This window comes from Lagopus muta, chromosome 5, assembly GCF_023343835.1.
Source record: "Lagopus muta isolate bLagMut1 chromosome 5, bLagMut1 primary, whole genome shotgun sequence".
Taxonomy (NCBI): domain Eukaryota; kingdom Metazoa; phylum Chordata; class Aves; order Galliformes; family Phasianidae; genus Lagopus; species Lagopus muta.
In genome coordinates this window covers 19,485,354-19,607,972 of record NC_064437.1, presented here as the reverse complement: position 1 = coordinate 19,607,972, position 122,619 = coordinate 19,485,354, and the positions used below count along the sequence as shown (strand labels likewise).

The following is a 122,619-nucleotide window of genomic DNA, read 5'->3' as shown; positions in this document are numbered from 1 at the left end:
GACTGTCCAATTAAATCATGAAAAGATCCCCTTTTCCTTTTAAGGGATTGAAATAATATTTTATGGCATGTGTATTGGACACTGGGAACAAATTAAAATTGTGACATTTGCTGCCCTAATATTTTTATGTTGGAGAGCCAGACCAATAGATCAAATTATAGAAGAGATGAATGAATGAACAGATGAATTAAATGATTAAAGTTTTAAGCTGACACTAGAGTTTATGTGTTTACTCTGATAAGTAAAATATCAATTGAGCTGAAGTTTCATCAGCAATATTTACAAATTTATTCTCATATATGCTGTTATTATGGTATTCTCCTGCATGAAAAGTCATCTGAGCTATTCAGGTGAGTCACTGGCATTTCAACCTAATCACTGATTCCCTGAAATGCTATAGTTCCTTAGATACCTTGAGGAGCTCTGCTTTCTATGTACTTGTTATGGTTTCCATTAAGGGAAGAAAAAAAAAAAAAGAGCATGAAGGGAAAAAAAAAATCCAAGTAGTTGCATCATGTAATTCATGTCATGTTGAGCTGGGAAACTGTCCCTTGTGTTGGGAGGATATTGGTCTCACACAGGCAGTGATGGAGTGGGAGCAAAAGAAGTTTGGTGTGCTCAGTGGGTACTTGTGCCTTTGGGACAGAGTTTTTCTCCTGAGAGAGAGCAGCTGAACAGAGAAAGCCAAGAAATAAAGACTGCATGTGGCTTCTGTTTGCAAGGAGGAGTTGGCATGAACTAGATCCTGCAGGTTATGGGAGGCACGAGGAGGACTCACCCATTTGACACATGGACCCACATAGCACCTGTGAGCTGGGACAGCTGAGATTGAGATTATTTTGCTTGTTTTTAAGACATCTCTCATTCTCCAGGGAATTTAAGAGTAAGGTTTCTGTGGTACAGTGGTTTTTTTTCCTAACCATTTATTCCCTGCTTTCCTGACCTTTTATTGCAAAAGATGTTTTGACTCATATTTGGCATCACATATTCTTGTAGCCTTGATACTGATGGGAAGAGGCACATGTGAGCCCACTACTCCTCTGTGTTCAAATATTGTCAGGGGTTCAAGGAATGATTTCAGGATCTGAGATACTGTGTAATGACTTTATGCTTATTTATTGAGGGCAAAAATGAGAACCTGGAGGTTACATTTATAAAATAGAGCTTGACATGGACTGCTTGAGACAGACAGGTAATTACATATCTGTAAAAAAGTAAAACTGGACCAAGCTGTACAGGGTTTGTTAAGAGCAGAAGGATGGGCAATGAATGCTGTCTGTCTTTTGGGAAAGAGAGTGAAGGATCTTCAAAAGGCAAATAGTTTAATAAAATCAATTTTTTTTTTAACTTATACACAAGCACAGAGAAAAATTTACCAAGGAAATTTTCTGAAACCACAAGTTAAATGCCAAGAAGATGCATCTAGCATCCATTTGTAGATGATGCTAAACCTGTAACTGATTTCAATGTATGCATAGGCCAGATCTGGAACTTGTGAACATTGTGAACATTGCCTGGAATTTGGTGACCACTTGAACCTTATTCCACTATTGTTCCACTCTGATTTCTGCAGCTTTGTTTTCAGATATGGGGCTAGGATAACAAAGACTGAAACATGGAAAAACCTGCTTTGACATGTTGTCATGCCAGGTATTATGGCCACTGTTTCTAGTCTTGGCCAGCATTTAACTTGGACCAGAATTGACATCAGCTATAACTTTAAGCTTTGACCATGTGTATTCTCCTGACTGCCCGAACTGCAATGCCCCTCTAAATAAACAGAAAAATGGTGGTTAAAATTATAATGAGGAACATACTGTTGGTTATTGAAGCAGTAGGGCACAAATAGCTTGGCCAATGTAAGTAAGAACATGAACTGAAGTAGTTGTACTCTTTTTTCATAGTCTTATCTGATCTACACCCAGGATGAGAAACATTCTGGGCTTAACTAATATATATTGCAATGATTTTTTTTAATGTGCTCTTTATAGCATCAGAAATAAATTATTTTATATTTGCAGATATGTAGTGGGACAGATCAAAATGATATTTTTACAGGAGCTAAAAACATGCTGCTCTGGTTGGAAACTAAGGTGACCCTTCTGGAACAACACACCAACAGGAGGCAAAAAGATTGAGAGGAGATCAGGAGCCAGAAGGAAGAATGTGCTAAACACTCTTAAGAGTGTTGAGGCCGTACAGCTTATAACTGCAGATGCTGAAACTTGTAGGTAACAATACTTGGGGGAATAATCTCATGTTAGTTCTTAAGGCTTCTTTTGTCTTTGTAATTATACTCTGTTGTAAATAAATATGCAAGATATCTTACCAAACAGAAAATACAAAGTCTTCTACAATGAAGAATTGCATTATTCAGAGTTGTGTGAAGTCGCAAGTCATTGCCTGAGCACCCATTTACTCCTGAGAAACTTGGTCCAGCTGTCCTGAAATACATGCTTACTTCATCCATATTCTTAATTTTTTATTAAAATGGGGATTTGAGTTTTTTTTGTTTTTTTTTTTAAGCCTGTTTTGCTCAGCCCAGCAATCTTAGAGTTCAAAAGGTAACCATTTCTCAAATGGATAACCTGAAATGTATTTTAAAATGAAGCCATTCGAAGCATTGTTTTCTAATACACTTCATAGTTTATTGATGCTGAGCAGTGCAAAAACTGTGAAGAAATCTGAAGTCGTTTTGTCAGTGGTCTGCACAGACAGTGTGGTTAGTTTTGTAATGAATAATAAGCAATGTGTGGCTGGAACTGCAAAGAAGAAGCATGTGCATGACTGAAATAATGCTTTTGAGGGATAAATGTAGCTGTTAAAGTTGTATCTCCCTTTCCAAATGCAGGAATTAGCATCTATTAATATGAACAATCCTTGCTTTTCACTTTCATACACTAACTTTCATGCTTTCATAACGAGTATGAGAAATGAATCAAGGTGCGTAAAGCAAGATTAATGTAGAAGGTCTGTTCCTTTCCTGTGGTGCTGTACAGGATAGCCTGCACGGGACTGTCTCGCTGCAGCTGTAGTCTTAATATCATCATCAGGTGCATGCATTTGCTTATTTTTGCACTCTTTTATTCACAGTAAATGAAAACCAGAAGGTCCATTTCGGTTGCATTAATGTTCTTAAGTCACTGTGGAAACTTCCTCTGGTTTCTCCTGCAGATAGGTTTCTTCTCTTCCATCTGCAAAGTAGATCTCTAAAATGTTATGGGAATTGCTTAAGCCATGTCAGTGTATCAGATAAGAGAGAGAGGCATTTGCTGTGGAACAGATAAGGAGCGTTTCTTTCCATTTAACAATTTTGAATCAATTAGTTAATAGATGTTTAATGGCTCTTGCAACTTGATGGCCCCTGGGCTGCTTCCTGAGAAGGCAGAAGTCCTAGCATGGTGTTATTGCACCATGGTGACATCATATACTTATGTCATCTTCCACCATGGCGGTTGTCAACAGGAGAAGGGTATTTATCCACCAGCCTGTGGATTTCTGGGAAAGTTATTTTAATTTTGTCCTAGCAGAAACTGAAAGGAATAAGGGACAGGTTGGGTGAAGGTTGAATGAAGTTCTTGTTAATGCCATGTTTGCTCCACTCTGTAAGTTTTATTAACCATCCCTTAGTCATTCATCTATATCTGCACCTCAGTACTATTACTGATTACTGGAACCAGCCACTCCCTGTATGTATTTTGGAAATTAGTTTCTGATTATTAAATCATGACTGCATGTTAACACCCATTATTTTTATAAACCTACTGCAGACTCCCATGCATTATAAATAAATTGTATTAACTCCAGTTCATATGAAATATTTATAAATATTATGGAAAGGGCTCAGTTTCTGTGCATAGCTATTAGATATTTTAGATTATAGAAGGTTGCAAATGGTCAATTATGTAAAATTATGAGAATACAGACTTAAAGCTACACTTATAATCCTACAAGATAGACACAAAACCAAGATTCCAACTGGGTTCAAGAAAAGTGACATGTTTTATATTTCTTAATTATCTTTATTTCCCCAAAGTATTTCTACTGCCAAGGTTCAGTTTACTATGTGCCAAAGAAAGAAGAATAAGAAGTAGATGATATATATCATCTTTATCAGATCTATATCGTCTGTATATCATCTATATCAGATGAGAGACTTTTACTCTCCTGCATTGTCCATAAACCCATAGAAGACAGATGATTTTAGTTTTAAAGTGTTTGACTTGAATCAGTTCAGGAGCTTGGGCAAAATTCATCTGCACGATAAATGGTTTATAGCAAAAACCCCGCTGGATGTGGGCAATGAGGCTCTCTATGTCACTGATGTTAAGTAGTGAACAGGAATTACAGACCTAAATATTTTTGTAAATCTAGGTCGTAACTCCTTACTGAGTCTGAAAATATCCCCCAGTATGGCAATAAAATACAGAAGACAGACCAGTAATATTGAGGCTACTGGTTCACAGGTTTATGAAGTAGGGAAGGACAGGAATGACAGGTAGAAATTTTCTAAAATAGTTACCCATGTCTGACTGAATTCAGTGGAAAGAACCTTTGCTTCTTTAGGAGAACCAAGTTCCAACTATCTCTGAAAATCTGCCTGGTGGTCCAAACTGACCAGTACAGCTGCACATTTGTTTGTCCACCAGGGGTTAGAAGCTTTCCACGCCTCAAAGGCTGAGCTGTATGTCTGTCGAAACTAGTGGGAGTCTTATTTTGGTCACCAAGGAGGAGAACTGGGTAAGACCGTGGATTCTCATAGGGACTAACCAGCCACTTCCCAGCATTTGGGAAAAATGAAAGAAAAGACGGTAGTAGTTGAACATCCTTTAATAAAATTTGCTTTTTTTTTTTTTTTTTTTAATGGAGAAGGCTTCCTATGAAAACTTGGTATGGTCTTTTATGTACACATGATAAACCTATTTACCCAGCCTTCTTACGCGCATAGCTTTCTTCTAACTAAATCTAGGTTATGTCCCTAGTTAGAAAATTTAATTAATAAATCAGCTGAGTGTTTGTATAGCACCTTGAAGCTGTAAAAATGCTGTCTGAATTCTGAGTACTAACAACTCTCTCAATTACAGTACAGCATATTTATACAAATATGTTTGATGTCCTCAGAATATTTGGAATAAGTGGAACGTAATTTCTGTTGAGAATAGATTTTGCTGGTTAGAAGTCATATGGTATGATATTCAGACTGCTGTCACAGCATCCAACGCAGGGAAATAGCAACATAAAGGAATGTAATTTGCAACATTAAAACTGCATTTTTTAAATATTTAGAAATAGAAGCAGAAGATTTCAAAGACTCTCTTCTTCCTCGTTTAATCATATGGCTTTGCTGATTATGGGAGCATTTGCAAGTTTTGTTATAATCATACTGCATTTGAGAGTAGTTAACAGTGTGACTGTTTTCACTGTGTATTTTTGTGAGTTTACCATTTGGAGATTTTAAAATAGAATCTTGCTGAAAGTAATAAACTTAGGAATTCTTTTCTCTAGAAGAACAGCTTTCTCCATAGTCTTCTCCAGATACTATTGCTTCCAATACCATTTTTCTAATGGTAATTAAGCAGAAAATTTTTAGGAACAGGAGGACTGTTTGTGAACTTCAGACATGAGGTCAGAGACAAGACTTACTATAAGTATATAATACTTATACTACTATAAGTATTTAGTAGAATACTAAAGGTCTCGTTGCCACCATACTTGCAGGGAAAGTATAGTAATCAAACTTAGAGAAAATAGTAGTGTAAGTCAGAATCCTTTTTCTACTTCTGTTTTTGTACTTAAGATAATGAGTTCTCTCTGTATATACTAGACTGCACTTTATTACTGTAGGCTTTATTTGACTTAAAATATCTTTAGCCTTCTAGTTCTTGAGTGTTGAACTGTCTCACTAAGCAGAATCTGTTTGCTTTTTGTTTTTTGGTTTTTTTTTTTTCACCCCAGGGAAATATGTCACATAATTACAGTACTTTTCAACCCCAACCAAGGGTAGTTTATGAACTACACTGTCACTCCTAATGCCAATAAAGAGGTCACATTTTCCTCTGATGAAGGAAAAAATTGTTCATAAGAACACCAGGGAATGCTCATACATTTTCAGTAAAGACTTGTTAGGCTTTTAACAGCCATGTCAGAATTCATATACTTGTAATTGAAAACTGATAGTGGATAATTAAGCTATGCCAACAGATAGCCTCAAAGATATGCTACCAAGGATACAGCATGCTATTCGTGGCATTAAAAAGGCTCTAAGTTAGAAAAGTCTGAATTGCTCACCATTAGGCTGGCTGCTGTCACTGAAATCAGAAGTAGAACTTCTCTCAGCTTGCATAGGAGTAAAATTGCACTACTAACACATGCTTCAGATAATTTCATCATTAATTGCATGACCAAATATCTTAATTGTAAATCTGACTCAGCCTTGCTCATCAGTGACACATTAAAAGTATAGATAGACAAGGAACAACTGTTCATGAAATGAATATAAAAATTTTAAACTATAGTTGTGGGTTGGTTTTTTTTTTTTTTTTTTTTTTTTTTTTTCCAGATGAAATTAAAGTTGAGAGGAGATGGAGAAAACTGTTCAGTAGTCTGATAAGAAAGAGCTGTTCAGGTGGTGATTAGAAAGTCACCTCAGTGATAGTAAACGAATAACTCCACAGCAACATGAGCAATAGCCTGCTTAAATTTTGCTTTCCCTGGGAGCACCATGCTCTAATAGAGATGACAAATCAGGGAAGGGGTGGCTGCAGAGGGCTATCCAGGACTGCCACCTTGTGCGTCCCAGGGCCATCCTCACCACGCTGACCTCCTGCTTGGTGAGGGCTACACTTACTTCAGTCCCTGGGAGCTGAGCTCCCTAAACAACTGCTGTCTCAGGCAAAAATTGTGCAGCCAAAAATCCTCCTCTTGCAGGTTCACAACCTTTTGTCATACTACTTTCTGCAGCCGTGATTATTCCCCATCTTTTGTGTCAGCGGTTCTCCTGTGAAGCATGTCTAAATTGTTCTCTGGTCCCTAGAAGCTTCTCCAGTCTGGACTTTGGCCATCCACTTTCTGCAGTTGCTCATCATATCTAATAAGCCAAAAGCAATTTCTCCACAATTCTTTCTTTTGGTTCTGTTTTTTTTTCTGATATTTTCTAACCTATGGAATTCAGATGACAGGCAGAGCTACAGATGGAATTTAACTGAGTAATCCTCAAATTAATCTATTCCAGACTTTTACCTATGTTTTTTATATCTGAAAGCTGGTAATGATTTTTCTTTTTTTTTCCTGTGGTTAAATTATCATTGGTGCAACCTTTTCCCCTATCTTGTCATCTGGGATCAAGCCAGTGGAATAGAACCACCCCCCACTCCTGTGCCTGATGCTGTGCCTGTTTCACTGCCTGAGCCCATATCTGAAGCAGCACTCTGCGTTGTGCTTTCCTTAAATATCTCATGTTCTTTTGTGTGTGAAATGTGAGATAATATTGCAAACAATTTGAGCTGTCTCCAGTATATGCTGTAGCCGAGCTCTTCACTCATCTAAGAGTGGCCATGAATGCGGACTGCTCTGCTTTAGCCTTTTCCTGCTAATTGGAATACCCAGTACTCTGCCATAGATTCACTTGTGCACAGATCTTCTATTTAGTCAAATGTGTTCATCCGAAAAGTTCTGCCTAAATTTCTGAATTCTTGATTACTTTAGATCTTGTTTTGCAGATTAATCTTTTGGTGTGCTAGTGGGGCGCACATTCTTCTTGTTTTCTTGCAGTTAATGTAGTCTGTCAGTGTAAGTCTCCAGTCCTGTGTGACCTCAAAGGATTTCTTGTTCCACAAGCACTTTAAATTACTATTTAAGCTGATTAATAAAGGGCATTTACTACAGATCTTAAAATCCTGAACACTTTAGGGTGGTTCATGCTGCGTATATAATTGTCAGCATCTACGCGGTTTATTTTCTCTGAGATATTAAATTTCATAGTAAGTCTCACAATTTGACTTCTCACTATGAACAAGTTCCAATGCTATTCAAATATTTTCGATGTTTCCTGAAGCTTCTTGGCTGTCACTTAATATAGCTACTCAAACTGTATTTTTGATGTATGCATTTCTTTATTGAGATTTACCAGTGTTCAAATACAGAGCTGTTTTCTTGCAGGTCTGCTGAGCAAAACTGTAGATAATATATGAAGTAAATTTTGGTTGATGGGAGAGTGGTGGATAATCACATTGTGGATCTTTAATTTGTTTCTTCAGTAAATATTTAGACTTTCTTGTGCTTTACTTTGTGAAGTCTTACCCTCACTTACGTGAACATAGTAGTACTATGTCTATTAGATTATTTTATAAAAACTGAAGATAATTTAGTTTATTGTACCTTGTGTAGTTAAATGCAATTCCTAATGAAATAGTAGCAGTTTCTATGATGATCTATTTATTCATTATAGCATTGTAGCATTAGAGTTAGGGTAGTATGGTAGTATGGTTGTGGTTGGACTTTATGATCTTGAAGATCTTTTCCAATTCCTTTCTGAGCAATTCTATGATTCTATGTGTGCATTTTAAAGAAACCTATAGTATATAGTGAGAGCATGCTAACTAGCCTTTGAGTCTTCAGAGCAATTGCCATAACTGAAATCTACAGTAAACAGAAAACTGTACATTAAAATACCTCAGTGATTTTGCTATTAACAAAATTAATTGACAAAATTAACAGTATGTCTTTTCTCAGAGAAGTGGAAGAAAGTAATCAAGCATAGGCTAGTGAAGTTGTTTTATTTTAATAGGAAGTATGCACTTTCCTAAACTGGAATACTTTCCAGTATTCCACCCCCTTCTGAAATTCAAGTGAAGGGCCAAAAAGTGTTGGCCATGCAAATCTGCTGTTTGTCCGAGACAATTCAATTTCTCTCAACCTATTATCAGGTACAGTAACTCACCAAATTTGTAGTTAACAGTATGTTCTTAATTTTTAGCTTGATTTAATGTGCTTTCAGCTCTTGCTTCTTATTATACCTTTCCTTGCTAGATTAAAGATCCTTTTGGTATCTGGTATTTTCTCTCCAAAAGGTGCTTATCTGTGGTAATCTACTCACTGCTCAATCTTCTTCTTGTTAAGATAAACAGACTGAGCTCTTTAGTTCTCTCGTTGTAAAGTATTTCCTCCAACCTAAAATAGTTTTCTGCACATTCTTCTTTTTTAACGTCCTCTACATTACATGGCTTCTCAAATCTAAAAGGAGCAATGTACCACAAAAACTGCTTTTTCTCATACCTTCCATAAGGAACAGTAGTAACACAATCATAAAATCACAGAATCATAGAATGGCCTGGATTGAAAAGGATCTCGAAGATCATTTAGTTTCAACCCTCCTGCCATGTGCAGGGTCGCCAGCCAGTAGAGCCGGCTGCCCAGAGCTACATCCAGCCTGGCCTTGAATGCCTTCAGGGTATGGGGCATCCATAACCTCCCTGAGCATCCTGTTCCAGTGCGTCACCACCCTCTGAATGAAAAACTTCCTCTTAATATCTAACCTAAACCTCCCCTGTCTTAGTTTAAAACCATTTCCTCTTGTCCTATCACTATCCACTCTTGTAAACAGTTGTTAATGACCCTATGGAAACCTCAAAATAACTAGAAATAGATTTCTTTCAACAGCATTCATGAATTAGGCAGCCAGGCCAGGTGAAAGCATCTGAATCTTACTGCTCCGCTTTCTCTTGAAAGAGAGGGGAAGTGGAGCAGCAGTGTGTGTGCGCAGGAATGGCCACAAAGTGGAACTTAAATTTGGAAACCTGGAAATTTTCTGGGCTGGGTAGGAATTGCGTGTAGCACCAAGACAAAGCTAGGATCATACCATGACCAGCCCAGCTCTGCTAAAACTGGATGTGTACCAATACCATAGTAATTTGGGGGTTTTAAGCACATCCAAAACCAAGCAGTAGAAAATACTTTGGATGCTAAGATTATGTATGCATAGCAAACTCTCCTTTCACTGTAGATCTTTTTTGGGTTGTCCCCTGGTTGTTGTGACCAGTGCCCCTTCTCCAGAAAGCCCTCTCTTCCATGGCCAGAACTTCTTGCCCCAGTAAAATAGAGAGAAGCAGAAGTGCTGCATGTCAATCCATGTGTTCTTGCTGCAGTTTATGGCTAGATGGCTTGTAGCAGGGTGCTCTGGACAGAAAGGCAAGGAGCTGGACTCATGTGGTTCTGCAGCCTTCCTGAGGAAGGGAAGGTTTATCCTGGTTATGCAGAGGAAGGCTAAAAATCAGGAAGAAACTGCTTCCTCGCTTGCAAAAATCACTCAGACCCCTTGTTTCAAACCAGCACGATACTAAGTGGTGTTGCTAGATTGTCCAAGAGTCAAATATTATTAGCCACTAGAAGTTAAAGAAAAAATTGCAATTTGCCCAACTTTGATAACTGTCTCACAGTAAAATAAAATTGTATATAATAATTGTAAATTGTATATAAGTGTGAAAAAGTTATAGGGTTAGTAAAAAGAGTAGAAAGATAAAATAGATACTAATTAATTTTATCTTTAACCTATATACCTGATGGAACCATACTGCCTTTTTTAAGTTGAAGTGAATTAAAAGCAAATTCCTCTTGCTGCAGCCTTACAGAAGGAATCTGGCTTTTTTACGCTCTGTACCTGCTGGTCCCCATGTGGGCAGCTTTCTTGTGCCCACAGAGTTCACTACGTGCCAAGGACCTGTATAACCAATAATTCCTGCATTCTCGTAAGGGAATATTATATATGGTGAAACAGGTGGCATTTATATGTTCAGCTACTGAAGGACCAAGTAAATGATGTGTTGGAATTTCAATATTTGTCTCTGACCAAACAGTCATGGTTCAATAGTTTTTCCAAGCTGTTTAAAAAAAGCTATTTAAGAATTTGTTAATACCTCATTTAAAGCTTTCATCCTTCTGATGTGTTGACAAGGGGTCAAGCTTGGAGGCAATGTCATAAACAAAAAGATATGAATATTCAGCATACAGAAGTATTCATTAATGACTCAGAAGCTAGCAACTCTTGCTACTAATTGGATATTTTTGTGCAGAAGGACTGTAGTTAAGGGCTCCATATAATGTAACTTATTTTCATTCTGCTGCTTGCTAGACTATTTTTTGGCAGGAAGAACTCATTAATCAAAATTTTTCCTTTTGGAAATGACAGCATATTTGGAGGGTGGGGAGAGAGGAGGGCAGGTAGAACATGCATCTGAAATGCCAGAGATGCTATGCTGATACTTCTTATACCATAGAATAGTAAAATAAATGTAAGTAAAGAGGAAATCCTCAGTTCTATTGCTCCTTATTTCAGTGCATAGTTGATTGAACCCATCTCTACCTCTGTGTGGGAAATATGAAGTTACATTCTCTATCATCTTTTCTATATCTGCTGCTATTTTGGGGGAGGGGGGGCGATTTTTTTTTTTTTTTTTTCTTTCTTTCTTTCTTTATTTTTTAAACAATGAAGCTAAATCCAGTTTGTTTACTATCACAGTATTTTAGTTAGCATTTTATTTTCTTGGCTGATGCAGAGTTTGAATTGTCTGGGAGTTTTTGTTGGAGCCAGGATTTGTTGGAAGCTCTGGGTTTGGCAGGTGGCTGGGAGCTCATTCCTGTTGGGCAGAACAGGTCCCCTCTGCACAGTGTGCTGGAACTCTCCAGCTAGCAGAGGCAGTACAGCCCGGAGAGCAGACTGCAGAACAGCAGTAGGGCACATGGAGTACCTAGAAATAGACAATCACTCTGTATGTGCTTAATAATATATAAAGGAAGACTGCAAACATTTCCTTGTTTTTCTTTCCCCCCGGGCCAAGGACTCTATTAACTTTTTATTGTTCTTGAGTATGAAATAGATGTAATTGAAACAGATAAAGAAGATGTCTCCACCCTTTTATATGATTAAATTATATATTCTGTGAACCAGTTTTCTTGGCACAGAAAGCTTGGTATTTAAACTCTTTCTGTTTACTCTATATCATAGGCTAACAGAGATTTCATGTATTACTACTGGAAGAATCACGTTTTACTCTGCTCTGACAAGGCCAGATTGATCTGTTTTCTGAGCTAATAAAAACATCATTGGCCCTGTCTGCTAGCATACTTTACAAATACTTTCCCGTATTGTAATATTTACTATCCTATATAGCTATGCAGAAGAGAACTCCAGCCACTCCACTGTAAATCAGTTTAATACACAAACTCAAAGCAGTTGCTGTTTATGAGACAGCTCACCTACCATTCAAACTTCACAGACATTATTAAAAGCAATATGATGTGCAAAACTCTGGTGAAGAATGAATTTGCATCTGTAATAAATACAGGAATAATGGAATGGATGACTCTCCATACACCTTAGAAGACTGACTGCAATGGCAGCACTTTCTGAAGAACATTAGAGAAATTAATTCAAATGTCCTTTTGATTAACTAGCTTCTGAAAGTCTAGCGTAAACTCTTTGGAAGGAAATGCATTCAAGGAGGATGGAGAATTGTTTCTAATGGAGGTAATCTTCCAATAAATTACTTCTGACCAAGGAAAGACTTGGAGGGGCAGAGTAATCCCAGAGTAAAATTGATTTAACTTCACCATTATTCTCAGGAAGGGCTCTGGGATTGAAGCTTCAAAGAGTTGTATGTGATGTTTTTAAAAGGTTTCAGCAGGCTCTTAAACTCCTGTATTCTTAAATAGGTGTTCTGCAACTGTGAGATTCCTGTATTGGATACAAGATATATGCAACATTTTCATGTGTGCATAAAAGCAGGTGATATTTGCATTTTAACAAGGATATAAGATGCAAAAATACTTTTTTTTTTTTTTTTGTAGTAGAGTTCTATCACTTTTCAATTAGCAACAAGCAGATTTTTTTGAATTTTTTTTTTGTCAATTTGCTCAGCAACATGGGTGTAAAAGTTTGTTGCTTTCAGCTTGCTCCTAGCAGACACAGCTGAATGTTGGAGCTGCTATAGGCACCTTGTCTGATGTGGAAAGGGACAGTCTCTTGCCACATGCTCTAGGTCTGGTGTGCAGTGTGCTAGGTGAATGAGCAAGACTCACGATGTAGCTAGCTGCCCTCACTGTCCTGTGCATAAAGAGAATATGACTCTGCAAATCACGAGAACCAGCACCTTTTCATTTGGATATAAAAAGGAAACTTGAAATTGTCATTTTTCTACAGAACATACTGATCTGCATTACAAGGCTGGGAAGAAAACATGCATTTCATCTGCTGTGACAGTTGGCTTTCTGCGTTACACGTATCAGCCATATTAGCCCAGCGACCTTTGCCAGAAGAGGACCAAAGATTGGGAGTATTATTCTTGCAGATCGGGGACAATGCACGGCTCTGAATTTCTGCGTTCTTTTCTGCACTTCAGTGGCATTTTTAAATGTGACAGCTGTGAATTAGTTCAGCTATTTACTGTATGGGTTGCACATGGCTCACTGACAGGGAAGGTGCAGTAGATTTTTTTCTTCCCTTCACTTATTTGCTATCCACCAGGAAAGCTGCCACAGCCAAATATAATAGCGGTCACAGGCCTATAAGATTCTGCTGATCTATTTGCCTTGCTAATTTCTGTAGACAGTTATGTTTGCATCTGCTATCTGTCTCGGCAGGAGGACCTTCCTTTTACAACCGAGTGTGGCTGTGTTATATGGTAATGAAGATGAAGGAGGCTGTGCACCTGAATTCCAGCCTGGCAGAGTCCTGGGCTCATCCCTGTGAGTTGTTGTTTGGGTGCTGATGGTGCTTCTGCCTCTCAAATACTCTGCTTGATTGGTGTTCCCTGCTGGATTTTACTCTGTAATGAGCAGTATTGCATGGTGGGAAGTTCACGTAGCCCCTGTACCACCACTTTGTCTTCCTCAGTAGGTAAAGGGAAAAGAAAATCCAGCTTTTATTTCCTTAAACTTCTCTCTATATTCTACTTTCCTTGAAAATTTAAATGTTGTTGGCTATCTTTGCTGTAGTAGGCAGAAACAAACTTTCCCTTGGGCTGTGCTGGCATGTCTGCGGGGAGGGCTGTATAGAGGGCAGGCAAGAGGGACTGGAACCTGTTGGGAGTGCAGGCAGGCTGGGAGCAATTGCAGCCTCAAGCCCTATGCTGGGTGAGAGTGGAACACCAGCAGACTCCTTGCTCCCCATTTGGTCCCACAGCAGGCTGGGTACTGCTGGGGCAGAATAAACACTCACCTGGGCTGGGCTTGGCCACCCTGTGAATGCTGCATCCCCTTCCTTGATAGAAGGAAGCCTACAAGCCATCAAGGTATTTGGCAGGGGAAAGAGATTCCTTTCTACTTACAAAAAACATCTCACCGTTGCTTTCTTTATCAGCCATGAAAACCTCCATGTTCTAGTTCACGCTGGCCAGTTTTCCCTGTGCTTGACAAACAACATCTAAGGGTCTTAAAATACGAGCATGTTTTCCTCCTGAGCTCCTGGAAAGACTTAGACTTCCCTTTAGGCCCTAACCTCAGCAGCACGACTGCAACACTGTTGTCTAGGCTTAGTCACGTGGCTATCTTGTTTTATATGTCCTGGGTCAGAGGCACAAAGTAGAAGATTGGTGTGGAAATAAGTCTTCCGAGGCTTAGTGCCGTGACAAATGCATGTTTACACACACATCCCGTCAAACTGTTAGAGAGTGATCTCTTTTAATTTCTGCAATACCTCCCATTCAGTTCTGCACAGTCACCACCAGAATCAGTTATCATGGAAAATCCTTCTCCTTCTGCCCCCTCATTGCTGAAATCCAATTTTAGCCTGGAAAAAGATTTAAAGGATTTACATGGGCAGGGCAGATTTTTTGACAGAATGGTCGAGAGCTCCATGCTGGAACAGGGCCTGTCTGTCAGCTGAACCACTACAGCATGTGTAATTTTTATGTATTAGTGAGTTGGCACCTTTCTCTGGCATCTTGTTCCATACAAAATTAGCTCAGCATATGGGTAGTGTAAATTGGAGGACATAGGTTTGAGTAATGAACAACTAGTGACCATGTTAATTGGCTTTGCTGTGTCTGTAGAATAGAATCACCTCAGCTGTTTCTAAATAAGCAAATTACAAGGGCTGCTCCAAAAGTAATACTTCCAATTTTATTATGTTGGCCCATGACATCAGAGGCAGATGTTGGTATGGCAGCAGAGGTTGAATCTTCTCACCAGTATTCTATTACACTTTGTTGCTCTGTGACAGGTGGTAGCAGTGGGACAGTCTGACAAAATGGTGTCTGACATGGAAATGTATATGCAGCAAAGGTGTGTCATTGAATTTCTCTGTGTGGAAAAAACAGCACCCACTGACATCCTTGGTACTTGCTAAATGTTTATGGAAATCTGTATGGTAATTTTTGAGTCATGGCCTGAATCACTGATTGAGCATGTGGAGAAAAGACCCAGTCAGCTCTGGGAGTGCAGGTGAAGGCAATTCAGCTGTATGACAGGAAGAGGTGGAGCCTGTCTGCGCTTCTCTTAGACTTTGTTTAAGGGCTGACTGCCACTATGGAAGGATTTCTTTCTGGAGTTCCCTTTGAGGAGTTTTCTTCTGTGAGCCTAGATCTTTGGAAATTGGTGAGTAGTCCTTTTTTTCCTTTCCTTCTGGCATCTTTCTATTCGGTTAGTTCCTTTATCATTACCTATCTTGTATTACCATTTCATTGTGTTGATCTTTCTAATTGTTACTAAAATGAACAATGGCTATTGCATAATGAGGTAGTGAGTGGTGCATTTTAGCAGTGGCGACAGTGGGTCACATCCATCTGTGCAGTATGTGGACTCTTGTTTACTCCTAGTGAAAATTTGTGGCTACTGGTGGTGACTGTGTTGAAGATAGCATTTTGTAGCTGAGAATTTGCTCTTTCAGATAGTGTTATTGTGTTCTTAACATGTCTTATAGTTTCCATGGAAATAAATGAAATAGATGTTACTTCCAGAGTAACCTGCATATAAGAATGAGAGTCTTTAATTTTGAGATTATTTTATTTTAGCGATGACAAATATCTCCAGCTTCCTACTTATTGTGGTTAGAATTTGCATATAGCCAAGATCTCTGTATGTTGTAATGAATGGTTTGAGCAAACAGGTGAGCCAACATCCTTTTCCCTTGAGTCTTTACTGTAGCAGGGGTTGATAATAAAGATACACTTGGAGGTGTTGAAGTTCTAACATCAAAACAGTAAGGAAAGCAGGAATTGTTGTGCTCGTAAGAGTTGTAAATATCTTGCAAGGCTGAATATCATTTTTCAGAAAATAAAGCTTTCTATGAAAAGAGAACCCCAGGAAGATATATTTTACAACAAGATTTATTTTATGAATTTCTCCTGACAACAGCATTTTCCAACCTTGCTAAGCTGATTTTATTTTATTTTATTTTTAAGTTGCATGTGTATTAACGGCCATCATCCTTCCTCTTGATAGTTGCTCTGCAGTCCATGATCACCTCTGGCTCCTGGGCAGGAGTCACCTGTGGTACTAACGAACACAGCATTAACAGTGTCACAGTGGAGTGCACCACCCTCCCCCAGTGGTGGTTCCAAATATCAGCTGGCTGTACCTCATTATTATGGACTGAGCAACTCTTGTGTCTTTCCAAAGTCCTAGGCACTGCTGGAGCAGGTCAGAAAGGAGGATAAAGTGAAGCATTAAAAAAATAATAATAATAATATTGGGGGGAAATACTCAGTTTTGGAGAACATAGCATCTTATAATAGTCTGTACTATTTCTTGTTTTGCCATGCAAACATAACTCAGTCCTTGTGTTGAATTTTATCTTTTTTTTTTTTTTTTTGGTGTGTTTTTTTTTTTTTTGGAGTGGGTACTACTGAAAGCAATCTTCAAAATGGGGTATTTGTTTTGTTTTTGTTAACTGCATTCAGCAGGTCTAAAAGAACTATATCTTAAAGGACATGGACATGCTGACTGAAAAAAGACAGACCTTTACACTTCTTCTTAGCTAATGAGGTCAAAGAGGTGAGTGTCCCTTAAAATGCTGCAGCTGTGGGGTGAGGAGTTGGTCTCCAGTTCCCTTACTATTTCCCCCCTTCTCTGTACAGATTTGGGAGTGAAGCGAAATCCTCTCTGTGTCTGTTGTTCTTATTGTGCTGTGGAAACTGAGACGGAGAGAGAGAGAGGTTCTGCTGGTCAGGCTCTCAAATGTGCCTCTGCAGCACTCCTATGAATTCTCTCACTTCTTTTCCAGAAGCCTTTGGCTTCTGGGGGTTGTGCAGGTATTCATAAATTGAGAAGTGGGACCTGTTTGCAGTTTAAGAAGGTGCTGCTTTCATTCCTTGGGCTGGATATGAACAGCAAATAACTTGCACTTGAGGTGCTGTTCTTGTTGTTTTGGATATGAATAAACAAAGGTATTTAATAGTTATGTGTATCCTGGGTGAGAGGAAGCTTCTACAGCTCTGACTCAAAAACAAAACAACAAAAAAAACAACCAGGAACAAAAATTCCACATTGTTCTGAAGTGGCCATAAATTTTAATTCACAAAGACAAATCATTATTCATAGTAAATGAGACTGACTGCACCTCTTCTACAGTGTGACAATCATTACTATGCTAAGAACTTTAAGGAATGTCTTAAACAATCTGCTTATTGATACAGATCTTTATAATGAGTTGTTATGTGTATACATAAGAACATAATGGTGTTGTGAAGGTAGTGCTAACGGTCTAAGGATTTGAATGGACAAAGTTTTCAAAAGGATAATGCCTTTTATTAGATGTGCAGTTATAGTTGGAAAACACAAATTTTGGTCTAACTGTTCTCTATTGGCCTTTTAGCAATAGCGCTTTCTTCAATGCAATGTTAGCTTTTTTTTTTTTTCTCTTTTATTGTTTATACTGCTGCTTGGATTCCTTCTTTAATCATGAACAATTAAAAACGCATTCTTATTGTTTCACATTACACCTCTGTAATTATCGGTGGGAGTAAATCTGTGATAGCTGCCCCTCCAGCCAACTGCATGCTTGCAGTATAGGTTGCCTAGAGACTTCCTATTGCTGCCCACTATTCTCTCTGGTTATTTTTCAGGCATACTGCTCTTTTCTTAAAATTGATTTGCAGAATACTCCTCACAACTCGCGCAATAGGATCAGGACAGTAGTAAATGCTATAAGTCTCAGCTGGTGTTTTATATCTAGATGATCTGCTCTTTGTTAGAGTCTGTTTGTTACTGTCTGTGTACCTCTGCTGGTGAGCAATGACTTCATCTGCTGTGAATGTGAGTAACTTGATTTTGAGTAATATTTAGAAGAGTCATGGCCACAATCTCCTGTTGACTGCCACAATCTCCTGTTGACTTACCTGCAAGATAACTAAAAAGTAAAGGTGCTAAAATTGCTCCACCACCCATATAACAATTTATGTCTTAATAACAATCTGGTGATCACGAGAACAACCAGATGGGTAATGCCATGGCAATGAAATTTCTCAAGCAGATGCAGATTTTAAGGGCAAAAAATCATGATCTGCACTTGTTTTTTGATACTTCCACTGTTTTTGAGAATTCTTACACGCAGCAGAAGGAACAATGATGTGTTCTTGATAAATGAATGAGAACAGCCTCTTGTTCTGAATCCTGAGCATCAAACACTTTCACCCTTCCTAGTACATAATTTTTAATTCTTTCCAAACAGAGCAGTGCGATTCAGGCGATGTAAAGCTTGGCAGGTAACACGATGATAAAGATTGAACAACTTAATTGTGTTTTAGATAGAAAGTGCCGAAAGGAATCAATGATTCAGAAGCCAATACGAAACACCATTCAGCCAGTCCCAGTTTTGCTTTCCATCACAGATTAGGATGGTTTGTGATTTAGTATTCCTGCATACAATATTTTTCCTTTTTCTTCCATAAAGGTGTTGACAGGAGAAATCCACAAACCATTACAAATATTTAAATTAAGTTTCAGGTTCCTTTTATTATTATTCCATCTGTATGAGTACCTGAAGTGAGGCACCATTTTTTTATTTTTTATTTTTAGATTATCAGACTTAGGTTCAATGCATAAAATATATCTGAAATGCCTCATTCAGTTTAGTAGTTGCCCATATATCTTAAAGAGAAATTACAAGCAAACAAAGTCTATTTTGGAAATCACAAACACAAGCTGGAAAGCATTTTCCAATTCTATAGGCTTTATCTGCTTTGTTTTGTAAAGAGAAACTAAGTACACACAAGTTTTAGTAACATAATATTTACAGTTTCATGCAGACTAAGGAAGAAGGTTACTGTTCTTTTATGTAAACTTAACTTACCCTTCAGGTTACCTGCTTGATGTTGGCTGAATGTCAAGAAATCTACAATAAATGAAACAATAATGAAAACAAACACTCCTGAATAATAGATGCAAGTTTACAGCTGGAGAATGATTTCTGCAGTTCCTTTTAGAATGTAACGGATTTACTTTTCCCAATGCTGAGCTTCTGGTCACCCCAATGTAAGTGTTGTTGGAAATACTGAGTGTATTGCCACAACTCTTCAGTCTTGCATATGATTTCTTTAATTATATGCAAAATGAATTGGATTTCTAGAGTTCAATTTTGGTTGCTCTGGAAGTCAGTACAAAAAAATAAAGGATGATGCCTCCATGGGCAGAAATCATTTCACCTGCCTCTGGTCTGGGCTATAGTAGCTTGAATGTTCTGTGGGATGCTTTGACAGCAGGGCATGGCTGTGAGGCTGGGGTGGCTGCCTTCCTGTGCTGACTCTCAATCCCCAGCCTGTACAAGAGCTGTGCTCTGTACAGGCTGTTTACGTGTGAGTATGATCTCAGAGGTTCCATGAGACTGGTGCTGTCTTCACTCTTCCTGTATCCTTCTGAAGCCTGAAGAGAGATTTTTCTGTGATCTTTTGTGCCAGCTGCCTGGCCTTCCCTGGCCTCCCTGCTGCTTGTGATGAAATAGCAATGCTGTGGCTAGGCTCCAAGGTTACCTTATTGTTCCAGATCCTGTTCCTGGAACAAGCAGAATTTCCTGGTGGCTCAGTGGCACAGTTTTCAGGAGATGTTTACATGATCTCCCCTCTGCTTTGAGCGTCAGCGAACCTCAGGGAGCTTGGAGTGCAGCAGGAATGGTGTGCAGCTCTGACTTCCCATAGAGCACACAGCAGCTTTGCCAGGTATATGCTGACCATGAGAGGGGACACAGCCAGGCTGGGCAAGTGGCTACTCTCCAGCCTTGGGCAGCATTGTTAATTCTTACACTTGATTTCCCTAAACTAATTAGATACAGCATGGAAACCTGTGCCTTGAAGTGCTGAATACAAGAGCTGCATTAGTCTAGAACTGCGGGATAAACTGTGTGCATAATTCTCACTAAAATAGGCAGTCTGCTCAGGTAAAAATCACAGATGAATGCGTATGGCAGGAAAATGGAAAAAAAAATCAGAAGGCCAGTGGTATCCTGATTTCATGTGACAACAATTTATGATTCCCTATCCCTACTCCCAACATCAGTCTGAAATAAAATCTTACTTTCATGGGAAAATAACTATAATTCAGTGCAACCTCAGGCTCAAATTAAAGTGAAAGTTGATTTGTTCAACAGTTCTGTGAAGGAAGTTCTGAAGGAAAACTTGTAGAAAATTTTTGGATTAAAAAAGTCAAAGCAAGAACTACACACTGCTCTGTCAGTGAGGAGAAACTTCATGTCTCAAAATCAAGTTCTTCAGAATCAGCAAGCAAAAGTTAAATTACTGTTTCAAATTTTGTTTAAATTACTAACTATTTTGATATGTTCCTTTTGAAGCAATTGTTCCTCTGTTGTTCTGCCTGGATAACGCGAGACCTTTAGGCAAAACTGAATTATTTCTGGAGAGAATAATTGTATTGAAAATGCAATATTTTCCCAAGGAAGAATCCTGATGTGAAATTGGAAGAAGCATTGAAGTAACACCACTAGACCATGCTAAAATAGAATGCTCATGTACTAAAGCTGAAGCTTCAGCCTACCCATGTGAATACTATTGGTGATAGGTGGATGGTTGGATTGGATGATCTTGAAGGTCTTTTCCAACCTTGGTGATCCTGTGATTCATGTGGTAACATGAACGTAGCTATGGCATGGACGTGGTATGGAACGTAGCCATGGCAAACCCCAGCAATGTGAAGTAGTGGAGGCAGGTGTTTGCTTGTCACAGGGGCAGGTGGGGATGCTGCTTGTTCAGTTCCCTGACTTGGGCCAGGTGGTGGTAACACCCGTATTGGGGCAACTCTAGCTTAGACAATTCCAGCCCTCCTGTTCCTCTTTGCTGGGCTTTTTGGCCCTGTCTACACCTGCTCCGTGCAGTGAGTGGAGGATGGGTTGGCTGTGGGGAGGCATGGGCAGTTCTGTTGTCGTTTATGAGACTGCTGTTGGACATTCCCCTACTGGACTTGAGAGTCCTATGGGATATTATCACTGTGATCTGGAGATATTTTGAACTCACAAAATGTTTTGAATGATGTGTTTTATGTATTTCTTACTAATCTGTCAGCACATCATGGGGGGGAGGGAAGTCTCTTGCAAAGCCATGAAGTGCATCAACTGGCATTTCTGTACTTAAGCACATTGCAATAGCTTACTTAAGACAAAAAAGAAAAATTGAGCTATGTTTTAGCAAATGGTAGTGCTCCCTTGGGTGAAAATCTTACTTGAGCAGTATAAAGGGATTGGAAGATGATAGCTCCCCTGGGTAGGCACACGATGAGCAAATTTCAAACCAACTTTAATTTACAAAAAAAAAAAAAAAAAAAAAAAAAAAAAAAAAAAAGATTCATTGTGATAGTTTGTTAGAAACTTCTAAAATGGGGAGAAATGGAGGCCAAGAGAGCAATTAGAGGAAGGACAAGAGTAGCTTTTATACTACGTACCCATAGGTTGTCTGTGACTGTAATTCCATCTTAGAGTTTGGTAATTCAAACCAGAATCTGGTGCATCTTTGCCAGAGCTGCTAATTCTGCTAGAATCCTGGCTGTAAATTAGAAACTTCTGCAAGCATGAGCACGTGTTCCTTCTTGTGCCATGTTAATTATTTTAAAGGAGTCAGATGTAAACTTAACATTTCTTTATATTAACAGAATGCATAACAATGAGCATTTTTATGGAAGCTATTTTGTTTACATTGCACTGCTTTAGTGAAGGAGTTAGCATCAGGGGTCTACGTAACTGATGTAATGTTAAAATATGAGTAGGTCCACACAGGCAGAAATAGCAAGTGTTTCTTCAAAGTATACTGACAACAAGTTGTGCATTTTAGTGCCACCTGCTATACATACACCTGTTTTTGTCAGTGCATGAAGTACTTTTCGATGATATGATAAATAAAAGTGAATGCATGTCTAGCATATTTGTGGTTAATATACTTCTGAAAATTAGGCATAGCGATAGGACTGAACATTAGGGCACTGCAACAAATAATTGTAGAACAAGGTACTAAGCTGCTATATGGGAGAGTTTTGTTCATAAGGGTGTGAAGGTAAATGTGACTTCTCAGAATTTATTCAGATGAGAAGAGTTGCAGACCAAAGGCAAGTGAAGTCCTAACACTAAGTCCTCGCCAGGTTGGAGGAGAATTTGAAGGACTAAGTTATAACTCTTTATAGCTTAAGTTCCAGGAATAAAAACTGTGTGGCCTGATTGTGTATGAATTTATTATATCTGTATTTCTAAAAAAAATTGGAATAAATCTAACTGTTGAGGAGAACAAGCATTATTCAGATCCAACTTGAATGTGGTCCTTGCCAATTTGCTTTTCCATAACAGATGTTACTTCTCTTGACAACATATTGTGGCTAAGCCATTTATTTCAAGCCAGAAAATCAAGTAAATAATAAAAGCTGAGTGAAGAAGATGAATGTTTTTGTCAGTGCAAAGGCTTGGCTTCCTTCCCCAAAATGCCAGTGGTTGTGCTGGGTGCTGAGCCCTATGCGTGTGAGTGTCCACACCCGTGTAGATACTTGCCTTGTTCTTCGCTTGGATTTGTTATCTTAGAACTCATTTATTCACACTTCTGGTTTTTCTTTTTTTTTTTTTCTTTTTTTTTTTTCTTTGGATACTCAGAAGCATGGTATTTCTCTGTCCTTCCTATTCTCCTCCAGGGGAAGACAGTTCTGAACTTTTGTTGGTGCTTGATCTGATGGCCCCTTCTGTCCTTCACCCATGGGCAATTTTACATCATAGTTCTCTGCCTTTCTGTACGCATCCCAACTAGATGCGGTCTAGAACCTTAAGCCCTACTTATGGAAAACAATTATCAGACTCTTTTTCAGTAAGCATCAAAATAAATTTAAGACCTCGCTATTAAATTAGTGTTGTAGCCTGCTGAAGGTACCATCACTTGGAGGTGAAGGAGAACTATGGCTGCATAATGATTTACTAATTTATACTTTTCCTGTCAGAATTTCTAAGCAGATGATTACACAGATTCATTTGCAACTGCAAAAATTTAATATGATGTAATACTTTGCAGATGTAAACTAAGTTGTTATGTAACTTGGCATTTTATTAGGGTCCAGAGATATCACAGCCATCCACAGAGATAAGGAGATAAGTTTGCTGGATAATACTGCATAAATCTGAAATGATAAAGCCTAAAGTAATGTTCCTGAGGGAGTCCTATTGCCATAATACTGTGCCTAAATTTCCATTAAAGAACAAGTGAACCGAATTTATTTCAGACTCAAGTCAGGAACAAAATCCAGGACCTTTGAGTACAAACTGTTTTTAGAAAGCTTGCCTTTTCCGATTCAGTTGTCTGACTTGTACTTTTCTGGTATCCTTTTTGCAGTTCTAACAGCCACACACGTACATAAAGGGTGCAGAGGCTGAATGCAGCTTAGTCAAGCTCCATGATAAGTCCTAAAATTTAACTCCTTGGCATTTCTGCTGAAGATTGTTTCCAGGAACTTGTGGGAGACAGATATGATGATATGCAGAGGATTTTGTAGAGGTTAAAGTAAAAGCAAACTTTAGATCTTAAATTCATAGAAATGTCATGACTGTCATCTTCAACTGTGCTGTGCCACCAAGATCCTTCTGTCTGGGCTCCGCACATGCAGTCAGACCAAATACTGGGCTGAGATCTGCCTTGCGGGTCTGAGAACAAGATGCTGTCAGTGGTTTGCAGGAGTGACTAGGAAGTGTTACGGATGAAATGGTCTGTGTAGAAGTAAGCTGTTATTAGCAGTGAAAATACATTTTATATTCTCTTTGTTACAATTACTTTCACAACATGACCGAAGAAACATGCTGCTAAGAATATTTTTGATACTTGCATTGCATTATAATAAAATTGAAGATTGTTTTCCATATGAGGAGAAAATAAAAGGAAATGTTTTGCTTTACCAATGGCATAGCAAACTTCCAGCTGCTCAGCCTGCCAGCAGCTCTAAACTATGTTACATGGGAGGGAAGCAAATGCATCCTGCGCTTTGAAACATTTAATTTCTCTGACTAGGAAGCCTATTTCACATTATTTGTAATTTTACACCTTTCATGGCTTGTCACAACTTTACCTACACTTGAATGAAGCTTCTGTGTTTAAATATGTGTGTTTTTTTTTTTTTAAATATAAGTAACATTTCCTATATTTTACTCAGTGACAAATCACGATTGTCAAAGTGAGGATTTAAAAAAATTAGATGATGTGCATGCTAAGCAAGTGAAAGCAAGTACCTTAGAGTTGTGTCTTCTCAGGGGTCCAGGGAGCATGCAGTCCAAATGCAAGGTGTCAAGAGAGGCACAGAAGAATGTCACAGAAAAGGTGTGGTGTGCAGAAAGATTAAGTAAAGGCTTTTGCCAGAAGATATGGCTGCTATTTTCAAAGCATTTTAGTTTATTCTTGTGTTTGAAGAGTACCTGCCTTGTTCAGGTCAGGTAACTTTGTCTAAGAAGTATGAATATTGTGATCTTACTACTTTTTTTGCTGATTTGTAAAGGTTGGAGTGATTACTTGATGTGTTTTGGGTACTGCATGATGATGGTGTCTGAGTTTGTTGTCAAAGCCCGTCTTACTCAGATGGTTTTTTTCTAAATTATTACATATAAGAGCAAACTCTACATTAAGAGGTGCAAATTGTTTGTCCTGATGTCAGTAGGTAAGCACTGAGTGTATGAAGAGAAGTGTAATTCAGCAATTTTTTTGGTAAGTATTTAATTCCAAATTATCTCATTCTATGCTCCAGCTGTACGTACAGGAAACTCATTAGAACTGCTGTAACCTTATTGCATTAGAATTTAGGAAATGTTGAACCAAGTTTCTTCCTCAGAATGCCAAGGCAACAGTTTTCTCTTGCTCTGCCATGGAAAAGTCTGAGGGAAAATTTGTTCTAAGCCTGTGTATAAAAGCATCACTGACCATCACTAACAGGATTGATAGGCATGAATCTATATTAAAAGAGGAAAAAAAGCATCCAGATTTGCACGCAGTTAATCTCAGAGATGATTCTGAATAGTATAGAACATCTCCTTATTTACATATTGCTTTGTTAATGTCAGCTTGAAAGCGTTCCAGGCAAATCTGTTCAGAAAAAGAGCACACGATGTACAGATCTCTCTAATCTAAACAAGAAAGGATACTTCTTCCAGGTATGCAGTTTACAAGGCATGGAACATATGCTGAGTGAGGAAAGCAAATCATGATCATCTAGAAATCAGCCATCTGATGAAACTAGGGTTCTGTGGACAATTTTTTTTAATAATTGACTCTATTTTGGCTGTTTTATTCTGTTATGGCCCTTGTTTAATGCTAAATGTAAGTACTATTCAAAGGGACACGAGGAACCCATTATAACTCATGAGTAACAAGTCTTAGCGAACTAATGAAAAATTGTTGATTGACTAATAAGAACTTATTTTGATTTAAAAAATAAAAACAAAAAACAAAAACCCAAACTGACAATGAAAAGCACCTTTAGTGCCCTAAATCCATCCTGATGGGAACAGTACGTTTGCCAACTGTTCCTATGGGAATGGGCCAGGATTCATCATCTAAAGTAAAACCTACTTAATTTTGTTTTGCAACAGATGTGTCTAGTTTCAAAGTCATACAACTTATCTTGTATGCATGTCCTTCAAAGCCCATTTTTGACTCTGCTTTGGTGCAACTTGACCAGAACTGGAGCCACAAGGATTGTCCTGATGCTCTGACATTCAGATGTCTGAGCAGGCAGTGGCAAACTGGGGTCCGTGACCAAACACAGGGCTACCATGGAGTATGCGATGCATTATCTAATTTCCAGCCCATCATTGGGATCAATTCTGTGCACTAAGTTAGCGCTGTGGGCTGCTGGCATCTTATGACAGCAGGGACAAAGGGCTTGAGTCTTTATTTTGCCTGTTTATGGGCCAGTGAGTTCTGGCATGTGTACTATGATTGCTTTTATGCCATTTGCTTTCCCAACAGTTGTGTGCAGGTAGGCTGTTTGGGGCAAGCCTGTGTTTTAGCCAAGAAAAGCCAAGTGAGTCAACTGAAGTCTGCATGGTAGTGCTTAGCTGCAACTGAGCAGGGCTGGTTAAATGTCCCTGGCTTCACACTGCTGGGTAACTTTGTTCTGCAGTCATGAGTGCCTGCTCCAATAGTTTTCCTAGGCTGCCCTGGCTCTCTGTGTCCTGCTGTATGGGCTGTCCTGGGCTGGCAGCAGTGCCAACGAGCAGCTTTTGGACTTTATGCCTTGTGCTTTCCTGGGGCTGGTGTGCTGCCAGACTTGTGTCTTTCTTCCAGACTTGTATATAACGTACTTGGGGAATTACTCGCGTTCCCTCAAGAATTTCAGAGAGAAGCCTCATTTGGTAGACTCAGACAACAACAAAAGGAAAAAATGACAAAAAATTTGAGGGAGATGGAAGCTGGAGAGACAGTGGTAGGAAAGGCAGCTCTGAAATGATGTGTGTTTTTGTTTTTTCTCTCATCTCATCTGCTCTCTAACCTGCAGTGTTTAAAAACAAAAACAAAATAACACCTTCTCTGCTTTTGGAGTTAAGGAGAGAAAGTTTTGAGGCAGATATGACACTGCACATTGTACTTTGCCAAGGGCCCTGAAAATCCGGGGATAATAGTGTATGCCACAGGCATGACAGGACATAATGAAATGGGCAACAAGGGCTGCTCAGAGGGACAAGTGTGAGAAGTTCAAAGCAAGGTATGCTGTAGCAGAAGTGCATATATGCACACATGCTTACCTGAACCCTGAACCTAGCTGAAATAAAATCTTAAAATGTTTCCATGTGGCCATAGATCTAATAGCTCTAGGGAAGAGTCAAATTCCTTCTCCAGATGTAATTGTGCTTCTGTTTTCATCTGTGAAATGGAGGTTAAACAATAGTGGAGTCGTCTTGTAATGGGAGCAAGATGATGCTGCCTCAGCCTGCTGAAGTTGGTTGGTTAAGGTTGGTATTGATGAATTCTTAGGGTATTTTACTGCCATTTTAATATATACAAGGGATAGAGACTAAAGCATTTGAAGCTGGCAGATGATGTAGAATAAATAATCTTTGGGATGTGCAGTCTGGCTATTTTAAAACCTAAGCTTCTAACTCTTAAGTCTCTCCAATTTGGATATTCTAAACTTTGTCTTATTTTTGGATATTTTAAATTTTGTCTTAGAAAAAGTATTTATTTTGAGCTTCCCAGTTTTTATTGACTTACAACATGCGCAATTGTAACAAGACCTGTTTGGCATATACTTCTATGAAACTTGACATAGAAGTTCAGATTATTACTTATTTAAAGAATTATTACTTTTAAAACTTTCCTTTCCCAGTTAATATGAATACAGGGAAAAAATATGAAATATGAAAACACTGGCTGATAGGATGGCATGGCATTTATCAACAGAAAGTGATCTCTTAGTTCCAGGCTAATTTTTCTAACTTGAGTGACTTTGTATAATTACATTATAAACCCTTGAAAATCATAGTTTATGAAAACCATGGTTAGGGAAAATGGTGGCACAACATTAGTTATGATATATCATGAACTGCCATACTAAAAAAAATTGTTAACTCCTTTTGGGAACCGGAGAATATATTGTGATGTTCATGCACCATCTGTTTGATTATGTTCCAGAAAACGTGACTGTGAGATACGTGTGTTCTAAGTGTCAGTCTAGATTAACTTAGCAGCTCTGTGAACTACAAACAGAGATACATACCCATGCAGATAACCAGTGCTTTACTTATCAGTGCAGTGTATTTCATTTAGAGGGTAGAGGGCAAATGCATATGCATAGGGCAGCTAGTTGGGGAACTAGGTGGCTATACAGCTTTTCCTGGGCTATAATTGTATTTCAGTGACAAAATTACAAATTGACAAGTCAAGCTTGTAGCAATCCTGGTGCTGACTTGCAAATGATGACTTTTCAAATGTTAAGGTTTGGTTAAAAAAATATATTATTTCCTGAACTTCAAGATTTGTCTCAATCAAAATAGAACAACAACAAATAAAACCTTTTAATCAGTAAAAATCTGAGCTTTTTTTTTTTTTTTTATTAGACACTGGAAAGCTGGGACCTTAAACAAGGTTTAACAGTTAGTGCTGATCTTGATGTTTCAGGCAGTTAGGAGAAAGGAGTCTGTGTGCTTCCCACTCTCACTAGTGCATGCCATGTAGCTGGCCCTGCCATACCATTGCTTGTCACCTTACTGCAGCACAGCCATGGCACATGCTGAACACCTGTGGTGCACTGAGCTGACAAGGGTCCAGATACAAGGATATTTTATTGTTGTAGTACAGCTATCAAAAGTTATTGACCAGAGAAATCTCAGCAGCTAAGAATGGATCTGTTAGTAAAACTGATGGCTGGAAAAGAAGAAAGCCCCTCCCCCAGTTCTGTAGGCAAGGGATGATGAACAAAGTACAGGGACTTCAGTTGAAGTGAATGTTGTGTTGGCTGATGCACAGGCAACTTCAATTCTCTTTAATTAGTTCAGAGTTGAGTGAGAAAGTATTTAATCAGTAAGCTAACAACTGCAGCAGCCAATTGCTCTATCTATGTGTGCACTTGTATGGGAGTTTGACTGAAAAAAGTAAATAAAATTGCTTTCCTTACCTTAAATGAAATGGAATCCCTAATTTTATTGCAGCTGCAATCAGTTTAGAGGCATGATAAGGCAATAAAAATTGATTCCATCTTGTTTTATTCCTTTAACAATGTATTTCATTTAAGATGGTAATATTGTAATTTAAGAGTTTGGCTTCTCAAGGTATAAATTTAGACCTTGTTTCCGCAGTGTTCCTGTGATAGAAATGATTCAATTGTTTATCTTGATGCTGTCCTGTTATATTTCAAGTGTGCTTTTTTTTTTTTTTTTTTTTTTTGCCACTGATCAGATTGGAGATTGAATCCTCTTTTCTTTAAAAAGGCTAGAAATTATGAGCTAGGTACCTAAGCTTATTAGCTTTCAGTATTGCAATTCATTACATCAAGGTCTTAAGATAAATACTTTGAAAGCCCTCTAACTGCTGCAAGCCATTTACAGGCTTATTAATGCAATGCAGATTATGACCAACGCACCACCTTGTGCTGGTCTGCCTGCCTGGATTCCCGGTGAGTTGGGTTCAGTTCAGGATTTCTCTTTTGTTAAAAGCCCTCAATGGAGATCCTACTGTTGCCCGCAGGGCTGTAAATCGCTGGCACTGAGTGGTGGACATATGATATATGTACATATATATATCATATGATACATATGTCATATGATCATGTATGTATGATCATATGATATGTATGTGTGTATATATATGATATATACATACATACAGGATAGCATGTGAGACTAAAAGCTTTGTCTTCTCATTTGAATGAAGTTCATGGATCTCTCTGCCATAGACTGTCTTGCTTTCTATTTTCTAGTTTGCAGCTGTATTTCAGTTGCAACTGGAGATCCAGATGCAGTCCAGACCTGGAGTGTCTGGTATGTGCAAGACAGAATGCAAAGCTTCTCCTCAGTGATTTCTGAAATTAGATCAGAGGGGAGACATTGGAGTTAGAGGAGATCAGAGAAATGTTGAGACTGTCTCAGCCAGAATGGGAAACAATCTGGGAATGGTAGGAATGCAAATATTTTATGAGTAAGTGAAACTACTGCTTAGTTAGTACCTAGCTACTTCAGTTAACCAAGAACTTCCTTTTTAAGTATCTACAGAAGGAGATTTTTCAATGAATTAGTAAAAAATTTAACTCACAAATGCAAATTGACCTTTCCTAGTGGAGTGGCAAAAATCCTGAAAATTCATTGGGATTTTTCTAATTGGTTTCACGGAGACCACAGGTTCAGTTGCAATAGATAATTTATAGCAGAGACCATCTCTAAAACACAGTTTGAGATCAGTAACAGTATGAAATCGCTCAGATGTGAATGGGTGCTGGAAGGGAACAGTAGGGAGTGCATCACCGCACAGCCCCAGGAGCAGGGCCAAAGGGCACGGTCCTTCAGCTCCATCCAGAGGCCTACTTCACCTCATGTCTGAGAGTGGGAGTCATCCATCTGTAGTGTTCCTTCTACGCTTGAGCAGCTATGCTCCTGGGAACTTAGTATTTTAGTTTACAGTGGAATGCTGAGTGAGGTTAACTTCAGAAGACAGACAGCGAAAACAGACCCTTGAATGTGAATCTGACAGGTTTTATTTAGAAAGCCAGCACCTGCAGTGGCTGCATTCATATTGGCAGTGTTCAGTGACTTAACAGGCAATCTAGAGTACAGTGTATATTAAAGACAAGTAGTTTTGGATTCAGATTTTGCTTCCCTTCTAACAATTCCTGTGACACTGAACGTTTTTAGACGCATACTGATTTTGTTTTTCAGTATAGATTACAGACAGAGTTTCTCGCATGCCTTTTTATTTTACAACTCACTGAAAATAAAATTATTTTAGGGTAAGTCTGGCTGCCTATTTAGGCAAGTTTACTTGCATTTTCCAATGCAAGTGAAATACCATCAGAGTGGATCATATAAACATGCCTGAAGAGCCGTTAGGAATGCTCTTATAGGAATGCTCTTATATTAAAAAAATAGGACAAAGATTTTTATGGTTTTAATTTAGTCTTAGGAATAATATTCAGCAGGTAGAGTGTTTTACGTAGCTAAATAATGTTCTTATATTCAGATTTTCTCTTGGTTTCTCAGTAATATTAGTGGGTTGGGCTGGTGCTCAGATTTTTCTCAGGAAAGAAACCACAAAGAAATAAGTGTATAAGAAATATACAACTGAAAAGCACATGCTATCTTGGTTCAAGTCCTGACTCAAGGACGTATTCTTAGGAGGGCACTTGAACACAATATGCTTTACATTTAGTGCTTTATTGAAAGGAAGCGGGCTTCAGAATGCGTGAGCTCTTTCTTGAACTAAGATCAGAGTTTGTAAGTAGTAATACTAGTAAATCTCCTTAGAAACAGAAAAAATAGTAAACCTAAAGAACATCAGCAGAACCAGCAGATGAATTTTCAAGTGACTGAGACCAGATGTTACTAGATCTATGTAATAAGTATTACCAACTGAGGAATAAGACAGTGAAACTGTGGAACTCATTGAAATTGACTTGCATCTGTATGGCTCACATACAGTGCTCTTACAGAGTCCTTTTCTGGTGATAAGAATGACCATAAAGTTTGGACTTGAGCAAATTTCTCTTGTTATTAAATAGATAGTTCTTCTACAGGCCTTCTCTCTAGAAGCGTAACTGAAGACTGCTATCAGTAAATTTCTTAGTCTGTTGCAGAAATGTATGTGGGAAAATCTGGTTGTACATAGAGCACAGAGAACTTCAGACATAGTGTGGTGCTCCTTCACCATGCTGGAGCCCCATGACAAGCTGCTTCTTCCCTCACCTGACTCTGTTACACATGTGGGTAACCTATGCAGCTACCCTTGCACAGGGAATAGGGACAGATGCTATGGAAGAAGCACTTAGATCCTAGGAAAGCAGCTGAGTGAGTGTAAATTCATTTAAATTGGTCCCAGTGGTTAAACATTGTTAACAATTTTAGAGGTAATACAAAGTGACTTCTGTAAAGCAGTAAATAGGGAAGCCTTTGGCAACTTTGAACTTGAAGCAAACTCACAGATGGCTGAAAATCAAGCAAAAATAAATGGAAGTGAAAATTTTATTATACAAGTTGCATCAATTTAGGTTTTCTCTTAGGCTCTTTTTTTGAGTCTTTTTTTGACTCGGCATTATCAATATATTTTACAAGTTTTAAGGCTTTCTTACGTATCTTCACGATATTTTTTCAGTGAGTGCAAGAGTAAAAAGAACAGAATATAAGAACTTAGTGGAAATGAACTATTAGGATATTCTCCAAATTGGAGGCTTTATGTATGTGAATACTTGCACATTTATTTTAGCAAGTAGCAAAGGACTTTTAAGAATATGGTATAACAAAATGGTATCCAAAATCTGATGACTGAGTCACTTGATCCCTATCAGTCTGCAGACAGTTATTTTTTGTAGTTGCTGGTCAGACGATGATGTACATGGTATCAGAGAGCCCTCAAGTTGGTCATTTCTAGGTAAGGGCTTTTAAGAATAGGCTATAGGAAGTGAAGTCTTCAATATAATATTAGGTTTATCTAGTTTCTGATAGTATAAAGTTGTGGCCTTGATACCTGAGCAGGAAGACATACAAAAAATTGTTTACTGACTAGTAAGTAAAAAGGACTTGTGATTTTATTGCAAACCCCACCAGTGCATGTGCAGATAACTAACCCTGGAGATCTCAGTACTTGCGTTCTGTCAATCTTAGGAGAACGTTCCCTGAAAGTGTAGTTATGAGGAGGTTGTAATAAAGAAAGGAAGGGGCAGTGATGACACTGTCAAGAAAGCTTGCAATTCTGTTTGACCTCTATGTGCTACTTCTATTTGTAGCAGAAGATTTCTTATAATAAGACATAGGTATTGAAATTCTGTGGAGAAGCATTTTATTGCACTGTCTGAAAGCTCTTACTTAAATGAGCATCTAGACACATGAGGAATTGTACCTTGGCAGATCATTGCTTCCGGTGAACCCTGAGCAAGCAGAGAACGTGTTAACAGACCCTTTGTCTTGCTGCAGCTCTACCTTTTGTGCAAACCCTGAAGCTGACTTCCATTGAGAACAGAATACAACAACATAGTGAGCACAGATGCAAGTTGATGTAATAATTATAAATGGAAATTGTTATTTTTGAGTAATCTTTCCATATTTTTAAGGTTCTCTTTGTGCCCCATTGAAATGCCACTGGTGCATAGGAAATATTTCCTACTGTATACTTTATTTTCCTTGGTTAAAATGAAATATTTAAGGCAGTGTGTTAGGCTGTGTTTGTGGACAGAAGAGAGTAAATGGGACAAGGACAAGGAAAGAGGAGAGAAGAGATTCTCAGAGGAAGCTGAGGAGCTTTCCAAAGAGCAAATAGTATCATCTACTTTATGGCAAAACAGATTAGCTCTCTTATAATCACATCTCAGCTGATGAACTTTGTGATCTTCCTCTGTAAGAACCTTCTCTGGCTGTTCTATTTCATTCTTTAAGAAGATTAGGTGGATGATCCTGAAGCTCCACAAAACCACCTGTTGTTTGGGTCCCTATGTAATATGGCTTTTGAGGCAATCCTCTGACAGTGCAGTAATAGGATTGTGAATTGACACTTATTTGTGTACCTGCTGATTTCTACTGTGCATGCTTTGCACAGTGTGCTAGATTTCTAGCAGCATAAGTAGTTGACCCTTAGGAAAACTGGCCCAGTTAAATTGTTCTCTCTCCCTCTTTCACTGCCCAAGCAACAGTTCTTGTCTGCAGGGACACTGATTTCATTGCTATAATGGCATTTGCCGAGAGGCAATCCTTTCATCGTCTTGCTGTTCCAGACTTTAAAATGCACCAGACATCAGTGAATACATTAATTCCATCAGAAAGGGTACCTAGCAGCATGCCTAGAACAGATATTTCTGTTTTGGGAAAATAAATAGCCAAAAGCAGTGGAAAGAGAGAGATGAAAAAAGGAGAGCTGGTCAGCTTCAGGCTGAGCTTTAAACAGTCATGCCAGACCTAGATCAAACTCCTTGCTTAGTATAGTCTTTTGGAACAAGTAGAAGATATTGAGGCTACGTTGCTTTCTTGCAAACCATGTTGTCTGACCACCCTACTCAAATGTCACTGACAAGTGAAATACCTAAACTTAAACCCACTACTTTTACTCCAAAGGAATGTAGGAACACATTTATTTTAACAAATACCATGTAAAATTTGGGTTAAATATTCTGGGTTTCCTGCTATTCTGTTCTGCCAATATTAAGGCCAAAATCTAGGAAAATGTTAAGCCTGTGCTTAGTTCTAAGCATCTTAATGATCTAGTTGTAATAGCAGCTAGACTAGCTGTTTGTCTTCTTTGATTTAAAGGCTTCCTTAAATGCACTGCTGACTTTGGCCTTCTGTACCACAAGTTAATACATTATGATTAAAAATAAATAAGTTCAGTTATATCATCATCTACCAAACTATCTCTGTCAATCCATTAATAGAACATGGTTCTCATCAGTATGTTTATTCTGCTGCATCTCCCCATTAATGAAGATTGTAAAGTGGGATGAGGTTCATTTTCAAGTTATAAATCTTAATATAAGCGGTAGAAATACTTCAGTCGGAGGTCTCATGTGAAGAATGTCCTACAGACAGTGATTTTTCGTATGAAAATATAGACCAGATACTGTTATTTTTTAAGTAGTTCAGTCTTGCTCATCCATCTACCTTTTTGTTTTGCAACCCTAACTCCAAAATTTTCTAACACAAGAGGAGTGTATCCCAGGAATAATAGCTGCATTGCTTGTGCTCCTCTTGAGCTGCTGTGACTGGTAGAGCTACAGCTGTTTGCTGCAGTTTGATTACAAACACAAGATTTTCTGAGCCACGGTTGCTGAGAAAATCACACATCAACTTGTCAGTGCTCTTCTGACTGTGGAAGTCTGATTGCTTTGAAAAAGAAATTCTATAAACATATGGCCATTGTGTTTGATTAATCTGTTCCTTCACATTCCTTGGCAAGGAATAAAGGGGTCTCTAGACTTCAGCATGAACAAGTCACTTCTGGTTGCCCTTCATTTTGATCTCTAGTAATCACCATTAATGTTGTGTGCTACTTAATTCAATTATTTATATTGCAAAGTAGATCAGTATGATTAATGCTCATCAGGCCAGAAATGGCTCAGTAGGAAAAGAATTATCTCAAAACTGTTTTTGGCAGGATGTCTGAAGTGACAGAAAGAGGGATTAAAGCAGAAAAGCTAGTATTGTGAGAAGCAGATTTTGTCAGTGTTGCTGTAAATAAGTAGAAAATGGATTGTCAGATTGCTGACTCTGCAGTGCTGATAGGGTTAATAACAGGAGTATTTTCCCGTGACTAAGGAAGATCACAGGAATCAGCGGTAGGGATTTGCTTTGACAGTTTATTCATTGAGGCATTGATTGTTTTGTGCCATTCAACTTGAAAATAGGTTGTAGGAGTAAAGGAGAAAAGTCAAAATTCCTTTGAGACATTCCTCTAAAAAGGTATTAAACTAACATTTCAAGCAGCAGGAAAGTTTAAAAATTCTGCTTTCCACCAATACAAAGTTTTCTTCGTTACTACTTTCTAAAGCTTAATCTTTTTCAAACAAGTTTTTAAAACTTGGAAAATATACAGCATTGGGGTGTGCTGTTTTGGTATATTTGAAATATTTAGTCTGCAATAATTTACGTTGTGAGGGAAAGTAGTCCATTCTGAGAATTATTTCTGGCGTTTTGACCTAGGCATAGCTGCACTGTGAAGCTGCAAGGCAGGCACATGGTATCGTACTCTATCTGGCTTTTACTTAATACTTTGTACCTTCTTGGCACAGAAAAGCAGTGATAAATCTGATTTTGAAGAAGTGGATAATTCAGGGAAGTTTCTCTGACATTGGTTTAGGAGGAAAATTAGAAGTGTGCTTTTTTTCTTTTTTCTGCCTCAGAAATTCACCCCCCAACCTTGGGAGTGGAAGGGAGTTTAGCTGCATTAGCTGACTGAAGGATATTAGTTACAGTATAGGAAGACAGCTATTCCTCTTGTAGCAATTATATAAAGAGCAGCATTTGTGAAATGTTAATGAACACTGAAAGCCCCACTCCACTATTTGACAACAAACCAACATGCTAAGTTAAGTTTTGTTGTGGCTGCTCTCTTTTGTGCTGGATTATTGGTAATTTTGTGCCCAGTATTCTCTGTTGTGTTTGTCTCTTCCTGTGCTACTCAGAGAATTACAGTAGCGGTTTGCCAGCCTTCCTATTCTCCATACTAACTGGCAGCTGTAAGAACACTTAAATCCCAAATATGTTGTTTGAAGGAGGTTTCTAAAGCATAAATTAATGCTGAGCAATTGCAGCTTTCTATGCTATATTGGTCTGTATTGCTCATTTTGTAATATCCTTTAAGTCATTAAATAAAAGTTCTTCCTAGTCAGAACACTAGATTGTATCTACCGAAGAAGTGTACAGCAGCAGAGCAGTGTTATGAGAGGAAGCACTGAGACATAGCTGTGACTCCTTTGCAGGAGAAAGAAAGAAGAACTGGATGTATAGTATGCTGAAGAAAAGCAGACTTTTCCATGAATCTATAAATTCTATTCTTTGGCAGTCAATGGATGTATTTTGCATTGCAATGAAACACAAGGATACAAGCCCATGAGTATAAAAGTGATGGTAACTGCATTTAATACAGCTGTTTGCATATTACAAATGACAAAAAGATGAAATGAGACATCTTTCAGATCAGTATAAAATGAGTTTTTGCTATTGTGATCATGGATTCTGTGTTTTCCTTAAAATACTCTGCAGCTCAGCAATTTTTCTTCAAGTGTAGGTATTTCTAAGGGTTGGCTGTAGTTTCTGGAAAGGTTCATCAGAAGTAAGGGGCACACAGGTGCATGAGCCAGTGAGAAAAGTCTTTAAAGCTAGTCTTACAGCCACAAAGTCTGGGTAGGTGAACAAAATAAATTACTAGTTATTTATATTTCATTATTTCTAGTCAGAGTATATCGTCTGAAGAATCAGTATTTTGTAGCAGGATCATTTCTATTTTTTGTTGTAATGCTTTGACAATAAAAGTTAACGTCTAACCACATCCTTCTAGGTATAGCGGAGCTCTGAAGCAGCTAACATAACTACCTTCACTAGCAGGCAGTGCTGCACACATAACTGCTGTTGTCTTTCACTTAAAGAAGATGCAGAAGTCATTCCTTGGAGGGTAAAGGGCAGAACAAGTCACAGAGAAGTCTGGAGTTATTAGAGTATCCAGAAGCACTTCCTTTTAATTTGCTATATTCTTAATGGAAGGTGGACTTGAGTCACAAGTGTGGCAAACAAATAATTTCACCACGTTTTGGAGCAATGTGAGTAGTGATGTGGTGTGATTTATTATATGACAGTGAAAGCAGTTTTGGTTTGATCAGAAGTCATAGTAAATATGTAATTAAAAAGTTCTCATTCTATGGGTTAAAAATGTCAAGTAGTATTATATGGTAAAAATTTGACTACTTCTGTATGTTGTATGGCAGGGCACAATTGCATGTACAGCTCAGTGATTGATAGAATTAAAAGCAGGCACTAATTAGAAAAAAACTTCTATTTTATCATTTATGTAGTGTTTCTATAAAGGTCAAAAATGAAGTCTGAACAGATAATTTCTAGGTCTGAACCTGGAGGCGTCTAAGCCTACACTCTTACAGACATGAGTTATGCATTAGAAGAATGAACAATAAATTTGTAGGAAAGCTATCACTTGTGAACTGACACTTAAAAACAGTATTATGAAGCTAATGCCAGAATCAACACTTCCCTTCTTCTTTAGCTAATATGTTCTTGAGCTGATATTTGGTTTATTTTGTATTTTAGGTCAATACTTGCATACACTATACAGGCATTGCTCAGGGAAAAAGTGTATATAAAACATAGGATTGTTTTTAACTACTTATCTGAACAGGGAAGTAATTATGTTGAAGAACTGCTTAATTAGGAAGGAGTTGGAGAGGTGTTTGCTTGTTTATTTTGCTACTTCTAACAGCCATATTGGGCAGGAAGCTATCTGAGAAGGTACAGGGAACTTCCTCCTAAAATTGAATTAGGACAGATTTATACACCTAGATTCTATGTGTGGCTCTGTGGTAGAAGTTAAAGGAACTGCTGAAGAGCCTCTAGATGTAAGGCTTTGCATTTGCTTTAATGCTTCTTTTTACTGGTAACTGCGTAATAATACAAAAACTCTTGGTCTGGCTACGTACGTGGATGAGTGTTGCCTCGCTACTCCAGAAAGACCTTGCCTTCCCTCCCAGGTAAATTATCTGGGCAGATGGCAGCCAAGGAGCCAAGTTTTATTCCTAGCGCAGGAGAATGGGGTCTGTAGCTGACTGCTGTACAGTATAGCAGGCTGACTGAGTGCCCATCAGCTAGAAAAAGCTGTGCCCTTGTGGAGGTATCCGAGAGTACAGAAAGCTTTTGTTTTGATATTGTGTTTCTGAGATAAGTAGTTAGGAAGGATGGTCAGAAACAGCCTATCAAAGCGATCACACGAGGAGGAGCTACTGTATTCCTTCTGAGCCAAGAATTTCTAAATTTTCTGAGCCTCCGGTCGGAAGCCTTCATCAGCCACGGTCTATTTTGCATGGTGTAAAGCCCAGCATGATTCATTTGTGTAGTGTACAAAGGGTGTGCACTTAGAGTACTTGTAGAAACTGCAAAATTAATGTACCTGTTAGTCTGCATACATGATAAATTACAAGTTACATTAATTACAAAGTAATAAATCTTATTTAGAAATCCCCATTCCTAAGCTGTATTGGGTCTTAAAGCAAGCTACCAAGAGACTTTTATGTTCAAGTAATTAATTAAAAAAAAAAAAAAATCAGTATTTCCCAAATATATGTTTTTACTTGGCTTTTGTTGGATTAATAATTTAACTAATGTAGTCAAGTGTTTAAGACAGTTTTCTCTGTTGAATGGTCTTGTATGTTTTTTTAATAAAGTTATTCCAATTTTTTCATGGTATGAACCCTATTTTCCCTGCTTCAGGATTTGAGTGCCATAGGAAAATGGACTAGCCAGGGATGAAGGTTTGAGCAGCCAGCCTTTACAAATATATCTGTCAGGTTTGAATGGGCAACACAAATTACTTATTTTTCATATGTACATCTTTACAAACAGACTGTGTATCAGTACAAACTTAAGCTGAACAAAACTTGACAACAGAGTCATGGAAAAACAGGAAGTAGGTAGGTCTGGAAATGGTTGTTCTCAAAATAATACTGAGACAGACAAATAGAACCTGTAGTTTCCTCAGTGGTTCTGCTGTGTCTGTGTGGGGCCAGGTATTGTCTCACAGCCTGGGATCAGCTCCTTGGATGCATATATAGTGTGGGTTTGAAGTGGTTCCCAGATACTTGAGCACAGGTGGTAGAGCCTGCTGTGGCTCCCAAAACAGGGTTCTCCTGGTTTACAGTGCTGCTTCTCTCCCTGTTTTCAGTACTCCTTTACTGTGCTTGTAACAGGAGCCAGGTGAGAGGCTCCTTTCTGCCCCAGTCACTGCCATGGTGTCTGTGAAGGGTCAGTGTCTGCCATTGTGGCTGCTAGCAGGGAGTTCTCTTTGCACGCTTAATGGGATCCAAAGCAGATCATATCACTGATAGGATAAGGAAGGGAGCACCTGGCTGTCCACTCGCCAGTAGCTGTACTTAATTTACCACTCTTATATAGGTCTCATGCCTCCTGCAGGAAATAGAAGCAAGTAACAAGCAGAAGAGTAGCACAGTGTCTATTTTGAACTTTAGCAGTGGTTTGTAGTGGAGGATATATTTATTTTGGCCTCAGGGTTTGTTTATGCAATCTGCCTTAAAGTCAGTATCCCAAAAACATTACTTGATGATCAGGCATGAATTATTTTTCCAAATGTCCTGTTGGAAACTAGATTAGGAGTTGGAGCATGTGATAAGTTCAAATGTTCAGTGCAAACAACATTAAAAGCAACAGTTTCACAACTGTAGTACAAAGCAGCATGTTCAGGTAACAATAGTTTAGGATAGTAATTGCAGCACAAACAAACTTGTCAGCATCTAGTTGTTTAACTTCTTACCCACTCCACGCCTTTCAGACCAGTAGGGAAATCACTAAGAGATACCCATTCTGCCTGCTATATTCATCAGAAATAAGATGTTATATACGAGTACTTAACTGCAGTGAAAAAAGGATCTCATTTGCAATGATCTGGAGTTGCATGAGGTCAACCAGTGTTCGCATAACTAAGCTTAATCTTTACTGGCAACATCTAAGATTAATTAGTAACAGTCACACCTTTCACGATAAAAATCTGAACATCTATGCATGTGATTGAGTTATCTAATGGCTCAACAATTTTAATTTTATTTCACTGTATGCATTTGATTTTAACTATGAGAGAACTGAACTTCTGTTTGTTATTGGGAAAGGCGACTGATGTCATTTACCTGGACTTGAGCAAGGCCTTTGACATGGTCCCCTACCACATCCTTATTTCCAAATTGTAGGGATTTGGATTTGAAGGGTGGACCACTCAATGGATAAGAAACTGATTGAAAGGCTGCAGACAGAGGGAGGTTATCAGAGGCTCTATGTCCAGGTGGAGGCTGGTAATGAGCAGTGTCCCCCAGGGGTCTATCTTGGGACCAGTGCTCTTCGACGTCTTTGTCGATGATGGAATCGAGTGTACCCTCAGCAAATTTGCTGATGACACCAATCTGAGTTGTGTGGTTGACGCGGTGGAAGGGAAGGGATGCCATTCAGAGGGACATCAAGAGGCTAGAAAGGTGGGCCTGGGTGAACCTGATGAGGTTCAATACTGCAAAGTGCAGAGTTTTGCACTTGGGCCAGAGGAATCCCAGGCATCCATACAGACTGGAAGGAGCAGTCCTTGAGAGCAGCCCTGTGGAGAAGGACCTGGGGGTCTTGATAGATGAAAAACTTAACATGAGCCAGCAGTGTGCCCTCGCAGCTTGGAAGGCAAATGGTATCCTGGGCTCCATCAGAAAAGGGATGGCCAGCAGGGACAGGGAGGTGACTGTCCCCTTGTACTCTGCTCTTGTGAGGCCCCATTCAAAATACCGAGTCCAAGTGTGGAGCCCCCAATACAAAGATGGAGCTGTTGGAGAAGGTCCAGAAGAAGGCCACAAAGATGATCAGGGGACTGGAGTACCTCCCCTATGGGGACAGGCTGAGGGAGCTGGGCTTGTTCAGTCTGGAGAAAAGAAGGCTGCGGGGTGACCTCATTGCAGCCTTTCAGTACCTAAAGGGAGCCTACAAAGAGGAGGGGAATCAACTCATTGAAAGGGTTGATAACTGCAGGATGAGGGGAAGTGGTCTTAAGTTGAGGGAGGGGAGATTTAGGTTGGATGTCAGGGGACATTCTTTACAGAGAGAGTGGTGAGGTGCTGGAACAGGCAGCCCAGAGATGTTGTGGATGCCTCGTCCCTGGAAGTGTTCAAGGCCAGATTGGATGGAGCCCTGGGCAGCCTGGTCTAGTATTAAATGTGGAGGTTGGTGGCCCTACATGTGGCAGGGGGTTTGGAGATTCATGATCCTTGAGGTCCCTTCCAACCCTGTGATTCTGCAATTGGCAAAGGTGGTTGAGATTAAATCCAGGCAGTATGGCCTACTCTTGAGCTTTGCATCCAATGGAAACGTTGCGAAAGTGTGAAAGCCCTTACTGCATGGTTGGTGAGAAGAAACAGGATCTGCTGGTAATAGACCTGAGACTGTCACTAGTGGAAGTGACGGCATGGCAGGATGAGAGAGACATATTTTTCAGCTCTTTCCGCATCAGGCACACTTCGGCAGGGAAACAGTGATGTTCTCATAGTACACTGTTTTCAATATAGCTCTTGCCTGATGGTCTTACCACTAAGTACAACTCCACTGAGCAAATAGTAGCCATTCTGACAAATGTAAAAGATCACTTGTTTTACTGGCTTTGCACTAGGGGTTTCTGCAGACTAGATATATTCTGACCAGATTATCAGACATCCCTACTCGTTCCACTGTTGATAACCAGGCAAACTCAAGTCTGTATTGTAGATGCAGATGTTATGTTTGCATTTAGTCAAGATCTTCCTCACTACCACAACAGTCTCAGAGTAGCCCCTGAAGTGGTTGCTGAACTGTAGATGAAATGCTCAGTCTGGTGGGACAAGAACAGATGCCAGCTCGGATAGTGAATTAATTGCTGAAGAACCGGAAAAGTGATCATGAATTCATTTCACATAGGCTACTGGATGAATATCAGCTGAACAGAATGGTATGAACACTGTTTTGTGTTTACAGGAAAATAAACATAGCTATTGAAACAAAGCCGAATTAAATTCTGGCCACTGAAGGAGGTTACTGGGGGACTGTGCAAGGTTACAAGGGCATTTCTTTTAGGATAATAGTTATTTTGGGAAGGGGACGCTCATAGGGAAGGAGGAGATAGGAAGTGCTAATAGGGAAGGAGGGCATAGGAAGAGCTATCTTTGATAAGGCTGTGATGACTAGACAGCAAATGTTACCATAATTTCCTTACCTTCAACATGAATAGTAGCTTAATTGTTTGCGTGTAAGTAATGCACTGAAGCTGGAGAATTATTGCACTGGAGAATCTGTGATCCTGAATGGAGAAATTCAGGGCTCTTGAATGCTGAGATGGCTCTGTCTTCAGATGATGAAACTTGTGCTCTGTCCTCTATAGCTACTCACACCTGCTCTTCTTTGCCAAGGGCAAGATTTCTCCTGACCTGTTCTCTGATGCTTTTCATTCTTTAATATAGACTGTGGAACATGAATGCTATGAGAGTCATAACTAAGCTGTCTGCAGCTCAGGCTCTTGTATGAGGAGACTGTTTGGCAGGCATGGAAAAATTTTTTGCAGTCCTTACCCCTGTGATAGCATAAGATAGTGAGCAGGAAATGGTCTGATTGTTAAAGCAGATGGTTTCTCGGCAAAAGCCTTCTGTGACTTGTATTCTCTGTATTTCTTTCTTTTTTTTTTTTTTTTTTTAATGAGACTAACCAGCTTTCCTGATATGACAGCTTCATTGCTGTGCCTTGTATAAACATGCTGCCACTTATGTTCTTACAAAGTAAAATTAATACAAGTGGTAAAATACTCAACAGCTCTGTGGTTTGAGAGCTGTTTTTTGGGACATAAATTTTTGTCAATAGGTAGAAATCATTTATAAAAGCTATGCTAAAGATGATGTAAAAGCAAGAATGGAAATGTTACGGCTTATAATTTGTACATATGCACGGTGTAAGCCAATTGCTAGAAGAGTTGCAAGTTGCTGCATTATGAGTGATATAATCAAAGATGAAAATATGACAAAATAAATCCTGCTGTATTGACTTCTACTGTAGTATAAACTTCAGTCTAGAGCCTGAGAGGACATATAAGTCTGTCTGTCCTACACTGCCATCAATGAAAAACACTGAGGTGGTTCTTTTTTGTTGTCTTCTGAGAACAGTCCACAAATAATTATGATTCGATTAATGTTTTAGCCTTGGAGTTTTCCTTCTGGAGTACCTTGTGGTCCCTTAAGGTAAAAGTAGAGGAGCTAGCATATATTTATAGATCTCTCCCCATGAAATAGTGTCTGAAAGTTGTTCATTAATGATCTACATTCATCATATTTTTTTTGGGGGGGTACAATAAAGCTTCTAAAATGTTAGTGCACCTGTTATTCACAATTAAAGTCTATGTGGCTAAATTCATTCACAGTAATTGCATATGTTTGTACGGTCTCCTGTTTTGGATAGGAAAATGTAATCTGCTGTGTTGGGGATAGATAGAATCCAAGGACAGTGTAGTTAATAGGGTCAATTCTTTTTCCTTTTTAAGACTGCGTATTTAAAATCAGTTCTAGAATTTCAATGATGGTAGACAAATTCAATTAGAGCTGTGCAATTTTTTTTCCTCCACAATGTCAGTTATAGTTTCACGTGGGAAGCTTCCAGTATAACCACATCTAGAAGCTGAGCATTGGCTTCTCTGCACAGAACACAGACTGAAAAGGGATGAAATGTGACTTACTCACTTTGAAATGATATTGAGAGTTTTTTGGTGTCACAGAACTATCAATGAGGACAGGTCTTGCAGGCAGAGCAGTATCAGCATAAACAGTGCTGTTGGTATCATTGGGTAGATGATATTCACCATAGGGGAACAGAACTTTTTAGACAAAAATAATGTTGAACAGAACGCTGGAAGTCATTTTTAAAATGCAAACCCTATGAAGACATTAAAGCACGCACCCCTCAGGAAGTGCTTATTGTTGTGTTGGTTTTTTTTTTTCTTCTACCATTGATAGGAAATAAGCATCCCCCAAATTCTGAAAGAAATGGTTTTTCTCAAAGCATGCTTTAGTTGAGTTTGTCAATCTTCTTCAGTTACTTGTCTCAATATACTAACAGAACTAGTGAAAGTTACTAACAAAATGTATTGTATTTTGTACTGATGCCATCTCTTTTCCAGTTTGCCCCAGCATGACAATCCCTCTTTATTTGGTGGTGTTACCCTTTTCTTTTTGCAGACTTCTAGTAATTCCATCTTTCATATTTCATGCATCTTTAAAGTGATCGAGGACTTGAAACTTATTTTTAATTATTAGCATAAGTAAGGAGCCATCTATATTCTACACTTGCTGAGATTATAAAAATATATTTTCTTCATTTATAAAAGAAATTGTGTCCTTCAGGTGTCAACCAAAGAGATTTGATGTAGTTCCCTTTGGTAATCCTCCATATATTTTCAGCATTTGTTACATCTGACCTCAATGAACTTGTGATGAAGTTTTGATGCCAACTTGAGTTATCACTTCTCTGCAGTTTCTGAGAAGGATGTCTTTTATAGTATTTTAAACAGAATTGTGGAAGAAAAACAGCAACGTATAATCACAACCTCTCATCTGCGTAGCTGATCAGTGCAGTCTCAGACATTGGGTTACTTCTGAAAAGAACCATTTGGTAATTGTTGAAAAATGCTCTGCTGCACAACAAAGGGTTGCTAGACACAGAAAGGAAGCCCTGTAAAATATTTAGAAACTATATAGTGAAGTCAGTACTTAAATTTTGGGCCACTTCAAACATGGGAAGTTTCCTATGAATTCAAATAATCTGACCTGCATTTTGCTGAGTGTTTCTTCCTATTTTTATGTTAAAGTTAGCCTTATTTACAAATGCACATGTGAGTGCATTTAATAAAAAGATGCAGTAATTGTTGTTATTCTAATTTGAAATTCCTTTTGTTGAACTACTCTGATACAGTAACTTGTGGATTCTCCATTCTCATGTAGACTGTTCTATATTTTCTCCTTATCTGAAATCTACTTTGAAATAGTGGTGATATTTTAACATGTGCTTGGCAAGACCTGCTACAGCTAATAATTCCTCTTTTAAATTGTAGTGCTATATGTTAGACAGTCTCACGTAACAAGGTTGAAAGAAGCCTTTTTCTTTTTCATGGTTGGTAAAAGACAAACTGTACACTTCTTCAGTGTTAATCTCTAGTGTAATATAAAGGAAGCTCTTCCTCCTGTTCAGCAGTTAACTGACTTCAATGAATTGTGGTGTATAATAGCATTCTCTTGGGCATTTTCAATTTGGAGTTTTCTTATCAAACTTGCAGATGTAAGCAACCAATTACTTGCATACTGAAGTCCATGTGGCTCTTAATCTCTACTGAGCTTCTCCATTTTACAGCATGTCAGCAACTCTTAAGACTTGCCAAGATCTTCATGGTACTTCATGTTGAATGTGACACACTTGTCTCATGACACATCCAGCTTGTGTCTGTCACTGGCAGAATGTAGGATGTTAGCTGAATATCTATTGCTAAGACAAAATAAGGTGTAAAGTTATAAATTCACAAAATGGTTGCTTAAAAATGTAAGTAATTAGTTAAAAGCTTTTTGATTAATGGTAGCTAACAGCTTGTATGGATGAATATTATAATGCTGAGTGGCTGAATTCCAGGTGAAGTGATTGATTGTGTTCTAGGGGTGCACATATGTTCCTGGGTGTGTATAAATTATTGTTAGTCATGCAGTTTCAGTAATAGAATTATTTTCAATGTTTTCTTCTCCATTTTAATACCTTCACTTTGAAGTTTGATTCTAGACATCCAACACTGTCCTGTCTTGCATCATTTACTTCGTAGTTATTCCCTTTTTTCTCTGCAGTTGTCATACTGAAGAGACAATTACAATAAGAATGAAAGAAAATATGCTTTGTTTTGATGAAAAAAGTAAATAAATACCCTCACAAAAACAACCCTTTACCTTTTAAGCCAGTGAAAGGGTTGCTTTGACTCTGTGACAAGGCCATTTGCCTGATAAGAGAATGTTTTTCTTGACAGCCATATTGATAAGTTTTTACATGTCTGTATTTCTCTTGATTCAGTTGGAGTTAGTAGTTGAGACTATACGGTGAAAGACAGTTGTCTCTAGACTGTTCGTACAAGTCATTCTTCTGGATGTGGATCCCTGTACCATTGGCGTTCATCGAATTGTTTTTTGTTATAGAGTTGTTTTTTGGAAATACTACTTGCAGACAGCAAACATAACTGCACAAACGTGGTTCACTAAGTGTGTTGCATCTGCTCTGGCTGTTTTGCTGCTCTGGCTTGTATCAAGAGAGATCTGTGTGGACAATAAGCTTCTAGGAGACAGCCAGAGCCAAAGAGTTTGACTGCGGTGCTCCTGCTTGAAGTTGGATATTACCTCGTCCCACTGGGGATTTTGATGCTTAATATAAAATAAAACAGATGGAGGGGAGCAATCGAACATCAAGCTAGCACAGAAAAAAGGGAATGCAAGGATGGCATCAGTTCAGTTTTGATCCCAACCTCTGATTTAGGCAATAGTTCTTTGACGCTAACCCACACGTAAGAGCTGTACAACACGTTATCCTGAAAAACGCACTCAGCCATCTCCCTTTATTTGCACATAACTGTCATTTCTACCTCTCAGGGTGTATTTTGTCAGCTTCTAGGTGTTCAGAGTGGTTTCTGTATGCAGAGCAGTAGTAGGTTTGCAATCAGAAATCAATATTTTAAATGATGTTTTCCCCAGAAGATTATCATCATTGTAAAATCAAAATATTTTGCAATTCTTGAAAGCTCAAAGAATGTTCTGTGTATGAGCTGACGGGAAACCATAATCAAATTGTCAAGAAATTGCTCCTACTGTGGCAAAGTGAGAATGTTAGATTACATGTGTCAGCACATGAAGATAAAGACTGCATAGTGAACAGCACATTGAAGGCTTGATAGGAGACGGGAAGTTTATCGCAGTACATTGTAACCTATTGTAGACAGTTCTGCTATCTCAGCAGTCCTCAGTTTGCGTTAAAAAAATCTTTATGATCAATGAAGTGCCTCAGTTTTGTCATTTAGGAAAGACATTTTTAAATTTTCTACTAGCTTTATTTGATCAATTAAACTGAAGACTAATTGCTATTCCAAAGAGTTAAGAAATAAGACTCAGAATACTAATATACGCTAGTTGTTTACTGATTCTAATATTATCACTGCTCTAATCTCTTCAAACAAGCACCCAAATGCATGCTGCTGTGATTATTTGAGTAAGAAAAATGGCTCATTTATTCAACATATGCATTGGCTGCTAGTCTGATTTTGTAAGTGCTTAAAGATTTATGTTCAAATTATTTTTCTCCAGTTTTCCCGTTGTTTTACCTATTCTTCTGTGAACTCTCAATCTTCCTGTTCTCTGTGGCTGCTCTGCACAGTAGATGTTCACTGAGAACTTCTCAGTGTTTGGTTCTGAGCTTGCGGCTGTAATTGGAAACTTGCTGAGAACTTGAGCTCTCATTAAATTCAGTCAGAATTAATGACTCATCACCTTGCAAGATCAGTCTTGTGGGGCATACTCTCAAGCAGGCCAATCATTCTTTCAGCAGTTTGTTTGAGGTAGGATCAGGGAAGATATTCAGAAGTGATATTTGGGAAAAAAAAAAAATTAACTTTGATATCCAGAATGTCATTCAGGCTGATTATTTGACCTTAGCGCAGAACAGGCACTTAATGTCAGCTAAATGAATTTAATAATTTTAGAGAAAGTATAGATTTTAGGCACTTAACTTGCACAGCCTTACAGTTCTCTGTAACATACAGAGAGAATAAAACAGCAACACATTAAAGTAAGGGGGAAATAAATAAAATAAGATCGGTATTATGACATTGATAGATCCAAATGGTATTATACATTGATAAAAATGACTGACAAAGGGAATATGTTATTTCATTTTGGTCAGGGGTAAAATATTTTGTGTAGAGTATTCTTTAAATGTACACTGAACAAGAATGCAATGGAGAATCACAAATACGTGAGGACTGGAAACATTGTGTGTTTAATTCAATGCTATGAAAGAAAAAATAGACTAACTGTGAATGCTAAGACTGAATAGAAACCTATTTCTAAGTTTCCTGGAATAAGAACCTTCCAGCAAAACTAGTAAGAAGGGAATCCAGCCATATTGTTGTAAGTAAAAGCAGAGAGGAGGTGAAAGAGGAGGCAAACGCTTCTTTTGGCCTCTTCAAGAAAGAGCAAATAAGCCAGACTCAGTTTTAACTCTGCTTTTCATGGGTGTGTTGGGTGGAATGTCCCTTTCCTATCTAAAAGGGAGATAAATTTGCGCTTAAACTGGAAATGACCTAGAGAGATGATCATTTAATTTGGGGCCTGGACTGTACTGAGTTTCCATGTCATTCCACTCCTTTCATCATTTGTTTTATCCTCATTTAATTTCTCAGTGCTACTAAATGTCTGATGAGTGGATTTAGTCATGCTTTGTCCAAAGTTTTTATTTTGATTGTCAGCATAGCTCCTCTGCAGCATCTGGAGAACACGTGGTGTTGAGTAATTAGGCATTCTTTTAGTATCTATCAGGTTAATTGTCTAACTTCATTTGATTTTCTTTGCTGTTTATGGGGATCACATGCATGTAACTAAATCCCATTCCCATTACGAGATGTTAGAGACAGGCTCAGAAGGACAGAAATATTTCAGCTGTGACTTAAGATCTGAGTGTGGTTCTAGGGGGACGAAAGAGTCACTTCCATTCCAAGTTATTAGTTCTTGTGACTAAGCATTTCAGTGTTTCCTCTCCTTGATCTCTCTCCATGAATACCCTGTTTTGTACACACAGCAGCAAGGTATATTTCCTCAATCAAAGTGATTTGAACATGTTGTTGAAAAAAAAAATTGTGAATTGAAGATACTGAAAAGTGACTATATGTGCATTGTATTTGTGGGATAAGATTGATGTTTCAATAATAAAGTGAAAGTTTAAAAAAGCTTGTGACTGAAATCTTTTTAAGTAAAATACACACTAATGCTTGTGATCTGCAACTCATTTACTAGCAGTCTGCAGTTTTCATGCAAATCCTATGTTTTCATTAATCTATTAGTATTCATTTGTCAGTTACTGTCTTCATTCCAAGGCATTATTAGCTCTGTACCACAAAGAAAATGCATACCTTTAATGGAGATATTTTGAAGCAATGAATCTCCATCTACTCCGGCTACTTCCTTTGCCACATCACACCAGGAACTGCAGATGAGTAGGAATTAAGTAACAATTATTGTTGCTTTAACTCTTGAGTTGAAACTGCTTACTTGTGGTTTATTTTTGCACAGCTCTCCAAACTGCTTAGCTGAAAAGGCATTTAAAATGTTTGTTGTATTACTGGGAAAGATAGCCTGCCAAGGGCTATTATGATAAAAATAAATGACAGTGGCTGCACTTTGCCAACAGAATATTGGATCATTAACCTTTTTCTTTAGCAGATTCTACAGTCCCAGTCTGAATGGAACATGGGGGATAGTTTGGGGATAGAAAAGCCTTAGAAACTGCATTCTCTCTTGCCTGGCTCTTCTGACACTAAGCACACATCTTCCTCAAATGAATCTCCTTCATCTTCTTATGTTTTTCAATTTCTTTGTTAATGAGCAGAATTTTAGAATTAAACACTGTCTTAACAACTTAGTAATATCATTCATGTAGGAGCCTTTGTTGTCATACATGTTGGTAAGTTTTCATGCTCTTCATAAGAATTCTAAAAGATCAATAGATAAGAATAAATATGGTAAGAAAGACAGCCCTCTCATGCCAATGTTGTTAATTCTGCAACAGCTGGATTGGCCGTGTGTCATTACATAACTTAAGCTGCATAACTGCACAATCACACAGTTTACGAAATTATTGTACATTAATTAAGCGACATGAAACACACATACACCTTTCCTTAATTGTAGTGTTTGGAGACCTTAAAATATCTATGCAGGAGTAGAAGCATGAGTTGCTATCTCTTTACTAAAATTAGAAGGGAAGTGTTAGATTTGGGAAGGCAAGCTCAGATAAAAATAGAACTAAACTGAACTTGTGGTTAATATTCAAAAATACTGAAAGCTTGAGAAACTGAATCACTTCTGCACAGCTCAGCATCTCTTGAATTTAGGAAGGACTACAAAGTGTGGAAATGTCTTAATGATCTAAGTTTAAACCAAGAGGCTTGGGAGTCTGATGGATTCTTTTTGTGGTGTTGGGTGTTTTTCTCCTCTTCTTGCTTCTGCATGTGTTTGGATTGTCAGGATACTCAGTTGTATATTGTAGGTTATTTTTCTTTCTGCAAGACTTTGCAGAGGGCTTCTTAGATAGTGTTCTTTTTCATGGTGTTGACAAACAACTATGGCAGGGAACAGAATGGAAGAACAACATTCTAGCAGGAGCTCCTGGAGGAAAAAATGCCTGTAAACGCTTATGAAACCCATTTGGCTTCTGGGTATTATTGCAGTGGCAAAAAAAGATGACAATTCTTCATTCTGTCTAGTATGCTTCTTACCAGAAGTGACAGTGAAATGGAGTAATTTGATAATGGAGAGCAAAACATCTGACTTGTACCAAATCTGCACTCAAGTACAATGAGAACAGCAAAAATGGCTGCTCCATATTGATTAAAGTCTGCTTCTACCGTATTGGCATACTCTTACTCCACTTTTCCAGCTACTGACTGAAGATGCATGTAGAGGAGAGCAGACAATTGTGGCTGTGGAGTGTGAAACTACAGTCACAGAATACTTCAGGGAACTGGTAGAAATGAAAGCAAAATCTCCAGGATCAAACTCTTGTCAAGTTTAACTCTTTTGGAAAATAGTTCAAGGGAGAACAGTGGGAAAGTTGATCATTTTCTATAGCAGCTACTTATAGGTTAGGTTCAGGACCAAGATGCAGTCGTAGAAGCAGAGTAGCATTAAGAAAATGAATGAGGTCACAGCAGTATAACTAAGAACAAGACCAAATCTTGTGTCTGTGGTGACTTGTGTTCCAGTTTTAGGTGTTTGTTCTTAAGCTAGTATACGTTGAAGTATTTTTCCCTCATTATTTGTTTGAATAAGATATGCTTTGATCTGTAGGGAGCTATTTAGCTGTAGCCAGATGTGACTTGGATTTCTTTTGATTAAGCCCCCTACTCAGACCAATTTACTTCTCAAAAGCAGGAAAGACTTGGCCCACAAATCTGGTTCTCTGTGTCTTTGTGATACAAGTCCCTGTTCTAAGAGTACTGTTTGCTTGCTAACATTTTTTTGGTATGAGGACAGCAGTACTGACAGCTATTACAGAGGAGATGGAACGTAGCACAGCTATCAAAAAAGCTAATTAAAAATGAAGGGGATGATGAGCTTGGAAAATGTAATGGCCCTGGGAAACAATTTGGTCCTAAAACCAAGGGCACGTTCTGAAAGATTTTCTTAAAAGCACTGATAACATTGTTTCTTTTATATAGATCTCTATAGAGATCTTTGTTTTTGTCATAAAGCTGCTGGTTGCGGTGTAATGTTGCTGGCTTTTTTTGTCCATCTGGATGCTTCTCTTCAAAGTGATACTATTTCTTTCAGTCCTATGGATTGCCTTTGTTATGTTCTCTAAGAACTCTTCCCTAGTGCTAAACCAGGGTTGAAACTGTCCATTATGAAACAAACACAATGTAGCTTCATAAATAGCATTATTGAAGTGGCACTTTGCCTGATTTCAAGCGTTCAATTTACTAAGGTATGACTGCTCTCAAGAGTAATCAGAGCTGCATTTGATTCTAGACACTACAAAGAACAATTCAAGGGCCAGGGTCTAGACTCAGCTGCGTTAGGGTAATATTGAATACCACTACCGCTGTAGTCTGTCATTGCTACAGATTTGTATGGGGAAATTAGGATCCAAATGTGCTTCTCTGTATAACAACAAAAAAAATTCTTGTAGGCCCAGTATATGGAAAATGCTTGTTAAGCTTTTACATTACCAGAAGAGTATGTAATAATACAGACATGAAAGTAAGATCCAGTAATTTCTTTTAAGGTACCCAAATTTTTGTCAATTTACAGTTGTTTCTCTTTTTTTTTCCCCCCACCCCTCCCTCAATAAAACTGACTTGTGGCTTCCTGTATTATTTCCAGGGGGGGAGGGGCGGGAGGAAGAAAATTTAATTTGGTGTTTTATAGTAACAGTTATGATAATTTAAGAAAATTATGCCAATCTTTGTGTTAAGATAATCTGAAAACATTACAGCAAAATGAAAAAAAAAATATATGCTGCTCGTGGCTGACTTATCAGCAGAGGAAGCATGAGCTTTAATTACTGATGGTGCATCAGGCTTGTTACACCAGCATTATTTTTTAAATGCAACATGACAAACTCTGTAGAGATTGAGAAACCTGGGGCTGAAGGTAAGAGCTCAGTATATCTCACGTTTCAGGGCATTCCTTACTAAGCCCCCTCATTGTCTGGGTGATCTGAAGCCCTTTTTGTAAGGGGAAGAACTTGACTGTCTGAAATAGATTTGTGTTTACTTGTTACTTCCATAACATTGCTTGTAGTGTTTTACAAGTACCTCCCAGGCCTTGAGTTTTCTCTTGCATCCCATTTCCCCACAATAATGTGCTACTTTACTGAAGAGGCCTTCAGTCAAAGATCAAGGATATTTTTCCAAAATCACTAAGGATTCTGTGGTGGGGTTCAAATTTTATTTTTCATTTTTCATTGTCCTTTGAGAGCCTTGGATCTGTTGTTGTGATGACGCCATGGAAGCATACTTATAGTGTGCACCTTTGAGTGAGGTGCTCTGCCTACCATGTTGTGCCTGCTCCCCCTGCCTGCTGGAGCCTGACTTGCCTCTCCTCTCCTTCCAGCTTCAGTGTGGGCAGGAAGATGTGGTTGGTTGAAGCTGAAATGATGATGTATGTCACTTCTTTGCCCCCATGGATTAACTGCTTTAATGATCCTAGCAGGTAGAGCATAAGTGCTGGGGCTAGCTGAATGGGAAATGTGACTGTTGGATTGCTCTGTGGCTTGGAACGCTGAGGTGGTGTGTAGGGCTGTGCCCTCAAGGAACTTTACTGGGCAAGCCCAGGAAACACAAAGGCCTCATGGCTACAGAAATTAGTGAATCATAATGAAATACTCAATTCAGAAGTGCTTTTAGCCCAGGCAAATTCCTCTAGGGGTACAGGAACAGTTCACAGATGCTATGCAGCATCTGAAGGTACCTCAGCCTCATTGTGTGGAGGGGTATGATAGAGGTGGTTACATGGGTGTGAGAGCAGAAAGAAATTCTGAGGCCAGAAATCTAGGTAAGGGCTCTGGGAACATCGCCAGGAAGATAAGAGTTTCTGGTCTTCAACATTACTTACTAGGGTAAGGAGGGGTAAGGAATAACTGCCTCTCCTCTGTGTTCATCTCTGTCTGAGCTGATCAAAATGTCTTGTCCTGGAGGGTTTAATCCAGCTACAGGCTTCAGCTTTGAACCCATGTCTTTGCATCACTGGAGAGAAGGATTAACTTTGCCTATCCTGTTCTGCAGACTGAGTGCAGAAACCCCAGCAGAAGGCTGGCACACAGTGGCCCACACTCCCTTGAGAGAGCAGGCTTTTATGTGAGAGAAGCATGCGTCCACAAGAGCCTTTCACACTGATACAGAGAGCAGCAGGGAAGGAGGAATGGGATCAGCCAATCAAAAAGTTAAATCTTAACATCCATAACAGGAGAGTGGGAGTGAACACTGTTTAATCTGAGTTTTAACACTCTCTCAGGAGAGATGAGTGGAGGAGTGAGGAGAGTACATCATGACACATCCCATAACATTACAGATAAATGTATTCTTTTTTTTTTTTTTTTTTTTTTTTAAATGCTGCTATTGCTCAGGAGTGTTAGTTATTAACTTGCACTCAGTTGTAGCCAAGTGCATTACAGACATAGCAAAACATGTAAACTACTTTGGATGTGAGCAGTCTTTGTATAGTGGGGTTACAGACCCCTTCTTTTACATTCTGATAAGCTGGCTTTCCTGCAAGTCACTGTTCTCATTAAAAAGAGAATCAGATGTCTACTTCAATTTTTTTTGCAGGTGGTACCTGACTTGCCCTGTCTTCTCCAAATACCTGCACTGTGTACATATTAAAGGAAGTTAGTGACTTTTTCTCATATTGAGTTATTCAATGGGCTTATCTGATCTTTCTGTGTGTTTACAGCAAATAAGTGAGCAAAGAATTCTCTGAAAGTCAGAAATTTTTGTGACTTGTTACAGATCCAGAACTTGCACAGTTTTTCAGAAAGGTGGAGGTTTTGGTGTGGAAAACATTAGTATGCTCATTTACGTTTTTTTTTTTTCCTGTTTTTCCTATCATACTTTGTTCCTACAGTTAGATACAGTAGATGTGTTGATCTTTTTTTGAACTGAGGTCAGCCCAGTCTGCACTTGTGCAAGCGAAGGTGCAGGAAGTCTGTTCATGCATTGAGTCAGGTGGAAGCCATTCATTTGTGCTACCTGATGCCTTGTCTGTCCTTTTAGAACTGATGCAGTGCTGCACTGACTGCAGCCCCCAGGCTTCTGCTTACTTTAGAGTGTAGACAGTACATTGTGAGAGTGTGGAAAGTACTTGTGTACAGCCAAGTATAAGTGACACAGATCTGAAAGGACCTGGAAGGCACAAGACAACATCCTGTCTCAGCTGGGATAACATTGCTTTGATTCACTTTCCAGCTTTGTGCTTGAAGGAATGGTGGTAAAATCTTGGGCAAGGAGCTGTACTTTTGTTTCTGGTTGTACTTAAAGGCCTTTCCAAACGAGCCTTGCATTTTAAAATAACAATCTCTGTAACCGAACATTGATATGTGCACTGTCTTAGGTCGCTCAGCCCCTGTCCTATCAATCTCCCTGTACACTGTTACAGTCTGCCCTGCACCTGTAGCTCTGCACCTTCTCCTCTTGCTTTTGTTCTGTGCAAACCTCACTACTGGGGGCTGACTTTTGCATGGCAAGTGATCACAGACAGTCCACCTCCTCCCATCTACTGCCTTCATGGCTGTAGCTTTTGCCTTATAGAAAGTGACCTTATGATACACAGGTGTGAAGATTTAAAAAAATTAGGCTGTGTAACACCTGCCATGATTAACGTGTGCTCTATTCAGTGAAAGCAGCATTGTAAGCAGCAATGAAATATTGGGAGTTTAAACAGGTTCTAATGAAGAGCGAGTAGTTACTATGGGAGTCTGGTCAACCTGCTCATTTACAGGTAGGATGTTTGGCCAGTGCACGTTTGGGAGCAATAAGCTTTCAGCTTTCATGTAACTATGCACAGCAGGTCACCCTGTAGGTCTGTCACACCCTGTAGGATTTAGATGAGAAAGAAGGTTTTTGTCAGTAATCCAAATGATGCTTCATGCACCTAATTTTTAAAAAGTCTATCTACAATGAAGGCTGGGCTTCCTTAAAAACAAACAAACAATAAGCCCTGCAGACAACTCATCTTCAGTTTAGATAGCAGAAGAGTGCTAGCAGAAAATGCTCAGTGCTGCTAAGCAGATGGGTGGCAGATAGTTGGGCTAATTTAGCCCTTCTGAAAGTGTCTATTTAAACCATCATCCTGTACATTAAAAAGGACAGAGTGTCTAACCAGTTAATGGCAAGATAGCGAAATACCATATGTTGTATATGTGCTATATCAAAATTTGGGTGTTGTTGAAATGTATGTATCTATTGTTAACCTTTCTGCTACACTTGAAGTTACCCAGAATGCTTCTATAGGTCCTTTAAACAATTTATAGTCTGATTAACTTGGTCTCATAAATGACTGCCCAAAATTGTGTGTCCACAGCACCTCCTCTAACTTTATTAGGTGTTTGTGTGTCAATTAATACTATCTATTTCTGTTGCATAAGCTAACAAATATATGGTCTGATTATTTGGGGGGGAGGTGGTTGTCTGTGGAACTAGGAGTTAGACTCAATGATCCTTATGGGTACCTGCCAATTCAGGGTATTTCATGATTCAATAATATGCAGCCTTGGCACCTTGCAACAACTGCCTACAGCTGACAGTGCTGAGCCCTTGTAGGAAGACCCCTGGGCTTTTATGAAAGCCTAGTTTTGCATCTGTTGGGTTTTGGAGGAGCTGGGAATAAGCTTCTACTGTGCAGATTTGCATTCCTTGTTGAATTCATTAAGAATTGGTTAACACATTCTGTTATTTTGCTGTCTATTATAAGTGTAAATACACGTGGGGAACAAAAAATTATTATTCATCTGCTAACACATTGTTACAAGTTCTTGCGTTATGCAGTATTCACATTTTGACTGAAGCATGTACCTTTCTCAATGCAAATAATAGTTCAGTGGAATAACTGTTTAGACAAATTTTTTCCCTGTCAGCAGAGCAGTTTTCACTAAGGCAGAGGTTCTATACCTTTCCACTTTGTTTACTTCAGAGAAGTTGAAGAAATAATCACTCAGAAGTAGAACGCACCTGAGAGCGTTAAGAAATAAAAATAAGAAAATCTACTCCTCGGCTTTATTTTCTGGTGAAGTTGAGTAGAAGTCTGCCCAGATCACCCTTCCAGCTGTAACAGGCTGGGAGGTCACTTGAAGGACCAAATGTTCTCTTCACTGTGGTCTGCCTTAACCTAATTTATTTTATGTAACTTCGTTACTTAAAATTATAGGATCACCAAGGTTGGAAAAGACCTCAAAGATCATATGGTCCAACCACCCACCTACCACTGATATTTTCCTGCTAAACCGTGCCCCTTAGTGTAATATCTAAATGTTTCTTCAGTACAACTTAATTCTTTTGTACCTGTAAAAAAAATGTGGGGTATTGTGAAGGTTTGAGATGCAAATGCTTGTGTCAGGAGAATGCAGGCAAGCAAATACTTTAGCTGTTTTCAAGCAGGAGTCATCAATGACATCATGAATAAGGATGAGCCTTATTATCTATTACTTCATTGTTTTCCACTGTGAAACTCCACTTATGCAAACAGTGGTTCCATTCCGTAAATAGAGATGGTAAAACACACTATGATCGTCTGGCTGAAAGAATCAAACGAGTGCATGAAACTGTAGTTATTATTAATAATACCCTTCTTGTTATAAATAGTCTGTAGTTTTGCTAAAACAGAGCTTTAACTTGTTGGAAACAGTAACATACAATATGTACTTTCAAGACTTCAGTTGTAATCTCTCAAGACATTTAATTTAATTCTGTCAGTTCTTACTATGCTGATAGACAACTTAAACATAAACCATCACATATTGCTTATATGGCTTGCATTACTTCTCAGTTTCCATTGCACTGTTGAACAGTTTGTCTGAATAAAGCCAGTGTAATGTCTATTTAAAGAAGCGGAGTGAAGGTGGGTAACTTGGTTACTTACCAGCATACTTAGTTCCGCTCTGCATTTGGACATTTCTCTCAGGTGCTCTGCAAGCGTTGGTCGGTGTCAATAACTATTTTAAACACATTAATAGTAGAGAGAGGTTAATAATGACCATTTTCTAAATTAACTTCTGTTGTCTGGGTACTGAAATTTTGCTGTAAGTGATTGAAAAATGACCTCTTCGAGGAAATCTCATAGAGTTATATGCTCATGCCTATAACTTCTACGTTTCTGGGTCTTGAACTAACCTGTCTCTCTAAGTACTATCTGAAAGTTTTCTTAGACTATTTTACTGGGAATACTTATAAAAATTCAATTCCTATGTTCTTCGTTGTAGTCTTTATTTCTGAAGCAGGGAGGGGGAGAGACTTCATCTTGGTTTTCAGGCAGCAAAATGTGGAAAAAAAAAAAAACCCAAAGAACAATAGTTTGGATTGAGAGAGTTACACAAAGATAAAATAATCTGATGCTATGATGGGTTTCAAAGTTGACATGACCGACAGGCACTTGCAGAAGGTGTTGTAGTTGCTGGAGTGCAGTGCAGCTTCAGGCTTTCATTGATCTCGCACATAATAGTAAATTCATGTGGTATCATTTCGAACAGGGGAAAGAAAAAGCAAGTGAAGGAAGCCTAAAAAACAATGAAAACAGAAGCAAAACTGTTTCTGATAGACATGGAAAAAATTGGTGACTTCATTTATAATCAGCCTTGGAAATGAGAGGGTCTAACCCCACAGCCTCTCTTGCTTGTTATTGTGATTGATTTCAAGTGTAAAACATAAATTTTCTTTGCTACTGCCTTTACATATAATTTTGACGTGTCATGTGAAAATATTTATCTAATAGGATATCATTCTTTGTGCAGTAAATCTGCATCTCTTTGAGGGATACCGCCGTGGCATATTCTTGGTTTTACTCTCACATTCCATAGCATTCTAATTCACATTTATTTTTTTTTTCCTGAAGTGGTCACAACTGGTTTGGAAGAACCTCTTCCATGAATTTTAAAGCAGGCTTTGTCTGACTTAGGCCATCATTTTAGTCTATTACAGTTATTGCTATTAGCATATAACAGGCTTAAAACAAATTGTTTCAACTTAGCAGTTTCAGAGAACAGTGACAAATGTTGGGACTAGTTTGTCCTGACTTGTTTTCACTGCTTTGGGAGTGGGAAGAAAATGGAGAGAGAAGGAAAAGAAAAGATACACACAATCTAAAGTTATATTCTTTCTGGGGAAGAAGCCTGAGGGGTGCTACAAACTGGGTGTTTCTTATACACTAAGGATTAGTAGGCATACACAGTGCTTTGTGCAGTAGACAAATACTCCAGTGAAGTAAAGATGAATTACAGATGTTGGCAGATAGAGTGTAGCTACATGAGTATCTTACTGCATAACGTGCTCTTTCTGTATCTGAATCCTTGTGATGTCTTGTGTGCAGATCTGCTCAGCATGCAGCTGAGCACTGAGGGGCTTGTGAAATTGTCTTGCTTATGCTTGTCGCTGGTGCTCTAACGTTATGAAGGCTCTTGAACTGTTGTCATTTACACACTTCCCTAGTGGAGACACGACTGTACTGATGTAATAATTAATGTAGCTGATATTCATAAATTCATATTAATAATTTCCTTAGAGGTACTTCAGGTTGTCCAAGGGCAGATTGGATGGGGCCCTGAGCAGCCTTATCTGATGCATAGCAACTCTGCTCATGGCAGTGGGATTGTAACTAGATGATCACTGAGGGCTCCTCCAATCTAAACTGTTCTCTGATTTGAAGGTTTCAGGAACCTGGGCTAACTAGTCCAGCTGTAAGATAGTAAGCAGAGTTATTTATTAAAATAGTCAAGATAGATTTAAAAGCTTTTTAGTTTAACTTGAAAATATGTGAAATAACTCCTATGGTTGCAATCATAGTGTGAAATAGCACTTAACAAGGCATCTTGTTTTAAAATCAGTAGGCCGTTGTCTGGAGGAAAAAAAAAGGAACAAGAATATAATAAGGAAAAAAATAAATGCAAACCATCTTAGCAATGAATCTGGCTTTAGGCAGTTTGGCACTAGTTTGTATCCTTGAAAGCAGCTGCATTGCAGAGGAGCTGCTCTCTGACAGGCGGGTGGCTTTACAAACCTGCTCAAGGCTGTGCAGCAGCAATGCCAAATGGGATGCCTCTGCCTGGGGACAGGTGCTGAATCATATCTCACTTGGTCAAGCGGGAGTCATCTGCTTCTGTATCAGCGCTGTTCTTTGTGGTGATGCTGGCCTCTCCTTTGCAATGGAGAGGCTGCAGGATAACTGATTCTGCAGCTGGGAGGGATTGGTGACTAGGCAGGCTTTGTATTTGAAGTAGCCTAATCTTTAATTTTGAATTTTTTTTTTTTTTTTTTGTTAGCATGTGAAACTGTGACTCCTTCCACTAGCTGAAATGAACTGATGATACTGGAACTATAGGCATATCGTCTAAACTTTCTGTGGACCAGCTTGGTTTTAACCAGCATTCCTGGGGGATGTGTAAACTTATGAATATGAGCAGTGCGCAGTGAAATAAGAGAAACAGTTAAACACAATAAAAGGGTGATAAAGTCATGTCTACAACAAATGGGAGATATTCAATTTGCCTAGTAGTCCAAGTTGTTCCTACAGTCTCTGGAAGAGCGAAGCAGCCCATGTTCGGTTTGGTTCCTGGTGTCAATGGCAAAACATAGACCTCGTGTGGTTTTGGACTTAGTGGTACTGCCTAGACCCACAAATGTAGTTTTGCCTTTCCTGGAGGCCTTAACATGTCTTGTGGTCAGATTGATGATGCAAGTTTTAAACTGCTGCTACAATTCTTTGGAAAGGGCCTTTTTGGAAAGGTGTCTGACTGTGGGCTAAAATAAATGGTAGGTCCCAGGTTCCTCAGAGCAGCTTGCTTTTTTTTTTTTGGACAGAGCAAGATGGCAGTGCGCAGAGCTGCAAATACTTTTTTTTTTTTTTTTTTTTTTTTTTAAGTTCTACTGACTTTATTAAAAATGCAAATGCCCACAGTGGCCCTGTTTTAGCCTCTTATCCGCAGTTTCTCTGTGGTTACTTGTTGACACTGTTTTCCCGTAGATCAGCAATTCTTCCACCGAGAAAATGGCACACAAATAATACTGACAGAATTAAGAGAATAGACAAAAGAAAAATATGGATGTAAACATATCTGCATCCAAAATTATCTATTATCATAGAACATGCTGATTAATTAAGATATTCTGGTTTGCCTGCTATACAATTACTTGATGAAAATACAGCAAAACAGACTCAAACTGAACAATAAATGGAAGAAAATGTTCTGCTGTGGGAAAATGTATGCTTAGCTTCAAGCATGTTTAAGCATTCTCACTGGATGTTTTAGAACTTGCATATCCATTTAAATGCTTTATTAAATCATGGCCTAAAGCTCTTTAGCTACCTGGAGATGAGTAAAACTATAACAAGTAAAAATAAAGCATAAATTTCATAAGATGAAAAATAAGAAAAAAAAATCCCCGAACCCAGCGATATAATTTTGATGCAGGATATTTTCCTAGGTATTAATGCAAGGCCACTGGCTCTACTCATCTGGACATTAATCCAGAAGGAATTACACAGGCTTCAGTTGAAAAGTAAACTTCTGCTTCTTGATGGCATTTGGAGTTATTAGAGACCTCAGTTTTCTTTTTCTAAAATATGATGTTCTGCTCTAGGAGATGAGTTTGGATTCTCAGCTGGTTCAGACCAGCCTAAATCATGCGTTCTGCCAGCCTGAATTTCCCTTAATAAATTCCAAGTGTACAAGGACAGGTATCTATCTTGGGTGGCTAATAATTCTTCGTCTTTAAAAGATGCTATTCTTATTTATTGCAAAAACAGTTTACTAGATTTTATATATAAATAAAATTTGACTTTGAAACGCTATTCTTTGTGACACCAGTGAAAGGACAAGCAAGTTCTTGTGAGTTAACACATTACTCAATACTGAAAATGTTTTGTTGTTGGTTTTTATTTTTGTTCCTTTTTTTATTATAGAAAAAAAATTTAGTCTGCTATCAAATAGTCACCTTCCATAAATACTTCTTCTTATGAAACATTCAATAGCACGAAAATTCTGGCTAAAATCAGCACATACACAAAAAAAATTAGATTGTTGTCAACCAAAGGAGAGTGGCTACCAGAAATATTTAAAGCAGATAATGATTGAGATATCATCTTACAGTCTTGGCAGCTAGGTAATTTTACAGTGAACAGAGAAAGCCAAGAGGCTAAATCCTCCAAAAAGGAGGGTGTTCAAAAACCTACCCAGGCTCATGACCCAAGAGCAGTCTCTTCAGAGTACTGAAGAAACAGTCTATTATTGATTCGGCAGGCTTTCTCACTTTCCTTGTCTTTAGTTTCCTCTCTGTTGCCATTCGATTCAGTCATGTGAGGCTTTTCAGGAAATCTCAGTGAGGAAGTATCTGATCTTTTGCTTTGTAATTTCTGTTTTTCTCAACCATAATACCTTGTTGAAGTGTAAAGAAGTTTGAGAACACAGGAGTAATTGAAGGGTGAAGTGCTTTAAGGAGTATTGTTTAGACATTTTATGTAGATAATGTTCTATTTTTTAATGTACAGATTATTTTTATTCGTATATAAAACCAATAATTTTATGAAATTTAGAGTCTGCTAAATAGACTGTCAAGATGGAATTTCAATGAAATCACAGAATTCCAGGCAACGGAGAAGAATGATTGTCATTCCAGCCAAATTCTGTGCAGTTGTTGTTAGGACTACAGCCCTGTGCATGGTTTAGGAAGAGGAAGAGGAGCACCCGTAACATAGTTTGCAAGAATACTGTCATCCTACCAAGACTGCATAGTGAGTTTGCCTTATGCTTATGGGTAGATTTTCAGCCAGGACAGATTAGTCTTGCTCCTTTCAAAATAAATAGTTTGTGCCAGTTTATATTAGCTGAGTATTCCAAGTCTATTTTCATGAAGAATAACTAAATTTGGTTGCTGCTATAACATGCCTAGTGCAGACTCAGGTGTTCTCCAAACTCATCAGAAACTATTAGGCTGTCCATTAATTAATCAGTTCCTAGTGTGCTTTTTTCTTTGTGAGAACAAACCTATTTCAGGAATTTATTCATTGAGACTAGAGACTCAGTAACTGATAGGCTTTTTCAACAATCTGCCACACATATTTTACAAAGTTCTATTTTTTTATAATAGAGAAAATGAAGCAAATCAAATGTTGACTTCTTGTGTTTTTAACAACATGATCATAGAAGTATAGAATTAGTTCTTTTCAAAAAGATCTTACAGATCATCCAGTTCCAACTCCCTGCCATTGACAGTGCTGTAACCCACCAGATCAGACTGCCCAGGAACCCAGAAGCCTTGCCCTAAATGCCTCGGGAGATGGAGAATTCACTGCTTATCTCTGGGAGGCCTGTTCTAGTGCCTCCCTAACTTCAGAATGAAGAGTTTCCCCTTTGTATCAATCTTAATCTCCTTTTTTTTTTTTTTTTTTTTTTTGTTTGTTTGTTTAAAATCTATATTTTTTTTGGAGGGACTGAATTACAAGGTAGCATGGATAGGGATACACAAAGGAAAAGTGAATTAGTAAGTTTAGGTGCACTGTAAGAGTTTGCGATAGAGAGTTGATGAAGAAATGCAGTTAAGTTTGTGCTTTTTTTTCTGGCTATGGTCAGATATGTGAATTCAAGCAGTTAATATGTATTTTATATTTACCTCTCAGCATTGGGTTCATAACACAAGGCAGTATTTCATTTGGCTGTAATTTTCTTCATTTTCAGCTACTTCCTGTTTCCACTGGCAGACTTCTAATACAGGTTTCTGGAGCAGATACATGTAGCCTTTTAAATTATAAATTTCTTCTTTTTTCGCCCTACAAAATGAAGATATTTGAAGCCTTACATTAAAATAGGCTAGGCACACTCATGCTTCCATCTATAGCAGAACGTCTTTGCCCAGTGCAGGTAACTCTGAGCAGCTGAAGACAAGGCACAAATGCATTAGAAGACCTAGCTTGCAGCAACTCAGTCTGGGGCTTTTGCAAATGTTCAGTCCCATTCTCTCCTGACCTCAGACCACTTAATGGCACGAATTTCTATAGGACTAGTATTCACAAGGTGTGTGAAACAGGCTGCGAGATATTAATACATCTGTCTATTTCTTAATGGTTGAATGCTAAGCAGGCACACGGGACAGAGTAGGAATCTCTATTTCTGGCCAACAATAATACTGTGTCCCTAAGGCTGTGAATTTCTGACCCAGAGAGTTCCAAAATTGCCATGTTGTGTAAATGCTATGACTCCTACATAATAGACTTGTTAATGATTTTCATTCTTCTTATTTAAGTACGATTGTCTATACTGGTTTATATTGCACAGGATTATAAATTCGTTTCAATTTCTTAAATGTAGCTGGCCCTATCTGTGGGACTCTAACATGCTTAATGGTATGGTCCAAGGTCTAAGGATTTTAAAATGCAAGATAAATAATGGTTCAGTCCTTAGAGATGAAAGGCTGAGTAGATTTACTATGGCTGATCCTCCTTAGATTCTTTTATCACTCAGTAAGTTCCTTAGAACTCAGTGTTTGCAGGCTGTATAGGAAATTCTTCAGAGCAGTTTCCTGAACGTACTACAGCAGACGACTATATATATTCATTTATTTTTGGTGATTTGCTACTGGATGCTTATTGATCTTTGATGAAAAAGTATTATGGAAAGAAATTTATGTTCCCATAAACTTGATGGCGATAGTGATAAACAACATTTGCATGCAGGTATTGCTACCACTTCCATTCTCAGAAAAAGATTATATTGCTTCACTCCAGAAGATTGGAAGTGAGAATTAAAGTGCTTCTCCTTTTAGTTTCTTGATCGGTGTTTCTCTACGTGTGTGCATGCATGGAATATACTCACCTTATGAGATACTGGAGGTGTTTAGCTCTTGCTTTCACATTTAGTAAATATAATGTATATCTTGGCACACTGGGTTTGGCAGTTCAGATTCATGCTATGGAAATAATTTCCATACGGATAGTGACCCCACGTTTCAGATTTTTCTTGTCTGGTGTGGTGGGACAATATTGCTGCTGCATTCTTTCTCGGTTTTGTAAAGGCAGACTGCTAGTTCATATGTATATAGTTCATTATTGTATTGGAGGTATTATAAATTGAGTTTTGATTGAGGCTGTTACCGCAGAGTATTTGGGTCAGTACTCCTGACAAACAGGGATTAGCTGTTTGATGTGCATGTCTATGTTCATAGTACTGACTGTCCCCCACAGAAATGGAGAGCAAGCGATTGTAAGGCCTTTGTGCAGCAATGTCCAACATGAGAGCTCAGGCAGAGAAAACACAGAATCAGCAGGGGCTATAATTTTGTTGAGTTTCATTGTTTAAAGTAGAAGCCCTGTAGAAATTGGTGACATAGAATAACTTTGTGATCTATCCTCAGGATGTTAATCATCCTCACAGTACATTAAACAGTCAATTTTATCTGTGCATCAATCTTTCACAAAACGATGGGAAAAACAACATCGTGGTAAGAGAGGCCAGCATAATAATTAATATGCAGTACTAAATCTCTTGTAAGTGGAGAGTAAGAGAAAGAAAGCTCAGTCATTACATCGAATTTAATTTGCTGAGGGAAACAGCCTTCACACCTGAGCCACAATCACAGCTTGGTTTTCTCTCAATTAAATCCATGCTTGTCTAAAGCAATGAGGCTTTGGAGGACAAGATCAGGGCACTTGCTAATGAAATTCCCTGCAGTACAAGGGCATTACGCAGAAACCATTACAAAGCAGGAACCACATAATCTGTATTTAAAATTCTTTCTAAAGCAATGAATATAACATCTTGGTGAACATTAGATGTAGACAGTGTTATTAATAATAAGAGTGGTTTTCTCAAAGTGAAACTTCTGAAAGTGTACAAGTATGCTTGCAGCATATTTGATTTAAGGAGTGAAAAATAAGGACTATTTATATTTAAAAACGTAAAATTATTTTCAAAATATGGCATTAGAATACAGTTTTTCTATATGATTGCCACTTCAGAATGTATATCACAAGGTACATTTATACACCTTCCTTTATAAAATCTAACATGATAGAGAAGCTCCTATCTAGATCCATTTTGAATTATTTTTTTTATAAAATGGTTTTGGCCAAATGAAGCTATAGTAATGTGAACTACGGCAGTGTTCCTCTTCTAATTACTTTTTTTTGCCAGCCTATTAGAATTTCTGGCACTATTACATAATCCCCAGATAATTTCAAGTTAATGCTTCCAGAAAGTTGCTACTATTTCTGATTACTTTTACTAAAAACCACATCTTGGGAAGTTGATGAGTAACTGAGCAATTCTTTAGTGTACCTATGCAATCATAGAATGCTCTTAAATTTTCTACTTCATCAAGGTTTTTCATATGTGGATATTTAAATGTAAGTATCCTGATAAAACATTTTTTCCCAACCAAAACATAGGAACTGACACCCACTCCACTTCCTTCAAATTGTGTAAATTGTTTTAAGTCATTCCAAATGAACCCATTTCTCATAGGCTATAGCATAGTAAAGATACATAGAAAAGACCATTGACTAGCCTTAAGTTTATTAATTAATAGGAGGGCTTTCATTTTGTATCAGAACTTTTTCTGAGCTTTTTTATTTTTTTTAAGCTGAAGTCATGCATCTTGAAATTTGACTAAAGGGGAGAAATGTAGCACTTTAAATTCACAACTCTGGGAATCCCAGCCCGATTCTCACAGATTGACTCCAACTAGTTTGTTTCAGTTGAATTACACAGCAGTTAAATAACTAGAAATAATCAGAAATGGGACACTCATTTTGAGAATATTTCCATGGAACTACTGAATTAAATATTTTAGAGGAGAAAAAAGGGTGCAAGAAATTAAACATTTTCTCTTTCCTCCCCTGCTATCACTAGGTTTCTTTCAATTCTGTGTGGTTTCATGCAGGAGGTCTAAATTACCTGTTTTCCTTGGTAACTTTCTCTGGATACTTTGTCTATTTCTATTATAGTCTAATTTGATCCAACTCGAATGGATCAAAGTATGTAGATATGTCATGTGATATTCATGTCACGGAAACCTTCCTATCTGAGCCTAGTCGTCATGTTCCTGTCTATAAACTTAAAATTTCAAAATAATGAACTGGGTTTGAAAAAGGAAACAAAACCCTCAAGAGAGGATTATAAACAAACACCATATATTGATAACAGCATAAGATTACATCTTTGAAACATTCTTAGTTAGAAACAGGCGTAGTTTTGTTGTGAATAATGCTTAATTATTCTTTTCAGAAATTTGATATTTAAGATCTTGCCAACCAGTAATTTACATTGTTTGATTTCTTTTTGTTTACCTCTTTTTAAGCACTTTCCAGTTTGCATAGTTTTTGTATTTTTTAACATTGGTCTCTACTGTAACTCTGCTCATCAAGAAATGCCCTGCCTGTCAACTCTTCTTTTTGATACTTTGCTTTTGTATAAAGCCCAAAGTAGCAATGTATATTGTATTCCATCAAAGACGCAGCACCACTAATCTTTTGCTCAGTTTTCACCTATTTGATTTTCTTTTTGACGCTACAGCTTTTCACATTTGTCACATCAGTTGTTTCAGTTTCTTTCAAGTGTAAGTGGTCCAATGTTTTCTTCCCTTTTTAAAGGCATTTCCATAACCCTGCTGTTGAAAAATTCACGCTGACTGATGGGAACACTGAATATTATCAACTCTTCAAGCTGTGAAATATGTATAGATAAGTCAGTCACAGAATATTTATATAGCATTTATATAGTTATATAGCCATGGTGTCTTTGGGACACCATGTTTATGGCTCTTTGGATCTCTTAGCAGCATTGGTAGTAATCAGACTCTGAAAACAAACTTGTATGGAACTAAAAGCATTGTCAGGGGCCTTAGGAATTCTGAGATTGATGAATATGCCCATATATGACTATACAGATTTAAACATGTGAACATGAGCAGAGTAAGAAATGAGAGGCAAATGGCAAAAACAGAGAGAATGTACTAAAGTCTCAAATGATATAGTGTAAATGAATTGAATGATTACATTTGAAGTAGCTGATTTCCACCCCCAGTTACAAAATAATACCCAGAGTTACAGTACCTCAAAGAGGATGGAAAACTAAAAAGGGAAGGCTTTGTGAAGGATTTTGCTGTTACGTATAAATTTAAAAAAAAAAAAAGGCAGGAATAATAGTGCTAATTAAAAACAAATAAAAATTCCTTAATCAGGCACTAAAAATTACCATGTAAGTAGAAGAACATAAGGTAGTAACAATTTGATAAGGGGAAGCCAGTGGTGTGACTGGAATTCTAACCAGAATCAGCAATCACAATGAATGAATTTAAAAATGCAGAGCAATAAATCAGTTTAGAGTATTTGAAGATGAGAATTTGATGTGAAAATCCTTGGCATACTTTCATTGTATTCAGTTTTTCCCATGTCTTGCATGAATGTTGTGAAAATACAAGTCATTATTCATAAATTAACCCGAATCACGATAGCTCCTTAGGAGAACTGAGTGAAGGAAATAGAGTTGCCTTGTACCCATTCTGATCTGTGTTTCATCAACAGCATCTTACTGTGATACTCACCCTGAATGAATATGGTAATAAAGGATTTGTAAGGAGTGGTACTATGGGTGCATGTATGAGAGAATCAAACTAGGTGATGCAACAGGAGCTTCAATGGGGTGTTGAAGATCTGAAAGGGAGAGTAGCAAGTGCCTACATAACTGATTTATTCATGATTTTGAAGACTCTTCTAGATTTATTAAGAAAAGAGATTAGAGCTTAGTGGAAGTTGCTTAGTTAATAAAAAGAAAGCTGTAATTTTCTCCTGAAAATGTCAAGTAAGATTGACTTTTTTTTAACTAAGTAAATAAAGTATGATATATTTGGAAGTGTTTTTTTATTATGTCAAAAGTTTAGATTTCTGGGATTAAGGGAAGGAAGAATGGGAAATATCAAGTTACTCTTAACAAAAATTTAGTTTTTAAAAAGTTAACCAAAAGATTACTCTCTTTATCCTCATGGATCTGCCAGAACGACCATCTTCCAACCTTTCTCTTTGGTGAAAGAAGTGTAAGAAGAGGACATGTCAAGCTGGTAATTAAGCCTGCTTCACACTGTGTGGTTCAAAATGCAAAGCTAAAGTAAACCAGGGAGAGAGGATCCCTCTGCTGCACCTATTGAGCTGCAGAGAATGAAATTCTTTTTGAGCCTTCTGTTATCTCAAAGGAAGGACACAGAAAAGCCTGAATGAAATCCTAATAATTGCAGATGCTCAGTGGTTTATAAACAAGCTCTTATAGCAGGACTTAGGAATGCTCAAAACAAATTTCAGTTCACTAAATCTTAAAGAAAAGGACAGGGGTGGAAAGCAGGCTCTGTGCTCACTGCAGTCTTCCAAACAACTGTTTTTTGACAGGAATGAAAAAGAATAAGTTTAATATGAATTCACTCAGCTGTGACTGCTTTTGTTACCTTATTAATATGTCCAAATGAAATATCTAAAAATTAAATGCAGTAGCTAAGAGTATTACCCTAAAAAAAAAAAAAAAAAAAAAAAAAAAAAAAGTCAAATTCTCTAAAGCAAACAACCCCTGCTACCAAAGTTTCCACACAGGAGAAATACTTACATCTACTCTCCCAAGGTTTGCAGAGTGCGAAGTCAAAGTGAGCAGGGTACGGAGATCTGATTTATGAAGAAATACTGAATTAAGACTTCTCTAATCAAAAACTGCTTCTGTCAGTGCATACTGTAGCAGAGAAGTTGCCTCTGAAACTAGCTGTAGAAAGTCAGTGTGCTTGTTGCACAAACTTGAGTAAGAAAAAGGTTATGTCTGAAGCTTGCATAATAACCTTGTAAGCAGTGGTATAGGCAGGTAATAAATATAATATTTTTGATCACAAAAATGCTGTCAGTGATCACTGTTGTTCAGAGCTTAACTACACAATGTCTGACTGTAACGGCTTTAGTTTTACACAAAGGTATGTTATGGGGTGATGTGCATAAGAATAGCTCAAGGCAAAGAGCAAGCTGTGAATGGAGGGAAAGGAGCTGGAAGGTGCTTGGCAGGCACAGGATTCCTGTGTGCAGTGGGGGCCATTGCAGGCTGCCTCCATTGTTTCCTGGCTTTTAAACAGAAATTTCAAATCCAAAACTTTTTATAAGTTTGCCCTCCATAAATTCCAAATGAGAGTAAACTGCTTGATTGTCATGTTAGGTACTGGATATGGTTGGATAAGTGTTAGATCTAGTTATTTGGCCCAAATCCAGTGAAATCTTACTTTATCCAGCTTTTTACTATACGCTTGCTAAATTAATCTTTGTGAAAGCCACCAACTGGAAGGAGCTATAGAAGCAGTACATGGGGGAGGTATGCTACAGCATATGCTCTGGTTCTGCCCTTGAATAGGACAGATCTGAAAACAAATTATATAATGTGTTGACAGAAAACTATAATCCCCAAGGTAAATTGGTTTCAGAAAATATTCTCTAAGCATTACTTGACAGACCCGTGGAGAAAAAGGATATGGTAAGAATGTTATCTGACACATTGGTGGTGGATTTGAACCTATCCAATCTTTTTAAAAGCCAGAAGGATTCATTATTTATAGTGGATACACAGCAGATAATACAATATTTGCTTAATTTTAGTGGAAAAATAGAGAGCTCTTCAACCTACAGGATTATATTCTAAAACATTCACTTTTGATCCTACATCTTGTGAAAAGGGTCCAATTCTTGTGAGAATCCTGCTGAGAATTTGGTCATATTTAACTTTCAGCTGGAATGCTGCAAATCCAGAAGAACTATTTCAGTCAGTTCAGTCTTTGTGGGCTAGCACAAAAATTACTGGTAGAACCTGACTCAGTCTTGTGTTATTGAGTGGTGTGTATTTTATAAATGACTGGTATCGTGGTTCCCTCATTGATGTAGGCTAGTGAGGTAACGGAAGTGGAGGAGAGTGTGCAGTGCTGGAACTTGGCCTGTGCTTCAGTGTGTTGCTTTCAGAGGCTCTTATGTGAGAACTTTAAAGAGAGTGCAGTTTCAACAAGAAAGGTTTAATGCTGTTATTTTGGTACTAGATAAATTTGGATTAAATGAAAAGCATATAGCCCTTCTTATGTTCAAAACCCGTTGTTAATAACTGAGTTTTATAAACAACTGTATTTACAGTGAACAATGGTTAACTACTAAATGGATTTGCTTAAGACCATTATTACCAAGTCACTGATGTTACATCTCTGTCAGGACTGGTCTTGTGCATGCATTGTACATCTGACTGACATACGATTGCCACAGTGAATTTCATATTAAAAAAAGAACTTAGGTTACAGGCAGTTCTGAATATTTGCACTGTGGGAAGAGGAAACACCTCCTCCTGATTTACTATACTCTGAAGGGCTTATTTGGACATGAGACTTGTCATTAGGGGTCTGCAGAGAAAGTGAGACAGTTCTGAACAGGCCCAGTGGGTGATTAGTGGAATATTAGGTTGGCTCTGCTTTTGCAGTTGTTAATGCATGTGGGAGAAACTGGTTGTGGATAAACAAGGGACTTTGTTGAGAGGTATGAAGTACACTCAGCTGGAGGCTGTAGCTGGAGATTTAAAAACTTACTTTAAATTTATTTTAAAAACGTGGTTTGAATTTCCACATTTGTTAGTCTTCTCTCCCTTTTTTTTTTTTTTTTTTTTAATTACGTTTCATGTTAAAATAGGTTATTTTTTTCTTCCTCAAAGATATTCCTGTAACCTCAATCTGGAAATGAAAAGTCTGTGGAAATTGGCTCCTGCATAACACAAGGAGTCTCTGTTTAGCGTTGATCCAGTTCAATTAGATATAGATTAAATTGGTAGGTACCTTTATGGGTCGAATCAAAGGTTCATGCTTGTGAAGTTTGTTACACACACAGGTTCTGCTTTAGCTAAGCATACTGAAAGATATTTAATTTGTACAGTTTAGAGCTGTGCTACAGTGTCCATTGAAACACTTGCTTTGTTGGAATTAATGAGTTTGAAGTTATTAATACTTTCCATGCTGCTCTTTGTTTCTGCCTTCAAACACAGGCAGGATGCACATAAAGCTAAGAAGTTGTATTTCACCGGTAGAGGCCATTTAAAAATGAATAGGTTCTTTGAAAGCTTTGTGGAAAAATGCAGTACTTTACAGAATATTAATTCACTGTTTCATTGCATGAATTTCTCCTTTTTTTTCCTATTCGAATGCTTGATACTGCTGTTTGGTTTTTGATCATTCCAGTGGATCAAATGGCAATTGAATATTACTGAAAAACTTCTCTTTTAGGTGAGTGAAATATCATGGCTCACATACAAGTTCTTGAATGCTTGAAAAAAGGGAAGACCTCACCAATCTTTTTGTTCAAGTTTTACTTGATTGTTAGTTACAAACACTGCCTTTGTGTAGTAGGAAATTTGATTTATTATGAGTGCTGTTTTATTAGGCATCTATTTTACCTCATTGAGTCTACTGTCACCTCAGACATTGCCTAGCTTTGAAAGTAGTGTGAACCTATAATCAGAAATATTAAAATACCAAGGAAAATGGTTCTTTCTTGCACAGTGTAGAAAGAGAAAGATGACAATTATTATTTCACTTACTGCTTTGCTTAAAATTTACTTTTTAAAGAAGGGGGACATTATATGAAAGAGTAGCAAAACAATGCTTGCTGTAGCTTATTTTATAGAATAAACAAGATGGCTTTTCTGATTCTTTTATTAACTTCATAACTTCCCTATGAAAAACTGAAATGATTACATAGATCCTTCTTTCCTGCAGTTTTAACAGGAAACTCTTATTATGTTGATGGTTCATAATTACAGGCTGGCTTTTTTGCCTGTATGTTCTTTCGCGGCAAGGAGATTTACCTACTTTACATCCTAGGGCAACGAAGTAGTAGGATGTATTTTCTGACTCATTTGAGTTTGACAAATATGTCTTTTGTTTCATTTTATATTACACTCTTCTGTTCTGTACTTTCACAGTGCTGGCTGTTCTCTCAGAGACACCCTGTCCTCCTCCAGGTCTTGGTGCTGCTCACAAATTGGGCACCAGGAAGTGCGTTAGCAGCTGCATAACTGCCAAGCTTTCTCCATCGTCACCAAATATATATGGCCATATCACAATCATCATGATTTTTCTTTTTGCCAAGGATTCTGGAAGTGTTGAGGTGGTGGCTTTGCCCTGGTATTGTGAAACATCCAGCTGCCGAATTGAGACAGCAAAATGATTTGTTATAGCACATAAATTTCCTTTTAGCTTTGAAAAACGGATTCTGTGGTTTTTGTTCTGTACTGGAACTGCTACTGGATGGTTTTTGCTTCTTTTCAGTATTCTGCTCTTATCTGTGAAATGTTTCTACTCTGCATTGTTGAGGTCTTTTATGATACTCGTTTGGTCCTTGCAGGGGAATCTTTTACTGGCAGAAACTCCAAGAAAGTCAAAGGCCACCGTGGGGAGAGTAGGGTGGATGAAGTTGCAGTATAACAATATCATGCTCAGAATAATGATACCTCTTTGTGTTTCAATAGAAATCAGAGCTGCATCTCTGCAATGTAGCATTTTCATTCTGCTCACATTCTTTATTCTATTGATTTCCAGTGCTCAAATCCTGTTTTATTGAAGGTATCCTCCTCACCAACTGCAAAATGTCAACACAGTTTACAAAATATTGCATCTTTTCTATCACCAACTCTACTCAAGTAGATGTATATCATCAGCAAACATTAAGGCTCCAGCAGATTCCAGTGGAAATAGTGGAGAACAGTTATTTATTTTTTGCTGTCCAGGTACTTGAGTCAAATGCCATGGAGTAAGACAACTGCCAGTGACTGTCAGATTTTTCAGCAGTGAAAGTAACTGATTCACTATCATATGTATTTTAGACCAAGTAACTCCTAATTATTCAACCAAGTTACATAATCAGTGTGAATTCCAAGGAGCAGAGTATCTGTGAATGGGGATCATATTCAACTACTGTCTTTTGGGCTGATTTTAGTGATACCATGAATTTAATAGCATCTGCTTAAAGAATAAGATATTAATGTGAAAAAGATGCTAGAGTCTTACTACACAAATATGAGCCAATTTCATCTGCGTATCTGAGAAAACCAGGATGTCACTGAGGGGAAAATCTTTTGCAATTTTTCTTTTGGTTTTGTGTGTGTTGGTAATATTCAACAAGGAGTTAACTGCTCATTGGAAATGTATTCAAAAACCCTAGTAAGCTCTGCAAAGGTGACTTAGGATGGCTGGACAGTAGCAAGCTTCAGGTATCTTATTCCAACAGCCCACAACCTTGTTGGCATGTAGTGAAACACTGGCCATTCCAGCTCAGTAGATATGAAATTAAACATTGTTTCACCTTCACTGCTGTGTTGAAACCCACTCTTCCACTTTTGTAGAAGGAAAATGCATAATTTAGCCTTACCTTGAAACCGTTCCCCATCTTTGCCTTAGCTGAGGGTTAAGTTCAAGTTACACAGCAATAAATCAGGTACTAGGAAGAGTGTAATGAGGGAAACTGTGTCAGAGCTCTTCAGAAGCACGGACGGAGTGCAGTTTGTGAGCAGCCTTTGGTGGCTATAGGAGAACCTTATCTGCCCCACATAATCTTTCCCTCCTGAGTACACAGAAGAAGGGATGCCTCTTCTTTCCCAAAGAAATCCTCTTAGAATGAGAATAGTAGCAGCCCGTAGAGCTTGGAGTTAGAGTTTCTAGCTTTCTGTGTTAGTTTCAGTAGTGCTGGCTGCGAAATATGGATTTAGAGAATAGTACAGGCAGTGACTCAGACTTGTTGATTTAGGGTCCATTTGAATCAGCCTACAAGAACTTCAGTGCAACGTATATACTCTATCTGACCTGCTTGAAAAGATCAAATTTAAAAGGGAGATCACTGAAATACGGCAGATGAGGGGAAGAAAAAATGAGCTAAGAGTCTGACCAAAACTGAATTTTTGAGTGCTTTTTCTCACTTAAATCAGTTCACTTTACACAATAGGTCAAAAGAGATACATAATCTTTCCAAGAAATACTTGAATTTTAACCTTTTTTACCCCCATAAAATTATACTGGCTGTGAGCTTTCCTTCCTGTCTTGCTCACTTAATTTTAATGACAAACAGAGCTTCATTTTTGACTTAAATTACTCCATATGAGGCCTAATCTCCTCAGTGATATTTCATGTTTACCTTAGACAAATAATACATGTAACTTTATCTTATTAGCATTCTGATCAATTTTTTCTACTCCATGCTATTGAGCAATGATTAAAAAAATTGGGGGAAATGAATAAATGTTGTGAGGTTTTCAGTTGCTCACACAAGTGATACATTTCCAAGCATCTGCAGGGCTTGCTTAGACTTCCTCTGAAGAGTGAATCACCTCATTGGAACTACCAGGTAAAAAAGAATGGACTCATTAGATATGATCTCTTTAGTCTTCAGGAATAGGAGAACCTGTTTGAATAGTGTAGACAACCATTTATTAATTATGTCAGGTTAAGTTCAGGAATATCAGGCTGTGTGTATTGCAAGCTTTGCTTTATCACAGTATGTCCTAAATCAGCATGTGTGGTGGTGTTGACTCCATCAGTTTATCAATGTATAGCTAGCTCTGAGACCCTTCTTTACAGCATGGCTATCTGGATGGGTCCTTCCACTTGTGCAGCTCATCTTTCTTGCTTACACACAGTAACTTGTATTTGTCACTCTTTTGTCTTATTTTGTCTTATTATTAAAATCATGAAATCCGTCAAGATTATTTCAAACTCCATCCTGCCTACAGTCACTCTTGGTTGTTTTGTCTAGTTAGTATTTCATCTGTGTAATGGTAATTCAATTTGCGTTATATATTTAAATCTTCTCAGTAAGAATGCTGTGCAAAGCTGTCAAATGCTTTGCTAAAAAGAAGGCAAATGACACCTATTCTTCCTCTTCAATCTGTCTTGAAAGGAAACTGAACTGATTTGATACTAGTTCTTGATGAACATGCTGGCTGCTTTAACTTCCTTTTAATCTTCCAAGTGCTTGTAAATACTTTCAATAGGAAGTTCTAAAATGTTTCTGTGTGTGAAACCCAGGCCAGTTCTGAAATGTTTTGCTCTGTTTTGCTCTTTGTTAAAAGGATATGAACTTAGAAAGAAGCAAGACTTACGATGTGGCATGGCATAATAGTCTAAAAGTGTGGAGTAGCGTTGGCATTTGTCTTTGTGTGGCTGATACATGTGTACTGTTATATATTATTTGTGAAGGAGATGTGGTAGGAGGCAGGCTTTTGTCTTAGTCAAGCATTTTCAATTTTGGTGATTTTAATCTGGGGGCATTCCTGCAAAGTTTTTCAAGAAATACTATCTTCATTTAGGCTCTAGAAAGGAGGAGAAGATATCTTCCAGAAAATGCTATGGGATTTAGTCCTACTGAAGCTGTAGGACTGTCATTATGAACTGTTTTGACAACATATGAATCTGATTAGATTATTGCTGGATGCAATGATGGATTTCTATTTGGATTTTTGCTTCTGCGAGTTTAAAACACGTGATGGCAGTGTCTTCATTTCAGAGTCAATACCTAATACCAGTCATGTAGTACAGAATATGTGCAAACTTAAAGTGCTTGAAAAGTAGGAGTTAAGATATTGTAATTGTTTTTCCTCGAAGAGAGAGGATAGAGGAAGATGTATTAATTTCCAAGAATTAAAAGGTTATAAAAGAAGTGAGCAGTGGCCTTAATTTTAAGAAAAACTGATTTAGATTAGCTATAAATGTGTTAATTATATGAATATTTTAAGGAACAAAAAAGGATAAGCATGGAGGTTGTGAAATCTCCTTTACTGCAAAGTTTTAATTATAGCTTATACAAATACCTTGCAGGGGCAGCATAGTTCTACTTGACCTTATATATCAGCTGTGGGGCGTAAATGGGATGACATCTTAGGGTTTTTGTCAGATTTTTTATTTTTGTAACAAGTATCAGAGTGATCAACCTCTCAATTAAATGTCGTGAGAAAAGTGTAGATCTGGTAGTTTTGTGCATCGTTTGATTACAGAATCAAAGCTGAGAATGTGCAATGGAATAGATTTAACTAACCAGTCAGGATTTGGAGAAAATTTCAGTTAAGACTATCGATTACCTGTGGCAGAATTTATAAAGATGGACTAGTAAAATATTTTCAAAAGAGGAAAGTCTAAATCACACATCTGCTACCAGCCTGATTTTATTTATTGTGGCTCTATGGTAGCACTGTTGAACTCCACTGAATCAGTTGCTGCTATTTTTCACCATGTGAGAGGGTTTTACTCTGTTCCTTTTTTTTCCTCATCTGTTTTGCTGTTACAGAAAACTCATGTATCATACCAAGAACATACTGAATTATAAAAGCAAACCTATGTTAATTCCATACATAATGTAGACAATCTGAGTTATTCAACATGTATGTTTCTGCTGAGTGAAGGGAGAATAGCTATTGACAGATACAGGGAAAGGAATTTTTAAACATTTAAAACAATGGGAATGTAAATGTATAGCATGTGACAATGTAAAATGGCCTTCAGATTCTCAAACAGATTAATGTTTTTTTCCATCAGCCCATACAATTAATATTAGCTCTTTAATTATACAATTATTCTAACACCATAGTTTATGCTTCTAAAAAGCTTTGATTAATAGCTTTTTTAATACAAATATATATTGAACTAATAGGCTTTCTATGATGGAGTTTACTTAACCAAAGCTGCATGATTTCAGCTGTTCAGGAATACATCATTACACCTGAGATGAGGGACGAATCATGCCTTACACCAAAGAAAATGAATATTATGCATAGTTATTTCTTGTTTGCACGGTACCAAGAATGACCCAGGTGCTATGGAGAGAGGTAATAAAACAAAGACAAATGAGCTCCCAAAACAAATGATGCTGTTCTAGACAAAGATGGAATGAGGCATAAGAAGGGAATGAGTTGAAAGAAAAGCAATCAATAGTTTTTAGCCTGAAGACTCTGCAATTATTATGTGGAATTCATTAGTGCTGTGAAGTAGCAGGGTGACGTTACAGGGCTGACCCTTCGACTCATTACAGATGACATCATCTGTATCAACCTGAGCTTGTCTCTTCTGGAAGAACTAGTCATCCTCCTCAGTGGTGAAGAAACACCCCTCTTTCCAAATGTACCAAAGGAGAGAACTTGGAGAATTTTGCACTCAGTTCTTGTAAGAATAGACTTTGTTCTGAATACAGCTATCATGACTTTAATGTTCAGAGACTACGGAGAGGTTATAAAACCTGAACACAAGCAAAATATTTTACAACCAATGTAATGTGTTATGAATACAAATGCCTTGTTGACATCTGTAATTTCAGAAACTTCTTAATTGATAATCACTGCTTAAAACAAAAATCATCTTCATTAATAAGCTTGTATTCTGATGTGAGAATTCATCTGCATAGCAAGTATCATTTGGAGAAGGGCTGTTGGTATTCCAGTATATACAGAGAGGGGGAGTGTAGTGACTTCAACAAGCAGTAGCAGTGGCATCTCATTTTCTCGCTGTATATAGAGGAAAGAAAAAAAATCTACAGTTTTAATACCTGAAGTTTATTTATTCTATTATTCATAAACCTAAGTTTTGCAAACGTTATAAAGTGTAATGTGACAGAGGAAATGCAGCCATAGTGGCAGTCCTGAGCTGAAGTTACTGTCTGCTCACCAGTGGAATGAACATCCTTGCCAGAATCTGTTCCTTTTACTGAAACAGCAAAATTTTTATGCTGGTTATCAGGTCTCTTCATTTATTTATTTTCTTCTCACTTTTGGAAGAAAATAAAGCAGGATTGGATCATGTCTGTAATTCATGTGAAATTATTTGTTACTTACATTACACTGTATGACTTTCAAGGAGTATGTAAAAGTATCATGAGTTTATATTTGAAGCAGTCTGCTCATGATAACTGAGAAGAGGACAAGACAGGAAAGAATATGCAAACAACTTGAGTTTTACTGGTTTTAATTTTTTTATTTTTTTTTCTGGAATAGAGTTGGTATTGTAGAAATGAGCTGGAAAATAGGGAAAATACATATTTTGGCAACCTTTCAAAAGTAAGGGTCTCAAAGTTGAGCCAATGTCTTATAAGGTGTTTAAGAAACTCCCTGTCCCTTCTAATGTAGTTTTTGAGCTTTGTAGATATATTCTCATCTTCTCTCTGCAGTTTTGAGTATTTCTCTTTTTCCAGCTAGAAGGTGACCTTCTAACAAAATCACTGGACTTGAGCCTTTAAAATTTTGCTCAGAGATGCAAAACACAGAGTGTACTCAAACTGAGAGACAAGGAAATGTTACGTGGAAATCCATAGGAATTAAAGATGAATTAATAACCCAACACAGAAAGAGGAGACTAAAAGGGAAAAGAAAGCACTAGACTCAGGTTGAAGTGTAATTTATCCCACCTAATATTTTATCTCTGATGTGTTGTTAGCCACAAGGAAAAAGTATCTTAGATATATCAACTTTTCATAATTTTAACCTTTTTTTATTCAAACCCTGCTTCTACTTCTTTGGTCAGGCTCCCCCACTCGGTGATTTGCAGAGCTTTCGGGTGTTTGGTTTCAGAGCCACAGTATGACCATCTGCCTGTGGGCTCCTCAGCTCACGTTGCCCTGGGGGCTCATCTCCTTTTGCAGTGCCCTTTTCATGCAAATCTTAGGGCTTGTGCCAGTGTGAAAGATAACCGACTGTACTGGGGACAAATGGTTGTTGTTTGTTTGTTTGTTTTTTATTTAAGCTAGGTAAATGAAACAGTATGTCAGGCTGCTGGCAGGAAGATGGGTTGCTCTGCTGTGCAGTTGCTGTAGGAAACCAAGGAAGCAGGCTGTCCCCGAAACACAAAAGAACTTCCTGGTTCTCTTAGGTGCTGCTGTGTGCCTCTAAACGGGTGAAATTTACATGTTGTGAAATACCAAGGCTTTTTGGAAAGATTATTCTGCCTCATTTTCAGCTTCAGGATCTGCCCTGGGAGCAGACTGCAGCCCCATATAACATAAACATAAGTAACTAAAGCATGAAGTACCAACACAAACACTTAGAAAACACAAAATGCAAGGTGCTGCAAGGTCCTGAAGATAGTACTTCAAGTAAAGAGGTTATAGAGACCTGAGGCTCCCCCAGGTTTCTGTTTTGATATGCAGTAATTATGACTTTGAAGAAGTGATGAAAAGCAAGACATAGCAGGCTGCCGAGTTCATAAATGGCCACATTGTTCAGATAATTTACATGCAAAATATTTAATTTTCCAGAAGCTTCTTTCAGTCTTGTAATGTTGCTTCATTTTATAATGGTATTCTGGGAGCCTGCCCTCCTCCAGGGGTGTGCGGTGCCAGCTGTGAGGGCTGGAGATGGTCTCTGTACACTTGTAGGGCAAGTGAAAGGAAAGGGATACCTAATTTTATCTGATAAATGACTTTTCTACTCAGAAGGACTACCTGCGTAAGTGTGCTTTTAAGCAGAAAAGGAAACGGTGATCAGAATTCTCATCATTAGTAGTGTTATCAGAATAATATCAAACCTTTGATTTAATAAAACAGTCTGAAATAATGAAATACAAAGTGGGAGATAAGTATGTGGGTGTATGTAAGTTACTTTCTGATATTTAAGGGTCATAAAATTATCAAGACTATGTCCTCAGCTGGTGAAAGTTAGGTTTGCTTAATTAGCTTAAGCAAGTGATGTTCTCTGATTTTCCTCATCTGATTTAGAGGTTGCCGGTTTTAATCAAAGCAGGACTAGTAGGACCAGAAGCTGACACGGACTATGTGAGGTGTGGTTGCAGAGGGGTTGGTTAAAATTAACTGTTTGCTCAGGTTTTATGTGGTTAACTGAAAAATTGCATGAAGGATGGTGATTGTTTGCTCCTGCTTGCCAACCAATTACAATTCCACTGGAACTAGCATTTTAAAACTTCATAAGTTACTTTTGCATAGCACAGAGAACCTGAAGTGGATATGAAGGCTGTGAGCTGGGCTCTGGGGCTGCAGGAGGTGACCTACAGGCTGGGTTGCTGCCACCTCTCCTGTGCTGTGCATGATAACAGTGTGTCAGCCCTGGGCTAGTTTCCGGAGTGAGGAAAAAGCAATATATAAGGTAATGCTCATCTTATTTAAAAAAAAAAAAAAAAAAAAAAAAAAAAAAAAAAAAAAAGTGACTAGAATGAGAATAGAAGTACAGAAAAAACTTCCTGCTTTTCCATTTCTCCTGCCTATGCATGGACTTTCAGGGTTGTTTTACTACAGATTATTATTGTTTGCATCTGTGCCTTCATTTTAAGTGTTGCTTGCTTTATTTTTTTGTCCATATCCTTTTAATTATCTCCCACAGCATTAATAGACTGTGATGCTTTGAAATTTTCTTCGATTCCAGTCAATAAAAGAATTTTACACTGGAGCTTTTTCCATTGCAAGGTTTAGAGGCTAATGTATGAGCTTATTTTGATGCTTTTGAGATCTAGAAACATGTGAGGAGGCAATACTTGTATCTTGAACTTCACAGTTTTTGAAAGGAAGATAAATTTTGGGTTGCAGTCTTTTAAAATGGGATTTCAATGTCCATTGAAACTCTGATTTCAGTCTTAGCTCCATCCATGGAGTCTTGAAACTAGGTGCAAGTGTTATTTCAACTGGGTGTTCACCTGTTGTTTTCTTTTCCATCACAATTTGGGTGTTTCTGCACAGAGTAGTGTAAAGCAGTGGGAAGCAAGATTTGCTTGTGGTGTACAAAGCTTTTGTCCTTAATACCTGATGTCAGTATTTTTTCTTTGTGTGCCTTATATATGGATACCTTGTTTTTTCAGTCAATACAAGATTTCTAATAAATGTATACACATGCATTTTGCAAAATACTGCCTGTATATAACATTCCTTGCTTTGCACTTTTTAATAAGAAAAGAAATTCATGAGTCTAAAAGTTATTATACTCAACCACATATTGCAATGGAGTTTGACTAAATGCAAAGGTGATATGTGAATAATATGCATGTGTATCTTCAGTGGAATTCTGTGCTATATGGGGAACCGGGGAGTTATGATCACTGATTCTTTCTGATTTTCTCTCTTTTCTGTGCTGCTGCATTTTTCTTTGATTTATATGTCAAGTGTGGTAAATTTGAAAGTAGTATCTGGTGAATAACCAGGTAAAGTGATAATGCTTCATAGATCCTTATTTTTGTTTGCTCTTCTGCTGGAGCACCATCCCTTGGTTCAGCTTGGAAATTACACTCCTGTTCTTAAGCTTCCTCAATTCAGAGTATGGCTTTAAATGAGGATCTATGGGGGAAGGATTATAAGATTCTGCGAGGAAGAGAAATTACCCCTGGACTAGGACTAAAATCAGAAGTTTATTTTTTTTTATGACAAGGTCAAAGGAGGCACGGAGACCGATAGCAAGTCAGTCAAATTGGGATTTATGTTATAGAAAGTGCAGAAGATTTGGTTTTAAGAAGTGATTTCTGACAGACATACTGAGGAGCTTGTTCAACATAGGTAAACCCGGTATACAGAGAAAAAAACGTTTGCAAGGAAAAGGGCGTTATTCTGTGTATCAAATGTATATGTGTGTTCTAAGACACAGACTGAACAGGGCAAAAGGGATGTTAAAAGTGATCTTGAGTGACAGCCAAGGCAAGAGTTGTGTGAGCACTACAGGAGCAGGGTCTTGCTGGGGACCTCCAAGGGTGAGATCATCAGGATGAAGCTTATGGTGAGGAGTAATGGGCAGAATGGATCCACTGGTGCAGGAATTTGGTGTGTGATAATGGGGAGATTAAACTGAGCTGGGAAAGGGCTTAATTGAGATGCAAACATACATATATGTGTGTGTGTATTTTTTTTTACTTTGAAGAGTGACGAAAGATTAGGCAGAGAAACTTGTCTGAGCTCGATTGTAACTGCTGGTTAAGGTCTGGCTGAAAATGTTGAAGTCAAAGCCAGTTTGCATGAAGAGAAGCAAGAAATAATACAATCTATGACCTCTGGAAAGATCTATTTTCACTAATTTTAGCTGAAGGAATACATCACTGGACAATTAGTCTGTCAAGTGAATTCAAAAGCTTGGCAAAATCTTTTTACATAAACAACTGACGTTAAATATTCAGTTTTCTGGTATGGAGGCACTGATGAAACCAAGTCTCATGGAGCAGTCAATCCATGTTTTTATTGAAAGATTATTTTATGAAGGCAGCAGGTCTTCATGGCACTTTGTTCCCATAAGCTTTTCAAATTCACAAAAAACACTTAATTTGAATGTGCTAAATATCACTTAGTATATTTATTAATTTGCAAACATGCATGCTTGTGTTCTCATAGAGGCAGAATTGTGTTCATTGCAAATGATACAGGATTTTGAGTATATTTTAATTAAAATCCGCAATATATAGTCATTTAAAAATGTATCTGCAAAGCTTTGTTTTGCAAATTAAATGAAATGGAAATCCTGCATATAGGCACAATGTTGCAAAGATGATCGCTGATACTTTCCATTCTCAGTTTCTAATGTAATTATTATGAGTAGTCACATGTGGCTAATCTCTCTAATGTAATTGTGTACATCTTTGTCATTGGGAATATGATTTCTCCTACCTGCCTCTGCCTGGGAGAAGTTGGGTATCGCAGAACTGAGAGTTGATTTCTTGATTCCTTTTGTTCTCTATTTAGACCACTGGAGGTGATCAGAAGTTGATTGTCTCTTTTCAGTAGATCTGGAGCACCCTGGCTAGGTGTGGCTTGGCCCTGCTAGGCAGGGGGGTGGCCCTGCTAGGCAGGGGGGTTGGAACTACATGATCCTTGAGGTCCCTTCCAACCCGGGTGATTCTGTGATTCTGTGGAGCAGGTTGAATTAAAATTGAGAGAATGAAATAAACATACACCCAGAGAGACTAAGTTTATGGCAGAAAAAATTGAATTTCAATCCAACTTGCTGCTGGAGGCTTATCCACCCCCTGTCACTCAGGTATTAGTTTCCAGCAATTAGGATGTTATTGCTTTACTTCCTTAAGAGAGTAAGGGCAGCCTGGGATAAAGCTTAGATTGCTTCCTGGAAGCAGAGAGCAAACTCATGGAGTGCTCCCTCTGGTTTGTTCTCTTTGACCTTAGAATTGGCTGAGTGAAGTTCTACCAATTGCTGACCACAAAGAATACTTTAAAAATCAAAGTACTCACAACCGTATTTAGATTGGAGCAAGTACTGCAAGAAAATTTGCAAAATAGACTGCAAATAGATTTGCAAATGTACTTTTGGCGGTTTCTCTGTGATCATGTAATACTTCACAGTTAATTGTCAAGTGTTTTTGTTTATTTTTTCAGGGAGGGGAAGATTTTTAGTACTTTCTCCAGTATTTCTGATCAGATACTGATTTTGACTATGTCAGGTTGCTGTCTGTTATAATCTATCTTGTATAATTCACCTAAATAATAGTTTAATACCTTCCAGTTTCCATTACTGTAACTAAAGAGACAGTCAGATGTAGTTTTTTAAATATTTCCTTATTCTTTATCATGAGTTTTTAAAGGAATTATACAATCGGGATTCATGTAAATAACCAAGGGACATTGATGTTGTCTACCAAAGACAGGCAGGCATATTTCTCCAGTTATTTAAATAAAGGTAACTCTAGGACCACAAGTTCTCAGTGGTGCAGTTTTGGAAGTTTTCATCATGTCTCCATTCCCTAAAATATTTTATTTTTGTTTTGGTCACTGTGAGTTGCGATTGATTTTTTTTTTTTTATTATTATTATTATTTTTTCCTAACCTTATTTGCTCTATGATTTAAGATTTAGCCAGATCTGCTATCCATCTAAAACCACCCTGGCTTTATGAGCCACCTCTCACATCCATCTAACAATCATGATGACTCTGCCCAGGAAATAAGCAGCATTAATATTTTTGGAGCTAGAGCTGAAGTGGCATAAGAATCTTCTATCTCCGGAGACATAGTTTGTGTTTGTTTCTTGCTCATGGATTCTATCAAGGTGTAACAGATGGCATATTGTTGCTGCCTTAAATTTTGGTAGTCAGAATGGCTGTTTGCATTTTTTCCTTTGCGCAGGAAAGAAACGTACAATATAATAACAGTCTATTTACCAAAGGAACTTCAACTCTTTTAATTAAATTATTACTAATTACTGTGGCTATGTTCTGATTTCTTCAATAAGCAAAACTCACATGCATGCCTTTTTTTCTTAAAAGTCACTTCCAGAATATATTTTCAGGACTAAAATTAAAGAATAAAGATATGAATAGAATAAAAATATGAATACTCAACCATCTTCACTTCTGACAGATTTTAAAGGAAATTGACTAATACGGTAGTTCCTTTTAAGCTTATGCCAAAAACTTAGTTCATTGAATGTTTCAGCCAGAGAAGGATGGTTCCTCACCTTTATCTTTGGCTTCTGCTCCAAGTAGATACTTATGGAACTCAGTATTTGTGAATTTACAGGGATTCATTGTTCCAAAGGATTCAATGGAAGTGCCTGTATTGCAAATCTTAACTCTGTATTGTTGATCAATATACTGGATTTATATTGTTGTAACATTACACAGTTTTACATATTACCTATAATCTCTCATACTGTCATACTTCCATTTCATTTGACGGTATATTTCTTAGCCACATTGGAGGTAGTAAGATCAGAGAAATTTTTTCTTTAAGGATAGGTATGCACCCAGCTCGATTTGCTAAAGCACGTGAAAAAGAGCAAAGTCTTACCTTTGCACTGTGCTAAATCTCTTTGATTTTGGAAACCACGTAGGGACGCTGTGTATTTGAAGTAACCTAAGATAATATATTCTTAGTGACAGATGATTGTGTTACTGCTGAAGGAGTATCTTCATCTACAAATAGTTCCTCATTTTTCAGCATGATGCCCTGAAGTTGTTACCCCTGATTTTAATAGTTGTCACTCAAGTAATTTGCAGAGTTACAGGTTGTTGGAAGAGAATTAACTTGAAAATACAAACAATGGAAGAATAAATTTTAGACTACAGTTTGATATATATATATTATATTTATTTATATATATATATATATATATATATATATATATAAATATATATATATATATTTTAAAGCATCCACATAAAAAGTTTTGAAATCCTCAAAGTGTGGAAGAACTGCATCTGAGATATCAAGGATCAGGAAGAATATGACTTGAAAGAGTGAATACTTGCTGAGCAAGCACTCCATCCATGCACCTGGAGTACAGGAGCATCAATACATTACAAAATTTTTTATGTGGTGCAAATCCAATTCAGCAGGCAGCTTGTCTCTCTGAACTGCTGTCATTTCAGTGTTTTTCTAAATGACCAAATATTCTCCTTGCTTATTTTGAGTTCATTGTGTATGTTCAGGAAGATAATTTCTTGTACATGGAACTTGTACATTCATTGTAAATTTATCTAAAGACGTCCTTTGGAAGTATTTACAATGATGACTCCATTTGGTTGTATATTTGACACTTTTCTGTTTACTGTTTCATTTATAGTAAAAGGATAATTCATCTGACAGAAAAAGAATCTAGTTGCTTTATGAAGTTTGCTATTCTGCTGAGTATTTCTTGCATATGGACTGGTTCCTTGTTTGAAAGCGTGTGAGGGGAATTACAGATGTTGACCAATCAGTGTGTACAGAAGGTCTGAGGGCATGTTTACCAATAAGAAGTTACCTCTCCCCTTCCTCAACAACTACACTGTTTATGACTTGGACTTTATCTTAAATTGAGAAAGATTCTATTGGGGGACCAAGTCTTGTTTTCTAGGTTCAAGGATGTGATGAATTTGTTAAGAATGTTGATAGTGCATCAAATGAAGATCTAAAATGTCATCATAAATCGCAATATTAAAAAAAATCAGTCATGTAAAACACTTCAGAACTTATAGATCAGAAGTGTAAATTTTAAGTAAGCTGCATCTTTACTATGTAAGTAACAGAACTGTGGACTTCAAATCATTTGGTACCACATCAAAAAGGTTAAAGATTTTAAATATTTAGTAAGATGTAAATTTTGACCTTTACTTCTCCTGGGAAACAATCTAAACTCTGGGCAAATGATTAAATTAATCCTAAGTGGCCCCTGTAAAATCTAATTTTTTTTTTTTTGGCATGTAAATGATTCTATAAGTGCTTGAAAATATATAGTGGAATGAAATCATCCTCCTGTCTAGTTTGGTCTGTCTAAAATGTAGACTTACATTATAGATACAATATAAAAAAGTAATTTAGAACTTATTATTTTAGTGATGTGGTGAAGGCTAACTTTGAAGGACAATATAATTAGTCTCTTTCAGGAAGACGTGTATGTAAAGATAATATATTGAACATAAGGAAAAGTGATGTTGCCTTTGTTTTGTCAGACACAGGTTTTTGGTTGTACCCCACAAAGACAAACTCTAGGCAAATCTAATTGGAAACTTGGGTCAAGCTGGGATTCTGTCACAAATACTCAGGTCCTTAAGATTTTCTTCAGTTAAAATGAATGAGAAGGACGTAAATGTGTAAGTAACTGAAGGATTTGTAGCAAAGGCTAGTGTTAAGTAACCAGAAAGATACCCCTGATTAAACAGGTTTGTTTCCTTATTTTGAGAAAAAAACAAAAAAAAACCAAAAAAAAAACATATTTTGTGAGGCTTTGATTCAAGTCTAGACAGCCTGTGATTAGTCTTTTGCTGCTTAATGAAACAAAGCCTAGTGGAATTATAGTTAAACTAGATGAAAAGCCTGCAATTTCTTCAAGAGATATTGTAGATAGAATGTGGCAATGTTGCATGGTATAAGGGGTGTTAAATTTATAATCAGTCACCTTTGTGCTGTATTATTTTTCCTACTAAATTTCCTTCAAATAGTTGTTGTTTTCAGAATATAAGAAGACAAACAAGAATGTTGTTGAAAAACAAAATTGTCTAATTGTTGCATTTTATTGCTCTTTCTATATTAATAATATGTTAACAACCAGTAAAATACTAATACTTAAAAATACCAAGTAAACAAATCTTAGAGTATTTCTTCACATATAGTTGCTGATTAAAATATATATATTCCCTTCTTTCATGTTACAAAGATAATAGCAAATCCCAGTGGTAACCTAGAACAAGTTGAGTTGGGTAAAAGCGGATAATAATGTTTAGACACGAAGGCCTTGTGGTGCTTTCCAAACTATACCACAGATAGGTGGTATAAAGAATGATGACATAAAAGCACCTCATGGACCACAAGTGGGGCTGAAAAACCACATCTGGTCACGCTGTCTTTAAGATCATTTCCTAGTATTTGTACTGACAGATCAATTAAAACTATATTTAAAAAAAAAAAAGCAACCCTTGTATTTATAGCAGAGGTGTTTTTAAAACTTAACCTTACCATAAAGAAAGAAAACAAAACTTCTTACGTTTCTTATGGTTATGAAATAATTTAAATATGATATGTGGTAGCATGCCATCAAGTTATGTATTACTACAAGTGATATTTAATACTTCATAATGTGTTGGAAGTGAGGAAAAAATAGTTTAAGGCTCTATACATCTTGTAGCAAAACATTGGATCTTACTGAAATTTGATTCCATTTTTAACCACGTTATTGTCAAAACATTCAAAGGCTTTACTTGTCTACATCCTAAAATTTTTAAGATAAAGGGAAGTGAAAGAAACTGTCTCTCATGATGAAGATCTTGAAATTGTGTTTTGCCCAGTAAGATTTAAGATTGCATTATAAATTGTATTTGACTGCTTACATATTTTTTTTTCTCATAATTTAATTCTGTATGACAAGTTCAACAACTATTCAAACAATCGCACCAATCTCTTTAGGGCATCTTTTCACCCAGGCTGGCTGGTGACTGCTGAGCAACAGCTGAGAGAAAACAGTGATAACTACCATATGAACATTCACATCTCAAGCCTTATGCTGATGGTACTTGCATTTTTGATTAAATTTCAAGTTATGTTGTGTGAAGAAAGAGGAGAACCACCAAAACTGTTTAATATCTTTGAAAATCTTCAGTGATTTAATGTTTAATAAATGAGTATATACATAAGCGTTTCGTTTTTGGTCATGGTAAGCAATTACCGTGATTACCAGAGGCAGTTAGACCAAAAGCAGTCAAAGATTTCTGCAAGAAGGAAATCCATTTTGAGACGAGAAGAGTGCTTGTCTCATGAATTGGATAGATACCAAATGGAATAGATAGCATATAGGCTGCATGCAGTATAATGGAAGAGGTAGGAAGATGACCATCTGTAGCTAAAATGTCCCAAGCAGAACTCTGAGTTTTTTGCTCATGCTTTTTTTCCCCCGTCCATCTCTTAAGTCAAATCCTTCTAGAGGAACAAGGGATTCAAGAAAATACTATGAAAGCTAAGGAAATTCATTATCTGTGACATTGTATGATTCACACCGAATTATTTTCCTTGAAGTTACAATTAATTGTTGGGAAAAAGTGTTACTGGAAACCTTAGAGATAAAATTTGATGTTGAAAAGAGGGATTTATATTCATTGTTATTCATAGCGTATATCTCCATGAGTAAATTTAATCTGGTGATCTGGTTTAAAACAGGAAGTTTACAAATTTCAATGATGTTTCACTAGCTAAGAAAATAGGATATTAAAATAGGATATTCAAATAATTTGAAAAAAAGTGTCTGCATTCTGCTGTGGAAATAGATGTAAACAGTCTTTGGTTTTTATGTTAATCTCAGTCATCTATATCAGAGCATTAAAAAAAATCTCAAAAATACTGAAAAAAATCGAATGCAGAATTTATGGTAAACCATTTGAATGTTAAGGGTTCATTGTATGAAGTGCTGACTTTGCCATGTCTTACAGAAGAATGCAGGATTGTATTTCCTGAGTTTCATATCCTTGTATATTTAAAGAATAACTCTCTCACTCACTGTCTAAACTTGCCAGCTCTACTACACTTTATGTGAATTTATTATAACCTACTTTAATTGATAGTTGGTTATGCAGAGGGTCAAAATATTATTTTGTATTCTTGATAACTCATCGTGATAATCCTACAAGACATTGTGCATGCAGTTGCTAACCATGTGAATAAGATGTGTATAATGTAGTCTTTTACTAACACTTGGAAAACTTGGAGTATGTCAGAGTAGCAGGAGGTCCTTCTTGAATGATATTGTTGTGAAAATTAATTCACTGTGGTGACTCTGTTCTATCTATTTCTTAAATACCATTTGAAAGAATAAATGAAATCTTGGAGTTTTTAGAAAGACTAAGGAAGTGTGCCTCATAACCCCGGTCAGTAGTATCTAACTATTACTGTTTGCCTTTTATAGGTAGGGGAACGGCTGGAGACCAAAGAGGAAGTTAGATTCTTCTAGGAAATGTGAATGAGCCCAGTGAGATGTGCCCAAAGTCTCCCAAGAGTCTCTGGCAGAACTGGAAAGAGAATTGAAATTTCCTGTTGCTTTCTGGTGACTTGGAGAGGGAAGGTCACACATGCTCCATGGTCCACACCTGCTCATAGATGCGTGAAGTTTGTCCTCGTGCTGGGCAGAGACTGATGGGAGACTGTTCAGGGCATTTTAGTTTTTTGACACTTAATTTTGTCTTAACGGGGATAAAGATTCATATGTTGTGGCGTTTTCCTGCTGAAAATTGATGCATATAAGTACTGTTTCTCAGCATGTGTCTTGTCGTGGACAAGGCATGGTAGGGTTAAACAATTCTTGGTTTTGGGTCCTGTCTCAGACATTTGTGTGTGTGTGTGTGTGTTGTGTGTGTGTTTGGCTTTTGATTATTTACAAGGAAATGCTGGATTTCATACATTAATTTCATCATTAATGAAATTTTAATCGGAAAGTTCAAGAAGTACAGTCAAATGAATATATGTGACTTACAATAGTATGGGAATCATAGAATCATAAAATTTCCCTAGTGGGAAGGGACCCATAAGGATCATAGTGTTCATCTTCTGGGTACACAGGATCACCCAAAATAAGATCATATGACCAAGAGCATTGTCTAGATGCATCTTGAATTCCTGTAGATCAGTGCAGTTGCTGCTGCCTTGGGAGCCTCTTCCAGTTCCTGACCACCCTCTCAGTGAAGAGATGATATCCAACTTGACCCTCTCCTGACGCAGCTTCTTATAATTCCCTCAGGTCCTGTTGCTGTCATCAGAGAAGAGATCAGTGCTGCCACTCAACCTTATAGGGAAGCCTTTTGTACTGTGGCCCAAATACATGCACAGTACTTGAGATGAGGCTGCACCAGTGCAGCATAGAGCAGGAATATTAAATGAAAATATATACATATATTTCACAGCAATAATTTTTATAGGATAACTGTTTTAATAATAATATTAATTACTTAAAATAGCTTGCTTGCTTACTGGCGTTCTTTCTAGTTTACACTGTTAATTACTCTAGGGGGTGAAATTCAGAAATCCACATTAGGTATTAATACAGTCTTAATCAAAATATAATTTCCAATAGCTTCAGTAGGACATTTACCTAAACCTATTTCTGAGTAAGTACTTCAGAATCTGGACCCTAGTGGTAATATGTAATCTGCATTTTAAAAGTATTACTCTGAGTACACAGTGAAATATAAAATTCTGCAGTTGAAGCCTATTCACAGCATCCTAGGTTTTAGATTATTAATTTTTATTTATTTGTTATCCTCTACTTTCCCTAAAAATTTTTTTGCTTCTTAAATATTGTGAAAGAAATTATTGTTGTTGGTACGGGCTTGTAGTGCTCTTCAGCTAAGGAAGCAGAGTTCCTAAGCACGCTTACTGTGGTCTGGTTAGTTTGCTGACCAGTCCCCTTCTTATGCTGTATAGCCTTCACTAGCCCCAGGTAGGTGGAGCAATCATCCAAGAATAAGGGCTCATTGTTGGGAATTAATAAAGAATCAGGGCTCTTGAGTTCAAGTGAGGTAAAGACTGTATTTTTACTGAATGTAGATTTTTAACTGAGATACTTGAATAGTTAAATTTGGCAAATAGTTTGATTTGGCAATATAATACGTTTCTTATGCCTTCTGTTTTCAGGCAGCAGTGATTTGAATTGTATATAATTCTGTAAGTAAATTTCTTTGAATTTGCACAATTTCACGTATCCTCACAGTAATTTTATCATAGTAGTGTAGAAAATCATGATATCCAGTGGATACCTTTCTTTTCCTTTCTCTTTTAGGACAATTGCCTCTAAGGCCTAAGCTTGGGGTAGAGAAATATTAAAAAATACCGAGTTTGTAGACGTTGCCGTTTGACGTCCTATGTAGTACATTGTTTTTCCTTTGTGAAAATTTTTAAATATTTCAATGTTGGACTAAGGAAATAATGCAGAGTATATTAAGAAAAACATAACAAACAACAGCAAAACAACATTTTGAGATTACCACAAAATTCTACATTTGATCAAATTTTCCGCAAGGAATAACTAATGAATACAGTAATGCTTTCATCTTCCTATGTACAATCTGGATGGAGATTATAGAATACTTTAAGTGCTGAATTATATATTGATATGAGTTGGAATTGGTAGTAAAATAGTGCAGTAATAAATGTTATAGGTGTTTGGCATTTAGAAACAAATGTGTATACCTTTTTTTATTAAGCATGAACATCACTTGATATGTTTTCTGTTTTCTATGAGCTTAACTTAGCGTATTTTTTCATCAAATCTTATTCTCACAAATTCAGAATTCCAGTTCCTAAAAACTTGGGTTGCAATTAGTTCAAACTTTTGTCTGGAGAAATAAGTCCTGCAAAAACTTATGCCATAAAGAATGAATGGTAGTATAAGGATAGAATGGTGGGTTGAACACACGTCCTGTGGATATTTACTTAAATATTTGGATTTTTCTTAAGAACTTGAGTCTGAACATGTTGCTGGAAATGCCAAACTTGAAAGTGAAAGTGATGTATTATTCAGGGAACAATACTGTACTAAATCAGTCTAGCACTCAGGTTGACTAACAGGTAAGGAAATTGAGTTTGATCATTTGAAATCAGTGAGATGTACTGCTGAGTTAGATCAGAAAAAACATGGACTTTGCTCCCTGGCCAACATTTTCCATAATATTTCAAGATTTCATAGGATGCCCTGCTGAGACTCGACTTCTATAGTCATGTAAGAAATATGTGAATATGTGAGATAATGAAAATAATACAAATAGAAATAGTAACTGAACAAAAAATTCAACAATGAGAGTAGTCTCTATGGGGAATAGGGAAAATGCCAGCACTTACTGCCAATGATGATGGTTCATCTTTTTGTGCTCTTTGTAGATCTTTTATCCCCTTGGTTTTAAGTGATATCACTAGCACGATATATTACCACCCTCTAAATGTTAGGGAAGTGTAATAAAAACAAAAAAAAATCTTGCCTTTTCTATACTGCTTCTAACCAAGTTAAATTGAAACTGTTCATTTTCAACACAAAAATTAGGAGCAATACATTTTTTAGATAAAAAGTTTCAAAAAATTAGTTGTTAAATTGAATTCTCTCTTTACCAGAATTTGACAAAAAAGCTGATAAATTCATAAATTTGCTTATTGGCATTGTAGGGTACCCTTCATAATCAGCAGTCGCTGTCTCTTGTGACATGAGGTCTCTCCTTCCTAAGACCCTTCTTGTCTTATACTGAAACCAATTTAAAAAATCTTTAACAGATAAAAGTGAAGTGCAAGTATTGGAATGTGACCAGTCATTTTTCATTAGCTACCTCTGCTATATGGAACAGCATTGTGTGATGACCAAAAACAGACTCAAGCCTCTCATGTACATATTATAGAATCAAACAAGTTGTTAAGCTAAGGGATAATGTAATCCAAAGTGAGGAGATCTATAATGAATTCTGAAAAACATGTTTCTATGCTTTTTTTTTTTTTGTTTATGGCCTGGGGATATTTTCAAATTCCTTCCTGCAGTGTATCAAGTCACAGTATGGGGTAACCGAACATCTACTTTCCATGAAATATTTTGCCAAATTTCAAACTTTCATCTTCAGATTCAGTGTGCTTTTGTGTTTTGATATGCTTCCTTTCAAAGGCTCAAACATTTTGCTAACATGTCAAGCTGCAAGAAGATTTAATCATGTAAATGATGAAATTCAGAGTTGCAAATGATTTTGTCTAGCAATACATTTCTCAACTGTGCAAATTCTGATGATAGGAATTTTTAAAATTACACTCTTATTTCAGAGCAGTGAGAAGTAACTCATATAGGCTGTAATTACAACAATTTTTTTTCTCCTCGCTGTTTATAGACTACAGAGAGATTGGATTACGATGTCTCTGATGTCTTTTATGTGCATTAGGAGTGGAAAAGGGTCAAATATATCCAATAATATTTCCTATGTAGAAAGAAGGTACCACAGAGTGAAATGCAAATGAATGCTACCAAAAGCTTTTTCCTCCTGACTCATGACCTCAGCATTTAATTGCCTTTATCCCTGGACTAGTAGTTTACAGTAAGTGTCAAAATGACCTGATATGTTGCTGGTAGTATGAAATAAGATCAGTTGATAATGAAAATTACTGCTTGTCTAAGAGGTTTCTTGTTCCGAATGTCTCAATAATTTCTCTCAGTGGAAGTGAGTTTTGTCAGCAGACAAACAGCTTAGTGCATATAGATGTGTAACGGATCTTAGAAAGAGATGTGGCTGTTCCAGTGCAGTAGTGTCATTTTCAGGTCTTTATTATTTAGTTTGGTTACTCTGAAATCTCATCTGATGAAACAAATTCCAAAATCTTTGTCATTTTTGGGATTATTTTTGCTGATTGTAATAGCCAATAAATGTTAATAATAACAGTAAAGGCACTGACAGAAGAATATATGATCTGCGAAGATTTGAAAGGAAACCCAGATATTAATTAAAAATTATAAGGCATTTCATCATTGTTCTTTCTTTCTGCAATATTTTGTAATTTTGTAAATTTTTTGCTGATAGATTAAAACTTAAAATTTCCTATGCAACACCTGGTTAAATCTTGTTTACTACCAGTTCAATTTTTCTTTTATTCAAATTTTTGTTTTTGTGTTCTGCCTGATAAAAGATTACCATTCATTTTCATTAGGTTAAAATATGTACAGGGAGAGATCCCAGGATTGGATTGATGTATTTCACTTCAGTTTCATGTGTTACAGAAGCCTTATACTTTCTTCCCCTGTACTACCTGCCATGTTATCAAACTAAAACTTTTAACCTTGGCAAAGACATGGGATTTTTACATAGAATAATCAGTAATTTATACAATGAATTACAGAAAATATTAAATCTGATTTCTATTCTTTTCCCCCATTAATTAGCATTTAATAAATAAAAGAGGTTCTGTGTCCTGTATCAAGTCAAATCTATCATGATTTTTATACTTTCATCTGAGCCCACACTGAAGGAAAATGGTGCATGCTGAGTTTTGTGCAACGTTTTGTGTTCATGGTAATCTCACTGTGACAGATTTACTTTAATCTGTCAATGACTCATGTTTGACACAGACTTGAATTAATGTTAAGAGAGTTAAAGAATAGGCAAACCTTTTCTCTTTAAACTCGGGATGCAAAGCAGGCAGGGATTTGGGTACCTCTAGCCAAGACAATTAATATATCAAAGAACATTCCTTAGGCTAGACCCAAAGATCAGGTAGTGTTGCCATGGGCGAGAGGAACTGATCTGGAAAAATACATATGAATAAGGCTGGGAAAACTAAAATGGAAGTGACAGTTCTCCTTCTCAAGAATGGGAACTGCAGTGAAGGATGACTAGGCTTATGTATAACGGGCTTAACCTGACTGAGACGTGAAGGATGAATATGTAGGCAGTTTCTGTAATGACAATTAATCAAACACATCAAAGAAGCCAATTGACTTCAGTGGAGATGTCTATTACGTTAAGAGAATCTGAAAACAGTAACTTGTTACTTGGCAAAGAGTAAAAGAAGTGACCATGTGAAGAAAGAGGATGCGTTCTTGAAGTTGGAGTTAAGTTTTCACTGCATCTACTTGATTAATGTGATGTCTATTGAAGTTGGTGGAAAAAACTCTCATTGGCTTCAGTGGTGCTGATTGCAGTAATGGTCTGGCAAAATTTGTCATTCTCTCCCTAAGGGAGAATGTTAGAAGTTCTGCTGATGTCAGACTTCAACAGAAACAGAATTATTCACAGTAGGAGTCTGTGTTGAATGCCACATATTTAGATGGTTACTCTTGCTTAAAGTATTGAGGAGACTACAACCGTGCAGTACTCATAGAAGAGAGGAAGGCTTATACACAGTTCTCCTAGCTAGAGGGCTCATTTTCAGATTAGTACTGTATTTTTCAACTAGGTAGAACCGAGGGTAAACAAGTTATAAACATGGTTATGAATGTTGCCCTCCATAAACGTGGAACGTGACACTAGTCTGTGTGGTCATTGGGAAGTTCTTGTGTGGGTGAATGCTCACTGAGCTAAATGATAAAGAAAGTGGTAGAATTCTACTGGGACTAATCTCCAAATGAAGACAAAGCACATTTTCCTTGAATAACCATTCCTGAATTTAGTCTGTTTTGTCTTAGAGAAATATTGCTTTAGCATTATTGATACAAAAGCCATTAAAATCAGTGAAAAAAATAGTACCTCTCCCACGTTTTTATCAGGAAAAAAAAACTCCAAAAGGAAATTACAGTATTAACTCTTTTGCTATTTTCATATCAGAGCTGGAAGAGCAGAATAAACGGGAGCTAGGAAACCTCTTTATTAGCATGAGGTGAAACACACCACCAATACATCTCTGCACCAATCACAACTAATAAATTTGAAAATGCGTCAGCGAAGTTTTTGTACCCTCGACTTGAAATGTAAAGGTTAACGTAGAATCACTTAACACTGTTAAAGTTCTCCTTGTCAAATCACATATCACTATTGATTTTTTTGACTGCAAATTTGGATATGTAAGTAGTCAGATTCTTCTGCTTTCAGCTAGTATGAACAAGTTTTGGTGTAAAAATATCAAGTTATGAAAACTTTCATGCTTTAGGTTAAATAAACACATGTAACTTTCCTTTTCACTTAACAGTAACTATTAGTAAACAACAAAAAAAAAAAAAGAAAACAAGGGAGCAGAATATGAAGTAGCACTCCCAACTAGTCGTTTGCATGACCTTAAATAATATACGAGGAGAGATCAGAAATCCATGGCAAGGAAGTTTGAAATTGTTTCCTTTATACCCATATCTGATATTTTCTTTGTTGAATGATTGAATGATTCATGGTATAAGCATATCTTTTACCCTAATGCAAAATAGAATTTCTCTTCAAAAACTATAACCAAGTTGATACATTTTCCTTGAATTTGTTATTCAAAGAGGAAAAAAATGTTTTAAAAAAAAAAAAAACCCACACCTTAAAAACAGCAGCAAGCAATGCCTTGAGAAATTTCAGACAATCTTTTCATGAAGTAGTTTCAGAAATTAACATTTATAATATATTGTAAAAAAAAATAATAATTATTATAATGTGGTTTTTTTTTAATGATTACATTTGTTGAATATATTTTTTGCTCTAAAAATATGTAGAAGAAAAAGTTTTTTCTTTTGGAAATGCGTGGCCATTCACTGTTTAAAAAGTTTCAGTTATACTTAATTAGAAATTACTAGCGAATTGCACAAACTTTTTGTGTTAAAATTCTCACTAAAGAATTTAGTATCAGCTGAAATATAAAATGTATGAATGAAAGTGCTAAATGATTAGGAGTTAGAAAGAGAACTAGAAAATAAAGGTACAAAGGCATATTATATTAAGCCCTGAGGCAGTACTCCTTATTTATACAATGGAGAATGTCTACAGAATAAGCAACCAGCACAACAGAGGTATGACTAATAGATAGATATGAATCAGTAGGTTTTGTATTCTTCTCACATAGCCTTTTTCCCATAAGTAGAGGAAACGAAAGAAACCCCCTCCTGAGCTCTCACCCATTCGTTCTTTTCAAATCTGATGCTCACAGTTATGATACTTAAATTTATTTTTGGGCAACCCAGAGTACTAATCTTATGTGACCCCTTCCAAACTAAATCATGCCCTCATGACTCATTTACTTGATATTTTTTTCTTGTCTTGTAGAGAACTGCTGTCTAAGGTCTCTGTACAGCAAAATAATAACAATAAAATCAGAACTTTTGTCTCATTCCTGTCTAAACCATCAGAAAGGTTAGAGCATGGGTTTCCATGTCATGAGACCTGAATTATTTCTAGGTCAGTCTTCTGGCTTGAATCTAGTCACGTGGAAGGACATTTTATATTTATCAAATATGTAACTATTCTTGGGTACTAATATGTCAATATTTAATTGCAGTGAAAATCAATTGATTTATCTTTCTTTAAAGTTTTCACAGGGAGGCAACTACAAAAAACAGGAAGTAAAATCTCACCCCACAAAATAAGTTTATCAGTGCTCAAGGTGGCACAGTAATCAATAGCAAGTGGCTTTATTTCTGAAGTTGGATACTTTATCACTATGCGTCGATGTAAGTTCCTCAAATGAAGTACTTGTCAATTACTTGGAGATGTGTATGAGTTTGAACTTCTCATCATTTAAAAAGAAAATAATCCTGGGCACTTCTATTCCTTGTGCTAAAAGATATATTGCAATAGGCAGTTTGTGTTTCTATGCCCGTAAATATTTCCTGTGCAGCTGGGGGTTGAGAACTCCATTGATTTGTAGGCCTTGCCCTGGATAGCATACAAGAACACATTCACCTTGATGGAATATGTTAATAGAATAAGGTCTCCGCAAACGTTACTGCATGTGTTCAGTTTCTCTTGTAGGTATGGCCATGTCTTCCTTGAAGATATCAGAAGACGTATGTGGGTGTACTGATTTTTGCAGAAGGGATAATGATAGCCTGCAATCATATTTGGCTAATTATTTTGCCTTTTTAGTTTAACATAGAAGCATTGCAACCTGCTATCAGCCCTGTTTGAAGTTTAAAAAATGAGTAAAATAGGAGTACCTTGCCTTCTCCTGTTGAAATATTCTTATTTTGCTTCTGTAATTAATGAGAATGTTTTCTTCTCATGTTTCATTTCTATAGCTGGGCAGTAACAGAAGCAAATGCCTTATCTGATGAACCAGAACAGGAAAGTAGATGGGAGCAAGGTATTCTTATTCCGGTTGAGATCTGTATTTGATGATGTTAATAATGCTGAAAGTGTTGATATAAATGCAGATACAGTCAGGGGAAAACCACAGACACAATGGAGAACCATTGGCTCTGCTGTTTTAGTATCTGCAAACCTGACAGTCAGACTGCAGCTTTCACAAAGAGTACCTTCCTGCTTCTCACAGAAACATGTAGAAGAATTTTGTTCCATGTCTGCCTTTATATAATGAATTACATCAGACTTCTCCAGGGCTAAATCAGTGAACTTGATTTTAAGTTCAATCCAAAACCCTGTGGTTTTTAAAACAGTCTTTTCATCGACTTTGGTGGACTCAGACTCAGCATGTCACTGGCACTTACTTCTCCATCTACTTACGTACCTTGGGAGGTCCACATTTCTGGAGCACTTAGAAAACAAAATAGCAGCTTGATCCTCTGGCTTTTATATATGACACAATGTATTAAGCTTTGACAAGAATGTTAGTGGAGAACCTTGCAACTTCAGTCGTTCATAGGTCTTATGCTACTTCTGCAAACAATTAGGTACTCTGAGGACTACATAGCCTTTGTCTTGTCTTCTGTAATTGGTGAAGCGCTTAGTCCAAAAAGTAATAAAGAACAGCAATCTACAAGCTGTGTGACAGAGAAGAATGAGACCAAAATGTGTGTTTGCAGTACTATAGTCAAATTCCTTCCTGATGCTGAGGAGCCTTTTGGAAGTGGAGATGGGTGTCTATCTCCTGTATGTAGTATTCTGTTATTAACATACATATTTCAACATCTGCTCCTGCTGATTCTGGTTTCCTGATGTCTCATGGCTGAGATGACAAATACCATAGGACAACATTCTGGCAGAAAGCACTCTGCCCATAATTTGTCCCAGATGAGAGATGCGCTATGATGAAAAGATTTGGATAAGATGTAAATCTTTCCTTTATCTTTCGAAAAGATAAGGGAGTTCTCATGGACAAAACAGTTCCTGTATTCCTGTGAAAGATGAATGCTGCAGTATAGTATAAGAAATATATTTGCTTCATAATAAGAGATGTTAGTTTCATTTCTTTGCATATGTGCTTGTAGAATTTTCCATTAGTGTGTGGGGACCTGTTGGCAGAGAAACTTACGTTAACAAAGCTATTTGTTAACACTGAACTAGCGGTCAAACTCTGATACCTTAAATCTTCTGTCCAGATGCTCTGTCCGCTCCATATCTGTCTTTTGGTCACTGTCTTTTGGTATCTCTCCTCAAGTACCCGTGTAAAGGGCTCTTCTTCCTTTCCTGAAACCTTTTACTTCCTGAAATTGAGTAGTTTCCTAACTCCTGCACCAGTTCTTTTTTTTTTTTTTTTTTCCTTCCTAAATGTTTAATCCCATTATAGAAGTTCATTCTTTCTAAGCAAAGGCATGATAGTAATAATCTCCTCTTTGATATAGTTGGTGTTAGCATTAGTTATCTTTGCATGCCAGAGAGGAACGTCACTGATTCTGAATAAGGGAGATACTAAATGAATGGGAAGTATGCCCTCTAGACCTTGAACTTTCCAGGAAACCATCTTTTACTTCCATCAGAGTACTGAGAAAAGGACATTAGCATCTGTACTCTCTTTACTTGAATTGTAGTTATTGACTTTAATGCAGCATTTATGCCTAACAGAACAAATTGTTCGTGAGTGTGTTGAGCTTCTAGTTAGGAAGGAAGGAAGATAAGGTAATGACCAATTAGATATGAGGTAAATTATAAATCCAACAATTAACAGGGGGAAAAGAAACACCTCTTGAGAAAATCACCTATCCTTGAGGAAAATGGACCTTGTGGAGTACTAAAAGATCTCTCCAAGGCAAGAGAAACAACACTTACTGAGTGTTTCTGGAAAAGATTTCTGACCACAACTCTATTACGGAATGCTGTGGCTTAATGGCAGGAAAACTTCTCTCCACATTGGTGTCTGACTTGATGGTGAGCATTGGAAATATGTTCATAACACTTCCTGGGATTGTACACTTCAGTGCATGTTTTCTGATGCTAATAGATTTAACAGTGTTTTTCAGATGTTGATAAGTTTTTTCCTGGGTTCTTGGAATTCAACCAAGTTCCCTTCAGTCTTGGGTTACCTTCAGAATCTCTTTATATTTCCAGGAAATGGACTATACCAATTTGAAAACAGTTTAGTCTCATCTGCAGTTCTATATCAAACTATGTCGTCATCTGTTCCCTTAAGAACAGCTTGTCCCCTTCTTGAATCTAAGGAAGAATACGACTTATTATTGCACATTTCTTCACTGTTGTTTCCTTCATACATATGATCTTCAAACATTTCACTAGTTCGTATTATTATTTTTTTTCTTAAATGTAAATAAATCCAATGCAGTGGTGTTGGATGATGGATTCTCTTCATTTATACAATCTTGCCCTTACCAGGTGCATTTATCCCAGAGAGGCCTGTCAAGCCCCAGGCTTCTCATTTTTCTTGTAAACTCCCTTCATTGGCATCTAAAGTGGCATTAAACATACAGACATTTTGACCTTGAAGTCTTCTTGACTGAATGGAAAAGTAAGACCCCTTAAAGAATAAAAGAGGCAGGCCATAATCTTATGGTCATAAAATAAGATCCTGATTTCTTTTCAAATACTGTTGTGATTTTTCAGTGTCTATATTCACTGCCTTTTTGAGGAGTTACAGGTTTATTTCTTTTATTTCTTGAAAACTCAACTGAAGTATCAAAGGCTTATTTTTTCTTTTCTTACCTTTTTTTAATTTATGGAAATGCTAGTTGTTGTCTTTACCCTTCCTGTTACCTTTCCCAATATCAAAATTATCCAAAATTCCACACTGTATAAACTTTTTCTTTAGCAAAGAGAATCAAAATGTTTTATTCTTATTAAGAGTACAGTGGTGAAAACTTAATTTACTTTTTTAACAGTCTCTTATTAAGAGAAAAGGAAAGTTGATTTTATAGTCTGAATCTGTACCTTCATAATATAATTACATATGCCTCACTGACAGAACACAATAAACTATATTCCACTGATACAATGCCCCAGTTTTATTTTTAATAAGTAAAGGGTTTTCAGTATTCCAGACAATTCATTCTTTGTTTGGCAGAGAATTCTAAAAATCCTTTACCTGCTGGATGTGTTCTACATTTCTTTACAGCACATAAAGCATTTAGGGCTAATTACTACCATTTCCTTTAAAAGCACGTCTGGGAAAACCAGAAAGAAAGCAGTACAGATTCCACCAATGCTGCTAAATGACAATGACTTATCCAGGGCCACAGAGTAGCAGCACATCTGCCGCACTTCAAGGCAGCTCCATATCTTCAAGAATGGCTCCAGCGTAGAGACCACAGTGCGAGCTTGTGATTGTAGTGGCAAGTTTAGTGGCTCAGGTGTGCTTCTGAATTAGGAACCGAGTCAGAAAAGATTGTTTTCAAGTGGCTGAAATCCTTGGTATGTTCATGCATATTGGATTGTACACAGTTGACAAGAAGATACAAAAGCATGGAGTCCGAATTGCAAAGCTTGTATGCTGGTATTTTGCAGCTGATGAGCTGTAGTTCTAATATAGTAAACTTTTCTTGAGTGAGCCTCCTCTCAAAGCTACTATTCTGTCAGATTAATGCTGCATGAGTATCCCAGACCTCAGAAAGTGATGATGGCGCAGCTTGATGGCCAGTGTAAGCTTCTTGCCCCTTAATCATCACTATGTACGATTTTTTTTCCTCACTCAATTGTTCTTCCTTCGTGTTCTCAGCTCTCTTTTCACAGTACTCACTGAAGCATCCTTCTTTTCCTTCACTGATCCTTCATTTGTAATCTCTTTAGTGACATTCCATTTTGAACCAGCTTTTTCAAAATGCAGTGTTCTAGCTGATTTGAAATCAAGCAGCTTGAATACATGTTTTGAATTTACAAATCCATATATGGATATGTTACAGACTGATCAAAATTAAAACAACTGAGGCTGTTTATTTAAAATGATAACATACATGCAAATTTATAAGGCTTGCCTTTAACCCTGTAAAAACCTTCAATTAGAATTAAACCTGCAGTTGACTAATCCCATCAGCTAAAACTCTGCAGGTACAATGTAGTTTCAATGTCACAGAATACGGCCCTTGTTACAGCACATAGGGAAAAGTTGTTGAGATTTGTGATCTACCCTGTTTTTGAAAATTTTTTACAATTATGTTGTTTTCCATGTCTTTGTATGTCTATAAATTATACAGAGATAAATTATTAAATATATAGCATTTAACTAGATTTTTTTTTCACATGTAGAATCCACTGCCTTTGTATCAGGCTCCAAACTATTCAAACACTCTTCTTCACCAAATCGCTTAACACATGTTGAAGGTTTTCAGTGCCGTTTAAATGCATATTTAAAGCTAAACATATGTTTATGTACTCTGACATGCATAAAAGCAGGTTAAGGCTGAATTAAGACATATGGGCACGGTCCTGTACCACTAAAGTCACTGGAAGTTTAATTATTGACTTTAGCTGTCACATGTAAGTACTAATGGCTGAAATCTGGGACCTCATTTATAATACAGATACATTAGCCATTGCAAAAAAAAGTTTTAGACACTTTAGTCTTGTCTACAATTCCAAAATATATTCTTAAAATGTGACTGTGTCAAAATCAGCACCCAAAATTTTGTATGAAGTTAGGTACCTTCTCCAGTGTGTCTAAGTCTTGAATATGTGCATGTATTATGCATAGTAGGTATAATAATTCTGAGCTGTTTCACTTGTATGTGAATTAACATCCTGGATTCTATGGCGAATGTAAGCAGATCAGAGTAAAGAATGAGCACTACTTCATCCCTAATCATTTTCCCTAACTGGTTCTCTTGTATTAACACTACTTTCACCATAATGTCTACAGTAAAATGGTTTCTTGAAAACTTTTTGATTATCATATGAAACAAGTTATGAATACTACCTTTTTTCATGGCGTTTAAATCTGTCTTGAAAGACTTGTTTAACTTTTAATGATTTTTCTCCAGAATTGCCTTAACTTTTTTAAACTAAAGCTGATATTTACTCATGAATGAATGACATCAATTGATATGTACTTTCTTTTCTTTGAGGTGATTGATGTAATTCTGTATTAAAGTGACCTTTTTTAGAAATGTTTTGACTATAACGATTTCCTGTCCTTTTTGCTTAGCAATCAGAACAGCAGAACTAGCATAAACCTGTTTCAGTGGCTTGATGTTAATGCCTGAAGGGAAGTGAGATGCACATGCGTGTGCATGTGGAACTGGTGGCAGTGAATACAGGTAAGAGCTAGTGTTGGTGAAATGTGGAAGTTACCACAGTAACCTGTGAGGTGCTCAGGGTGTGGTAAGAAAGGGAACATGAGCATCACATGAAAATATGATTAAATGTTATCTTGAATTTGTTTACATTAAATTTCGCAGCAAGAAGTTTAGTTTTCAAGTGAGCTATGCTTCTAATACACTTATGGGCTGGTTCTTGTTTTTCTGTAAGGCTGATCGATGATTCTATTGGGAGATCTGGAGAAACTGTGATTGATGCTTACAAATTATGTAGTTATAGAAACATATCTGTATCTCTATGAAAATGATAGCTCCTTATGTGAAAGTACCTCTGTACATGCTTTCCTAATCTTAGATGTATAAGGATGGCAGTGACTTCTTGGAGTTTTGGGGTCAGCATCTTATTAAAGATACTCTAATTCAAAGGGGAGAAGTATGGGGTAAATTTTACCGCAACGATTTTTTTTTTTTCTAACAGCATATGTCAAAACTTCATACCGCTCAGTTAAAAACTACTAATAACAACAACAACAGAAAAGTGATTTCCCACAGTTCAGGTCTTAGGTGCTTGGATGACTTACCCCATTTTATCACTCTGGCTGTAGAATGTGTAAGCAATACTCTAGGTTTATTTCCATATGAATACCTTGAATTATTGTATTGATATACGCAGGATACTCAGAGCAAGGAGAACTCATTATGGGGATTCTTTTCTTCTTTTTTTTCCACATTTTTATTTTCTGTTCTCACTGTAGACAAGAAAATAAGCTTTAATGTGTAAAGCCAAGTTTATTGTCTCTTGTTTGTAGGAAGAGGGATAGAAAAATTACTTCTGTGATATTATTTCAACTGTGAAGTGCACTTCTTCATAACAACGCTGTGATCTTAATATTACAGTAAATAAATAAGAAATAAAGCATATAACAGAATTAACAGGATCTGCTTAAAAATAAGGTTGTAATTATAAGCTATCCTACTACCAGGATTTATTTCATAGAGCATATGGCTTCTCTAATTAAGAGGAACACTTTTATTTTTCTATCTTTTAATCTTTTAAGCCGAACATAATACTTTAAGTTCTTTTCATGTATTACCCAACTTGTCAAATATGCCTGCTTTTGCATGTAATTTATTTCTCTGTTCTACTTCCTCTTGTTAGAGGCTGAATTTTAAAAATAAATAAATAAATAAGACATATAAAAAATTGCTTTAGAAGTTAAGGCTGGACTTTCATTTAAAATTCTTCCTTTATTCTATATCTTCAGATTATAATTCAGAAGTTTAGTAATTCCATCTGTTTGAACATGTTCATCTGACCTTTGCCATTTATTTATAATTGCTGTCTCCCATTTCTTATTTTTTTTTTTTTTTTAGGATGATGCATTTATTGTATAATTATTGCTTTGTCAGATACCCTGAATGTAATTTGAATAAAAACATTGCAAATTGCTGTTATTGTTGCAAAAATGTATGACGTGTAATTTGCCCCTTTAGAAAACAGCATTCTGTCTTTTGCTCTATTGTCTACATAGTGAGAAAAATCTTGAATTAATTTAAGTAGACTGTCAATCTAGGAGATACATTTTATGAGAAAATAGGTTGAGATTTACTACCTTACTTTGTGAAGTGTATCTACTAGGAGGCCTAAATCTTGCCATAGCTGCTAATCAGCATGAATACTTTGTTTGTAATTTAGGTTGGACATGAGATAATTCAAGAAGCATTCTTGACAAGTAGATGCAACCTTGGACATAAAGAAGATTCTGGTGCTGACATAAGGTCTTGTGTCATGAAACAAAAAAGTTCTAGCAAATTATAGCAAGCTAAGAGAAGCTAGGCATCTTGCAATGTTCACGCTTCTTCGCTGTAGTGTTTTCCAGCGTTGCACATGGACAAGCATCTGGACTTCAGGGCAAGTCCAAAGATAGACATTGCAACAAACATAGCTCTGGAATAAAAACACCTGAAAATATCTCAGAAGAGCTGGCTATATGTTTTGGTAGGTATTTCTTGAAAATAATCCCATTACATCCTGAGTAGCTGTCTTGAGTTGTCTATAGCTCTTGACCATTCAGGTAGTTTCTGGAGTGCTTATCCCTTATTTCTTTGGGGAAATGAAGTTAGCTGCTACCCAGCAGTTCTCTTGTCCTTCTCTAAGAAGCAATGAGTTGAATAAGTCTTGCGTTCCCTGTCCCCAACCTGCCACCTTGCATTAAGGCAGTTGTTAGTGCACAAGTCATCCCACTATCTTCAGTAGGATTTCTCCTGTAAGTACTATGTACTTTATATTGGAGAGGTGGCTGAATCAGATCTAATATACATGCAGGTCAGTTATAATATTTGATATTGTCTTGGATTTACCAGCAGCTGTTTTCTTCCACATAGTGGTGTAACTCGGGATCAACAGAATGACTTATTTTTAAAAAAAGTTTGCTCATGAATCTCTTGTTTGAATTCCAACATCCTTCTTTTTCTAAGGAAAGCACAATAGGAGCAAACAAAAATCCCCAAACATAATCAGTGGGAAAAAAAGTAAAGGAAATTTCAGATTACTAACAAACTGTGTATTTTCCATGCTATATGTCTTTTTCATGTGCTAATTTTTGCAAAACGAACTTTACCCAAAATATTGGGTTTTTTTAAATAATAAGTGAGACATATTTGCAATAAATTCTTTTTAGTAATGAGTCCAGCCTGTCCTCTTTGTCCTTCTTGTGTACATCATTATTAGTACATCGTTCAAGTAATCTTAGTCATCTACTGTAAAGTGAAGTTTTTCTGTATCTCCACTGTTAGAACTGCTGAAGTTTTCTGCTTGCACGTATATGAATATTTATATAGATGATATTTCCAAGATTTCTTGGACCTTAGGTTCTTTACGAAGAATAATATTCAGATTTAAATGAATTAAAACAATTTCCTTGAAATTTATTGTGAAACCTCAACACTGTGTATAAACTAAAGCTTCCACAGAAATGTATAATTGAGGATGCCCAATTTAGGTGTTAAGGACTGTTCATTCATTTATGTATCTAGTAATATAAGCACACATGTACTCCAATGTAAAAGTTGTAAGCATGTTATACAAACAGCTAAACTGTAGGTAAAAGCCGATTTAAGAATGAGCTGTTAGCTACTACTTGCCTTCTCAAATTGGAATTTGAAGTGTCATACAAGAGGTCTTCAGCAGAGTCACATGGACTGTGAATTTTTTGAATATTCTTTAATTATATCTATAAAAAGGGAGGCAGTACTGAAGTGTATTCTTTCCAGTGCTTGAGCTGTAGATGTCAGCAACTGAAGATTTAAACCAATATTGTTCTGAAAGCAGAATGTCATGCATTTTGCATTCAAGTCTTGCATCTGACCATATTCCTTTTGTATCTACTCACGCACTCAGTGAGAAGAGCTGTAACAAATGCTATGCACTAAGATTTGTGGCAGTGTGACATACTTGATAAATTATATGTAAAATGCACAGAATTCTACATCTGAATGATGCTTAGGAAGTTACAGTCTAGTCAGGAATATTTTTTTTTACTTTCAAAGGAAAGCTTTAGCGAAGGTGCTTTTGGCTTGTTATCCATTCTTTGCTACTACCGAAAACTCCCTCCTGAGGGTCATCTACAAAATCCAAATTTGTGAGTAAGCATGAAATAGATTTGCCAAGCTGCTGTCCACAAAGCATGTAACAACCTATTCTGTGAAAGGTGGAGGAAAAAAACAGATGGTTATAGCTTGAACATTTATTAGATTTCAAATATTAATTTGTTTAAAAGGGGATTATGTAGTTTAAATAAAGTAATTTAAAATTCATGTGAGACTCGGGAACCATTTCATCTGATCTCTGTGGAATATAACAGAGGTAAAAATTTTGGGTGCGTGTATAAGCATATATATATGTGTGTGTGTGTGTGTGTGTACATATGTGTGTGTTTATATATATGTATATGCACACATATCAGCAAAATAACTAGTAACATTACAATGGCTGAAATAGATGGCTTTCTCTAGCATCTCAGGGTCTCTTGTGTGAACTCCCTGAAAAGGAGCCTTTGTTTCCATAGGCAACAGAGTCACTGTGGCACTATGGATCAAACACATCCGGATTTACTTTTATGCCTCTGAGGTAAACAGTTGCCTGCTGCACTACATAAATAGTGAAAGGAAAACTCTCCTGGTAAAAGACCTGACCAGCATGAACTGAGGGTAACTATGGGCTGCTGAGAAGAGCCTAGCTCAGGCAGCTCCCTGATAAAAAATACCCTGGGCAAATGCTACATGTGCTGCCATTTTTGCCTTTCTGTCTTTTGTGTGAATTTCACAGCTTAGACTGATTAAAAAATAATAATTTTGTGTGTGTATCTTTCGTGTTATCATCTCTGCTTTCCCACTTCCATGGAGAGTATGCTTTGTCTTGTTACAGTGATGTTGGTGAAAAAATTATCGATATTTTTACTTTTCATGGTTTGAGTTACAGAATCTGAGAACTGCAGCATTACATCTCAGCCATCCCAAACTGTTGTAGAAGCAGCTAAAAGGAGAGTTTCAGAAGAAAAAGGGCAAATCTTGCTTCTGTTTGAAATCATATCCTTACAATTTAATGGTACTGGAATAAATTCAAGCAACATATTATAAATTGCACATGAATAATGACCTTTAAATAAAAGAACTAGATGTCTTATGATTGTTGTTGTACAAGAAATATGAAGATCACGGAGAAATGTTAGCTACTGACAGGTAATGTTTGATTTTGCTGAATTTGCTTATTCATCTGACTAAAAAAAGTCATACTATGCAGTCTATTTTATTATTTTTTTAATCTTGCTAATGTTTTTGTTCTCTTGAAGGCAGGCTTTCAGAGGTGCAAAGCACAGAGGCACTGTATGTTCCAGTGGTTCAATACAAGCAAAGACTGATCCTAAATACACAAAAAATTAGATGTTGAGGTAAGAATTTTATTTACTGATTGATTGAAATTTATTGGTATTCACTCTCATGGAACTGAAACCACTTTTAATCCAGAAAATGGTAAAAAATATCAGACTTTTGCCTCTGTTCTATGGAGATTTTTATAAAACTTATTCATCTTGCTGCTAAAAATGCTGTGGTTCTTACTTAAGTAGCTTAATGAGAAGTCAGACATTGACCTGTACACAGAAGTTTGCAAAAGAGTGTCAGCTATAAGAGTTTTCAGAGGCAGGGAAGTTGGGAAGCTCTCCTGTCAAAAGGTTGCTTCCCTCCTAAGGGTGCTGATTGCTCAGATGTGGTACCACAGGTGCTAAAATGGGACTCAGCCTGTCCCTTTATGATCCTAGGCCTCCTTTTTGCAGTCTATTTCTGCTAGACTAACTTCTCTTCAGGAATGGGTGCTGGAAGGTGCCCTTCTGTCTTTGACTTTCTCTGTCAAGAGAGGTTAGGCAGTGTGATATTTTTATCTCTGCTGTTCTTGTCACAGACAAAGTCTTGGAATTCATATAAATGTTCTGCTTTTTTTTTTCTAATTAAGACTATTGAATAAATTAACTATTAAGAACAAAGCTAGGTGTCATTTTAAGGCAGAAACATGATAATTATGTCACAAAGAGAATGCATTTTCTTGACTTCTGCATCCTAGATCTGTACCACCTTTTCTGGTTAGCATGAAAGCTTTTCAAGGTCAGCAATGCCATATGGGTGATGACAAGCCTCAGGTAGGCTTATATTAAATGCGTCCTCAGTGGTCAGGTTAATCTTTTCATTTGTGATTCCTTTCATAAATGAATGCATGTAAAGACATTGCCTGTGTTAGAGAAATAATCTTTGAATCTTTAAAAAATCAAGGCAGTCTATTTTTCTAATAAGAGACTATAACCCTTGCATTAAAAGCCATAAAATTCATTATAATAATCTTTTTGTGCTTTATTTATCAAAATGAAAACTCTGGATACACTGCTTCCATGTTGTTTAGATGTAAAAAGTGTAGAAGGATAAATAAAAATGGGGCAGCTTATCTGCACTTTTAAATTTAATCCAAAATTACACACTACATCTGACCTAAATAGGTTAAAAAAAAAATAATAATACTAAAAATCAGATTACCAGTGTCTTGAAAGTGGAGATCACTTCAGAAACTATTGGGGTGAACCCTGTAGTCCTTATATGATGTTGTGAGCTCAGCCTGCTACTTTCACATCATTTTAATAAGAAGCTGATTTTCTTTAGCATGAGTGGTATTTGGTGTTATTTTGTAGAGATTTTCAATGGTCAGAGTACTATTGCCAAAACCATTTTAGCTGCCAGAGAGTCTTGGATTGTTATTCTTTTCTTCTGAAAAACAGAAGTCTGACTTATTCCTTAAGATTTCTGTATTGTAATCATGCAGGAGTCACAGATTTCCCTGTCCATGAAATTGAACATATAAAGCAATCTTTTATCTTTCTAAATATTTTTAGCCTTGTTTCTTTACAGAAATAACATTTTTTGCATTTGTTTGATTTATGTGTATGTCTAAATGTCTCGTCTAATAACTTTTGAACTTGATATCTGATGTCAACCAAGTTTGACAGAAGGGCAGAAGTATCAAATATAATTGAGTTCTTGGTAGTATTGTAAAAATAAGACCCCATAAGCACTTTGAAAGAGAGAAAAACAGTAGAGAGAGCTCATGTTTTGTGAAAGGTTATGAATTCACGTACCAGAGGAAAAGCTCAACTCAGGGCTTAAATAATGAGGTACAAATCCACAGGAAATCAAGCTGCATTTATTTCAGGCTTCATTGTTTCACTTTTGTTTATAATAACATCTTATGGGATTTAGAGATCAAAAAAATTTAATTTCATGTATTTGTCTTTATTTACTCTATTTAGTTTTTGCTGTTCAAGCTCACTGATGAGGGATTTTTTTCTTCATTTTTGTCCACATTTAATCAAGCATCGATTTATGAGAGGTGCAAATAGTATTTGATCTTTAATTATTTCAATTCTGATATAGCATGCTCAGAAGGTATTTCTCTACCTTTTTGTGTTTTTGCATTGCAAAGACCATCATATATGAAAATTGATTGAAAAAATCTGCAATCAATGTGCTGTGGCATGACACTGATTCTGGGTCTTTGTAATAAAGCTGGAGAAATCATTCTGAACCATCTTTTGTTTAGTAGGCATTTTTCTTTCTCTGGGTGTGTGAAGGGATTTTATATCAGTGCTGTTTAAAAGCAATGCTAGAGAGAAATTCCCAGACTTGAGAGCTGTTTGAACATGCAAGAAAAAGCATTTACCTTTTCTAGTCAAATTCTTCTCTTACCAAGGACCATCTTCATGCCCTGTACCCTGCCTACTCTGGGACAAAGCCTACTCTGTGTTCTTGGACTTGATCTTTACTAGTAAGACTGACCTTTAGGAATACTGGATCCAATACTACTTAACATCTCCCTTACTGACCTGAATGATGGGGCAGAGCACATCTTGTGCAGCTTTGCTAAGGACAGGACTGGAAGGAGTGTTGGATACACCAGGTGGTTGTGCTGTTATTCAGTGTTGACAGAAATCTCAGGATGTGTTCAAAAAATGAAAATTCTAAGTTCTGCACCTGGAGAAGAGTAATCCCATGAGGTACAACTTCTGAGGTCCAACCAACTGGAAATCAGCTCTAAGAGTTTATAAATACTGAAGAGAGGATGTAAAGAGAATGGAGCCAGGCTCATTTCAGTAATGATCAATTACAGTGGAACAAGAGGGAAAGGGTGCAGAGTGAAATGCAGAGAACTCATTTTAAAGACAGGGGAAAAAATAAAACCTTCTTTACTGTCAGGACAATGAAATATATGAAGAGGTGTCTTAGGTGTCTTGTGAAGACTCCATCCTTGGAGGTATTCGAAATCTGAATAGACATAGCCCTGAGTAAGCTGCAGTAGCCACTCTATTCTAAGCATGGGGCTGAACTAGATGATCTCCAGAGGTAGACAAACAATTGTGTTTTCAAGTTTATTTGCTGAATTGCTTTGCTTTTGTCAAGAATAAGACATGCAAAATACACTGATGGGCAAATGTTTGTTACAGACCTGCACAACCTTGAGCTAATAAAAGTCGGAATAAAAAAGAAAAAAGCTCCTTTGTGCTGGGCACAAGCTGATGGTTAAATTATGCAAGATATTTAATGGGGAGGAATTCCTTACAGGTATGCTCCAATTTTCTTCTTTCAGTTGTGAAATATAAGTTTGCTTTCTGCTTACATCTATTGACAGACACACAAGTCTCTTCTAAACTCACCGTACTGAAATGTCGAGTTTCTGCAAGCCATTACAGACTAAATTGTGGGGTTTTTTTGTTTATTTTTTGAAGTGTTTCTTGTCCTAGAGACACTTACAAGAGATTTGTCTTTATAATTTTTAGTCCTTGAATATGGTTATCTTTTCAGCAGCAATGTGTGACTCCTAGCATTCCTTTTCTACTGAAAATATGAATGTAAAACACTACATTATTTATTCTTTCTGAAGTGAATTACAACCTGCAGTTGCTAAGAGGCAGCGACAAGTTAAAGAGCAATTTAATTGTAGATGTTTTTCTCTTTACTCCTTTAACTCTTTCCTTAGGGATGGATAAATACAACAGGCAGCTGAACAGTAAAGGAGCAATTCTGGAGACAGAGACAAGTGGAGACAAAGTCAGAAGTACTTTGACTCTAAGAGGAGGAAAGTCATAATGTAAGACAATCTCTAGCAAAGCAGATACTTGAAATTACTTTATTCAAGGTTGCTAGTATGACAGAATTTACACTTATAATATGAAAATTTTTGTATCAACTGGTAATTTTAGCTTAGGGATTTAATTAGCATTAGGGAGAACTTAAAGCAGTTGTCCCCTTGTTAATGCGTGAGCAGAAATATCAGCTTCTAATATCGTCCTGTAGTACCTCTGCCAGCTTAAGCCAGAGAACTTTGTGAAGGAAACAAGAATTGGGTTAAAGAAAAATCAAGATAATAGGAAAATACTTCAGTAGGTCACTACGTCTGTTCAAATAGTATGGTCTCGGGCAAGCCTGTGATGCTGTAGTTAAATTCTTACTAGTATTCATGTTTGCTTGAGGTTACCATGGACAGTTAGCACCTTCTCTGGATGAGAGTGTACAGAAGAGACTGGTTTTTTGGCTTGCTTCAAACATATTAATGAACTTACCAGCATGTTTAGAATGAATTAAAAACTTGAAGAGTTTGCTTCCTTGGTATTAAAAATTCCTATGGGCTCTTCTATCCAATCCATTATTTGCACGTCACCAGAGGAACTTTCCATATAGAGTCCCTTACCATGTTGTCCTCAGCAAGGTGGGAGTAACCTGTCTCCTATCAATGAATCTTTACAAGGTGTCTACAATAATTATGTTGTCCACACATTATAACCACAACTAATGACAACCCTATAATCCTGAATTGCGCAAATTGTAAACTGTAGTGCATTACAGCAGTGTGGTCTTTATCTGCTGACTGAAGATACTCTCCTTGATACGTAGCATAAGAAGCACCTGAAAGGGTTTAGAGCAAGTTATATTACCACCTTCTCTAAGTTTCACTTTACAAACCAACACAAGACTGAAAGCTCTTTGCATGGATGCTCACAACTACAGAAGTCCAGAGCATTTGAAAAAGGCATGGATAACAATGATGCTATTACTGTGGTAGAGAGAGAAGTTGTCTTATTCTTCTGTTATTAGCTCTTGTGAGAACGCCTTATTTTCTATTAACAGCATGAGCAATATTTGTTGTCAAACAGGGATGATTCTTTCTTTTATACACGTATTACATGTCTTATCTCTGAAGGGCACAGGCATTTTTGCATGACACTATGCTATCTTTCTGCAATTCCTGAGGTTAGCAAAGAAATTACAAGGAAGATGTAGCTTAGGCATTTGCAAAATCACAGAGTACTAGGGGTTTGAATGGACGTCCCTCTGGAGATCTCTGTTCCAACTACCCTGCTAAATGAGGTTCCCTATAGTAGTTTACACAGGATTTGCTCGATCAAGTAGTGCTGTTTTGCTCTTTTTATCTGTTGCAATTTCTATGGGAATAAATAGGAGGCATTACATTTGGAGCTGCCTTCATACTAGTAAGTATCAGGATGTGCACAAAATAATTTTTTTTTATCAATATCTTGCTTTCCATTGCTCTTTTTCATTTTGTCTCATTTAATTGACTTCTTAAATTTATTTTTTATTCTGTGCACTAAAGAAAGCAGTAAGATGAAAAAATAGTCGATTTAAAAAAAAAAAATCCCTCATTTTGATTATGAATAACATACGAAGTCATTTATTTTGTCTGAAGTACAAGGTACTTCTGTCCTTGAGTTTGTTCCCTCTACACAGAAGAGATAACGTTATATACCTAAATGTTGTTAATTTGGACATAAAAATAGACCTAGTTCATTCCTGAAAGTTAGGTGGGCGTGTAAATTTAAGTGTAGCAGAAGATTAGAAAGTTTTCTCTAAGTGGTTGAAGCATATTTATGGAGCCACATGCAGAGATGCTGCTGGGATGACTTTAACTCTCTTATCCTTTCCTCCTGCAGAAAATCCTCAGGAAACCAGATGTTTACAGCCTTCAACTCAGTTTGACCAAAAATGGGAATGGCTCCATCTATACCCAACTCTGAAGTGTTCAAGATCTAAGTCTTTGTGGCCTTTGCAAGTTGAACAAATTCCATGAGAAGTCTTGTCCTCTGAGTCTGATGTGATTTTTCTCTACAATTTTTTTTCTTCTTTATTTGGCTTTTTCTCACCCTGCCCTCTATTGTCACATAGTTCCACTTGCATTTGTGTCTATGTGGCAAACATAAAACTTCTGGAGTCCTTATGACAGTGTGTATTAAAACAAGTCCATGTGGGATTTAATAATGAAAAACATTGTTATTAACGATGTAAATTGTAAACTCCCATTGCGTTCCACTGCTAGCTGCTGAAGACTGTCCACACACAATTGGGTGCCTTCCAAATCTATTACTACTGTTTTTATAGACTGTTCAGGAAGAAGAAATATTTTACTTTTGAATCCAAATCTCCATTCTCCAGTATTCCCAAATGCAAAAAACTTACTTTAGTTTCTTGGTACTTCTACATCTTAGCTAATTTTTGCCTTTTATGCCTGGAATATTCTACTGTTTTTGTATGTCTTTCTGACAGGATACTTCTTGAGACCCAGACATGATAAGGAATTAATACAATGTGCATCAGATGTGTAAATCTTTGTTCTGAGTCTTTCTGTATAGTTTGTTTTTCTGTAGGCTGGTCAAATGAACAGTTCTGTTACAGAGAGCAAAGTGAACCTATGTAGGTATGTACCCTCTCACACAAGCCAGACTACAGATGGGACTTCCTCCATCAGTAAGTTTTGTTGGTGCTAAACAAATAACCTCCATGCTCCACATTTTGAATTTCCAAAAATTCTGTCTCTACTTGATTTAACATTTATTGATTGAATGGACTGGTTGACTTAAGGACAGGCTGTATTTTAAAATGGGCTCAATCTGAATCCTTGATAATTGTAAGTATAGATTCTCTTCATAATAGAAACACATCAGATTTTTCTATTCCCTGCTGCACATACATAGCTTTCATTCTGAGATATAAATAAATGTACTATGCAGGAAAAACTCTTCCTATTGATGGGCAAGAATATATGCCATTACTTGAAAAAGAGTATTATTGCCTTATTTTTTTTCCTCAAATAGCATAATACTTTACCTTACTTCTCCTAGTACTTGATTTATTTATCTTCAACAGCAATTTTCTGTTCTGAGGGATTATGGTAGTCTACTTTCTTTTCCTTTCTTTTAATGTTACTGTATCATCTCTCTATGATGAAATAAATCGCTCAAAGACTTTTGCTAGATTAACAGTATTTTAAATACCCCATGACTTTTTTTTAAAGTCGCTATTATATTTGCAAAAATTTGAAGCATAAATGGGTACTTTTTTCTTTTTTCTATCCAAAACAAAAACAGAATATGAATTTTCCATACAGCTGATATGATATTTCATGCATATGATTTCAAGTTCAGCTTCTAATAAGTTAATGAACGAGGGTCTCAGAAGAAAAAAGGCTTCAGTTTCAGATACAAGTTGGAACATTTCTTACAAGTGTAAGATGATCATATCTAGTAAATTAGTAATTCCTAAAAAGTAAAAAATTTCAACTTAGGGCTCATTTTGAAAGTCCCTGGTAGTTCGAAGATAATATCCCCTAAATAATAGATGAAATAGATGGACATTATTGTCTATTCTTTTTTTTTTTTTTCCTACAAATAAAGAAACTGAGATGCAGAGGGCATCAAGAATGTCAATTCTTAGAGCTCCTGATCAGTTAGGGATCCACCAGAACACTGTGGAAAACAGTGTTGCCTCTGGGGGAAGAAAGTCAACCAAATATCAATGACTGGCTGATGTGGAAATTCGTAACAGGGCTGGAGACAAACTAGGATAGACTTAGTCCGTCTTGTCTCCAGCTCATTTTCTGGATATAAATGTTACTGGTAAGGACTATAGAAGTGGAAAGAGTAGGTATGGATTTGTTTCAGTTTGGTGTTCTGTGCTTTGGACATGATTCCTCAACATTTACTTGCAACTAATCTTCCCTAAACGCTAAGTTTAAGACAGAAATTAGTTTAAGTGAGTTGCTTGGTCACGACATACTGTTTTAAGAATTAGTTAATGAAGAATTACATATATTTAAATTGAAATTTTATCCATGAAGACTTCTTTTAAATTTAGAGTGGATTTGAGTATAGCTTGAAGTCCCACCAGAATAATACTATCACTATGGGGCTTTTAGGTATAATGCGTGCACCTGATTTGAACTGGGGTTGTTTGGGCTGATCATGGAATTGCTTAGCTGGAAAAGACCTTAAAGATCATCATGTCCAACCACAATCTAACCATACTACCCTAACTAACAATCCTCTGCTAAATCATGTCCCTGAGCACCCATCCAAAAGGTCACAGATGGCTTTCCAATTTTGGTGCATAATTTGCTGCTGAGAAAGGGTCCATTCCTACTCTGTCAATTACTAGGTTTAGATGGATAGTAAAATGTAAGTGGGCTCAACTGCATTAAATTTAATATCTTTCTGAAATGACATCAGTAAGACTGAGGAGTTGTTTGTGAAGATATACATATTTAATATGAAAGTTAAGAACACAAGTCCTCTGACTTAACCTGTCAAAAGATTACAGTTAATTGCTCATAAGCTTTCTCTTCATGTGAATTCTCAGTGACGCAAAATTTTGGAGTTAATCTTCTGATTAAGGTCACCAAGGCCTGTATAAACTTGTGAGGGACTACATGTACAGAGCTATTCACCTATAAGATACTTAAAGATAAATATGTGCTTGTAAGTGTTAAGGAGATGGACTCCAGAAGTAAATATAGAACCTTTCTTTTGATTTATCTCTTATAATATCTAGAACATTTCTTAAAATTAAGAAAAATGGCAGGAAATAATTCCCCTCTCTTAACTTCTGTTTTTCTTGGTAAAACATTGTTATTTGTGGTGTTTATATAATTATATTTCAGTGTAATTCAAGTATGTAATGACATTTCTCCAATGAAAGCATTTAAATAACTCAGGAAATTGCTTTACTGTTCTGTTTCCTGACTTAAAACCCATTTTGTCATGTTTGTTTTACTGTTCAATCTATCTGAGCTCATCTAGTTATATTCTACCCTATACAAAGCAAAATAAAATATTTACTAGCTGATCATCTCATGTATGTATATATACAAATATGCATGCTATATTAAGATTGTTCTTATATATTTTTTATTATTTTCATCCTTTACTCATTTTAATTTTGTATTAAAACAAACAAACAAAAATCCTTACAGAACATCAGAGTGTGACTGGAAATTGAAATGAAGGAATCTCATGAGTCTTGAATAATAATTCTGTAGGTTATAAAACAAAAACTGAACTGAAAAAAAAACATTTTTTTCTTTTTTTTTTTTTTTTTTTTTTGTACTATCAATCAAACAAGTAATACAGTATTTTTTTTTTCCTTTAGGTATGTATTCAAGCTACTTTTCTGCTGTAGAGCTCAAGAAGACTATTTTGTTTTTTTCAATGCAATGGAATAGTTTGGTACAGAGATGATATTTTCCAGCAAAAGAAGGGCAAAATTTACTGGACTCACTGTAGAACTGGATCTTCTTTTACCATAAAGACTCTTCTGTAAGTTGAATGGTAGGTTAATCTGTCTCATTTTTATCCAGACCTTATTTAATGTAGTGGATAAGATTGAAGTGCAAGCTGAATAGCACAGGTGTAGCTTGGGTTTTTAATCTGCTTGACTCGAGTTATTCTAGTAACTGAATGGTGCTACTAATAATACAGTTCCCAAAATAAAATAGGAAACGTAAGTACTGCAATGCTTTTATTCAGCTTTGAATAAATCAGTGAAGCATAAAATATACTGAAACAGATTAAATTTGATTCCTGCAGGAACCAAAGTATAAGAAGCTATAGTAGAGATGAAGAGAAACCACAACAGGGTGGGGAGGGAAGGGGGCTCTGTGGTGGGCCTCCTGGGAATTTGGCCTGAATAAATAGCTCAGTGACAGCTCTGCTCCTGGTTGTCATGCCAAAATAGAGGCTAGTGAGATTATAGTGCTTTTCTTCTGTGCTAACCTGCCCCGGAGGAGGAAGAAGCCAAATAGCCTGAAATAATTGGTAGTATACAAGTGCTTTCTAATTTGACTCTATAAATTTGTAAATTCACAAATGCTTTTTTTTTGGTTTTTTTTTGTTTTTTTTTGTAAAGCACTTTTTATACATTCCAAGCCAAATTCTTTAGTCTTCAGGCAAGCAAAACTCCTGCTGCTCACACAGAGCAATCTGCTCAGTTAAAGAGCACAAAAGCTTCATCGAGTGTTATACTGATAGCTTTGATATTTCTGCAACTTTTCAGATATTCTCTGAGTTAAAGAGTCACAGTCTGTACCCTCAGGCTGCCAGGAGGCCACAGGAGAGTCCTACCCCAGTGTAGTGCCTGCAGGAGCATGGGCCCCACCTGTGGGCTGAGATCAGCTGCTCACACCTCAGCAGCAGGAACCAGAGCAAGAGCAGGAAGGTGAGGAGAGAGGGAAAAATATTGTTATGGTATTAGTAGTTGCAGGCAGTAATTCAGAGGAGCACTGAGCTTTAGAAAAACCAGAAAGGAAAACTGGGTAAGTTTGTGGATGACATTAAACTGGGAGCAGCTGTTGAGCCTTCAGGGATGGAGAGGCCTTACAAATGAGCAGGGCGGAGTGCTGGGCAATCACCAACCTCATTATGTTTAACAAAACCAATCGTTGGATTCTGCACGTGGAATGGGGCGGCTCTGGATGTAAGTACAGAGTGGAGTTGAGGATACAGAGAGCAGCCCCATGGAAAGGACTGTGGGGGTTCTGGCTGATGGCATGTTAGATCTGAGCCAGCAGCGTTCCCTAGCGGCCAAAGGGCAGCGTGTCCCCTGAGGAGCATCAGGCCCAGCACTGCCACCTGGCTAGGGGTGGGGCTGTCCAACTGCGCTCTGTGGGCTCACCTTGAGCATTGGGTGCAGTTTTGGGCATTCTAATGTAAGAAGGATATAATACTGTTAGAAAGCCTCCAAAGGAGGTAACAAAGATGGGGAAGGGTCTGGATGACATGATAGATGAGGAGCACTGAGGCTTCTGGGTTTGCTCAGTGCAGAGCAGATGAGCTGAGCGAAGGCATCCTGATGTCTGCAGCTCCTCATAGGGAGCGGAGGGGCAGTGCTGAGCTCTGCTCCCTGTGACAGAGACAGGGCCTGAGGGAACGGCATGGACCTGTGTCAGGTAGGATAAGGGAGAGGTCCTGCACCAGAGGGCAATGGGCTTGGCCCCAAGTGCCAGAGTTCAAGCAGTGTTTGGACAGCACTCCCAGACACAGGGTTAGTGTCTTGTGCGGTCCTGTATGGAGCAGGAGATGGACTTGATGATCCTCCTGGGTCCCTTCCAAATCAGGATATTCTATGAAGTGCATGTTTAAATAAAAATACATGCATATATCTCTCATAGGAGTCCTAGTATTACTACTTGTACTTGATAGCAATTGCTAGTAGAAAGGTAATGGCTGAACTGTCTTATTTATTTGATATTTGAATGATAACTTTCATTAAATGAAGAAAGTGTATTGGTACATTGTTTAGTAATGTAAAAGTTTAAAGATAGTTTTTAATTTTCCGTATCTTAATCCTATTCTTCATATTTGAGAAATGAAAATTCTACCAGTATTATGGACTTGGCAGGTATTTATTACAACAGTCTTCAGAACTAATTTCCATATAGATGTGTTCTCAAAGACTGCATTACTTGGAGGGGGAAAAAAAAAAAGTTAGGGTGATGAGATCAAGATTAGATCTCATACAAATGAAACTGCATGCAAAACCCTAATGGAATAGTGTTACCTATTCAGGGCTAACTCCCTAGTCTGTACCTGGTACAAAAGATATTTGTAGATGTTGGCTTGTGTGTTATCTCTGATCCTGTGAGGAGTTTGAGATGTGTGAGGCTGTGTCTTGCACTTTACTCTAGTCTAAGCAATCTCAGCTTGTTAGCTGTAAAGTTTGGGAGTCTTCCAAAGCACGTGTAGCTCATGTCTACCTAAATACATGAGCAAAATGATGAGATGATGGTGAAAAGTTGTGCTTTAAAAAAAAATAATAATAATTTCAGAAGCTCTCTATCTATTTAATAAGGATTAAGCATAGATCATGTAAAATGGCTTGTAGTCCTTCCCTCAGACATAGCAGTTGGAGCCAGAATGAGGTCTGGTGGCTCCCCTGTGCAACCAGTTACATAGTATTATATTGTTAATGTATCCATAACTTGCATTCTTCTGTTAAGGATGGGTGCTGATTTTCTCCCTCTATTCCTTAATGGAACATTTCTTAACAGAACTAAATCTTTTTTTTTTTTTTTTTTTTTTTTTTTTTTTTTTTTTTTTTAATGCATTAATATAAGGTTTATGAAAACCCTATAGTGAAATTAACCCCTCTTGACTTCCTTGAATTCTAGATTATAAGTAGAGTCACTTTTAATTACAAGTGCCTTATGGAATTAAATTCTTTCTGTTGCTGAAAAGATAACATAGAAATCCCACAGAGGTATCTCAGTAGATACTTCTAGAGACTAAAATATGTTTAAGGAGCCATAGATCCTACTAGAGTTACTCATGCCTGGAAACTAGCACAGCTTGATTACTAGAAAAGCCTAAGGGCAGTAATGGTGACTCTGCATCTCCTGCTTAGTGCCTAAGGTGGAGAAGCTTGGAGAAGAGAAAGCTCCAGGAAAGCCTCATTGTGCTCTTTCAGTACCTGAGGGGAGCTTATAGACAGGAGGGAGGTGAACTTCTTACGTGGTCTGATAGTGATAAGACAAGGGGGGTAATTTTAAACTAAAATACAGGAGACTTATGTTAGATGTTAGGAAGATATTTTTTACTCAGAGGGTGATGAGGCACTGGATCAGATTCCAGTATTGGATGCCCCATCCCTGGAAGTGTTCAAAGCCAGGTTGGATGGCACCCTGGGCAACCTGATCTAGTGGTTGGCAACCCTGATCATAGCAGGGGGGTTGTTAATAGGTGATCCTTAAGGTGTCTCTTCCAAGTCATTCTATTACGATTTTCAGGAGACTTCAGTGATTTGTCATACTAAAGTATCTAAATGTGTATGTGTGAGTACTTAAGATTTTACAAACAGTGAGCAGGCTGTAATAAAGCAATTGTTGGATAGGCTTTCACAAGTAGTTCTTCTCTCAGGATAAATTTCCAGAAGCTTTGTTGGAATTTCTTAAATAGCAGCAATGGTCATGTATTGCAGGTGTTTTGGTGTTTGTTTGTTTTTTTTTATGTGAAATATAAAATGCAATTATAATATTATAATTACTTCTGTTTGCTTTTTGGAATGCTAAATTGGGCTGACCTACAGTCCCTAGTTGGAATTTGAGGTCCTTTAAAGGCATGAGTATAGTCTGGCATTTAACTTCTTGATCTTTTTTCTAGTGATTGAATTTCACTGTATCTTAGGTAGTTTCAGACCTCAAAATTATCAGATGCTAAACCAGTAGCTCTAGGTTATTATGTATATATGTGGATTAAAATGCTTCTCTAATTCTAGAAATGGTGTTCTACTGCTGTTTAGGGTATTGATTCTTTAGCTGTCTTTACAACTTCTGTCAACCCATCTTCTTTGCTATTTTCAGACAGTTTTGATGTGTGGATAGCTAACAGTTAATTTATCAAAACCATAATCTACATCGCATTCTAAAAGAACGAGATTATTTCATTTCAGTTTACTTTCATTT

At 37.1% G+C, this 122,619-nt stretch overlaps 2 long non-coding RNA genes across 2 annotated transcripts; both read left to right on the top strand.

Moving 5' to 3' along the window:
- Nucleotides 1–15,524: 15,524 nt before the first annotated feature.
- Nucleotides 15,525–95,179, top strand: LOC125694116 (uncharacterized). The gene is made up of 3 exons (XR_007377398.1): nt 15,525–15,585; nt 88,694–88,796; nt 90,183–95,179. It is a non-coding gene; the product is annotated as an uncharacterized LOC125694116 (long non-coding RNA).
- Nucleotides 95,180–108,775: 13,596 nt separating this feature from the next.
- Nucleotides 108,776–115,441, top strand: LOC125694117 (uncharacterized). The gene is made up of 4 exons (XR_007377399.1): nt 108,776–109,025; nt 109,136–109,234; nt 112,325–112,442; nt 114,827–115,441. It is a non-coding gene; the product is annotated as an uncharacterized LOC125694117 (long non-coding RNA).
- The last annotated feature ends 7,178 nt before the right edge of the window (nt 115,442–122,619 follow it).